The sequence below is a fragment of the Sus scrofa genome, chromosome 8 (genome assembly GCF_000003025.6).
Source record: "Sus scrofa isolate TJ Tabasco breed Duroc chromosome 8, Sscrofa11.1, whole genome shotgun sequence".
NCBI classification, from domain to species: Eukaryota; Metazoa; Chordata; class Mammalia; order Artiodactyla; family Suidae; genus Sus; species Sus scrofa.
In genome coordinates, this window is record NC_010450.4 from 88,585,693 (window position 1) to 88,725,293 (window position 139,601).

General features: G+C 36.4%; 1 protein-coding gene across 1 annotated transcript; it reads left to right on the forward strand.

The window, feature by feature from the left end:
• On the forward strand, window positions 22,391–104,897 carry SLC7A11 (solute carrier family 7 member 11). The gene is made up of 12 exons (XM_021101587.1): window positions 22,391–23,036; window positions 26,696–26,822; window positions 30,781–30,896; window positions 38,489–38,614; window positions 42,818–42,917; window positions 49,969–50,013; window positions 79,669–79,792; window positions 81,966–82,069; window positions 83,025–83,121; window positions 84,553–84,702; window positions 86,166–86,343; window positions 97,366–104,897. Exons 1-12 carry the CDS (start codon window positions 22,760–22,762, stop codon window positions 97,428–97,430), a joined length of 1,509 nt encoding a protein of 502 aa, XP_020957246.1. The 5' UTR covers window positions 22,391–22,759; the 3' UTR covers window positions 97,431–104,897.

Here is a 139,601-nt window from a genome sequence, read left to right on the forward strand (position 1 = left end):
AGAGTAAGCAAGGGGTGCTCTGCGTGCTTCCATGCCAAACAAACAAAGCCCTCCAAAGTGCTCAACATCACTAATTATTAGAGAAATGCAAGTCAAAACAACTATGAGGTACCACCTCACACCAGTCAGAATGGCCATCATTAATAAGTCAACAAATGGCAAATGCCAGAGAAGGTGTGGAGAAAAGGGAACCCTCCTGCATTATTAGTGGAAATGTAAATTGGTACAACCACTGTGGGAAACAGTATGGAGGTACCTCAAAAAACTAAATATAGAACTACCATGTGACCCATAAATCCCACTCTTGGGCATACATCCAGACAAAACTTTCCTTGAAAAATATACATGCACCCATATGTTCATTGCAGCACTATTCACAATAGCCAAGACATGGAAACAACCTAAATGTCCATCAACAGATGAATGATTAAGAATATGTGGTATATACACACAATGGAATACTACTCAGCCATAAAACAGAACAAAATAATGCCATATGTAGCAACATGTATGGAACTAGAGACTCTCATACTAAGTGAAGTAAGTCAGAAAGAGAAAGATAAATACCATATGATATTACTTACATCTGGACTCTAACATACAGCACAAATGAACCTTTCCATAGAAAAGAAACTCATCGACTCGGAGAACAGGCTTGTGGTTGCCGGGGGGGTGAGGGGGAGTGGGATGGACTAGAAGGTCTGGGGTTAATAGATGCAAACTATTGCATTTGGAGTAGATAAGCTATCAGATCCTGCTGTAAAGCACAGGGAACTATATCTAGTCACTTATGATGGAACATGATGAAGGGTAATATGAAAAAATAATTTATATATATGTGTGACTGGGTCACTGCTCTACAGTAGAAATTGGCAGAACACTGTAAACCAAGTATAATGGAAACAATAAAAATCACTTAAAAACATCCAAACAAAACTTCCTACCCTACCATCCATTGATTTTACTTAGAAAATTCCCCTTTAAGGTTTGAGTTTATATCAGTCATTCATATTTAGGATGAATTTCCTCAATAAAATTGCTTTTTGTATTTTTTATATAAAATAAAAAAGCATTTTTGTTGAAGAAAGGATTATTTTGTGTTGTGGGACATTTTAGTGGAAAGTGAATTTAGCTTGAAGATTTCAGTAGACCAAAACCAAAAATATTCAGCTGAAAGGAGGGAAAAGGATGATTGAAGGATGGTAGCAATAAATTCATCCTAATTTATCATTGTCCTAAGTATATCACTGAAAATGTTCTCCTTGGAAGTCTTGCTTGCTGTAGATTGCCCAACCTTCATCTTTTAAAACAGCAAAAATATTTTGATTCTGTCAACCCATAAAAATGGTTGAATTCATTTTCTTTCTCTCTTATATTTAAAATGTGTCAGAGAAACATGAGTTATTATAATTGGATGCTTTTCTCATATGGCATTCTCAATTAAAATGACCATAAAACACCCAGCCACATTCATATTTTTTAAAACTGACTTCCTTTTTTACTTTCCTCCCTCCTTCTTCCTTCCTTCCTTCCTTTTTTTTTCTCCTTTCTTTTCTTTCCTTAAAATACAAACCAGTGTTGATTTAGTTTGCTAAGGACTGAAATGTGATGCTGATAGGTACAGTCGAAACCCTTCCTTCATTGGCATATTGAATACCCAAACTTTAAAGCTATAATTGATTCAGTTTCCTACCATTCTTATCAAGAAATCTAAGCCTCAAATATGTGGTCAAATACCTATTATGATAAGTGCACTGACTGTTGCAGCTGGATGTTTGACTGCATTCTGACTTGGCATTTGTGGAAGGAAAAGTCTTCTTTGCCAAATTAAAAACTCACTCCCAACCTAGAGCTTTGCAAATTTAAGTTATTGTCAATCATGGTGTATTTGAGTCTGTAATCTCCAAGCATCGTATAACTACATGCATTACTTCAAAATTTTCAACATGCTTGCTTGGAGTCAGCTTCACTTATGATCTTCCTCCTCATTTTCAGGCTTCTCATGAACACCTGTCAAGTCTTGATATTTTTTCCTTTCCTTCTTTTTTTCAAGTGTTCTTTCTAGATTCATTGACACTTTCCAGGATGTGATATATATTTTGGTTAGCTCCAGCCTGGCTTTTCTCTCTGGTTCTTTCACAAGTGCAGTGTTTGATCATTGCAGGCTAGGTTGGGACAGACCGCAATGCTGCAGTTTGCTCATTAACTTGGCAGATTGATCAATGCTGAGTTTCAAGGGAAGGCAGAACAAATGGACTACGTTGATATGTGTTGTATGGCTGTCAGTTGAGTGGCTGCCTTAGCAGTTCTCATCTTTCCCATTCCCACTTTTGCAACCAAAACCTCCAATCACACACACCCAGACTTGTATAACCAATTTGACTTTCAGGGGTCATAATGTAACAGGGAGAACAAATCTGGTTCTATTCTGGATCTGTTTAACCTTTTTATTTGATTGCTTTTCCTACAAGTTAATCACTAAAAAGATGTTGCTTGTAGCTTATGTATAATAGCCCATCTCATGAACACTCCCTCCTTGCCTGAGCATTAAGCTAAAATACCATTTCTCAGCTCACAGGAAATATCCTGACCAGGTCCTTCTCTGAATGGCTGCAGGAAAGAAAAAATTAACATAGCCCCTCCAGAGTCGGGTTGGAACCAGGGGATATTTGCAATAACTTACCCCTTTTTACTGCCTCACCTCCCCCTCTTTGTACTGTAAAAGAAACCAACATCCACACCAAGGCAAGATCATTCTAGGGACACTAGTCCACCATCTTCTTGGTCTGCTGGCTCTCCAAACAAAGTCATTGTCTGTTGCCTGTATTGTGGCGAGGAGTACAGCTTGGTCTTGGTAAAAATAACCATAACCCTGCCTATGTTTCTGAGATTCCTGCTTGCCTGCTGGCCAAGTTCTTAACATTCTTTTTTCTTTGTCCTCACAGTGTGTTATGCCATGTAATAGGCTTTTTATGATCATTTTAGAGACTGATAGTTATACATACTTGCATACATATGTATATAAGTGAACAGAACTTGTATTTGTTGGAAAGAATTCCATTATAATTGCTGCAGTGACGTACTGTTACTGTAAGGCACTAGCTAGACCTTTTAAACATATTGATTACAGCATATTTTACCTTCAGTATTATTCCTTTGAGATTGATTGGTTCTAATTTTCTTTTGCTCTATTTTATTTTTATTCAAAATTATGTTTTCAAAATTGTAGAGAGGAGGGAAAAAGAACATGTTAGTTTAAACGTTAAGAAAGAATTCCTCTTCAGTGAAGTAAATGCATATTTGAGACAGGTGTTGTGATGGGCCATTTGGTTTGTGGAATGATGTGTCTCAGTGTAAGAACAGGCTGGGCTAGGAGTGAGGCAAAACAGACCAATCGCTCTGATGGTAAAGTAAGAAATTTGAATTTCTCTGGGCAGCCCAAGAATGAGAGAGAAGATGAAAGTAGGTTAGGGATAACTTTTCAATGGTTGGCATTCTCTCTGGAGGGAGGATGGCCCAGAAAATTCTCCAGTGTCAGGAACGGCTAAGAGACTTTAACACCAGATAACTAATTTATTTCCTTTCCCTTCTACTCCACTGCCCTGTGGGTTATGGAATTCCTGGGCCAGGGATAAGATCCAAGCCACAGTTGTGATCTAAGCTGTAGCTGCAGCAATGCTGGATCCTTAACCCATTGTGCTGGCCAGGAACCAAACTTGTATCCCAGCATTCCCAAGATAACACTGATCCTATTGCATCACAGCGGGAACTCCTTCACCAGATTTCTAATTTCAAGTTGTTCACTGTGTTGCCCTGATTTGTAAACTCCCCCCTCCAGTTCTTATTGTACCACAATTTCATGCTAGTCTGCTAGACACATGTAAACATACAACTTTGAGTGGTTGTTATTTGTGTGTGTGTGAAAGGCTTGAGACCATGTCTGGGGGCAAAGAGGTGAGGAAAATCAAAAGCCTAAGCAAGAAGCAGAGGCAGAGTAGTGCTAAAACATTCAACAGAAGTAAAACCTCAGTGCCAACAGTGGCTGGCAGAAATAGAAGTACTGCCCTCTTCTCCCTCCAAATCTGAATCATATATGAGATGAGAGGTTGGTCAGGTTTACTCAAGGAACAACTATGCAGCACTCATTGCATTCAGGGGCCAATTTTTGCATTATAATGTCACCTGCAAGTAGGAAGGAACTCTGAGTATATTAATACCAGATGTAAGTTATAAACTGTGCATGTGTGTGTGTTGATAACCAAAGGAGATAAACAGGAACATGAGGAGAAAGGGGAAAGAAAAGATGAAGAAGAAGAAAAAGGGAGGGAAGAAAAAGGCATGTCAAAATTGTTCATGAACTTTCTGCTGGTGCCCTTCTCTCCTCCTCCTTTCCTTCTTCTCTTTATTGTTTCTGTTCTTCTCATCTTTTATTCCTTCTTCCTTCCTGCCCACTCACTCATTTTCTTCCTTGCAATGAAAAAGAAGGGACTGGGAAGTAAGTAGGAGTGATGTAAGAATTTGGGGATAGGTAGCTTACAATCAGCAATTCTTGCATTCTCCTTAGCTTTACTTCTATAATGCAGGGAAATAACTGTGCATATGTGCTCATGTGAGTCTGACTATTCAGTGAGTTGATGGATATTTGCATACATGTGGATCTAGAGGCTGCATATGTGCTCATTACCAAGGGCAGGTCAGGACATGGGAGAAAAAACATAAGTGGTAGGAAAAGGCTGAGTAAGGTTCATAAGGGCACAACATTGGTTTTCAGAGAAAAACAATATTGGACAACTGGGCAAGATAAGGAAGGGGGTGTTTGGTGGAAACCAGGAAAGTTCTTGTGCTTTCTCATGAACATCATTCCTGACTTTTGGGCCATCTCCCTGTCATTTAGACTTCCATAGGAGTCTTGCTTTTCAGTTATTATATTTGAAATATATTAATTATTTGCTTCTTTCCTATTAGACTGTAAACTTCATAAAGCCAGGGTTTGTAAAGTGCTTATTCAGTGCCAGTTACATTAGACACATTGTTATGGTTAACCATTAAATATTTTTGCCTAGTATAATGCCTGGCACATGGTAAATATTTGTTAAATGTTTGCTGAAGGAAAGAGTAAATGGACAGATGCACAGGGGAAAAGCATAGACTGAAGTAATCAATGAATTGTGTTGTTTCTTCCAAGTGGATATTTGCTTCTAGAGGCCCTATACAGTCAGGTATATGACTTCATATACCATTTTTATGCCTTCAAAAGATGTTCAAGCAGAAAGAGAATTTTCTTAGCAAAATTAATTCAAATCCTTCATAAATGAACAGATTTGAAAATAATACAATTTTAGCAAAATCATTTTACGTGATTATTTTTTTGATCTTACGGTTTATTTAAAGTTCTTTATGACACCTGCTAGATTGAGTTAGCCATTTTATAGAAATTATTTTGGGGAATTCTGGCCCTGAGTTTCACAATGAGTTTTTAATATAACTGATGACTAAATTAGCTAGGTTTGAATTCACAGTTGTTACTTGTTTTGCTTAATAGATAAAATGTGTGAATTCACTTATATTAGAGACAGTAATGATTTTACTTATTTTATTTATAACTATCTTTTGGAAAATTCCTTTTTTTTTTCTCTTTTTAGGGCCACACCTGCAGCATATGGATGTTCCCAGGCTAGGGGTCGGATTGAGTTGGAGCTGTAGCCACTGCGCTACTCCACAGCCATAGCCATGTCAGAACTGAGCTGCTCCATGACCTACACCACAACTCTGGCAAGGCCAGATCCTTAACCCACTGAGCGAGGCCAGGGATTGAACCCACATCCTCATGGATGCTCGTTGGGTTCGTTAACTGCTGAGCCACGATGGGAAGTCTGAAAATTCCTTTAATAAGGTTGTTAGTAGTACAAACTCTGAAGTATTGGACCTTTAGTAGAATAACAACGTATTCTACTAAACGTTGACATAAATCATATCATAGGCATGTTTTCAGTAGTGGTGAAGGGTGTATCCTTTTCAGAGATTATAAGATTAACTACTTCTTAAAAGAACAAAGAATGGAAATCCAAGTTGAGACTTGCCTGTACTTATGATGACTCAGTGTCATGATTAAAATCAAAGCACATATTTCTTCTATAGCCTGAGTTTTTGAAACAGAAATACATAAGAGTCATGGTGTCTTAGCTGCACATTATTATTTCTATATTTATATTTATAACATATAATTTTCCCTTATTGCCTCTAAATATTCCCTCTGGAGCTCACACATATTCCAAAAAATTGCAGTTCAAAAACTTAAATGACTTTAGGTGTTTTGAAATTGCTCATTTATGAATGATTTTAGTTTGTTTAGGTTTAATATAACCTTAACCATCTGTTATAAAAGCAAACTTTTGGGCATTCTCTGATAACAGATAAAAAATTATATTACAGAAGGCTAGGTACTCTTCCCCAAATCTCTTTCAAATCACAATTCAGGCTTACTAAGAGAAATAATTACAAGCAAGACTGGACACATTTTACCATTCCAAAGATTCCAGTGGTCCATTTCTGGTGTGTACTAGCAACCCTTACGGGAGGTGACAGTGCTCCCTGGGACTTAGGTAAAGTCTGAGCTGTCAGATTATTTCATATAATTAAATTTTACTGATACAATAATTTAAACATATGGAAAAAATTAGAAAATAATGTAACAAACATAGGATGCACACTTTGGATTGGATGTTATTTTTCCATGTTTCCTGGAGTTCACATCTTATTAATTTATTAATTTATTTTTTATTTTAGGGCCACACCCATGGCATACGGAAGTTCCCATGCTAGGGGTCTAATCATAGCTACAGCTGCTGGACTATGTCACAGCCACAGCAATGCCAGATCTGAGCCACGTCTGTGACCCACACCATAGCTCAGGGCAATGCCGGATCCTTAACCCACTGAGTGAGGCCAGGGATGGAACCCAAGTCCTCACAGATGCTAGTCGGGTGCATTAACCACTGAGCCGCAATGGGAACTCCCCATATCTTACTTTTATTTGAAAGAAATAAAACTTTAAAGATCCCAGCAAAGTCTTGTCCTTTTAACCCTTTCTTCTCCTTTCTCTTTAAGGGTAAGCACTCTTACAGAATTGGTTACATTCCCACATGTTTCTTCTTTTGCTACATAAGGAGTGGATTCATGAACACTGTGCAAAATTATATTGTGTACTTTTAAACTTTAGGTAATTACTATCATACTGTGTGCATCCTGCTGCCACTTGCTTTTTTTTCACTTACGCTTATGTTTTTGAGATGTTAACCAAGTTTAGTTCATACATTTTACCAATTATATCACATTTTATAGGAATAAACCACAGTTAATCCATTTTCCTATGATGAATAATTAGGATATTTCCACACTTTTGCTATTATAAATGCTACTTCAAAAACTACAAGCAATCCTGTGCTTATCTCCTTTGAGTACCTGTATGGGAATTTCTTTTTTTTTTTCCTTATTTCTTTTTAGGCCCACACCCATGGCATATGGAGGTTCCCAGGCTAGTGGTCAAATTGGAGCTACAGCTGCCAGCCTACACCACAGCCACAGCAACACGGGATCTGAGCTGCATCTGTGACCTACACCACGGCTCGCAGCAGTGCCAGATCCCTGACCCACTGAGTGAGGCCAGGGATTGAACCCACATCCTCATGGATACTGGTCACATTTGTTTCTGCTGAGCCACAAAGGGAACTCCATAACCCTGGATTTTAAAGTGTTTATCATCTCCTTGCCATTTAGGAAGAGAGACTGGTGTGTGTGTGTGTGTGTGTGTGTGTGGTTGCTTTTTCTTGTTTTAAAACTTCATGAAGAGTATCCTGTTGAATGGCTTTGGGGACTTTATTTTTTACTTAACATTATGTAAGATTCATCCATGTCATTGCATACAGCTATAATTTGTTTATTTTCACACTCCATTGTGTGACTTTAGCAGTTCTACATTTGAAGGCAATTTGGGTTGGGTGTAATTTTTTTGCTTTCTGATTATATGCTTGTAGACCTCTCTCAGGGCATATGTGTAAGTCTGCCTTTTAGTTAAATGGCTATGGGTAGAATTGGTGGGTTGTAGGGTTAATACATATCCAACTACTCTAATCTTTGGATGTTTTGATAAGTTTCACCCATAAAACCATCTGGATCTGTTTTATTCTGTTGAGATTTTATAATTCTTAGACATAGAGCTTCCCAAATTAAATTCTTAACTTTCTATTAAGATTTTTTTCATTTCACCTAGGTTTTCAATTAAATTTGAATAAAGTTGTTAATATTCTTTCTATCTTTCAAATTTCAGTTGCATCATCAGTATTATGTCTCCTTTATCATTCATAAGGTTATGTGTGCATTATCCATCTCTTTTTGTCCATCTGTATTGCCAGAGGCTTGCTTTTATTCTGACACCTTTCAGAGATCTTAAGAGTTTATTGACTTCTTTATTTTATATTCATCTTCTATTTACTTATTTCCTTAACTTTCTTTGGGTATCTTGTTTGTTTCTAATATTTTATTTATTTTTGTATTGAAATATAGTTAGTTTAAAATGTGTTATTTTCAGGTGTACAGCAAAGTGACTCCATTGTACATACATTTCTATCTATTTTCAGATTTTTTTCCCATATAGATTATTAAAAAATATTGAGTATAGTTCCCTGTGCTATACAGTAGGACCTCATTGGTTATCTATTTTATATATAGTAGTGTGTAGGTTAATCCCAAAATCTCCTAATTTACCCCACCCCACTTTCCCCTTTGATAACCATAAATTTTCTGTCTGTGGGTCTATTTCTGTTTTGTGTTTAAGTTCATTTGCTTAATTTTTTTTGTTTGTTTGTTTTTTTAGGGCTGCACTCACAACATATGGAGGTTCCCAGGCTAGGGTCCAATAGGAGCTGTAGCCACTGGCCTATACCCCAGCCACAGCAATGACAGATCCAAGCCACTTCTGTGACCTACACCACAGCTCACAGCAACATTGGATCCTTAACCCACTGAGCAAGTTCAGGGACAAACCTGCATCCTCAGGGATACTAGTCAGATTTATTTCTGCTGAGCCATGATGGGAACGCCTGTTTTGTTTATATCATTTGTATCATTTTTTTTTTTTTTTTTTTTAGATTCCACATGTAAGTGGTATCATATGGTGTCTGTCTTTGGCTTACTTCACTTACTATGATAATCTAATTTTCATTTTTATTCATCTCTTAAGAATTTAAAAAATTTCCTACTATTTATTTTTTGACCAATGAGTTTTTCATGGGAATTTTAATTTTCTTATTTCCAACTTCTGACAATTGTTTTGTGATCAGAGAACATAATCTGTATGATACCTTTTCTCTGAAAAGTTGTGAGATTTGTATTATGGTCTATGTGTGGTAACTGTTTCATACCTATTTGAGAAGAGTGTGTTTTTCCTTTTGATTCTGTCTTAGATGAGACTATGTTGACTCCAGGGAGGCTTAAGAGGCTGGATGAGGTTTGTACATGTTTAGGTGAAAAATGTAGGGTAAGTTATAATCAGTTGTGGATTGCACAGTCTGAGATTGATGGGATAAACTTGGTCCTGGCACTTACTCAGATTGGTTTACTTGCAGAGTTGCTCCAGGATTATTATGTCAGGCTAAATCTGGAGAGTAGATGGCATGCTAACAGAAAACCAGGGGACTTCACTCATCTCATTCATATGTTATGGTCTGTGACTGGTGGACTTAAACCACTGTCTGTGCTGAAGAATGTAGCTGAGGTCTCTCAATGTACTTGTTTCCTTTTCTGTGTTTTAGGTGCGCAAACCTCATTTGATTTTTCCTAAGTCGTGCTGGTCTGTCAAATTTATAATTGCCAATTTATCAATAAAGTGGTCATGTACCAAAAGAGGTATGCATTTTTATGCTTTCTGCCAATTGGGTTTTATTTCCTAGAACAGTTTGATTAAACCCTTTCTGTTTTGGATTGCTCATCTTTTCTTATAGGTTTGCAAATATATTCATATGCTCTAGACTTTGTCTTTCTTTTATTGGAAATATAAATACTATCTTTCAGATATGGCCTATTTCTATGGTTATGGCGATATTTAATGTACAGAGAAATGTGGACTTAACATGACAAATTTATAAACACTTAAATATTTTGTATTTTTGTAATTCCATGTTATCAAGGGACTACCATGTTCTAAGTACTAGGTCTTGGGGAGAGAGAAGTAAAGGCAATAGATAAAGTCCCAATTCCCATCTCAGCAGTGATGAAAAGAAACTCCTGTGATGAAAAATGAAATAGGGTAATTATAGAGAATATCAAGCATTGAGTATGGCAGCTAGTATTTTATATTGGTGGTCAAAGAAGGTTTTTACAATTAGGTGAAATCAGAGCAGTGCACTTATTAGATGAGGAAGCAAGCTATGTAGATATCTATCACTTGTTTAAGAAATCTTTCAGTATTTGATGGTATAAAATTTACTCCTATATATTCTTTCCTTTTTCTTTTAACAGCCGCGCCTGCACCATATGGAAGTTCCTGGGCCAGGGTTTGAATCAGAGCTGCAGCTTCAGACTATGCACAGTCACAGCAACACCAGATCTGAGCCATGTCTGTGACCTACACCACAGCTTGCAGCAATGCTGGGTCTTTAACCCACTGAGTGAGGCCAGGGGTCGAACTTGCATCCTCACAGAGAAAATGTTGGGTCCTTAACCTGCTGAGCCACAATGGGAACTCCACTCCTATATATTCTTATATATTTAAATATTTGCTTTCATCATTTACACCTTTAATCTGTCCAAAATATTGTGTGTGTGTGTATATGTATGGTGAGAGGTAAGGTTGTAATTTCAACTTTTTCTATATGGATAGGTATTCCTACACAGTGTTTTAAACAGACCGCTCTGTCTCCACTTGTGTAATGTTACCTCATATGCCAATAGTATCATATGTAATTTAGTCTTTTTTATAATCTCTCTTTATGCTCCAGTCTATTTGTTCCTGCACCAATATTGAACTCATTTAATTGCTATGTTTTTGTGATAAGTCCTGATTTCCAGTTAGTTGAATCATCTTCTGTTTTCCCTATTTGTCCTGAAGTTTTTTGGATTTTTGCTATAACATATAAATTTGAGAGTGAGCTTGTCTAGTTTTGCACAATGTTAATGTTTGATTTTAGTTTGGTATATCAATTTATTTAGCGAGAACTACCATTTTTAAGACATTGAGTTTTGCTGTCCAAGAAAAGGGTGTGTGTGCGCATGTGTGTATAATAATTAAAATCTTCTTATAAATCCTTCAGTAAAGGCTAAACATTTCTCTAAAATTTTAATTTATTTTTAGGATGCTGCCATTTTTTTTCAACTATTAATGACACTTTTTATTTTAGAAAATATAACATGGAATTTTACTTTTATTGATTGATTGTTTAATAGATGTCAGGAAATATTCTATGTATTTACACATATCACCTTATTTAATCTTTTGCCAGTCCTATCATTTAGCAAATTTCAAATAATAATAATTTTTAATGCTACTTTTTAAAACACTTTATAATTGTTATATGTGTTGAGAAATGTATTTTGGGGGTATATTATATCTAGCAACTTCACTGAACATTCTTATTTTTAATATATTTATTGGCAGTTCTTTCAGACTTTCTATTTAGATAATAACATAATCAGTGAATAACAAAGTTTTCTAAAAAATAATTTTTAGGCTTTAAATTTATTTTCCATGCCCTTTGGTGTTAGATAGAAATTCTAATAAAATGTTGAAAAAAATGTATGTAGAGGGCATGAAACATAATCTTATCATCCATTAACTACACAAAATTTACACTGATGTTTCTATTGTTAAAGTAACTTTATGTTAGTGGGAGAACTTGATGATCATTATGAATTATTAATACATTGGGAGTATATTAAATGCATTGGGAATATAATTAAATAGTTGTGACTTTTTTCTCTTTTATTTTTTAAGGTAACATTTTGCTTAAGACACGAATTACATGTACTTTGAATATTTATGGCTCTTTCCTATACAACTACCTGTAACCTATATACTTTTTGTCTGCTTGTTATATATGACTTTTAACTGATTATTAATTTCTAACTATTAAATAATTTTTAAAATTTATGTTCACCCTTGAGTCATTTTGGTAATACAGGTTTTTTTTTTTAAAAGAAAATTGTTTATTTAATCAATTTTTCAAAGAAATTGTCTTAAATTTCTATTATTTTATCATAATTTCTAAACTTGTGTTTTGTTAATAGATATGACCCCTATTTTTTTTGGAGAGGGGCAGGGATTTACATCTGCCTTATCTCTTTTCACCTTGATCCATCTTGCTAAAAGTACACTTAATTTTTTAGCTTTTCATAGAAACGTATATTGCTTTTGTTGTTTCTTATATTTTTTCAATTTCTAATACTACCTCATATCCTCTTTTTTTTTTTTCTGTGTTCTTTGGAACCTTCTATATTGTTCTTTATTACAGTTTTTTGTTGTTGTTAAAATGGGTATTCCTTCAGAGTAGCACTAAGCAACAGTGAAAAATGTATGCACTGAAAACTTCTCTTCTCTCTGACTGCACCTGGTAAATTTCCTTGCAGAGATTTGATGCAGTCATATTTATACACACACACAATTATTGTCCTTCATGTAATTTATATTGCATTTCATATATCACATCACATTTGTTATAGAATATTTTATAAATCTATATTAACTTTAAAAATTTGAAGCTTTAAAAATAGCATATTTGGATAATTATTTAATATCTCAGTTTTGATAGTCTAGTATTTCCTCAATGATCTTATTTTCAGAATTAAAAAACAATATTCTTGTATAAGTGCAGAATCACTTTCCTAGTTAAACTTTTGGCCTTTTTATCTGGATCAAGGTCTATTTATAAATTAAGAAACTGATGGCTTTATAATATTAGTCTTCCTATCCAAGAACATGATATACCTTTCTGTTTGGTTAAGCTGATTTTTTAAAAATTTTAAGTTTTACAAATTTTTTATAGAGTAATTTTTTGATTTTAAATGTATTATTATAATAAATGTACCTGATTTCATTACTTAACTTGTTCATATATATATTTGTATTTCAGTGATATTCTATATTTATTTATTTTCATTAATTACCTTATAAATTCTTTGATTCTAGTTAAAAAGTTGTTTATATTGAATGTTTTATTTTTTCCAGTAATTAATAACAAAATAGTATGAATTTTGCCTCCTCTTTTTCATTTTAAAATACTCAAACTCTTTTTCTCATCTAATTTCAGTGGCTAGTGCCTCATAGATAATGTTAAATAATGGTGACAATAAATTTCTTTGTCTTCCTCCTGACATTGAGAAGAATTCTTGTAGTATTCCTAGCAAGCAAAGAGCTTGTACAAGGCAGTACATCCTTTTTTAGTGTTTTCCCCAGTTCACCTCAGGTGAAAGTCTTAATAATTGCAATACAGCATCCTGAAAGGGGCTATTAATGCTCTACTTGCCTTTGGTGATGAGGAGTCTCTACGGCCATTTGTGACAGATGAGTGAATAAACTACATTGTCCCCTAACTACTTTCAATATCAACCATCTTAGTTCAGATTCTCTAGAGAAAAATTGTGGTATGAGGAATCATGTGCAAGTGATTTGCTAAGAAACGCTTTCATGAAAACCAGTAAGGGAATACAGAAAGCAGGGCAAGAATGGGAAACAAACAACTTTTGTTATACAACTTTTCATGTAAAGTTCCAGCCTGATTCTGCAGGAAGGACTCGAGAATAAATTCAAGGAAATGTTATTGGACTTTCATATTATCAGGTCAGTAGGTCATTAGCTGACATCACTTAAGGAATGTAAACTCCCAGCTCCTTCCCATTCTATGAACCTGGGAAATGTGACTCAGTCAGTCCATGGGAAGTCCTCAGGAGAGTACAGCTGTGCCTTTATAGAGCTAAGTCACAAGCCAGCAAATGGGTACACAGAAATAAAAATAGTGATATGAGGGAATTTGGATAGAACATCAATAATTGGCCATAGTTTATAAAACTTTTTTATTGATTCAACAAATATCAAAGGGGTGTTGATATTTCAGACAGTAATTGTATATCATATTTTCCATGTAATTCTATCATACTTGTTTTGTGTCTGTATTTTAGATGCATAAAGATGTTTTACTTGCATAATAACTCTCTTCATAATAGTTTTTATCTTAAAGGTATCTTATTTTAACTGATGTGCTCTTTAAATATAACATAACTGCTTGTTGATTTTTTTATGATCCAATCTAAATCTCTATCTTTTGACTGGTGCTTTTAATCCATTTAACTTTTCTGATACTACTCATATATTTGGATGTATTTTTATAATCTAACTTTGTGCATTTTGCTTAGTTTGCTCTTACTTTGTCCTTTTCCTCCTCTTTCCAATTACAGTTTGGAATAATTGATGTTTTTCCTTTTTGCTAATTTAGAACAGAGTGTTTCTTTTTTCCTTTCCTCTTTTTCCTTCTTTCCCTCATTTGTTCCTTTCTTCCCTTTTTATAATGACTCAATTATTCACATGAATACATGACTTTATATAATCAAAATTAATATCTCTACCTTCCTATGCCCAGATAAAAAGACCAAATAATTCATTTTCTATTTTTCTATTTTATCTAAATTAAGCTACACTTTGTTAATTTTTTTTGCTTTGTTTTTATCAAAGATGAGGAGATTGAAAATTCAAGCTATTCCATAAGGCTTATAAATGATCGGGTGTCCCTATTTTTTAAATATACTTTCCTTTTTGTCCTTCCCCTACCATTTTTCTTGCTCCCCAGAACCTGATTTTCCTCTTGTTCTTTGCATCTGAATCTCTAAATAATATGCCTATTATGTTATTTTACAGTTAGCATTTTGTATGTTATATATCAACTTTCTACTATGAAAGATGATGATTCAATTCTTTGACTATTCCTTTCTTCCCTTAATCCACCCCTTTCACTTTCCCAATAAAGCTATGTAATAATACTTATTATGTTTCTGGGAATTAATAATTATCAAATATATGTCCAGTACTTACTACTCTGTAGCAGATAGCAGGGTGGGCATTTCAAGATGTAGACATAAAGATCCAGGATCATGGAGCTATTAATCTAATGAGGGATAGAGTAAATTAATTCAAACTAACAGAAATAGAATGATTATTTGTGATAGACGTTAGTATGGAAGATGAGATAATGAAACATGGAGATGTTAAGAGAATAGAATTTCAGTCAGAGGGAATAGTAATTGCAATGCCCTATGGCTGGAGCATGTCTGTATTGTAGAAATAGCAAGCTCTAAGTGTGCGAGAAGAGATATTAGTAAGAGAAAAATCAAAGAAATGGGTTGGCAGTTCCACTATGTTCTCGTAAGCCAAGGTCAGCAGCAGACCTTTCGTAAAGAGCCAGATGGTGAACATGTTCCACTTGGTGGGCCATATAGTCTCTATTGCAACTATTCATCTCTGCTCTTGGAATGTAAAAGCAGTCAAAGACAACATATAAATAAATGGGCATGTCTATGCTTTATTAAAACATTACGTACAGAATCATATGTCATAGCCAGTGCAGTGACTTTGCATTACTTTACCTTATTTGCAATCAAAGTATCACTAGACCAAGAGTTGGCAAACAGGAGCTAAATAATTTTTGTATTTTTAAAGTGTTGTAACACACACACACATACATACACACACACATACATACATACACACACACACATATTGGACAAAGACCATGTTTGTCCTTAAAACCTAATCTTCACTACCTGGCTTTTTACAGAAAGTTTGCCAAATCCTACATTAGACTCACTAAAATGAGTTGGATAATTTTAATAATTTTCTTCTTTCCCCTAAATAACTTCTCTAAGAAAAATTTTTAGTTCATAAAAATTTGATAGGCCTTGTCTGTAAAATAAATGAAACCTAGTTTTCTTTCTTTTTTTTTTTTTTTGAGTCAAGGATATCCTTGATTACCACCTTAAATGGTTATTCAATTTTTCTACTTCTTCTAGTGCCATATCAGTACCTGTTTTCCAGAAAATGTCCATTTACTGCAAGTTTTCATATTACTTCCATAGTTAGTCATTTTATTTCTTTGTAATTGAACAACTCTTTCCAGCTCACTAAAATATTTTTTCTTTTTAATTTTACATTTAAATAATTTACTAATTTTGTCTTGTTCACTTTTGCCAAACTTTTATATATATTATTAGTCTTTGTAAATAATTGGAATTTGCTGTTAGAAATATTTTATTGTCTTTTTATTATTATCTTCCTTACTCCTAAATTTTTTTCTTCTTTGAGTTTAGTCTTTTTACCCCAATTTTTTTTGTTAAACATTTAGCTTATTTTCTCTAAAACTTTCTTATTTTCTGATTAATGTAACTTACAGCTTTCATTTTTCTCAAGTAATTTTTCACTGTCACAAATTTGAATGTATAATTTTTACTATTATTCAATTTTAAGTATTTTGTGAATATTTATCTCACATTTCTTCTTTAATTTAAAGACAAGTTAACAGTATGATTTTTAATTTCAGAGATAGAAGATTTATTTTTTTAGTTTCATAGTTATTAATTTCTAATTTTATTGCACTATGGCAAGAGTGCATAGTTTACACGTTAATTTTTTTGAACTTATTGAAGTTTCCCTCATGCCTTAGACTTGGCATTACATATGCTTTAAAATAATCTGTATTTTCTATTTGGCGAATGGGAAGTTCTCTATAGAACTACTACCCAAAGTGTATTACTCATACTCAGATTTTCTATAGTGTTGCTTATTTGTCTGCTTGATCTGTCCATTTTGGAGAGGATACCATACCTTTTCAACCAAAATGCTTGATTTAAAAAAAACCTGAATTTTAAATTGAATACAGAAAATACAAAAATGTAAGTGTATTAAAGTCTTGAACTAAAGTTAAAAGACATAGGTAATTACTACCCAGGTTGTTAAGAACGTTACTAGGATGCTCGAACTGTCTTCGTGTCACCTCCCCCAATCATTAGAATCCACTTTTTCGGGAGTTCCCGTCGTGGCCAGTGGTTAACGAATCCGACTAGGAACCATGAGGTTGCGTGTTCGGTCCCTGCCCTTGCTCAGTGGGTTAAGGATCCGGCGTTGCCGTGAGCTGTGGTGTAGGTCGCAGACGCGGCTCGGATCTCGCGTTGCTGTGGCTCTGGCATAGGCTGGCAGCTACAGCTCCGATTCGACCCCTAGCCTGGGAACCTCCATATGCCATGGGAGCGGCCCAAGAAATAGCAAAAAGACAAAAAAAAAAAAAAAAAAAAAAAAAAAAAAAAAAAAAAAAAAGAATCCACTTTTCCCCAAAGTCAGAGTTCTCACACTATAGTTGTTTTACTTATTTTTAAACTTTATGTAAATTGAGGAGTTCCATTGTGCCTCAGTAGAAATGAATCTGACTAGCAGTAGAAAATTGTGGAAATAATAGAAACAAAAATGTAATTAAAAAGATATATATATATTCGTCGTGGCTCAGTGGTTAACAAATCCGATTAGGAGCCCTGAGGTGGTGGGTTTGATCCCTGGCATCGCTCAGCGGGTTAAGGATCTGGTGTTACCATGGTCTGTGGTACAGTTTGCAGCTGCGGCTTGGATCCTGCATTGCTATGGCCCTGGTGTAGGCCAGCGGCTACAGCTCCAATTCAACTCCTAGCCTGAGAACTTCCATATGCTGTGGGTGCAGACCTGGAAAAGACAAAAAACCAAAAAAAAAAAAAAAAAAAAGGGATGTATATACACATACATATACATACAGGAGTTTTCATCGTGGCTCAGTGGTTAAGGAATGACCAGAATCCATGAGGATGCAGGTTTGATCCCTGTCCTTGCTCAGTGCTTTAAGGATTTGGTGTTGCCATGAGCTGTGGTATAGGTTGCAGAGGTGGCTCAGATCTGACATTGCTGTGGCTGTGGTGTAGGCCATCAGGTACAGCTCTGATTCCACCCCTAGAGTGGGAACCTCCATATGCCACATATGTGGCCCTAAAAAGCAATAAATAAATAAATAAATTGAATCATATGTATATTTTTATATCTCTTCTAATATTATGTGAGAATCATCCATATTGTACATAGTTATATTGTTCATTCTGTTTTTTATTGTCTTATAGTATTTCATAGAATAAATACAGTGATACATCAATCCATTCTACCATTTATGTACTCACTTGCATTAGTTTCTGTACTGGCCATTATAAATCTACCATAAATATTCTCACCCATGTCTTTTGTCCATGGATGTCCTGCATTTTTATTGGGCAAGCATTTTCTTAGGAGTGGGATTTATTGGTCAAAGAGTATGCATGTGTTTAACTCTAGTAGATACAACAAGCTGGCATAATGGATGTTTATACTCCCAGCAACAGAATGTAAGGAGTTCTAGCTGTTACAGCTCCGATTCAACTCCTGGCCTGGGAAATTCCATATGCCACAGGTGTGGCCCTAAAAAGCAAAAATAAATAAATAAATAAAATGGGCCACAAATTTGAACTACACATATAATTTTAATTTTTAAGTCACAACATCAAAAATATAATGAAACTGGAGAAATTAATGTGAATGACGAAATTATTAAGGAAATTTATTTTTTGTTCTTTTTAAAAAATAGGATTTCAGGAGTTCCTGTCATGGCGCAGTGGTTAACGAATCTGACTAGGAACCATGAGATTGCAGATTCAATCCCTGCCATTTCTCAGTGGGTTACCGATTCGGTGTTGCCTTGAGTTGTGGTGTAGGTTGCAGACGTGGCTCGGATCCTGTGTTGCTGTGGCTCTGATATAGGCTGGCAGCTACAGCTCCGATTAGACCCCTAGCCTGGGAACCTCAATATGCCGTGGGAGCGGCCCAAGAAATGGGAAAAAAAAAAAAGACGGAAAAAAAAAAGTAAAAAAAAAAAAAAAAGATTTCAAATGCCAGAAGCTATTTTACACATGTAGCACATCACAATTTGGACTAGCCACATTTCAAGTGCTGATAACCACATGTGTCTGTCTAATGGCTGTAGTATATCATGTCATTTCAGTCTAGTCTAGTTTACAACTTTAATGACATGCTATTTACATTTAACTCTACCATCCATGTATAATTTCTTTTTGCGTGTGGCATGAGGTAATATTCCTAGCAAGGATACTAGTAGTTTATGGAATTGAAAGATCTTCAGTACACAGAACCTATCTGGATTCCTTCCGTAGGAACTAGAACAGGGCTTGTTGATGCTGGAACTTTATAAATATATTCTTTGCTTATTTTATTTCATGAGAATTTTCTCAACATGGCAGGGGACATGGCCATCAGTTGTTCTCAGGTCACATCTTTAGAACTTGCAACAGATAAGAAAAAAGAAATGTAATTCTTTTAGAAATATCCCAGCTCAGGCCTCATTCCTATAGCCTGCAACTGGGCAGCTGGGGAGATAATTATTTATGGTCAGATCATTCATTATATGCCCATATTTATAATCATGGGATAGAAATTATTACCAGAAAAGGGAAGCTACTACAATATATCACATGTGTTTCTTCCATGCAATGCTTTTAGGGAACAGGGCCATTCCTTATGCACTAAATTTATATGTGTAAATAGCACTAGAATAGGTTCCCAATATGACAGCAATACTTAAAATAAGACCTAACGTAGGAGGAAGAATATACATGCATTTATTTGGAAGTAATTTTTCTGTTACACATTTTTTCCAAGACCATCCCAATTTTTTGTTTATAGGTTTAGGATTGTTGATTTATAAGAATTTGTTAACCCTGAAAGTAATTCAAGGTTTTCTTTGTATTCTGCATTTTCTGCAAATTCCTGGGTGATTGGATGAAGTATACTGGTATCTTTGGCAACTGTGTGCAGCATCGTAGAATTTTTGTGTGTGACTGTTTTATATGATAGCACAATCCTTTTGACCAATAGTCTAACTTTAGCAACTTTTCTTCATAAGTACTTTTAGCAAAGTAGGAGAATGTTTGGTATTGAAACAACATTTTTCCTCTTTTAGAATCTATCTAGGTTTTCTGAGTGCAGCTTTATTCTCAATTTATTAGTTCAGTCATTAAACTCAAAATTAAAAATTGCACTGTGGCTCCTCTTAGTTGGAGATGGGAAGTTGTGGCTGGGATTTCTAGTCTTTTACTTTTAACTCATTTTTCTCCAGAACTAATCTGTTCCCCTTTTTGGGAAACAAAGACCTCTCCTCTCTTCACTATGTGTATTAATCACAATAATTGTGTGATTGAAGAACACCTAGGATGAGGAAGAGAAATAGAAGAATCTTCCCTTAGCTTTTTCTTCTTCTTTTTAGGAGTTTCAACAAAATTGAACGAGGAAAACTACCCATTTAAATTTTTTGAAAGACATACAGCTGGGAAAAAGTATTTATTTTGGCTTTTTAAAAACCCTACTTGGTATACCCAAAGCAAATTATGTAGGGTTTAGGTAGATAATACAAAAAGGAAATAAGGTAGCCTCTGTTATTTGATGATAGAGTATTGATGTGGATAATTTCCTCAGGTGCTGACATAGCATTAAATGGTCTGAGCTTGTCCATTTAACAGCTAGTGGCTGTTTCTTTCTTGTATCATTCTGACTCCCCTCCACATCCCCCCCTTCCCACATGCAAGTTTTCTGTCGTTTTTGCTCAGATGTTCAGAAGCGTATTTAAAAGTGTTTGTAAATGTAGCTTTAGGGCAATGATAACATATAATTCTTCTCATTGAATCCAGAACCACCTCTGCCAAACATTTTATCTAGGATTTTTTTTCTTTTAGTATTTGTCTTATGGACATTTGATTAAGAAAGGCAATAAAACATTAAAGTGTTTGCCTTTCTGGGAATTCCCATCATGGCTCAGTGGAAACAAATCTGACTAGCATCCATGAGGATACAGGTTCATTCCCTGGCCTCACCTGTGGGTTAAGGATCTGGTGTTGCTGTAAGCTGTTGTGTAGGTTGCAGATGTGGTTGGCATCCAGCATTGCTGTGACTGTGCTGTAGGCCAGCAGCTGTAGCTCCAATTAGACCCCTAGCCTGGGAACCTCCATATGCCTTGGGTGCAGCCCTTAAAAGACAGAAAAATAATTTGCCTTTTTTACTGTCTCAAACTAAATGTTTTAACCTTAGCTTATATTTCTAATTCATTTTATTTTTTTTTTATTTTTTATTTTTTTTTGGTCTTTTGTTGTTGTTGTTGTTGTTGCTATTTCTTGGGCCGCTCCCACGGCATATGGAGGTTCCCAGGCTAGGGGTTGAATCAGAGCTGTAGCCACCGGCCAACGCCAGAGCCACAGCCACACGGGATCCGAGCCGAGTCTGCAACCTACACCACAGCTCACGGCAATGCAATGCCGGATCGTTAACCCACTGAGCAAGGGCAGGGACCGAACACGCAACCTCATGGTTCCTAGTCGGATTCATTAACCACTGCGCCACGACGGGAACTCCTCTAATTCATTTTAAATTTAAAGTCACAATATAACAATTCACACTCTAGAATGAAATTCTACATATTGTTAATATTTTCCTCAATTTTAGTCTGTGTATCCTTTCAAGCCTTTGTTTTGTGTATGTTTTTATGTCATTGTAAATATTGCTTAATTTGAAGGGTTTTTTTTTAATAATTTGATGGAACAACATGCAAAATGAAGAGTACATATCTTTTACTTAGTTTAGGAGATCACCTACTGCTAAGGAGAATCAGAAAATGACTATTTTCTGGAGTCACTGTAATTTTCATAGTAGTCACACTCAGATGGTGATTTTAAGTATTGGTATATTATAGTAGTAAGAAATAATTTTTATCTTAAATGTTAAAGCTCCCAATTGTTCTGTGCAAGACGGCAGCTATACAGAATCATTCCAGCTTTGTAAATATTAGATTGACTGTGTTGCTAGGAAACCCAAAATAAAAAAAATTAACCAGGAAGCAGGATGAAATCTAAATTTTGTGGTTATAAACAGTGCAGCTTTGGGTAATGTTCTGTGATCAAAACAGTTTTGTGGAAACTGTTTTTTATGTAAGGTAAAGAAAAAAGAAGCTTCTTAACGACGCAGGGATCATTTCCTGTTTCATTTTTCATTTTCTTTTCGAGTGAAGAGCTTTTGTCCCTCACTAGGAGAAGGTCTGTTCCGAATTTACTACTCCTGAATTGGTTAGGATCCCTTTTAAGTGTGTGCTTTGTCCTCCGAAAGCAACTTGCTGCTAGTGGTTTTTTTTTTTTTTTTTTTTTTTTTTTTTTTTTTTTTTTTAAAAAAAAAAAAAGCTGAGTAATGCTGGAGCCTTCTCATGTGGCTGATGCAAACCTGGAGAATTTGCATCATCATCCAGCCGGAGTAAGTTTGTGTGACAGGCAGGAGCTTAAATACCAGCCCACGAGGAAGCTGAGCTGGTCTGTAATGATAGGGCGGCAGCAGCAGCAGAGGCAGCAGCAGAGGTAGTCGGGGAGGTGGAGGAACCAGAACACCATGACCGAACACACAGGTGTTTCTCAGGAGTAATTAGATTTCTGAAGGCAAAAATATACCTGAGCATTTTTACCTGTGAGCCCAGTAACAACTGAGAAGGAATCTGAAAGCAAAGAGGAAGAGAACCATCGGTCAAGAAACACCAACAGGCACCAAAGTTGAAAGTTTAGGGGGTTTATTTTTATTTATTTATTTATTTTGTACTTTTTTGCTACTTCCTTTTCTCCCCTGCGGGTGACTACAATGGTCAGAAAGCCTGTGGTGTCCACCATCTCCAATGGAGGTTACCTGCAGGGGAATGTTCACAGGAGGCTGCCCTCCCTGGGCGGCAGGGAGCCACCTGGGCAGGAGAAAGTTGTGCTGAAGAAGAAAATCACTCTGTTGAGAGGAATCTCCATCATCATCGGGACCATCATCGGAGCAGGGATCTTCATCTCTCCTAAGGGCGTGCTCCAGAACACAGGCAGCGTGGGCTTGTCCCTGGTCGTCTGGACCGTATGCGGGGTCCTGTCACTGTTTGGTGAGTGCAGCTGCTTCCCTGGGGTGTGTCTGGGGAGCGCAGCAGTTTCCTCTCCGGGAGAGCAGAGGTTCATTTCTACGGAGGAGTGAATGAATGGCACAGGCCACTCCAGATTTTCTGATTTGGGGAGGAGGTATGCAAACTATTCAAACACAGTGTCCACTGTTGGCAGACTCCTGAATTCCTTGAAATTGCTTCTTGTAGGCTGTGTTCGCTTTTCCACAGACTATTTTTCTGACTTTCCTCTGTGGCAATGAACATTAAGGCTAACTTTGATGACCCAGTAAAATACCTGTGAGCTTTCTGTACCGAGTAGTACTTGTGCTCAGTTAGTGTGTCTGGGACATCTTGGCAGCTGGCAGTCCAGATGAAACACCTGTGAAGTGAAACCTGGTGTGGCCTATTTAGCACGGAACTGAGTGTTCAACAGAAGTTTTACTCACTTTTTATTGGCAAAACAAATGGGTGGAAATCTTTTCCATTTTAATGTTTTAACTTCATGTGTTTGTTAGTTCCTAGTATTCTTTAAAAAGTCCTTGATGTGAAAGTGACGGCACATAATTCATTCCCTATCATAAGTGGGAAAATTGCAAGGGTCCGAGCATCTTTTATTCTTTCAACCTTTTATCTCTCTCCAGTACCTATAAACTTTTGCAGTAAAAATTATACAATTGGAATTGGTTGTTGGTTTGCTGTGTTTGCACAGACTCTCTTTTCTTCATTGCCAGTTCACTTGGTCTCCAGAGGCCAATTTATCCACCTGTCTGCTGAGTTAGTCTGAACAGAACTGGTAGAAGTATGATTATTATTTTTCTTCAAAATCTAGATCTCTTCTATTGATTTAATGATTAATAGGAAAGAGTTAATAAATGACCCCTAATGAGGTGGGCAAATTATTAGAAAGACACCTCAGTTTGTTGTAAAGGTGGCAAAAACTGGTGGATGGTCAAGAGAATGAAATTTTTACTTACGCTATGGAAAAAGTGTATAAGACATTTGTGCTCTTCTCTGGCAAATACTGTGTTTTGATGCCCAAAGGACTTATTATTTTTTAAAATCTTTTTATTTATTAAAAATATTTTTGTAATTGTTATTTCCCCAATACAATTTTTTTTTCTACTGTACAGCATGGTGACCCAGTTACACATACATGTATACTTTCTATTTTCTCACATTATCATGCTCCAAAGGATTTATTTTTAAAGGTACTAACACTATTACTAAGTACAAACTCTCAGTCCTACACATAACAATCCACTTATTCTTAAGGCCTTGTAATGTTTTAATGCATTAGTTTGAATATTCATCTAAAGAACTCAAACTTCCATTATTGGGAAGAATATATTTTAGATAAAATTTGTTAAAACAAAACTTTTAGCATGGAAAGATCTGCAGAGGACTTATTTTTAGGTGTTTGCCAAGAGTTTGTGGTATTCATATGGAGTGGCATGTATATTTATAGACACAGAGAAACCTAATTGTTTACCTTCTTAAATGACTTTGTGTACCCTAGGGCTTTCTTAATCTTCTACAACACTTGGTATATTCAGCCTATATCAATTACTAGTTGGCAAAACCATCACCAGTTTCCATGACTTTGCATACTATGTGTGGTAACTCCCACTATGTGATTCCATTTTTGTACCCAACAAAATGTTATTATGATAGAATAAAATGAGTGGCTCTCAGCATTAAACTGATTAAAGTAATGTTGATTTCAACTGTGAGAATATGCTTTTGCCTCAAGAAGTTCAGGGGGAAAAAATGCTAAAGAAACTAGCTAAACTTACACATGGGTTAGTAATTTGTGATTACTAATTGCAGGGAGTATGCTTCTGTACTAATCTACATTTGTATTGCATTTGTCACTCAAGCCACCAGGAGCCTTTGACAGGAGTGTTTTCTTAACAGGAAGCAAAGCAAATAGAAGGAAAAAAAAATCCTTGGTCTTAAAGCTCTAGAACTCTGGGAGTAAGAGTAAAGAATTTGGTTTATAATTTTTTAAAGCCAGGGTCAATACATGGATCCTTACATTCTGTTTTGAACTTTTTTCATATGGGTAAAAATGGTTATTTGGGGCTTGAGATTTTTACATGAAAATTTCATTTCTCCAGGAACTAAATTTAAACCTGGGACAACCATTCTAGAATTTCAGAAAAGCACACATAGGTCTAGGTATTGATTCTCTGGCGATAAGTTCTGAGATACATAGGACACTTTCCCGTAACATTTCATATTAGGTGCTCTTTTGTATAGCCTGCCAACATGGCAGCTGGTTTCCAAATACAGTAAATTGCAACTTGTTAAAATGAGTTATAAACTAGACAAACTGTATCGGTGATCTGCAAATATCAATCTGTAGGCTAGTTACTCTAGAATTAGCTGTGCAAATTTTAAAATATTGGACCTACTTGGATGCCTCTACTGGAGACTCTGGTCTCTCTTGGTTAGAGAGTAGTTCTGGGATATGGCCTTAGCATTTGTTCTTATTTTAAATAAAAGTCCTCCCAGGTGATTCAGATACAGTACTAGTTTTAAGAATAGGATAAATAACAGTAAGATTTTGTGGAATATCCAAAATATATTAATGTTGGACTGTTCTACCTGAAGCTTTACTGATTAGTAATAATTTGCCACACTTTTAGTCTCCAAAGTAGCTAAGGCAGAAATTAGGTCTTACATTTAAGTACTTAGCAGTATGGATAGAACTTTTCACATAACATCAAGATATATTTTCCATTTTCTTTATAATTGCTCACATCAATACGTATTGCTATATTTCATGAGGTGTTTTCTGTGTGTCAGGCCCAGGTACTGTCCTTGGCACATATTTTCATATTTATACATACAAACCTCTAATGAGGTAATAATTATGATCTTTAATTTTATAGATGATGAACCTGAGGTTTTGGGAGGTTATGTAACTTGCTCAAGTCCATGTGAATTTTATTGCTAAATGTTAATATTTGATCTGTAGTTAATTTTACCTAATGTACATTAATGTTATAGCTCTTCTTTTTAAAGAGGTTTTTATGTTATTTCAACCACCCAGAGTATATTCTTCAAAAACATCCAGGAAAAACTTTCCTAAAAGTAGAATATCTGAGTTAAAATTCATTTTGTTGACAAGCAAAACATATCCCACAAATGAAGTAAAGCCTTACAAGGCCTTGAGTCCATACTTTTCTGGAAAGCAGATAAATCTTACTTATTTTGATGTACCCCAGAAATATCATTTATTAAAAGGAATCTTAATAGAATGAAGTCCTTTTGGGATAATTCCTTGTCTTGATGTGAAGTTATGTTCTTCAAAAAATATGTTAGTATTTTTGGCATTTGTCTTCACTTTTTCCCTTGTTCCCAGGTTCGAGATTGAAAAGTCTTCATAATATGATATTGTTTTAGAAGTTTGTCTTTGCTATTTTAAGTAAAATTACATTGTTTGAGTAGAATGAACTAGATCTCAAATGTGAGGAAGTTAACAAGATGAATTTGGAGACTCTTTGGAATTGGATGACTGCTATTTATTTTGAAAAAGGATGTTATTCAGACCAAAGGTGTAGTAGCATTTCACACAACATAAACGTTGAATGCATTCTACTTCTGGATGACTTGGTAATATTTTAACTTTGCGTCTTTTTATTATAAATATTTCACAGGAGCCTTGTCCTATGCTGAGTTGGGAACAAGCATAAAGAAATCTGGTGGTCACTACACATATATTCTGGAAGTTTTCGGACCATTACCAGCTTTTGTGCGAGTCTGGGTAGAACTGCTCATAATACGGTAAGAACCTAGATAGAAAGCATTAAGGAAAAATAAACTTACTCATTATATGCTGTTTTGAATCACCTTGATTATTTCATGTAATTAGAAATATGCATGTCATGTGACTATGTGGTAAGCACATCTACTTTCAGACATAAAATCTGTAATGAAATACCTTTCTCAAGGTTTTTATTTCATGCAGTTTTGCCACTGGCAGTAGTTTGCTACCTATGCCAAACTTTTAAAGCATCTACTCTGTGTTAGTATTCAGTTATTCTCTATGACATTTTCAGGAAAGATGTTGACCTGAAAAGAATGTGAAGCATCAAAATCTGCCTTGATAAATCAGACATTTTGTTTGATTATAAATCATAATTAGACAAAATTAAGTGTTATGCTAGGAACTGGGGTTTTTCTTCTTGTACATTACACTATTAAGTCGTTTTAGTTTACTCACGTTGCATGACTAGGAAACTTCTGTTCCTCACCACTTAGTATGTCACTAACTTTTATATTACGGAAAAAAACAAAACTTCACTTGTCATAAATGACTCATATCCTCACGTTAAACAAACCAGTGAACTATAGTAGCGAAAAGCTTTGATTTTATTGTTGTAAAAATATGTTCCTCTTCCTGATTGTCTTGGTTTAAAATCAAACCAAATAATGCTAAGTCACTCTGAATAGCACATTTCCTCCAACTTTGTGGGAAACTTATGATGTCACATGAGAAGTTTGGCGTATCCTTAAGGCAAACAGCTTCCATGAAATGTGCCTAGCACATTCTGATTACAGAGTTTAACAAAAGTAACTAGAGAAACTTGCTCTTACTGTAAACTTATCAGACCTACACAGTTGAGAGCTCCTGTGAGCTTTTATCCTGTCATTTGGACTAAGTGGCTAATGCAGAGCTAATAAGTATTGACTTAACACTAATCTTGGTTTTTATAGCCCTAGGAGTCTCTTTTTTAGCAAAGAGTTTAGAAAAGTATTTACTTCTTTGTTAAGTCTGTTCTCATCTTAAACAATTGTGCATTATTTAAAACGTATTATAATGAGATAATTATAAAGAGCTATTTTGTTCCTTTTCTAAAATCTCAGATTTGCTTGGGATGTGTCTTCCACTCCTTACTAATAATCCGAATATTACTCTTCAAAGGTCAATTTAAATTCTATCTTTTCCACCATTAATTACCTGTTCACTCTAGTTTATAGTATTTCTTTCCTCTCTTAATTATTCTGAAAAAATGCAGTCTCTGCTTCTCATTTGGCACTGAACATGGTATCTTATATTCTTACTTTAATATTTTAGGAATCTGTGCCATTTCCCTGTTAAAACTGCAAGGATTTCAAGTACTTTTTGTAACCCTTATACTACTTATTTCAGTGCCCTGATTGTCAAATATTAAACTCTTTTTGAATAAGTGACTGAAAGATTAAGGTTGTAATATGCTGAATACAACATGCTCAGCTTTCAAATGAATATGCTACTTATTTAGAGTGCTGGCCTGTGAGGAGGGCAGGCTTTGGAGCCTGACTCAAACTGGACTTGAGTCCCTCTTCAGTCATGTATTGGCTCATTGTATTGGCTAATTAGCCAAACTTTGGTCTTATGATGACCATTATCCTTCCTTTTGCAATAGTAGCACCAATACAGTGTTCATTCATTTATTCATTCATTCTACAAACTGCTACTGAATGATTTACACCAAGTTAAAGAGATTTATGGTGGAGTGAGCTACGGTTCCTATTCTCAAGTAGTTCATAATCAAATGCTACTTTAATCACAAGAGAGCTACTTCACAGAGTGTATATGTGTTTACAGAAGAAATTACCCAGGTGTATTCTGGAAGCTTTTTTAGTGGGTTCATATATTTCTTTGTAATATTGGACTCACATTACTTAGTTGGTCTTTCACATGGGCAAAGTAATGAATGACTTGAGGGGTAACAAGATACCTTGGTACTTTAATATTTCTCTTCCGTTGAAAACACCCATGGTCAGAGTTCCCGTCATGGCTCAGTGGTTAACAAATCTGACTAGGAACCATGAGGTTGTGGGTTTGATCCCTGGCCTTGCTCAGTGGGTTAAGAATCCGGTGTTGCCGTGAGCTGTGGTGTAGGTTGCAAACGCGGCTTGGATCCCGAGTTGCTGTGGCTGTGGTATAGGCTGGCAGCTACAGCTCCGATTCCACTCCTAGCCTGGGAAACTCCATATGCTGCGGGAAGCATCCTAAGAAATGGCAAAAAGACAAAAAAAAAAAAAAAAAAAAGAAAAAAGAAAGAAAAAAAGAAAACACCCATCGTCCCTAAATACTTACTATTGTGCTTCAGAGTAAGTTCCTCTTGTCAGAAGTAATCTATAAAACACCAATTTCAAGGAAAGAAATATCACACATCAGTGCATTGCAGGGGTCATTTGAATTTACACATTCAACATATAGTCACCATTCACTGGGTTTCTACTCTATGACAAAACATTGTACAAAACACTGGGGATGAAATAGTGATCAAGATGGACACAGTTTTATGCTCATGGAGCTTATGGTCAAGTGAGAGAAATAGTTATCAATCAAGAAATCATTAAGTGAATATGAAGTTGCTACTGTGATATGCACTGTGAGAGGAATGTCATGGGGTTCAGAAACAGAGAGTACCCTGGGAATCTAACCCAATCAGTGAATTGGAGATGCTCCTTTGAGCAGCAGAAAACTGAACTAAGACCTGAGCTGGGAGAAACTGTCAATGAGTTGCAAGAGCTCTGGGCAAAGGTGATTCAGATCCTTCTAGTGGAAAGAAGCCAACTGAAGAGGAAAAAACAGCTTAGACCAGATGGAGCCCAGAACTGAAGACATTTTCTGTATCCTGAGCAGGTTTTGAAAGCACCAAGATGACATAATGTAATACATACATCAAAAAATTATGATTGATGGAGACCAAGAGAAATAGTCTTGTTGGGATAAGGAAGGGGTTCTCTAGGAAAAGAAAAAAAAATCAAGAAATCCATGGTACTGTGTAGTATAGAAGGCCAAGGTTGAAACACATAATGGTGGTTGGTTTTCTGATAGTCTAGGAGTTGGACATGGGTGTTGGGTAACCACGAGAAGGAAGATAAGCTAAAGGGAGGACTGGCAATGAGAAATGAGATAATTCCATGGACTTGCCTGTGTATCTAACGAATACGTGTTCATGTGTGGGTATATTTAAACTGAAAAGGCATGTACAATGATCTCAGAAATAGGTGAAGAATTAAAATAGAAGGGGGTTTTTACCTATTTTACTACATATCTGAACTTATTTTCATTTTCTTATCTCATGCAAATTTTCTCCATTTATAAAATTATAAGAATACTTTTATTTTTCAATGTATACTTTGCATCTAAATATTTCTTTGGAATTAAAAATAATTATTGACTCCAAGTTTTTTTGTCTGTATGGAAAAATAAGACTAATACCATATATATATATATATATATAGAGAGAGAGAGAGAGTATATAAGTATATATGTATGTAATGACCACTTATTAATACTAACTTCTTAAGTTGAGTTTTATGTTCCTTTTCCTGACCATGCCCCAACCCATTAGAACTGCATTGTTAACATGTTCTTAGTGTGCTGGAATTTAACTGCTGACTTGCTGAGAAAGAAGATTATTTCTTGTGAGACTCAGGTCTGTCAGGATCTCAAGTAATATACTAGAATTTTAATAAAATGTCAAATATGGAAGGGTATGGCAAAATCAACCATACCCATGCTTGTTCCCAAGGAGATGTGAAGTTTAAAAACTAGCCACCAGAGCTGTAGCCAATCTTTCACTTGGAATGTCTAGGACAACCTAATTAAATATGGAGTTCTAAAAATTATAGACTTTAAATGTTCCATTTGCTGGTTTACAGTACATCCAGGTAGACAAAGTTCAGTGAAGATGCTATTTTTTTTTTTTTCCTATGGTTAACCTAAATTCTTTTTTCCTAGCCCTGCAGCCACTGCTGTGATATCTCTGGCATTTGGACGCTACATTCTGGAACCATTTTTTATTCAATGTGAAATTCCTGAACTTGCAATCAAGCTCATTACAGCTGTGGGCATAAGTGAGTATTATAGGTGTAAATCTAAAAAAAAAAAAATCCTCACAAAAGTGATTGGAGACCAAGTTTCTTGAGACTGTTTCCTGGTGGGACTGCTTCCCACATAGTGTTCTTTGTGCTTACAGTTCCTTGCCAAAATTGTGTTAAATAAAGAAAAGAATAAGGATTTGGATGATCCCTGATATTAGATTACATGCCAGTTTTGCACTGGGTCAGTAGATACGATGGCTAATCTTTTAAAATAGGCAAACAAAAAATTATCTTTTAGTAATATAGCAACTGGATTGTACCTATAAGAGAGGTTTATGGATGAAAGCCTAATTATTTTATGGATTTTCATTTGGAATTAGAATTATCCTTGCTCAGTGATGACATGTTGAATTGTAATGCACTTATCCTCATGGAGTGATGTTTCTGTGTTGGGTGTGTATAGTGTGTTCATGCATTATCCAATGTTAGTGGCTCTCACTCTCAGTGTTAGGATTTTATCCATCCCATCACTGGTCATGGTAAGAGTCTTCTTTCAATATTTGATTATTAGTAGCATTTCTCAATTACTTTATGGTCTCCAAATGAAGAAGTGGTTCTTTTTTGTTGTTGCTTAGTGGGCACAGATCTTAGAACTTTCTTTAGAAGAGGAAATAAAAAAGAGGAACTGCACAATATTACGTAAATGATATGAAGACAATTATGACTCAAAGCCCTTATTTTAAGAGTCTAAATACCAAACCCTTGAATATGATGGGAAATGATCACTTAAAGATATTAACTGAATCACTGATTTAAGAATCAATATGATCCCATTTGATTAAGTTTGAACTACTTGGAAACAGCTACACGGGAAAAACTGAACTGCATCCTCAGGCTGAAGTCGTTCAGTGAACAACAGAGAGGTGAATATTTGACAGTAGAGAGGAGAGTGGTTAGTTAGCAGGAAAGAGTAATTACACATCTCTAGTGCTAGGTAGATGTATTTCTGAATTTAAATAGGCTCATCCTGGATTCCTCACTTCATCTAAAAAACATACACATATAGTTATACTGCGAAGTCTCTGAAGAAAGATAAAAATACTGGAGTTAGACATTTCCAAGTTCTGAAGAGGTAATGATGTGCTTGATTCATCTTGCCCTTAACATACACAACAGATGTGAAATTTATGGACAAGTCCTTTAACCTTTCTGCATCTCAGTGTTCTTATCTGAAAATCATGCCCTGTCTCATAAAGTGTCTTGTGAGGATTAAATGATATTAAAAGAGATGATATATGTAAAATGTTTTGGATAATACCAAATATTTTTAAAGAACAAATTACGAATGGTAGCTACTTATACATAACACCTAGCATGTTGTTTGTGCTCAATCAGTATTTGTTTAAAACTAACTTTCATGAGAAATAAAATAATATTTTTGTCACAATCTTGTTCAATGTGATGTTCAGATTTAATATCACAAATTTTTGAATTTTTGAACCATCTTAGCATAATAGTTATAGCTCAGGCTTGGAAGCAGACAACCTGGAATTGAAATTTAGTGTCACAGTTTCTGAATTATGTGATTCGGGGCTAAATATTAAACCCCTGTTTGTGTCAGTTTTACTTATTGGTAAAATACCTGTGAAAAGATAAAATTATCTTTAATGGCTGAGGAAGGATGAAATTAGTCAGATTTTTAAGACTTTTAGCAGAGCGCTTCTCCCTTAGAAAGTTCTCTGTAAGTCTGGCATTCCATTGAGGGACTGGATCCATAGCCATTGTTGTATCTGTTTTATTCTTGTCCCTCAGCTGACTGAGGTTCCATCATACCAGTTATTATATTTGAAAAGAGAAAGGTAGGGGTAGCATTTTTTGAGAGCTCTGCCAATTGCTAGAAGAGGTTACTAATTAAAAGCTCTAGTAGCAGACTTTCAGTGGATATTATGTAAACATTTACAAATCTATGATGGGTTGAGATAGATTTGAAATGAGGTGGATAATGATAACATATTACTATTTTGGCAAGTCTAGGTTACTATTTTCTTATTTTTCCCAATTCTATTAAACTTTTTAAAGGGGTACTTTGTGTTTTAGGGGCCTAAGTAGATACTGTTCTAAAGAAAATTTGAAAGCAATTATAGGTAAGAATGATTAAGTAGGTTGCAGTTTACAAAACTCCCATAGTAGAGTGGGTGAAGGAACAGCTAAAAAAGGGCCTGAGTAAATCATCATGGATGAACTTAGCCATGTCCGCCTATTTTTGCCGTTAGTTATAACGCTAGTTTGCAAATCTTGAAGTTCCTTTTGCAAGCTTGAGCTTTTGAGGAAATGCCTTCCTAGAATCCGAAGCACTGAAAGAGGAAACTAGATATTCTTATGTCTAAGGCAGGTAATGTAAATCAGTGGCCTAATTGGCAAAGTCAAACTGTCTTTGAGAGGAATTTAGCTTTAATGGAGACACTGCAGGTGGAGATGGAAATGGAGAAGGGGAAACTTACCTGGGGGCAAATCGCTCACATTCTGCAGTGTTCAAAGTGAGGATAGGTGATTTTCTGCCTGCTAGGGGCCGGAAGGTTAGTGAGTTGTAGAAAATAGAGTTTAATTGCATGAACTGCTTTCCTGTATCCCGTGTAGGGGGAGGAAACAGTTTGTGGTAGTTTGAATTCTCTGGTTCAAGTGTAGAGCAAGAATAAATCTGAAGGATCTTGCTATGATCAAATCATACATGAAAAGGAATTTCCAGGTTTGTGAAGCAGTAACCAACTACCTGAGAAACGAGCATGGGTTGGGAGGGGGGCGTTACTAAATTCTAATTTACCCCTCCTCCCTTTTAAAGTATTCTACTTAATTTCTGTGAAATTAATGAACATGGAAAAATTTTACTTACCTCAAATGCTATCTGTTCTGGTAAACATGTCAGGCACATAGAAGTTGAACTGGGAAGTCTTAAAACACGTTTATCTTCTCTCCTCTAGCTTCATGCTGACATTGCTCCCTTTACTTTCTATGGAACTCTATGAATTTTCATGCTTCTTGTAGCTTCAAAAAACATTGAAGCATGTTCATTATTTAAAATGATATATAGTTTTTTGTCCTGGTCTCCTGAAACTAGACCCCATTATAAGTATACACTAAATGGCAGAATGTTATAATAAAAATACTTTCCTTAAAATGTGAGATCTAGTCCCAGATGCATCCCTAACAGCCTCTCTGAGTCTCAGTTTTATTACAACTTTAGTTCACGTAGGTGAATAAAGAGCCCTGCTTTCTTCTTCTAACTTGTGGAAATCACTGGGAGAAGCAAACAAAATGACACTTGTGATTGCATCGTGAGAAAAAAATTAGCCATTTCTACGAATGCATTACTACATTTTCTTTTCTAAAACTGTATTTTCCTGGCATCATTAAACTACATGAAAGAAAATTTAGGACCAGTTCTTGGCTAGCATTTCACATATTGCACAAAGAGTGGCTCTGTCCTGAAGTTAGTCTTCTTTTCTATGGTAACTAAATGACTACCGATTGTTAGGTAGATATACATAGGATTGAAAAATACAAGGTCTGCAGGACAACCACCATACTCTAGGAGGATGACGAATGTGGAATCAACATGACCTGAAATCCTTAGCAGAGAGGAAGAGCCATCAGAAGTTTGAAAGAACTAGGTATACCAATGACATCAATATATTTTTTGAGCTACTTCCTCATTGTTTCCTATGAACCAGTGGTAAAAGTGTGGACTCTGGAGTCAGCTCACCTGGCTCCAGTTCTATCTTCACACTTACCTTGGTGAACACAGGCAAGTTAAGTAATATCTGGATTCTCAGCTGCTCATCGAAAAATAAAGCCAATAATGGTAACTGTGTCATATATAAGGATTAAATAACATTATCTATATAAAGTCTTTGCACAATGTCTGTCATAACAATAGTGTATACTTTTTTAATGCTTACCATTTTTGTTCCCAAGAGCGAGATCTCAGATAGAGTCTCTCTGCTTTATAAAAGTGTTTATTGCTACATAGCTTCTCTGAAATTAAAGCATACAGGAAATGAATGCCAGTAAAGAGACAAAGGCAACCCAGGCATGTGGTGTAAAGAACAGTGGAACAATTTACTTTAGCTTACTGTGTCACATCCATCCAGTGTCCATATATTTTAGCAGTTTAGCACAAAGAAGTCAGAAGTCAGGACCCAGGGAGAACCTGATCCTGGGAGAAAACTCAATATATCCAGGCCCAATAATCTCATTCTAGAAAACAAAAGACAGACTTGGGTTATGGAAGTGCAGAAAGAAATACTTGCTAGTCTTAATACTTAAATATTGAAATCATGGCATCAGTTTTTAATACTCCCCTAAACATCCTCTTCAAAAACAACTGTCTTCAATATATATTTCTGATTGCTGGGATTTATACATATGGCTTTCATTGCTGTATTTCAGTTCTTAGGAAACTGAGTCATTAATAAGTAAATAAAATCATATATCCATCTATTTTTATTTGGGTAATATTTAAGGTGAACTAAATAATAATAATAAGCTCAGATTTATGTGAGTAATTCCTAATGCAGGAAATTAGCAGTTATTATCCATATGGATAATATGGATATCCATATTATCCAAAATGAGGATGAAAGCTTGTTCAAATTTCTTTGATGATTACAAGGTGGATAGATAGTGTATAAAAACCAGAGTAGATATTATTTGTTTTAGAAACTCTGAAAGCTCTTGCACTTAGTGAATCCCAAATCCATTTTCAATATTGTTGGATAAGCAACATAGGTAGACTTAAATTTCTCTGTGAAGACACATGATGGAACAGCAGTTCTAGCGATTGAGGGACCTTCACAGTGCCTCTGTACTGGCTGCCTTGTTACCTGTGAAGCTATAAGGCTCATAGAGGTACAGCTCTGCTGGAATTTGGCTTACCAAATAAGGAGGGTAATGTCTGGATGCTCAGATACAGCAGGGTTTTGAGAAATTTTTGAGAGAAAACAGACTTAACGAGAATTTTAATTTTAGCTGTCCGCAAGGAAAGCAAGGTGAGATTATCAATTCCTTATATTTGTTTGATTTTGTCTTCCATTTTTCTAAGAAAAACTTCACAAAATACAAAGAAAATTCTCCAACCTCATTGTTTTCTATTTCAGTAGGCATTAAGTTCTTGCATTCTTTATGAAAGTAGTAAACCCTCTTTCCTCTTCCCAAATATATAGTGATTCCAAATATGAGAATGCCTATTTCTCTTTTCCTTTTCCTTTTCCCCTCTCCTACCCTCCCTTCCCACCTCCCTCTCTCCCTTCCTTCCTTTCCTTCCTCTATTCCTTTTTCTCTTTCTCCTACCTTCCTCCTTTTTCCCCATTCCTTTCTATACAACAGCTCTTTTCTATAGTGGAGTACTCTCAGAAATAGTGTTTTGGGTTTTAGAAGCTCTATTTAAAAGCAAACAGTGCTCTTTTGTTCTTAGTGGGAACATGAGTCCAGTTAATTTCAAACCAATGCTGAATCTCCTTAACTAAAAAAAATAATCCTTTTCATATGATGACTCATTTATCACAGAATCATTGCATAGAAAAAGGAAAGGAATCACTGGATGATGAACATGAGAGCAAGCAGAGTTGCATTAAATTATTTTCAATATCCAAATGCTTTATATGGGGGGAATAATTTTTTATCTTTTCACTGATAAAATAATGCACTTGGCAACCAACAATGGGCCTGTTTCTTCATGTTTTCAGCTTCAAACCTTTCCCTTCACCTCCCATGTATTTTATTTAGGACTACAGCCAGACTAAGGATTTTTATCATTACTCCTTTGAAACATTTCATCATTAGTAACCTCCTATTTAATTTTGTATGGGATCTGCTAGTTCCTTATTCTTCCCGCCTCTGCATTTTTTTTTCAATTTACTGATTTTTGACTTAATGTTTTGTGTTCATTATAAAATTATTAAAATAATGTAGAAAATAAAATTTAATACTTGAAAATCGTTCAGTATTCTTTCATCTATTGATACCTTCTGTTAATGTTTTGGTAAATTCAGAATTTTTCCTTTCCTTTTTCTAAAATGCCTTTATCTTTCTATCTGTCTCTTTCTATCCATCAATCTATTATCTGTCCATCTCTATGGAATTTACTGTATTAGTGATATTTCATGAACCACCTTTAGTTTAATAAATATTTAACTGCATCATGATTTTAAATAGCTGCCTACTAAACTTTTTAAAAAAGTATACCTTAATTAGCCTTCCTCTAGGGGGTCTAGGATATTTACACATTTTTGCTATTATATGTGTTGATAGCATTTGTACCAATCCTTACATCTGAAATGAGCTAATGATTATCTCATGCAATGGGAACTGTGAAGGTCATTACTGTACATATGGAAAACTTCCCATTCCCATTGCCACCTGAGTTATAAGAATTCTTTAAGTGCTTTTTTTTATTCTCTAAAAAGTATTTTCATACATTTTTGTTAGTTGTTTAGGGAGAATGCACTCTTAAAAAATTAAACTTATAGATAATAACTGCAAATGTTAAGTATTAAGTAGCTTTTTGGGTGGGTAGGGGATTTAGGGTCAAGTAACGCAGAGCATAAGGTTTTGGAAAGAGAGTAAAGTTGAAATCTACTGTCTAGAATAATTAAGTCTTTCCAGTAGAGTACAGGAGGCAGCGTCTGAGAGTGTCACCATTCATTTCGTGCCTCCTTGTTAAAAGTAGTTTTTTTTTTTTTTTTTTTTAAACTGAAGATCCAGCTCATTCATTTATTTAATGAAACTGTATTGATTATCTTCCTGGGCTAGGGATGAAGCTGGATACTAGCAATAGAGAGATGAATGATATCTGTTCTGGTACTCAGGGTCCCAGTAGGGAGAGTAGAGAGTTGAGTACTGCTCAGACACTGTAGATAGCATCACTAAGAAAGGGAAATTTTTCTGGCTTCAGACCCACTGTGCAGCCTACTCTGGGAACTCTTTTGGATTCATCACAACATTTTTTTTCAAGTCCCAAAACATATCTTGGAAACCTATACATTTAGGGTAGGTTGAAAGTCACTCTTTGCTATGATGTTTGGAAAGTGGAGAGGAAATGCAAAAAATGCTGGCTAAGGATAGTCCTGAGAGTAAAACTAATGTCCCAGCCAACCTGTGGACATACTGCCCTTTTCAGAGTGTGAGCACCATGATTGCTGAACATGCATGCAGTCATTGAGAGAGGACATAGTTGCTGGCTATATCAAGCTAAAGAGTCACATTCAGCAATCTGATTGCATGTAATGACTTCAGAATTTGCTTAGATGATATTTTTATATAATGGTTAGGGTGCTACAATATTTGCCCACTTGTATGGACATATTCAAACAACAAGAGATAACGCCTTCCTGTCTGCGGGTTTTACCCAAGCTTCTCAAACTTCAATGTGAATAAAACTCACCTTGAGATCTTATTAAAATGCAGATTTGTGGTCCTTAGATCTGGGGTGATGCTTGAGACACTGTGTTTCCAAAATACCTCCAGGTAATGGCAACACTGTTGGTTCATGGATGGCACTTGGCCAGCACCTAAGATGCCTTCATGCCCATGAGGATTCACCTTTTGTAACTTCATCTGTTTGTTTGCAGCTGTGGTGATGGTCCTAAATAGCATGAGTGTCAGCTGGAGTGCCCGGATCCAGATTTTCCTAACCTTTTGCAAGCTCACAGCAATTCTGATAATTATAGTCCCTGGAGTGATACAGCTAATTAAAGGTATGGACTGAAAAGTAAATGCTTTTTAAAATACGTGTCTGCTTTTGGTCCTTTCTAACACTAACTTTTGCTTGTACTAGCAAAATCCCTTAATTAGTCTCTCTGCTAGTAGAACTTAGACTCTATGCTGTCATTTAATTGATTTGAAAGCCTGTAACATTGTGTGTAGGGGTGTTGGTATTTACAGCTGAATGGCAACAAGAGATTAAGACTGGGCCAAGCAACAAAATAAGACATCAGTGAATTTTTCTCATATAAACTATTTGTAGTGGAAACTCAAAGTGGAAAAAAGCCATTTTTAACTACAGATAAATGTGTCCTCTTATTTTTACTTTCAAGTAGTTAAACAATAGTATTAAGATTAGAGAGCAAAAGGTGTGTGGAAAGTAATGAAAATGGTGAATAATTCTTTTACTTTATGGTTATTATTCCTTTTACCTTGAGAATGGAATCATGACGGGGGAAGTCAGAAGATGGGAATTGCATTCCTAAAAAAACCAAAACCATCTGACAATAAAAATGGTTGTAATGGAGTTCCTTGGTGGCTTATCAGGTTAAGGACCTGGTGAGGTTACTGCTGTGGCTTGAGTTACTAATGCGGCGCTGGTTTGATCCCTAACCTGGGAAATTCTGCATGCCACAGGTGCTGCCAACCAACCAAAACAATACAAAACAAAACATAATTTTTGTTGTTACATTATTTTTAATGTAAAATCTACATTTATGTGGGAATGTAAGACCATTATCTGGGATTATTTGCCTTACAGAGTCATCTATTAAATAAAAAAAGATGAGATAGTTGAGGGTGATGTCATTTAGAGTTTCAGTTGCTCTAGGGAAGAAGACACAGGCAGTTGCTTGGATTTAGGGGAAACCATTGGAAGAGAAGGAGGTCCAGGTAAGTTATTTAACTAGCAATGGATACAATAGTAGGAAGTAAGTAGGAAAGCAAGATGAAATTGTAAAGGAGTGCCATAACTTGGAGATGTTAAGTATTTGATGTTGTCTGTTCCAAGGAATGGAAATCTATAGAGAAATTTAATGAAGTTGAGGAATAAGAATTACACAAGGCACCTTGCTGTACAGTGGGAAAATAAAAAAAAAAAAAAAAAAAAAAAAAAAAGAATTACACAAGGCAAAAGGAAATCCCAAAATTCAGCGAAAAAGTTAGAGTCGTTAAATAACGACCACCGTGAAAAGATTTGTCTCTCTGTAGCTGGGGAAAGGGAGCTGCTGCTGTTCATTTAGATCTTAGAACTCTCCTGGCTAAATGTTCGCATCAAATCTAGCTACCTTGGCCAACTCAAAATAAACTATAGCTTACACTGAGGGAAAGACATGAAGTCCTCTTCTAATTCATGCCCACTTCCACAGAGCTGACCTGCACATACTTTATCTGATCCATTAAAAATGTAGGGAAAATAATCTGCTTTGTTACTGCTTTCCTTTTCTGGGCTAACTCTTTAGTCTGCTGTAAGGAATTTCTTCCATTTTTAGAAAGTGCAGAAACTCTGGGTCATTGATTCTCTTTTAGTTCTAGTTTAACTTCCAAAAAAATGATATACTATCCTTTAAAACAAATATTTTTTTCTTTTTTTTTTCTTTTTGATGTAATATAAGACTGCAGTCAGATTTTACCACTTAGTTATACATGTGTGTGAGGTGAGGTTGCCCAAATATTGCTGAATTGCAAAGTTCTTGAGAGTAGAGGTTATGATATATTTTTTGGATTTTTTGACACTTAAAATAAAATTATCCTTTAATACTTATGCTATTACCAAACCAAACTTGGGTCTGCTTCCCCAATGGACAGCAAAGCCAATCTACTGACACCAGGTTTTGGTGAAGACAAGTACTGTGTTTATTGCAGGGCCAAGCAAGGAGAATGGGCAGCTCAGGCTCAAAAGATCTGAACTCCTTGGTAGCTTCCAGGAAAGGGTTTTTAAAGACAGTATGGAGGGAGAGTGTCCTGGGGTATGTGATCAGCTTGAGTACAGTTCTCTGACTGGTTAATAATGAGGTAGTAGGTGAGGTCACAGAGGTCAGCATTGTCAATCCTCAGGTTCCAGGGAGTTTTAGGGGCTACATGTTTGTGGTCATCATGCAGATAGCTTCTTCACCTGGTGGGGGTTTTAGCATCTTTAAAAAGATACAAGGATATGACTGAGGATATTATTTATAGGCCTTGAGGAGGAACTAAAGGACCTTGACTTTATTTTGTGGCTAAACTATTACTATTTTGTCTTAGTTGACTACTCTCCTTTGTTTCTGCACTTTATCACTTCTCTGATTAAAATTGTTCTTTGTAACTTGGGAAAGGCCTAGGAGGCTAAATCTTTCTATAAACAAGAGGCAGGGGCCATGGCAGGTCTGTCCCCAGGAAGGCCCCACAGGGTCCTGCTCAGTTTCAATACCAGTGCTTAATGTGTCCAGGTTTCCTTATATATCTTACTGAACAGAGCAATGACCTGAGAGTTTTTCCACATTTAAAGTAAATTAAATATTTTTGGAGAGCCTTCTTAGCAGGTGTATTTACTCTACTACCACAAAATATTGATTTTCTTTATCTGTAACTTATCACATATTTTTCACATTAATATGGAACTTCAGGAAGAGAAGTGTATTCCTTCACTAATAACAGGTTGTGCATTTATTTCAAATCTAATGAGATCTGGAAAATAGCTGTATGTTCTGTATTCTCTTATGAGGGTTTGTTAAACTTTCCTTTGGATACAATAATTTTCATCTCCCTGAGACCTCCGTTATGTATCCAAAATATTTCTGAAACTTAGAATTGCCTCTCTTCTATAACACATGCAAAATGACCCTTTTTGCGATTTGTGCTTGGGACTTAGTCTTTACAAAGTTTCGTGTCTTTTATTGATTATTCAGTACTTTACTCCTAGGACTATTGACCCTTAAGGCCAAGGATGCCACAGATCATGATAAAAGCAATGTTCAACATATGTTTTTATCTGGGTCCCAGTATTTACATTTTCCTTCTTTGATGACCAAGAGAAGCTTTAGTGAAATAGATATTTCTAAATTGACAGTATCATTTGTAAAAAAAGAACTATATTTGGGAATTGGATGCTTCTAGTTTTGGTCTCAAACCTCCTCATAATATTGATAAATCTGTTGTTGCCCAGACACTGCAGACAAAAACTGAGATTTGACTGAAGAGAGAGGGTCATGCCAATCATCTCCCTCCCATCCCCCTTTTATTTCCTTATGTGAAGACTCATTTGGAAACAGTCACCTTTCTCATTTGGGTAATCTAATTTGCTATTAATAGAGACTTTCTGCTTAATTTTGAATATTGGTTGACTAAAAATCTGAATTGCTATGTTTTTTAATTCTTCAAAAGAGATATGCAGGAGAAGTCCTCTTATGATTTATAAAGTAGAGAAAAAATGTGACTCATAAAAATGTTCAATCCACACGTTGATGCAAAATGTGTTAAAACCTGTTTAGAGTTCAGGGCAGTTTCTGTGTTTCTAGAAGGAATGCATGCCATCCTCTAAGAAAAGGTCAGCAGGCTTACTCTGTCAAGTGAAGAGTAAATGTTCTCAACTTTGCATGTCGTGTGCCATGTGGTCTCTGCACAACTATCAACTCTGCTGTTGGAGAGTGAAGTTAGCTGTAGGCTGGTAGTATCAGTCACTAGGAAATATGTGGGGGTGGGGAGCAGAATTGTTCCACAGACTTTCCTCTTGCTATCTAGTGAACTATAAGGAAAAGGCAGAGAGAAAGTTAAAATTATATGAGAAGGTGCTTCTGTGTTTCATGTCACCTCCTTATTGAGATCAGACCCTTGACTATTTCTTCCCAAAATAATTTTCACCATTTTTAAGGAATTATATCATACTCCCAAAAACTGCAGTTGAGACTTCTCTCATGGTCAAACTCTTAAGAGTAGAGGTACATTTAAACAAGGGATTGTTTTTTAAAGGCCTTTTTTTGCTTTGCCATGATTTTGTTAAAAGAAATATGAAGTAGTCTTAGTGGCAGTTCATATACTTTGGGGACTTTTCTCGAATGGATGTAGCATTAATAGATAAAGTTGGAAGTGAGTAGAGAGTAAGAAATCTAGACCCAAAACTATGTAGTTCACCCCAACCTCCCCCCCTTCATGTTTGTGGTTAAAGAATGAATAATAAGCAATTCTTTGAAAAGTCCTAAATCTTTCTATTCTAACTGCAGGGCAAACACAACACTTTAAAGATGCCTTTTCGGGAAGAAATGAAAGTATTATGGGATTGCCACTGGCTTTTTATTATGGAATGTATGCATATGCTGGCTGGTAAGTTGCTATCTCTATCAGCTGGTGGTTTGGATAGTCCATTAATCCTTTTAAATACTTTAAGCGTCAAGCAAGGTACTAGGCAAATGTGAACAGCCATAATCCAGTGTGATGCACTTTACTTAAGTGAGAAAGATGGTGCAGCTCTCTTTACCAGGTCAATTACACACAGTTTAGCACAAACATCACTAAGGTTTCTAGTCAAGGCAACTATTATATTTAGCTTGATAATATAAAAAGCAATTGAATGCTGGGTCAGAAGAACCAGTACAGGAGTTCTCCCTGTGGCTCAGTGGGTTAATGATCTAGCTTGTCTCTGTGGCATTGCTGGTTCCATCCCCAGCCTAGCACAGTGGGGTAAGGATCTGGTGTTGCTGCAGCTGTAGCATAGGTCACAGATGTGGTTTGAATTTGTTCCCTGGCCAGGAACCTAAATATGCCATGGGTGTGGCCGAAAAAGAAAAATAAAGAAGAAGCAGTACAAACCACATATGTAGGAATGTATCAGTAAGGGCATAATAGTATTGCAAGAAATTAAAGATTAGTATTTTGCTTGTCAAAAAGCCTTCCAGCTGAAGATTCAAGGGTGTACACAAATAGCAATTAATGAATTTTCCTCCATCTTCCCATGAGAAAGAAATAATTCAGATATAGAAATAAAGATGTTTCCAGGAGGTAAAATGGTACTTTAAAGGCAGGAAGGAGAAACCAGGATAATGAACTCAGGTGTGCTGGATCATCTATTACATTTCAAAGGACCTTACAAATTCCTTAATATTTCCTCACATTTGAAAAGAAAAATGCAGCAAAGATGATTAAAATTGCCACATCTACAATTCCTTGAATGCAAGTCCAACTGTAATGCTGTTCTGGTTGAGGCATCACAGCTTTGTATTTATGTCTTGCTTTGTTCAGGAACTTGAATAATAATACTCATGATTGTGAGTGAGATCTTTTCCTAATTAGATTTATTGATCTAGTAAGATTTAGTTGAAGTGACTCTTGTGAGAACGCTCAGTGGGTAGAAGAGTGTTATTTAAACATCAAAATAATTGCATTTAAATCAAATTGCACTGTTTTGGAGTAATTAGAAGCAATATTTCTTTGTGGTTATTTATAGAACATTTTATTCATAGAGCATTTGCATCTGTACAGTTTTAGCTGTGAGAATGTCCTATAAGCCAAAAATAATGACAGACTACACTAGCTCAAAAATTATATAAGTGCATTTCAAACACAAATACAGTTTCCTTTTGTTCTTTAGTGGAACATGGAATGTAAATGTGTGTGTGTGTGTGTGTGTGTGTGTATATATATATATATTTTTTTTTTGTCTTTTTGTCTTTTCTAGCACTGTACCCACGGCATATGGAGGTTCCCAGGCTAGGAGTCTAATCGGAGCTGTAGCTGCCGGCCTTTGCCAGAGCCACAGCAACTTGGGATCCAAGCCACGTCTGTGACCCACACCACAGCTCACGGCAACTCTGGATCCTTAACCCACTGAGCGAGGCCAGGGATCGAACCTGCAACCTCATTGTTCCTAGTCGGATTCGCTAACCACTGAGCCATGATGGGAACTCCCAAGATATATTTTAAAATAAATGGAGTTTTTACCCTGTTAATGTCATTGGATTATGAAAATACAGCACTAGTGGTAAATTAGAGTACAGGAACTAAAAGTTTTAACATGGCGTTTGAAGCAAAATGTTTGAAGGTCTTAGACGATCATAGATTAAGCATAAAATATTTATGTATTCCCAGAATATTTCGGTAGCCATTATGTGTAAGCAATAGTCTTAGTATTTTTGAAGTCACCTTCTTCTTGTCCAAAGCACAGTGTGGTGCTGAACGGAAAATAAAATGGAGTTTGATCACAGGGTTAGCAGCAAAATCATCTATTCTACAGCTATTCAGCCTGGGTCAGAGCTCCAGCTTCCTGGGGCCACAGCCAAGCTCTGGGAGGGTCAACAGGAGAAGCCAGAACAAGTGGGGAGGTGGCAAAAGCTTTCAGCTAGAGCCAAGGTTTGGAAGCTCAGCAATATTCAATCAGTAATGTGGAATGTGGAGATAGTCACAAGGGAGATTTGATTAATTCTATTGAATGAAGTTTCTTGTGCCTGTGAGCACCATGCATCTGTTCCCACGGAATCTTAAAATATTCTTCTAGCCAACTACTTCAAATGCTGCATATTCAGGTCACCTGCTTTATGCAGAGCAAATCTTCTCTACTTCTGTAAGCTCTGGAGGGCTGATAGATTATCTTATTCATCTTGAGTTTTGTTGACATTGAATCCAAATATTACTCTTGTTAAAATGATTCAAAGAGACAATTTAGGTGATACAAACAAGACTCTGAAGAACTGCAAAATGGAGTGGAGGACAGGAAGTTTTTATAGGATGAAGAATAGGGAACAAAGAAGAAAAAAATAGAAAATGAGCGTGAAACAAGTAGATAAATGCAGAACCCAGAGTTGGTTTGGTATTTGGGGAATGGCTCCATCTGGGGCCTTGAAATTTATTTCAATACTCTGTTTACAGGGTCAACAGAGTTTACATGAACCTTTATTTATACTTTTACCCATAGAATCCTCAGGTCCTCTCTATTTTAAAGAACAGGAATCTGTTGATTTTCCTATGTTCTAGTGGGTTGAATCGTATAATATGAGAAATTAAAGCTAGGAATTTAAGTGAAACGTTATCTGATATATGTAGTATGTGTAGAGGGCAGATAAGTTAACTGTTCTGATACCTGAGTGCTGCTTTGTGGGCAGGTAGAAATAATCTGGTTGTTAACATGTGGCCATCACTCTTAGGAAAAGGGAGCTATGTTTAGAAGAAATAGTCAGTCTGTTGATTTGGAGTTCAAGAGGAAACATTAATACCTGGATATAAATGGAATAAGATAGAAACCAAAAAAGTTCCCAAAGCAGGGCATATTTAGCCTGTTTCCAAATGTGATCCTGCCTCTTTGACCTCTCTTTGTCTTTCATGATAGAATTAGAAGCCTGGGTTGTAGAATTATAGATGGGGCACCTCAAATGAGCCTCCACTCCCTAGGATGCTGCCCAGACAATGTTTGATGGGAAAAAAAAAAAAAAAGGCACAGGGGCCATTGCAAATAAGAAAGAAAGCAGCTATTGTCTTCAGAACTGAACCACCCAGGGTGTAAGTAAAAGCAGCAAGATCCCTGTTGTCTGGGAGGCCTTGCTCTGTTAGCAAGTCACCTCCTACATATTGAATAGGAAAAAAAAAAAAAAAAAAAAAAAAAAAACACTGCTGAACCTTGGATCTGAATAGAGTGGGTTTTTGGCTGTGAGGTGCTGGACCTTTTTAGAATGATGAAAACTCCCTCACAGAAACATGATTAGGGAGAAAGAAATCATTAACCCAGCCAGGTCACAGAGTTGGGTCAGAACAACTTTAATATTATTGCCAATGTCTGCATTCAGAGAAATATGTCTGCCAGGCTCCCTTGTGGCCTAGGGGAACGCAACCAATTTCAGTCCCATATCCTGATCCAAAGCTAAATATTGCTTGGTGGGATTTTTTTTTTTCAACTGTGTGATAGAAAATAGTTTTTTGGTATCTTTTTTTCTTCCCTTTAAATCCTATCCTCAGTGGATTTAGTCTTTCTAAATCACCTGCTGGGATTATTTTGTAGCATTGTGTCCAATCTAATCTAAAGAATAAGCTTTTTAAAATAATTCACATAGTTGGGTATTGGAATGCATTCCCAGGTTTGCAGTGCCTTTTATACACAATCATGGAGAAACTGAAACAATAGATCTTGTGAACATTCTCTAAAGAACTTGAGGAGATGTAAAGCAAAGAAGATGCTATGGATGCATTGCTGGAGACTAGGAGAACATAACAGTGTATTTCCCACAAGATATGAATGTTTGGACCAAAATAAAAAGCTTTCTTCTTCCCACCTCTCCTCCTGACCCTGTCCCAAGTCCTTTCCTTTTCTCTATGGCAAATATTTGAATTGGTTCTTTTTTCATAAATATTTCCTTTCTTGACTCAACATTGTTGGAAAAGACCAGTTTCTAAAACATTTGTTTAGAAGGAACTGCCTATTTTTGAAGTGAGAAGCCTGGAAATATTTCTAAGTGTGTGTGTTGTGGGGGGGGGGTTGCGGGGGTTTCTGTTTTTTTTTTTTTTTTTCTTTTTTTCATTTTCTTCCTGTAATTCCCATTGCCTTGGGCTCATAACAATCATACCAGATCCCTCAGAGTGCATATTCCAGATATAAGTATTGATTGTTTCTTGCCTTCCTGGTATAACTACAACCTCTATTTTTAGAAACTTATTTTCTAGTCATTAAAAAATACTCTTGGCTGCTAACTCCTTAAGCTTACCTTTATTGCTACTGTTGCCTCAGATATTCAAATGTTTCTACTTAGAACATAGTCCTTCAAATATTAGACACCTTAACCTTGTGAAATGACAAACTGAGACATATTAAAATTTTTAAGAGTTCAAGCAAAAATCGATATGAATGGGCAGCATCCAACCTAGCAGATAGAAAAGAGCTCCACTGAGCTGTAGAAAGTGAAAGGCTTTTACAGGCAGAAGCGGATGAGAACAAGGAAGTGATACTAAACAAAAAGACAAGTTGGTTATTGCAAAGTTACTCTCATTTAGAGGATGGCAGGGGTCTTTTGAATAGATTACCTAAATAGTGCAATTCCTAATTGACTGGTTTAAAATTCCATTTCTGAGAGGTTGGAGATTTTAAGTGAGTTAAGTTTTGGTGTGCTGACATGAGTCACAGCATATGTGACTTTGTTTTGGGCCCTGTTGTCTTTTTTTTTTTTTTTTTTAAACAATCGTGAATGTCAGCTGCCTACTTGTGAATTTAAATGGGGTTTTCATAAAGATGGAATAACACAGCTTTTCTCATCTTTAAGTTATAAAAGACTTTAAGTATATATCAGAGTGATAGGCTAATATTCCAGCCATTTGCTTTTAGATTACAGAGAATTTGTACCTATATGCGTCTGTGTACCTATATAATGACTATTTTATTTTCAAAGGAATAATAAGCCCACTGAAGAGTATATTGAAAAATATGACTTTTTTACGTGGTGGAAATCTCCTAAGCCTCTAAAATGAAAAGAGAGAAGGTCTTTGTCTTTATATGTCTTGCTCTCTCCATTATGATCCCTTAGTTTTCCCGTCTTCATGATCCAGTTATTTATGTTGCTTATTTGAGGAATTTGCCTCGGTTTTACATCATGGAACCTTGAAAGAAAATTTTAAGGGCTTTAAAGGGTCTCTGGCAGTTCACATAGTGGAAAAAGAAGTCAAGGCCGCAAGGCAATTGACATTCCTGGGTGGGATGACTTGAGTTATAAAGTGGGGGAAAGAATCTGAATTTCTCTAGGGCCATAACGTGAGGGTAGTATCTGCAATCCTATGGGACTTGAAAGTGAACTGCCCTGTGCCTAGAATGTTTCTTGTCATTTAAGAGACCACAAAAGTATTTACGACTTGTGAGAAGTACTTAAATTATTGTGTACTTTAGTTATCAAAAAGTGTAAAGACTAACAATAAGCCTAAAATTAGCTATCTAAATATACAAAAAAAGAGAAGAAAAATAGCATCCTGCTAGTTGCTATAATGCCTGAGGCACAGTTACCTTAGGACTTGAGCTTATTTGAATGGGATGGGAGAACAGTGAATTGAAAGGAAGAAGAAGTGAGTGCAAATTGAGAATGTATTATTTTTTAATGCATTTTGATTTCCTACTTGCCTTCTCTGTGTATGTATATCCAGGAAGCCAGTTCTCTAAAACCAAGAAATGCTATTGCCATACTTCTATTGCCTTACAAGTTTTGATTGACCTGTCACCACTGCTAAAATCTGGATTCCCAGAAGCCCTAGGCCATTTTGTACTTATATTCTGTTCCCATTGCTCTGACATATTTTGTGCTGCAGAGTACTAAACTGTTGCTCATACCCTAGTGCATCTGGCACTTTACTGTACACCGCTTCACCCGGGCTCAATGTAAAACATGTTTGAAGAATCAGCTTGGGTGATGCCTCCTCTCGTAAATCTGTGAACTGCTGGTCTGGTTGAAACCTCACCCTAGTTCCCATGGTAACCTGGGCATGCTCCAGCATTGCTTCTGTGCTGTATCATATGATTCTATGAACCAGTCTAGGAACCATGAGCTCCTTGAGGAGAGAGATTCTAGATTTCCTACTTTCATTTCCCCAGTGACCAACACATATAATCTCACACATTGATGTAAGAATGCAAAAATGGTAGAAAATAGTTTGACAGGAAACATAAATCTATCCTGTGACCTGGTGATCATATTCTGAGTAGATGTCCAAGAAAATGATGTCATGATCCCCAAAAGGATAGAAACATATTTATGGTATCTATATTCATATTAGTTATACATTGGAAAAATTAAATGTTGATCTGTGGTAGAATGCATAGTATTATATTCATACAGGGAAAAGCAACAACAAAACATAATGAATTACTGCTATGTACATGGATGAGACCCACAAACATAACTTCCAGCAAAAGGCAGACACAAAGAATAAATATTGTATAATAATTATAAAAGAAGTATTAATCTATTGCAATGAAATGAGCAAAACTAATCTACAATGATAAAATTCAGAACAGTGGTTGCCTTTACAGGAGGGTAGCGGAGATGATACTGATTGAAAGGGCCTTGAGGGGAACCTGCTAGAGTACTAGGAATATTTTATTTCTTGATCTTTTTGTTGGTTACATAGGTTTATAAATATGTAAAAAATTCATCAAGTTATACATAAAGCCTTATTCACTCTACTGTTTGTATGTTATACATCTATAAAAAAAAGCTACGAAATAAGAGAACTCCTTAAATACTGTTTAATAGAAAAATGAATTGTGGGGGCTTTTGGTGATAGAGATTTTCATCTTAGATTATTTGTTGATAAAATTTTTAAAATTCTGATTTGATTTTAAATATTTAAAATTTGAAACTTTGGATGATGATTATAAATTATGTTAATAGTTTATAATTCATTTATGACATTTTAGGTTTTATCTCAACTTTGTTACTGAAGAAGTGGAAAATCCTGAAAAGTAAGTAGCCATATTTACTCTGATACACTTATAAGGAATAAAATGTACAGTTACGTAGTTGATAAAATGGACCTAAAGAAGGAATTCAGTGTGGACTAATTTGCTTGCCCATTATCATCATTGTTATCATTCTCTTGGGCAAGTAAAACTTATTTGATTATATCATAAATTAGATGTAAATAACTTTATTGTCTACTCTACATCCAGTATGAAATTATCTGATAAACTAAAAGCATAAAGGCATAGAGTTATACTTTAGGTAACTTATTTTATAAAATAGTACATACAACTTAACATGGATTCTTGGCTACACACACATGTCCATAAGATGTGAACTCTGAAAGTTGATTATTTCTAATAATTCATGTGCATTTTTCATACCTATCCAACTAAAGAGAATAATGTCATTAATGAATATATAGTTATGAACAACTGTAAACAACTGCAGAGTATTATCAGAACTTGTAAATTTTGGTCGCTGGATGACTGCTATTAACATTTGTTGGTGATCCTTTTGATGAGTCGATGATTTGATGATGATTTATATAATGCTTCAGAATGAATTATTTTTAACCTAGAATTTGAACAGTGAATTATTATGATGATTTATATAAAAGCTTTATTTTATACAGGAAAATCACATAATCAAAGGCCAGAAAGGGAAATTTTATATGATACCGTGTAAGATAAAGACTTTGGAGAATTTTAAACTTATTTAATCATCTAACTTTTATTAAACATCTACCACATTCCAACTCTTGTGCCTCATCCTACGTGATGAATAAGACGTGTTCAAGATTTTATTGTCGGAGTTCCCGTCATGGCGCAGTGGTTAACGAATCTGACTAGGAACCATGAGGTTGCGGGTTCGGTCCCTGCCCTTGCTCAGCGGGTTAACAATCCGGCGTTGCCCTGAGCTGTGGTGTAGGTCCAGACGCGGCTCGGATCCCGCATTGCTGTGGCTCTGGCGTAGGCCAGTGGCTACAGCTCCGATTCGACCCCGAGCCTGGGAACCTCCATATGCCGCAGGAGCAGCCCAAAGAAATAGCAAAAAGACAAAAAAAAAAAAAAAAAGATTTTATTGTCTAGTCACTGAGTCAAATGTGTAAGTAAATAATTGTAATGTGGTGTGGTTGGTATCAGAGTAGATTATTTTCCAAATTTGACAGAAATGAAAGGAAGACATATTTACCTAGAGAGATGTTGCTTATATAGAGTCTCAAATTATGAATAGGTGTTCCATAGGTAAGCATGGGGGGAGGGAGGGAGAGAGAGAGAGGGAGAAAGAGAGAGGGAGAGGAAGGAGCTGACTGCCAAGAAAGGGAAACAAGTACAAAGGTGAGTCAGTGTGAAGTAGCCTGGACATCAGACAACATGCCTAAGGGTTGACAATTCAAGTTAAGGTAGACTGAAATTCTGGCAGCAAGTATATCGGAAGATAGTAAGCCAGTTAGATCTTGCCAAGTACTATGGTTGTCAGAATTTTGAACACACAAACCAGCAACTGAGGTTAAAATGGCACTTCATATTATCAGATTTAACTGCCATGCAAATCACTATGTAATTTTAAACATGTTAAAAGTTATTTATTGAGAAATATGGTATATTTACATCACTGTTTTCATATTTATAACTGGAATTGTGGGAGAGAACATAGTATTTACCAGGAACTAGTTCTTTCTAGCATTACTTGTGGTTTTTTGTTTTTTTTTTTTTTGTCTTTTGTATTTTTATGGCCGCACCCACAGCATATGGAGGTTCCCAGGCTAGGGATCTAATCGGAGCTATAGCCACCAGCCTATGCCAGAACCACAGCAGTGCCAGATCTGAGCCACATCTGTGACCTACACCCCAGCTCACGGCAACACTGGATCCTTAACCCAGTGAGCGAGGCCAGGGATCGAACCTACAACCTCATGGTTCCTAGTTGGATTCGTTTCTGCTGAGCAAAGATGGGAACTCCTTTCTAGCATTGCTTTGAAATGAGCAACTACATTATGATTCTAAATCCACTGACTACGGAGAAAAATAGGTTGCTTTGTTTTTTTATTTTTGAGGATGATTAGTGTGGAAATGGCAATACAGAGGAAAGATTCCTCTTACTAGATTTTATATAAAGTATTTATTGAATTTCCATTGTGTGAAAGATATTTGTATGGTTTATGACTGTCTTCATTTCTATCTAAAAACATTTTAAAGGGGCCTATTATTAAATCCAATATCAGAGAATATAGCAAACTGTAGGGTTCTGGATGTGACCTGTAATGTAATATTTATTATATGGTACATCAGTGGTATAAGGATAGTTCATATTCTCTTTTAATGTCATTTAATAATTTAATCATGGTTTTGGTTTTCAATATGTACAACAATACTGTTATGAATATTAAGTATATTTAAAACTATGCCATTGATAGCTTGATTTGAATTTCTGATGCAGTCTACCAGGGTGGTATGGCAGTCAAGGATTCTCTCCCTCTTTCTTATTTTAAGAGCCTTAGTTTCACACATTGATAATGTCCATAATCAATATATACAAATACTAAGAACAGTAATGTATTGATTTAGTGTTTTCTGTTGTTGTTGCAAAGAAATTTCCTCTTTTCAGAAAGGGAGAGCACTGACCTCACTGGGTTGTAGAAATGAGCGGACGTGTAATGTACATAGATTAGAGACTATTACTTTTTAATCTCTGCATATAATTGGTTGTTGCTGTTATTATATCCTTATTTTAGGAACAAGGTCAAATATTACTTACATAAAAGTGTCACCCAAGTTTCCATATCCTAAGCAATTCTTTCTTCAGGGTTTTTGAAAGAAATACAAAAAATTATTTCACACCACATTGAAGCCTGTTGTATAAGACTAAGATTGTTATCACTGGTTACAGTGGCTGAAATATTTTCATTTTCTGGAAAACATGATTGTGAAATTTTCATTAAGTATTCCTAGAACAATTATAATTTAAAATTATATTTTATGCTCTTAAACTAAGGAACTTCTCAGAAGAGACTACACATCTCTGGATTTTTAGATCAAGACTTAAGTTGAAAGAAGAAACCTCTGATACTTTTTTGTACTTTTATGTTAGATACTCATATATTCAAATTTCGCATGGAAAATTCTGTGTAAAACTCAGACCACATGTTTATCTTCTCAAAATTAGAATGTGAGAAAGCTACAAAATCCCCTTAATGGAAAGTAAAGGTTAAATTTGTATTGCATTTTTGTCAACCAGGGAAATTTAGGGTTTTGAGCAATTTATTCAATGTCTTCATTTTTAAAATAACATTTTCCTGAAATGTTGACAATTAGTCCAGGTCTTTTAAAACTTAAGTCTTATTTTTTAATCACAGATGATGCTTTGGGAAATATTGATGATTGAACGCAGAGAACAGATGGTAAAATGATGTGGACCTCGTCCAGATGTGTAATTTGTATTATTTTGTAGGGAAATACAGCTCCAAAATATATTTAGTTACAAGGGAGAATAATTACAATTCCATCTCCTTTGTGACGTGCCAAGATAAATGTGTTTCCCAATCAGCCACTGGTGCGTGTGTCCAGGTGTGCTATACCGCGCAGCATTCTGGCAGCTGGTGAAATGAATCATTAGCTGAAGACACAACACTTTTTACTGTCCTCCTCCACCTAGGCAATAAAATTTCCCTCAAATTGTGGCCCAGTAGAAAAGGGGATTATTAATTTAGATCAGTGAAAATGGCAATGTGATTTAATATATATAGAATGTGGAGTTAAGGTTTCATGATCACAATTGGCTACCCTTTACATTTAATTTAATTTCAGTGGAAATCTTTCAAATTAGCTAAAATCACTCTGTGGAATAATTTCGGAACTGCTGTTATTAATATGACTTATAGAACAGTTCCTTAATGTAACAAGTGAGAGGGAAACTGGGAGCTTAACGGAATTGAAGTAACTAGCTCCTGACTTCTTTCTTCTTTTAAGTCTGACCTATTCTTTAAAGCTCGTAAAGCACTAAACTAAAATTTTGGGCAAAAGTTCTGTTATATACTTACATTTATAATGTTAGAAAATGTTCCTGTTGTCTTTCACTTTTTTTTTTTTTTAAGGGCCACACCCACAGCATGTGGAAGTTCCCAGGCCAGGGGTCCAATTGGAGTTACAGCTGCTGGCCACAGCGACAGCCACAGCAATGCGGGATCCTAGCTGCATCTGCGACCTACACCACAGCTCACAGCAATGCAGAGTCCTTAACCCACTGAGTGAGATCAGGGATCGAACCGGCATCCTCAGGGTTTCTAGTCTGGTTCATTAACCACTGAGCCATGAAGGGAACTCCTCCGTTGTCTTTCTTACAACTTGTGTTTTTTTCCCTAAGAGTAGCTTTGCATCTATCGGCATAGTAATCCTTTAAGGGGCATTTAACATTTTTATGTGAAAACACAGTGACTATTATTGAAATTTTATAGTAATATAAAAGCATTTCAGTTAAGAATTATTGATAGCATTGACTGGATCCATAAAAAATATATGTTAGAGTAAGAATTGTATTTTGAGGAGTATGAATTCCAAGTTTGGACCATGAAGGTAATAGTGTGCCAAGGAATATCTGAATTTTAAAATGTTATTCCCCCCTCCCAAATAAGTGTGTAGTGGTAATAGTTGCTAATGTGTACATTTAGTCTTAAAAATCAGTGTTTTTATTTGCCAATACATTGAGTTTTGCTTTATGACATTACTTTTGTGGAGACTGTGCAATCTATCATTGTTCAAAAAGTTACAGGGTGCAAAGAACATATCATTGAGATGTATAATGTTTGTAATCTTGCTCTCAGATGGATAAATCATGTCTTGTGTTGATGAAAGCCAAGAAATGGATTGCTTTACTTTGACCTTGGGGGTCTGAGATTAGTCAGTCTTGTCTATTAAACCTGTTGCACTGTTCTTCTCACTTCATTTATTCCTTCTGTTCTGAAGAGTTGGAAACAGTAGACCAGGAGGAAGTCAGTAAAGCTTGATATCATCAGTCATTGTTGAAGAGCAGGCTATCAGCATGCTCTGAATAATCAACTTTAATAGAAGGTTTAAATAATCAGAGTGTCATGTTTAATTAATACTTTGCCTGCTTCCAATTTATATTAATTAATGCCTGAAAGTCATCAACCTTGTACCAATGATAACTTAGAAGAAGAGAAACTTGATTTGGGAAAAATGCCCAAAGACTTTAAGGTATGTGATTGATCACAGTGGTTAATAAATGGTCCACAATCATGTTATTTCCATTTAGTTCAGATGGTTTAGGCTTAAATTCTTGGTGTGTGTGGTTTTTATACTTACTGACTTGTATTAAGCCAGAGTAAAGGCATTTATTAATAATATTATAGCATTTTACAAGGCCTGTTGCTGTAGGACATATAAAACTATAAACCTGATTAAAAACACAGAAAAATTAAATAATTAAAAAATCTTGCCTAAATGTGCAGTAGCAAAGTTGCATGACAAAACATTAAAAGTTGACCTGATGTCTTTAACGTGCATTTTGGCATTTTTGTTTCTCTTTTTAGGGCCGCACCTGTGGCATATGGAAGTTCCCAGGCTAGGGGTCCAATTGTAACTACAGCTGCTGACCTACATCACAGCCACAGCAACACAGGATCCGAGCCACTCCTGGGACCTACACCAAAGCTCATGGCAACACCGGATCCTCAACGCACTGATCAATGCCAGGGATTGAACCCATATCCTCATGGATACTAGTCATGTTCGTTTACCACTAAACCACAACAGGAATTCCACATTTTGACATTCTTAAGGATATAGTTTTCTGTGAGAGACAAATCTTTCTTTTGATATGCTTTGTAGCTTTCTAATGTAATAGTTGCTAAAAAAAAGCATATAAGATCTTGACTATAAATGTGCAGATTACAGTAGTAGTATATTTTGTGATATTTTTATTACAAGGTAATGTTATCTACATTCTTAGAATACTTTCAAAATGTCTTTTACAAATATCCAAGTGATACATATTTTTAAAATATGCAAACTAATTTTTACAAAAAGATAATTCACTATAAATAAATGTATATAGGAATGATATGAATTGTTAAACAGAATTTGCCAAAGTATTTGCCAAATGAATTTCTTAAAATGATGTCTTCTACCCAAGTTAATTTGTAAAATTGCGTTTATGTGCAAGTTTACAAAGATTTGACAAAATGAGGCATCTCTTTATTAATGACAAAGCACTGATGGAATTCTTAGTATGTGACAGTGCTTCTCTTCAGTTGTTGAAAAAATTGAAAACCTAAATTAAAACCATTCTATTTTGCGCATTTCTTCTGGGAATATATATATATATAAAGATTTGGCAAATCTATTTTTCAGTGTATTTCACAGTAGAAGTATAATTATACCAGCCGAGCCACTGAGGCTGACCAAAGATTAGCGTTTGTCCAGATAACACAGAAGAGCAAGGATTCTATGTTCAGAGAACAAGGTCAACAAGTTACCCTTCCTTGCCTTTGTGCAGCCTAACCATTTCTCCCTAATGGAACATGAGGTTGATGTACCCTGGGATACAAAATGCCTGCATTTCTCAGCTTCACATATGCATAGAAAATACATTTGGCTCAAACACAGTTTGTTCATGTAAGGCTGAAGTGTCAAATAAGTGGTGCAGAAATTACAGGATCACTGTTATTTTATTACACAGTAATCAAAGAAGACAGATATTAATCCTTCAAGTGCTTTGTGGAAATCATCAAGATTTCTTTTTTTTTTTTTAATTTTAAAGAATCTAACCCCCTTAGGAAGCAAAAAGGTCAATGCATTTGACTGTTTTATGTCCTTTATAGTAGTTGTTTCTAAATTTTAATTTTATCAAAGTTTGTGTTTTGAGCCTAGAATCATGAACTCATGTTTTAGGAGCAATAATAGGGCTGATTTAATTCTACCCTGTGTTTCTGTTCCCAGTAATTATCCATAAACCAAGAGACCACAAGTGGTGTAATAAGTAGAATTAACACATTTCAGAACTCAAAGGGGAACTTGGACTCTATCAAATCTAGGTTTTCCCCACATGTATGAATCTCCTCTGTAGTATCTCTAGACAGATATATGTCATATAAAACCAAGAGAAACTTACTATAACTTCTTTGAGTTAGACTACCAATATTTTTCTTGCATATGTTAATTAGCAAGCTACTAATTTCTATGACTCTTTCAAATGTTGATAAATTTTTGGTTGGCTGGCATAAATAGGTTGGATCAAATGTCTTGACTATAATAGATATAATTCAAATGTCATTTAATTTCTCAAACACCAATGTTGCAGCATTAGAATCCTCTTAGCTGAAAGGAAATACCTTCTGCAATAGAAGTAATGTCAGTCATTAGATTCTCTCCTGCTTTGCATTCACAGTTTAGTAGCTTCCCTCAACCATATTCTGATTTATGCAAATAAGATACTCTTCTCTATGCCTGGGTTTGAAAGTTAATAATTGTACCCAAAAAGTGGCTCATACCTAAATTTTACATTCTAGGTTGTCCTTGGTGAAAAACTTCTTAACCACTCATATCTACTCCATGGACTGCTATTTGATATTCATTCAGATTCAATGTTATTTAAGATTCTCACAAAGTAGAATAATATCCCATATTATTCCTTATAGGCAGAGAAGAGATGCACCTAGACCATGACATATGCACTTGCCATGCACTGAAGTCATTTTGATAACTTTGTCTAGTCATACTCAAACATTGACTCAGTTTATTGATTTACTCAGAAAATGAGCAGTTTTTGCATTTATATGGTGCAAGCTAAAGCTATAGCACCAACAATGTGAACATCTAAAATGTACCCAATAAAGTTGAGACCTTTTAGTGAAGAAACATTTCCTTTACTTTTGTGAACTGTAAAAATATTTACTTACTGAGTCTTCAAAAATAGCACTAGTTCAGAAAGTAAAAATTGTAATGCTGTTTCCTCTTAACTAGATGTTTCACCTTGGGCAGACCTCTAAATTGCTTTTGAATCTTTGTGTTCCCCTTTTAAATAGAGGGTAATATCCCAATATTACAGTTCTCATGGGGTTGTGAGGATGAAATATGTGAAAATCAAAAATGTTAATGATCCTGACAAGTAATATACAAACACCATCTGCAGCCCAAACCTATGTTCTTCAAAGATTAGAATATTTCACAATCTTTGGAAAAAATTAGAGGATTAGCATAATTGTTTTATGAACAGGGGTGTCTTTTCAACACACATGACCTATTAATCAGCTTGAAAAGTTGTTCTGCATCATCAGCAAAGTACCCAATTATTAGTAGTTAAAAGGTTCAGAAGATGATGAGAACTGCTTTTTATTTAATAGTCTCTAACCTCCCTCAGGTGGTAATATGCTCACGCATCATAATCAGAATGAATTTCTTGGCAGATTTTTTTTTCCTTCTGAACAAAATATTTGCATACCCACACCCATCCTGTCCTAGTCCCACTGTTGGATAATGGTGCTGATAAACGAATGGATTTTTTTTTTTTTTAATTTCCACTGAGTCACCTATTTTAGCCCTATGTTACCAAGAAACTCCTTTATGAAATCTGGCAAACAAGGTATTAATCTGAGTAATTGTATCATGGATTTAAATTTTTATTTTTCTTTCCAGAAAAGCAGTTATTGAATTGATATAAAACAGTAGAACACAAGTGTTAGTTTACCCCTAAATGTTATTATTTTATAAATTTTCCTAATTTAAAAATGTATAGCATTTATTACAAATATAAACGGTACTTGTTATCTGAGTAATGGATTACAGTGAAGCACTTCTGATTATTTTTAACAGTATGATGTTTCTTATTTCAATTCTTCAGTTGAGAAATTAAAGCATATAGAAGTGGAGTAACTTCTGGACACGTGTTTAATACATGAGAAGACTGGGGTTATAATCCATGTTTGATAGAGTGTATGGACTGTTGGGCTGCAGAGTTCTTTCCTATGGGACAGTTGTTCTCTTTGTGGGCAGAGCAGAAGTGTGCCAGGTGGTATAGTGGCCAACTAAGGAAGTTGGCAGAGTTCTCTTTTGGTGCAAGAGGCTAAGGATCTGGTGTTGTCACTGCAGTGGTGCAGTGGGGGTCACTGCCATGGTGCCTCCCTGGCCCAGGAAATTCCGCATGCCGCAAGTGCGGACAAAAAAAAAAAAAAAGTAATTTTGCTATTGAAGAGGAAGCTAGGAACTATTTAGTGGCTTCAGGGGATACTGTGTAGACTGCTCTAGCTACAGCAAAGGATTGTGGAGTAGAAGACACATGGTGGTTAAGATAGAGGTGCTGTGGGTTGAGCCTTAGCTTCTATCATAAGAATTTTGGACCTGACCCAGGATGGGGTGGCGGGGGTGGGGGTGGTGTTGCAAGTTTTTGGTATATGTGAAACAGTGTTTGGGGAAGATGACCTGATGGCAGGTTCAGTGGATTTTCCTTGTGTGTGTGTGTGTGTGTGTGTGTGTGTGTTTGTATACAGTTTAAAGTGTTGCAGTAGTTCCTGTTGTGACTTAACAGGTTATGAACCCAACTAATATCCATGAAGATGTGGGTCTGACCCCTGGCCTTGCTCAGTGGGTTAAGGATCTGGTGTTGCCTCCGTGAGCTGTGGTGTAGGTCACAGACCCGGCTTGGATCCCACGTTGCTGTGGCTGTGGTGTAGGCCAGCACCTGCAGGTCCGATTTGACCCCTGGCCCTGGAACTTCCATATGCCGCAGGTACAGCCCTAAAAAGCACACACACACAAAAGTTGCAGTCTGAGAAATCACATTTAAATCTTCTTTTATATGTTTAATTTTAATAAAAGCAAGTATCTTGGAAAAGATAATTCCCTCCTGGACTTGAAATGTTGGTAGAGTCAGACAAGGTGACAAATGATGTGGCAGAAAATGCTAACAAATAGCACCATAAGCTCTACACTGTTCTAGCCTAAAGATATGGCCTAACAAGCCACTTAGAGAAAAAAAGTTGAGTAAACATAGTCTTTACATACTCTCCTCAAAAATAGAGAGTGTTTTTTGTTTTAATGAAAAAGATGGTGTCATTTATTCTCCATGCCAATAGAAAAGCAAATGAGATAAAACGAGAAGAGAATTTTAGAATAAAATTTATATTCAAATGTGCTGAACCAAGAGAATTTGGTTAGGCATTGGAATTCATTAGCTGCATTTCTTTAGATATTTAGATTGAAAGAGGAAGAGACCATTGCCTAAGTTTGCTTCTAGTTCTATAATGTAAAGTGTCTCTTTTTCAGGTTTGTAAATACACCAGTAAACAATGTGGGGAAGCATATACTACAGCCCAGGTTTATATCATTGGGGAGGGTGTCACATACTAGGAATATAAAGGAAATCCAGAAATCCTTCGCTAGATTTTAAGGTTCAGTAGAAATTCTATATCAGTATTTGGAAATATTTTAAATACAATGTGTTAAATATATAATTTTCAAACATTTGATCTTCTAGAGGAAAGGGGAGGTAAGGAGGCTAGGAAAATAGCAATGCCAGTATAAGACCAGAGTGGGGCTGGAAGGCAGTTGGCACTGCCAGTCATGGTGAGATTCTTACTTTTGGAAGGAGCTCTGACTTCTAGTTCTGGTTCTTCAAATATTAATTTAGTGACCTTCAAATATTAATTTAGCTACATCCTTTATCCCCTCTGATTTGTCAGCTGCAGAAAAGGATGGGTTCAGTAGCAAATTTGGTAGAGTAGCAAATTCTGAGATTTTGTTGACCCTAACATGATCTGTGATTTTTGTAGATGATGCCTAAGTACCTAGTTTGGCAATGGAAGATACTGTAGGAGCATGACTAAAGGATAAAACTTAGATCTAACTCAGGAAGAAAAGGTGTCAAGGACACAGATGTAATAAAGGGAGTCTGTGACAAGTTTCTAGATCTCCTTTTAGAGAGGACTAAAGTTTTGTTATTTCAGAAAATCATAAGTAGTTTAGATGAACAAATGAGGGGAGTAAAGCCAGCCTGTCACCCACTATGTGGAAACTTGACTATTAGATTTGAATATCTAGGGCTAGATCCAAGCTGTGGCATCTGATTCATTGGGGACAACTGAAGTACAAATTCTGTGGTGTGTGGAAGGCACTAGGAAGTATAGAGATGTCGATATACTTTTTAGGGTGACTAGTAGCCTGAACGATGAATCTTGGATCCTGTTTAGTATTTTTATCATATATGCCTACAGAAGATATGAAATGGTACAAAGTGATATAGGAAGTTCATAGTGGCCTTTTATTTTTCTCAAGGGTAGAGGCGTATATTATATGAGGCAATTACCTTTGCAGAGAGATATCTCCTCTGATAGGTCTACTAATATAAGCCTTGGAAATTTCCAATAATCTGGTTAGAACTACATTTATACATAGTTTTATGCTGACTCCCTAAGGAATGAGAAGGAGGGAGAGAGGGAGGGAGGGAGAGAGAAGGAGGGAGAGAGAGAGTGTGTGTTTTGTAATAACTTTCAAAAATGTGTATTCATTCCCTTACCTACTGTTAAGTGGATATTCTAAGGCTTATCTTGCAGAATTTTGGTGAAAATCAGAAATAATATGCTGATGTGTCCGACATTATTTTGCTCATAGTATATGCTTACTTAATGATAGAACACTTACTTTTTGTTCTTGTCATAAAACATCATGTCATTAGCTCATTTGTAATCCAGTAGGAATAATCAGACTGGGATTTGTAAACTTGGGCAAAGTGTTTCTTTTTTCTGTACTGCTTAAGTGTTGGGTTTGCAATCCATTATGACAAGGTAAAAGATACCTTGTTTGAAACCCTTACCATTGGAAGCAGAAATTATCTCAGTCTCAGAGTTAGGTATTTCTAATCTCTGACATTGGAGGTTGTTTTTCAAAAACATATAGTATTTCATTGCTTTTATAAGGTGACCAGCTCATAGATTTTAAAGATTTAGAGTTCCAGGAGTTCCTGTCACGGCACAGTGGAAACAAATCTGAGTAGGAACCATGAGGTTGCAGGTTCGATCCCTGGGCTCACTCAGTGGGTTAAGGATCCAGCATTGCCGTGAGCTGTGGTGTAGGTCATAGACGCAGCTCAGATCTGGTGTTGCTGTGGCTGTGGCGTAGGCTGGCGGCTACTGTTCCGATTTGACCCCTAGATGGGTGCAGCCCCCAAAAGGCAAAAAGACAATAAATAAATAAATAAAGATTTAGAGTTCCAGATGGAACTAGAGACTCTCACACTGAGTGAAGTAAGTCAGAAAGAGAAAGACAAATACCATATGATATCGCTTATATATGGAATCTAATATATGGCACAAATGAATCTTTCCACAAAAAAGAAGATCATGGACTTAGAGAATAGACTCATGGTTGCCAAGGAGGAGGGGGAGGGAGTGGGGTGGATTGGGGGCTTGGGGTTAAGAGATGCAGACTATTGCCTTTGGAATGGATTAGCAATGGGATCCTGATGTGTAGCCCTGGGAACTGTGTCTACTCACTTATGACGGAGACTGATAATTTGAGAAAAAAGAATGTACACATGTATGTGTAACTGGGTCACCATGCTGTACAGTAGAAGAAAAAATAATGTATTGGGGGAAAAGAAAAATGGATATGCTAAATAAATAAATAAATAAATGAAAATAAAGATTTAGAGTTCCTGTTCTAGTTTAGCTGGTTATGGGTATCCATGAGGATGTGGGTTTGGTCCCAGGCCTTGATCAGTGGATCTGGCATTGCCCTGAGGATCTAGTGTTGCTGTGTCTGTGGTGTAGGCAGGCAGCTGTAGCTCAAATTTGACCCCTAGCCTGAGAACTTCCATATGCCACAGGTGTGGCCCTAAAAAGAAAAAAAAAAAAAAAAAGGATCAGATGGTTTTCCCAACTAATTATTTACTACTGTGCTGTGTTCTCATTTTCCCCCTTTATCATATTCTCTCTCTCTCAGAATTATAACTATGGAATAGACAGAATGATCAAATGCTTAACAATAGTCAACATTGGATGCAAATTGGTTAAGAATGCAGTAATCAAATACAAAGGCCCGTGTTTTACATGGTATGATATATAATATTAGAAGGAAGATAGTTTATGGAATTAAGTCTATAGTGTAGCTCTCAATTATTTCATAATATATGAAAAAGGTAAGCTTATAATATATAGCCACATAACAAAATGAGAAAGAGACTAAAGATTATAATGCATGACTTTATGAGCAGAGTCATTTCTTGAACCTGGCTTGTTGCCTGCCACACAGCACTTTTCGTAGGCATCTTCTATCTCCCCCTATCCAGAGTGTCTCTCCTGTTGAGCTATTGTCATGCCACTTTTCTTCTTTCCTGAGATTCTACTGTCATGGTCTTTCTTTCAGGGATAGAGGGATGGCAAAAGGTGTGATAATATATCTAAAGGTCTAACTTGTTTCAATTTTCATGTTACATCTGTATAGGAATAGTTCTCCATTCATTTGCCTTCTTCTGTTCACATACAAATGTGGCTGTCTTAGTTTATTAGAATAACTGTCACAATTAACAACACAATGACTTTGGCTTTGAGAAAATAAATCACAATGGTCGGGGGTGTTAGAATTGGAAGAGAAGTTGCCATCACATTTTCCAAACATTTCACTGTAAAGCTAAAAGAATTGAAGTCCTAGAGATGGATTAATTTGTCTATATTTACAAGTTAAAATCCTGATCCCTTTCAGTCCTCTTTCTAAAACTTAGTATTATTTTAATACAAATCTAAGAGAGATGGATATGGCAAGAGTGTAGCCTTGAAATTAGTTGAGGGGAGAATGTTCTCATTAGAGGTGACCTGTTATATCATTTGAGAAAACAATAAAACTGCCTTTAAAAGTGTGTAAAAGCATTAACCCTTGCCTACATTCAACTTCCTAAAACTGTTATTCAAACATGTAATGAAAGAGGTCCCAGGCTAGCTGAATTAAGTAATCTATTCCAGGTCATTTATTGAAGGTCTTTTGGTTGCAAGATTAAAATGGAAACTTTATGACTAGGAAATGCTAAAATGCTGTGATAAGGAAATATTGCTTTTTTATTTTCTCTAACATCCTTACAGATAGACTCGTTCTTAAAATAGTTCTGATCTCTCTCTGGGGGGCAGTGTTTAATTTTCTGTATTGATATTGTCAAATAATCAAAATCTTACTTCCTATATTCTGGCCTGAGGCAGACAAAAGAGAAATTGATATAGAAGATGTGATTAATTCTCTGTCTTGTTTGAGCCAGAAAATGACAAAAGAAATGAATGAGATAGATAACAAGAGGAGGTCATGATTCTAAAATAGTTTTGCGGCTGCTCAGAGTCTGATGAAAGAAAGGTTAAGTGTGTTTTAAGTGTAGGTAAGTGTTTAGCTATGTGATGTTCATAATGCCCTGTACTCTTGCCAAGGAGAGGGTATCAAATGGCAAATGCTGGGGGAAAGCAACTGCGAAGGGAACTCACTGATGTCTCTCTCTGGGCCACGAAACGATTTGTCTTTCTGCCAAGCCACAACCTGAACTCCGAACTGCTGCGAGAAAGAGCGTTTCTGTTTCGAGACTATGCAGGTGCTTTCAAACTGGTACATTTATGATGCAAGTCTATGACCAAACAGAGTGAGTTTCCTGTTCTCTAAAAGATAGCGTTAACTCTCTCCTATTATTGCCGTTTCCTTAGCAGCGGCCAGAGGTCCGTTACCTCTTAACCCAGCTCCACAGGTCAGATCCAGGGCACCTCTCGATCTCATAGTTCTCCTAACAGATACACTTTGCTTATTCCATTTGTAAATGGCCAGGACCCAAATTGTCATCTCTAGCTGTGGTCAAATGATTCAGTCAAGTGATAGGAAAATTTCTTTTTTGTATTCGGTCTCTTACTAGAAAAAGTCAAAACTTTATGATTTTCATAGTATTTTCAATAACTATATGTAGCCTTTCCCCATTTATGGTAATAGATGATCAAGTTTTAGACTATCAACAAATACATAGAAGAAAATTAAGGTCACCTATCAGCTCATAATCTCATTAAATGAAAGTACTCATTACTATTGCTTTGATTGTTTGCTTTTTTCCCATTTGTGTATGTTTGTGTATGTTTGTGTATGTGTATGTTTGTGTATGTTTGTGCTATGTGTTGCATTATATTACTTGAGATGAATATACATATGTATCCTTCATAACCTTGACATTTTATGTATTTACTTGTTTATTTATTGTCAGTTGCTCCTGTGTCATTCACTGCTGCATCCCCAAGCAGTTTGAAGGCATCATGATCTGTTCTGCCATCTAGATTTGTTTTATCCCAAGCTTACCTGTAGCTCTTTCTAATTCAACTAGATCTATCCTGGTTATTTTTGTTTATTTGTTTTCACATGTCATTTCATTATATTTTCCTGGATCTTTAAAATCTATGTAAACACCATTTTTAATATTGGTATATTTCATTAGGTAGGTGTACCAATATTTATTCATTTTCCTGGTAGGCATTGCAAGTGTTTCTAATTTTTCTTAGCCTAAAATGCTGTGTTATACACTTAATATATGCAGATTTTTAAGTGTTCAATGATTTTCTTAGGAAGATTGCTAGAAGAGAATTACTAGGTCAAAGGCAATGAACTTTTAAAAAGTCTTTTTGTACTACCAAGTTACTTTCCGAAATGAGTATATAAATTTCCTCTCCCAGTAGCAATAGTTAAGAATACTTAATCAGTGTGGAAGGTCATTATATACAAAAATCTTTGTTAATTGAAAAGCAAAAATGATACCTAATTGTTTTTGTTACATTTTTTTTGATTACACATGAGGCTTGATACTTCTGTGTCTAGTATCTGTGTGTGATTAACATTTAAGGGTAAGAATTTTTGGAGTTCCTGTCGTAGCACAGCAGAAACGAATCCAACTAGGAACCATGAGGTTGTGGGTTCAATCCCTGGCCTCGCTGACTGGGTTAAGGATCTGGTGTCGCCATGAGCCATGGTGTAGGTTGTAGACACAGCTCAGATCTGGTGTTGCTGTGGCTCTGGCATAGGCTGACAGCTACAGCTCTGATTGCACCCCTAGCTTGGGAACCTCCATATGCCGCTGGTGCAGCCCTAAAAAAGGACAAAAGACAAAAAAAAAAATGGTAAAAATTTTCATGATTCAACAGAATTCTTTGTATATTATGGGCACTGACACTTTATTGCCTATATTTTTTGGCAACAATTTTGTTTTTCATGTAACTAAATTTTCCCTATGGTTCAGCTTATAGAACTTTGATTTTAAATACAGTAGTTTAATAAGTTAAATATTGACATTGAACCACTGCATTTTAATGTAATCATTTAAAAAAAATCTGAATATTGTTTTTATATTGTAAATCTTTCTGCATCCTGAGATCATTTAAATATCATTCCTATTTCAATTTGTTCTTTTTTGTGTGATTTCTTTTCACATTAAACTTTTTATCTTATCCAGATTGGGTTTCTTTGTGTGTGATCCACAGTGTAGCTCTTGACTCCCCTCAAATTTCCCAACATCCCACCATTTACTGAACACTGATATTACCCCTTAGCTTATGACATTTACTTATTTATAATACTACACTTATATATTAAGTTTTTATGTCATATGCTGGGTTGTATTTTAAGGTAATCTGTTCCACTTTTTTGTTTTGTTTTGTTTTTTCCTGTATTTTTGCCATTTCTTGGGCTGCTCCTGCGGCATATGGAGGTTCCCAGGCTAGGGGTCGAATCAGAGCTGTAGCCACCAGCCTAGGCCAGAGCCACAGCAATGCGGGATCTGAGCCGTGTCTGCAACCTACACCACAGCTCATGGAAACGCCGGATCCTTAACCCACTGAGCAAGGCCAGGGACCGAACCCACAACTTCATGGTTCTTAGTCAGATTCGTTAACCACTGAGCCACGACAGGCACTCCATGTTCCACTTATCTTTCTATTGCTATATCAGCAAATTACCATACACTTTTTATTATTAAAAGTTTTAATAGTCTCTTTAATCTTCAAGGAAAGAGGGCCTTAATTATTACTCTTTTCTCTAAATAAAGCAATTTCTCTAGGTCTAAATAAATTTTATCTAAATCTAAATTATTTCTCTAAATAAATTAATCTGAATAATAAATTACTCTTTTTCTAATAAATATGTTAAGTATCATATATTTGTATGAAACAGTTTCCACTCTTAGCTTTGCATGCATAGGAAGAGAATCTATACAGTGCTTTGAGATTTAAAGCCCATAGTCTTTTCAAATTATCTTGGTAGTGTTAGCTCATAACCTGTACTATATAAAGGTATATATTCTACACATATGATTAAATCCTTCATAGTCCAGAAATTTCTTTTGTTGTGTCCTGTGGTTTATTGTTAAGTTGGTTTCTTCCTTCTATCAGCTTTTAAAAATACTAATTAAAGTGACCTACAAGGTATCTGCAATAATATTCATCTTACGCTTTTCCCCTTTTGGCCTTTTTTAACCCTTGAGCTCTAATAATAGAACACTTTCTATTTTCCGGAATATTTTAACAAAATTCCAAATGCCCAAATATTAATGGAAATGTCAGTGGAAACATGCAAAAATTATTTATGATCCTTGTAATTGTTGAAACTACTCTGTAAGGGATTTAATGTCTAGTAGTGAGTAGTAATGAATTTCTTTTTATAATGATTTTTATTTTTTTCCATTATAGCTGATTTACAGTGTTTTGTCATTTTTCTACTGCACTGTCTGGTCATTTGTGATGGAGCATGATAATGTGAGAAAAAATAATGAATTAATTACTATATAGATATCCAACTACTTGAATTTATATTCCTGAGAAATAATCCTTTGCCACATAAATTATAAACATGGTAATAAACAAACACGATTCCTAAGCAATGTACAATAGAAAGAGTGAGTTTTTTCCTTGACATCCTTCTTTTCATTAAGCCAAACATCTGTTGGATATTTGAATCATGTTTTTATGCATCTCTTAGACATTTGCTACTTTTTGTACCAAATAAGAGTGACGTATTGGATTATTTCATTTCTAGCATTTGTTTTCTCATGGTGGTTCCAGTGCAATTGGTGCATTCCAAATATTTGCACAAAAATCAACACAAGACACAATTGTGCTGCTCTCTCAATCCAGTAGTCCATTAAGTACTTTAACCGGGAATGGTAGCTGCTCTTTTTCCTTCCTCAGTGACATCATTTCAATCTCATGGTCCATTTCCATGGCTGCCCCCTCTAGATTGTGAGGCCTGATCCCTTCCCTGGTTCTGACACCCTGTTTGTATGTACTGCTGACTCCCTGTCGATGGCTGCCAGCTGATTGTGCCGTGCTGTGTTCGTGTTTTATGGGAAAATGTTCATGTGTGGTTGCTGTGTTTGATATTAAGTCTGAGATGAACTTCAGGAGGTTTCCTGCTTTTTATTAAAAATGATTTTGGCTAGGGGCTGTGTTATCCTGTTCATAAATCAGGTGTTCTCAGAGATTTAATAATTTAGAATTCACATGAGGTTTTGGTGGAATAAACATTTCTTTTCTCTGTTAAAGCTGCTTTTAAACTTTTTTTTTATTTTTCCTCTTCGCTGCTTCCATTTATTTATTTTTTAAAAGCCTTCTTTTGGGAGGTGTGTACAGATTTATCTCATGGCTATGAAAATAATGTAAGAGTCAAAATGATAGCTTAGTTTGGTTGAAGTAATTAAAATTTGGTAAGTTTTGTGGGTCTTTGCATTGCAATTATAAACGCATTTCTGTTTTAATTTTTTAAATCCCAAGTTATATCTCACAAAGGAGTTATCTTCTCTCCGTGTTTTAAGGAACTATTTTTTTTAGAACATGCCCTACAAATAAAAGGTTGATAAAAAGAAAAAAATAATAACAGAGTCTAAAGAGGTCAGGAACTCTTTCCATATGTGATTACAAGCTACATAAAAAGCAGAATTATCCTTGAGGGTGACAAACAGTCCTAACAATGCCTCTCAAAAATATTTGCATTCAGGATATAGAGGAAATACTTTCAGGACACTTTAAATGCTCAGTGAAAGTCATTAATTTCTTCATAAATTTGGTGAATATGAATACGTAAAGATACTTAAAAAGATTCTTGGAGTTAGTTTTGTTTTCCTCACATTAAAAATAGTAGGGATCGCTTCTCGGGCTTTTGGCTAAGATCAAGTGTAAAAATAGTAGGGAATGAGGAGAACAGGGTCATACTTAGCAAAAGGAGAGAGTTCTCTGAGGCGGACCCTTTTGATCTGAGCCTACTGACAAGAATGAAGCAATTATGTGAAGTACCAGAGCAGGGTCTCCATGTCTTATCCTGATTGAATTTTAAAGCCCATGAGAGAATGCACTTTTTTTTTTTTTTTTCCTTTTTAGGGCCACACTAGTGGCATTTGGAGATTCCTCAGCTAGGGGTCTAATTGGAGCTACAGCTGCTGGCCTACACCACAGCCATGGCAACACTGGATCCTTAACTCACTGAGCAAGGCCAGGGATCGAACCTGCTACCTCATGGTTCCTAGTTAGATTCATTTCCACTGCACTGCAATGGGAACTCTGAGAGAATGCATTTTTGATTGTAGTTGATGTCTTTATCACTTTACTTATAACATTGTCTAGCATGAAGAAGATATTTAATAAATGTTGGTAAAATGAATGAATTTTTATGCAGGACTTTGATAGATGCAAATGACAATATCCTTAATTATATTACTACAAATATCGTCTGAAAATTCAGAAGATTTTAAAAATGTATTTGCAAGAGTGTTTTGATAAAAGCTAAAGGCATAAAATTTGAGTATCCAATATTTGGATGATATGGTACAATTAATATGGCATCCAGAGGTCTGCCCTGATCTACACACACTGTCTTAAGAGTGAAAGAATGGGCAGACCAGTTATCCTTTAAATAATCTTCTGTAATGATCAGTATTTTCAGCCAGACTAATACTATGACATTGTAATGATGGAAGGTACTGTGATGTGCTGCTGTTCTTGGTGGAGGATAGCATCATAATCAAAAGACCCAGGAGAAGAGTTTGTAAAGTCAGTATACTATTTTTTTTTTCTCTGATGGAACAAGGCAAAGACAGACATTTCCTTCAAACTCTCTGGTACATGAGCAAGTATTCAAGTGAATTTTCAAAGTATTTTGTTAAATAGTCTTTACAGATCAGCTTTATTTGCTAAGGTGATTGAATAATGAATTTTCAAGTCCAGTGCACTGTAGAGGTCATTAATTCAGCATTGTCTTTAACTAATGCAGAAGTTTAAGCCTAGAGAGGTCCAGTCATGTCCTGGATCCCTGCTAGTGACAAAACCATGACGGGACCAGCCGTCAGACTAGAGTCCAGAGAATTTTTTGTAATTTTATGAAATCAAGTTGAGCCAAACATCAAAGGCAAAACTTCAGAGAAAAGATGTTTTATAAAGAAAATTTATACTTGGGATGGTATATACACCTTTTTCCATGGTTATAGGAGTTTGGGATGAGGTGGAGGGAAAATATGGAAGAGAAGAGAAATTACAGGGTGGGTGAATGCAGGGACCTCTTCCCTTTCTAGGATAGGGAGTTCCTCAACCATCACACTTTGTGTTTGCCTTGAGAACTTTATCCCTGTGATAAAGAGAGAGGTTTACCTATGACTCCTTGTAGTGAAGAAAGCCAAGGATCTTTAGTTCTTCCTCAAGGGATGATACTATTTGCCTTTGAGGTGTTTGCAGATACCAAAACTCCCACCAGGTGGAAGAAGTTAATTGTATGCTGCTTCCAAGCATGTCAACTCCAGGCCCATTGAACCAGAGTGTTGATAACTGGCGGTGGTTCCCAATTACCTTAATCAGAAGAGGGTCCACAAGCTGATCACCACCTACCCTTGAACACTATAAGACTCTTCACTACACCTTCCAGGATGGAACACGGTTTTGACAGCACTAGCCTCCTGTGGCTCCTTTGCCTGGCAAAACAATAATGCTATTGTTTTCTATTTCACCACCACCACCCCCAAAAAAGAAAGAAAAGGCATTAGCAACTATAAAATAAAGCACAAAAATTTATTTTTTGAAAGGTTTAACTTTTGAGCTGGAGGATGAAAAAATTTCCATTTCTGCTGGGAATGTGAATCTCTGTGAATGGACAGGCCAAGGATAGGAAAGGAGGACTTGCAGGAAGTTTGGCCTTGGTGGCCTTTGCAGGGGATTGTCAGTTGTTCCAAGCAGGGAGTCTTCATCATCACTATCTGGCCCAGGACATGTCATTCCTCTTAACTGGCAATGCTTATCCCATCACCTCTGTTCTAATCTTCACCTTTCTCTGTGGCTCCATTAAGCTACTGTGTCTTCTTCTCTGTGGCCTGGCCATGTGGATTGACTACTTTGATTAAAGCCAGGACAAAGTTATTGGCTCCCCTATCAACTTTATATCTTTCATACTAAGAATTTTTTCCCAAAAATAAATAGGATTTGTGCAGTGAAAAATTATTTCAACTTTATAGGATCAAATGCATAAACACATCTATATAATCATTCATACATAGGCATTTTTATGACACCAATTCACATATTTTTAAAACTATAGGAAGCCAGCACTGAGTTCAAAAAAATATGTAAAAACATGATTTGACTTTTAAAATCTAGAGGAGTGATTTCAAAAGCACTGGATCACTTCAATTGTATATCAATACCTGAAACAAGTAAAAGAGGACTAATCTGGCTGAAGTGAGTGAGGACAGGTGAGTCTGTATTCCTATCAATTGTCTACCTTGTATTCTGATTCCCAGAGTACCCACTTGGAAAGCAGTTATCTATTTAACCACTGAATATCAAAGTAAAATGATTATTAATAATTAGACTTGTTATTATTGGTCCCAAATGTTGAAGGCAGTTTTTAGTGGTAGAAATAGTAGTTCATTCGTTGAATGTCCCCATATTTACCTTTTCCATTTCTTATCATGCAGCTGGTCAGAAATGTGACTGGATTTGATTATGGGTTTATAGTAGAAGTATTATCAGTTCCTTCTAAGACACGTGGTTATGGCCTGAGGGAATTTTGACTCTAATTCCCAGTTACTATGCCAAAGTGGGTATATTTATTTTATGTTGCCTTGTTCTTAGCATAGGAGAATATTTATTTAACATTGCATTGTCTTATTATGTGTCCTTGGCCAAAACAAGAGGCGATTATACTTTGATCTTTCTTTGTTAATTGGTGGCAATTGTCAGATGTGCAGGAGATTTTATATTTCAAAATAGTGAACAATAGTGTCTATGTTTCTCTCTTTCTGGAAACTTTGAATAATAATAAAATTTCACTGTCCTAACTTTTTCAAATGTAAATGTTTTTAATTTGACTTTATCACTTGGGATGTTATTTTTTAAAGATTTAACATCATATTCTGGTCTCTTAAAAAACCAAAAAAATAATAAGATAAAGTTTAATGAGGACCCATTTAGTCCAATATAAACCAATTCACTGAAATCTATAAAAAGTCTTGATATAATGAGTCCCTTCATTCTTTTGTTAGTTAGGGTAATGCCAGCTGCTATAACAAATAAACCACACATTTTTGATGGCTTTAAACAGTTGCACATTTAAGTTTTAAATTATATAACAGTCCACTGTTGGTGTCCCTGGCTGAGTGGTGGGCTTTCTTCCACATGTTGATTCTTTAGTCCAGATTCCTTCCACAGTGTGGCTTTGCCTCTATGTAGATCCTCTGCCACCAGCTGTCAGTTAGGGAAAGGGAGGGGCAAGGCAACCCACTTCTCAACTGTGCTAGCCTGTGATTGCCACATCAGTTGACACACAAAAATGAGTCACACTCCCAGGTAGATATCAGAGAGTCTGGAAAATGTGGTCTATCTGGATAGCTGCTTCTCAGGATTGACTGATACTTTGTAATGAGAAACACGAAATTGTGGTGAGTAATTGCTTTTCTCAGCCATTCACATCTGAATCTAGGAATTCTTGTTATAAAAAAAAAATGTTTCATCGAGATATTGTATTACCTTGGAGTACTTTAGACAAAATCCTGAGGAAAATGATAACATTCAAAAAAGTCTACTGAAAACAAAAGTAAGAGTTGAACATTAGTGGGAAGTGTAATTTATTGTTAAAATATTGTGTTGTCTTAGTTATATACTTGCTAACATTTTCTTAGAAACCAGTTCTGTTTTCACACACTCAAACTTGCCTACTAATATCTCTACATTCACCCTTGATGAATATGGATAACCGAAATACATCTGGAAGATACACTCTGAATCTTGAGAAAATGAGAAAAAAATGAGATGCAGTCAATGCAAATTTTTTTTCATATGAAATTCAAGCAAATGAAAATTTACTTTCAAGCTGCATTTTGCTGAATAATTTTATTTAAGCATGAATTTATTCTAATAGTAGGATAAAAAATAAAGTATTGTTAGTGATAAAATGCTTATACTAATGCTTCTGATTGCTTATTACCATGTTTATGGATTGCACGTTTCCATTTTAGTTCCTTTTTCTGTGTGGTTTTGCTGCACTTTTCTCTCTCCTTTTTGCATCTGTGGACATTTTCCCACTAGTCTTCTTCAGCCTGCAGTCTTTTAATCTGTGTCTGTTTATTTCTTACATCTCCCTACAGGTCTCTCTGTCTTCTCTTTTTGTTTATGGAGTTCTTCATCTGTGGACAGTGGCAATTGGTGAGATTTAGATTAAACATCAGTAGTATTGAAATTTAAAATGTCTCAGTGAAAAAACTCCCATCACATTGCCATGGTACTGGAAGAAGCAGAAGGCAGGTGTTTAATGCTTGAAATCAGTGGGAACACTGTGTACCTTTATGTGACAGTCTGCTTGTCACATCAGTGTGTTTCAGCCTTGGCCCAGAAATTGTCATCAAGTTAGAACATGAACCAGGCACCTTTAAGACTGTTTATAAATAGGTTTATTGAATGTATTCTTCCTCTTGCTACATTTTTTTCTTTCATTGACAACCCACACCTTCCCTCCAGCTACTTGACATGTCGCCTCAAGAGCATTTTGCTTATAATGTCATTAACAGCCCAGTTCCCACTCACGGTGTGCTAGAGAGACAGTGATGGCACTAAATGACAATGAAGCAAAAATCACTGAAAACATACAAAGCAATTCATATGATTCCACTAATCTGTAATATGATTGTTTCAAGTCTGGAAAACTATTAAGAACATATATGTGTAGTTCATTTCCTGCTAGAAATGTCAGAAATCACATGCCCAGGTAGTACAGTTCTGTGTCATGGGGGATCTCAGGAGAGTTTGATGTGAGCAAGAACACAGGAGAGTATGTAAAAATGTATGGAAGAAAAATCATATGAATGAAAACTATAGGTAGATTTTCTTTGAGATATCCTGTTATCTTTTGGGTTGTAACACATGACTGAATTTGAGGCGTGAGATAAAATTAATAGCAGTGGTAATAAAATAAACTGAATAATTCTGCAGAAATAGAATGGGTAGATCAAAAAGAGAAAAGAAGAGATGCTGGAGTCACTTCTGGGTCAGAGCTATAGACAAGCTTTCAGGATCTCTACAGGGTCATTATAAAGGAAACGTGAAATAAGTATGATTCTAAAATAAATATTCAGATTTAAAAGACATACTTTTAAATACTTCATGTTGGGATGAATCACAGCTTTGTTTCAATTATATATAAACAAATAATCTACTAACAAAATTTAAAAATGCTTTGAAAACCCTTGTTTTACTTTTTATTTGCTTCTCACATATTAAGGAGTTTGTAGTTTTCAAGCCCTCCTTAGTCCCCCCCCCTTTCTTTTTCTGGAATGCCAAATACATGTGTTAAAATATTAATGACTTCTAAATAGAAAATGTGAAGCATTGAGCACTTCTCTTAGAATATTTTGGAACATGTAAGTTTTAGCAAAACTGTCATCATGCCCAGTGAAAGACAATTTCAGATGCCCCAGGATCAGGAAGTTCTGTAGTCTCCATTGTGTGTATACACATTGGAGAGTGTGCGAAACCTTTTTTTTTGATTTCTGCAAATCTCAGGAGATTTTGTACCAGTTATAAAACAATTTTAGGAATATCCTAAGTATAGGCAATTACAGAATTACTCAGATTGTCTATCAGAAAATTTGTCACCTTCAGGTGTTCTAAACTCTCTGGAGCATCAAGCTAGCTTTATTCACTCTGTTTTCATAGCAATCGTCTTTTTAGCCAACATGAAGCACTGAAAACAATGCTCATTTCTCATACTCCATCATAGAGTTGCAAAGTGTATTTAAAAATGCATCCCTGCTGCATCATTTGTAACGTTATTTGTGATGCTTCTAGGTGCACAGTAAAATATACTTAGCTAAAAATGTGTCACGTTGTAATAGTCAGCCTTCTATTATTTGGTATAGTACATGTTTGTCAGTATGTAAGGATCTGACACAAAACAGCTGTGACATCATGGACATGATATGTCACGAATGTGGAACTTAGAGTTGGAAGATCTGGCTTCAAGTCCCAGCTCTCTCATTTACTACCTTGTGACTTTGGCCAGTCACTTAACCTCTCTAAGCCTTGGTTCCCATGTTTGAAAATGATGGTATTATACCTTCTATTTCATTGGGTTGGTGAGAATTTAGTTTGTCATTTGTTGCATTCTATCTTATTCCACAAAGGATTTGAAATGAAATGTGTATATTTGAAGATAAAATGTATATGCCAGTGCTTTGTAGATTATAAAAGTATAAGCCACCTGCCATTACTATTGGGACCATTTAAATACCTGAGGGCTCTATCCCTTAGAATGAAAGTGCTTCTAAGAAGATGTTCCAGAGACTTCTATGTACAACAAAAGAGGTATTTATCCATGTATTACGTAGAAAGGTTATAGGTGCCAATTTAAACCTATAAGAAAAGACTATCCAGGACCTTTTGATCAAAGACCATTTGCAATTAATAAAAGTATCAAAGTCTCACATAATGCTTATGTCTCATATATTGATTTCTTAATTGAAGTGACTATATGTAATGACAAAAAAGTTCTTAAGGATTAAGTAACCTTTTTCAATACTGTTTACATCTTGTTAATCATAAATGCATAAACATTTGCAAGAGAGTGTTGTAGGCATGAATCATTTTTGTTCAGCTTAAAGACAATGCTTTTGTTGCACTTAGAATTTCTGGATATTTGACAATAATACAGGCTTTGAAATATCAGTGGCCTACCAGTTCCTTCAATTCCTTTTATTATCATGTGCCATTTGCCTTAATCTTGGGTTACTAACTGTGCTTATCTGCCCTCTGCATCTAAAGCTTCCAGAAAGATTGCTCTGGCATGGCCTAATAGCTTTTATCAGCTCACCCAGTGGCTCTTAAGCTCTGAAATCCAGGAGTTACCCGCTCGGTGCCAAGTCCTTCAGAACAAGTCAACTGTTTTCCTCTGTAAATGATTGCTGTTTATGCCATGGCAGTCACAACCCCATCCCCGTCCCTTTGTTAAAGTGAAATGGAACCTTAAGATGGAAGCTAGTGGCTCCTCTCTCCTTCCTCTCCAATTCCCCTGGCTTCATTCTACCTAAAGAGGCATTAGTAGGCATATTGGGAATTGCCGCAAGATTAGAACATTTTTCTCTTTTATCCTATATTTTAAGCTCCTTTGATTTTTTTTTCCCTCTGATTTTTTTTTCTCCAGTATCTATATGGTATTTGGCTGATAATAAAACTGTTAATATTCTATTTCACCTTATCTGATAAGCAGGCTTACTTTTCCTCCTTTACCGTAAAAGTCATCCAGGGAGATTTATTCAGTGAGCCTCTTTTTTTTTTTTTTTTTTTAATTAAACATAAACTAATATTTCCCAGAGTTCCGGTCATGGCTCAGTGAAAATGAATCTGATTATTATCCATGAGGACACAGTTCCATCCCTGGCCTCACTCAGCGAGTTAAGGATCTGTGTTGCCCTGATCTGTGGTGTAGGTCGCAGACTAGGCTTGGATCCCACATTGCTGTGGCTGTGGTGGAGGCCAGCAGCTACAGCCCCAATTTGCTCCCTAGCCTGGGAAGAACTTCCATATGCCACCAGTGCGGCCCTAAAAAGATGAATAAGCAAACAAACAAACAAATATTCCTAAATACTGAAACTTTTGAAAACATTCACTTGACATTATAGTTCATGTCACATAGAAAGATTATACAAATCATGGCATGAATCTTTTTCTTTTCTTAATAATACGTAAACCTGCATTTTCAGTGAATATAAGAGGAATACAGCCTTGATAAAAGCTTTCCAATAAACATTATATTCCACAATTACATTTTCTCTGAAAATTAATGGAGTTTGAGGAGGCACATGCATAAGAGAGAGAGGGTACACTCTACACTTCAGAGGCTTTAATGCTCTGACTTCAAGGTAGGATAGATTGGTGGCTGGGTTTTGGGTTTCCACTTACCAGCTGTGCATCCTTGAACAGTTATTAAAACTCTCTACTTCATTTCCTCAGGTGTAAAATGGTGAGGATGCTCTTAACTCATAGCATTTTCGAAGGAGAAAATGAGGGAAATATGTAAAGTAGCTAATGAAATGGTGGTACATAGCGGCCACTGAGTAAATAGCAACAGCTGCTGCTGCTGTTTTTGCAGTTGACACGCTGAGGAAGGTAAAATAGGGAAACTAACCTGAAAGGTTGTATTTTTTTTTAAGTTCCTCTTCTGCTAAAATCAACTTAGAAACCCTCTCTCAGAAAGCCCAGAATCTCCAGGCAGGAAGCAAGGAGGCTGCCCTGGAGATGATAAGCTGGGGGGCTAGATGCTGGGCTGCGGGAACCACAGCCAACTTTCACACTCACTATCCTCTGCCCCATTTGCAGCATCATGTGACCTGACAGCACTGTCTGTCTTGGACAGGTTAGGTGACTTCAGTGCACTTTGCAGTAAGTCCCCTTTCTAGCAGATAGCAGAGCCTTTGTGTTTCTTAATCCTACATTTGCAAGGAATCTCTAGAGAGTCTCTTTCTCTCTCCCTCCCTGTCTGCTTCGTTCCTCCACAGAAAGAACTTAAAACTGCATGTGGGAAGTTATAAAAGCTAAAGGATTCAGGTTTAAGATAATACAGGGAGTGGCTGAAAAGCTGCGTATACATCTTCATGCTCCCCTTCTTACCCATTTGCATTGATCCATCACCTTTCTTTCAAAGAAACAGAATCTGTCTTTAACTCGCCTTGTGCCATTTACCCCTCTGTATTTAACTGGCCCAGTGATTTCCTTTGCTTACATTTAACATTCATCAGTCACAACGAGCAATGGAGCAATGCATGTTATAGTGTGAGCAGAAAATTCCACGGGACCCTCTTCACACTGGGAAAGAGAAACATCTGCTCCTTTCCTATTAGGATACCAGGATTTTAGAGGTCAATGTGTTTCCCCATCAAGGCTTAAGGCTTTGGGGATCAGGGGACGTGTCAGGCTCCAAGCAGCATAATGAATGGCAGTTGCTGATGGGCTAGGTTTGCCTGTTCTCAACAGGGGATAGAGAATTCAGCGTAATGAGCTGGGACTTTGTGCGCTCAACACACCACTTGGGGAGTGAGGCAGGCTGTGCCTTTATTTTTTTTTCCCTGGTTCGGAACTGAATTTTCATCCTGCAAGAAATTATATGGAGGTCTTCATTAGTGGCACCCAGCAGGGTTAAGGCTCCATGAGGGCTGATAAGCTCTATGGCTAAAAGAACCCATCAGCCTTTGTGCAAGGCACTGAAGGTTTAAGTTGCTTGAACTGGAAAATATCTGAAGAGGTGATTATGCTAGCAAGTAATGTGTATTGGTAACATGGAATCAAATTATTAGGGTCAGTAACTTCCTGACTTTCCCAGTGCATTAAATGAAGACATAACATTGCATTGGTGCCGGGTACTTCTTGATGCCACATAGTGTCAGCACTGTCTGGTCATATGTACTTCACAGCATGTCACCTTTAATTTCATGGGATTATCTATGCTGTTGCTTTAATAGATACTCATGATCTTGAGCTTCCTTTGAACTCACAGCAGGGCAGAGCAAAGCCATTATTGGGAGCATTTCCTGGCTTTTTGTGTTATATTCAAAATTATTACCGTTACTTAGAAAGGTGGATGTATCCTCTTCTCACGCTTCCAAAAGCACACACTTTTTTGATTGCAAGGGGCATTACTGAGGGGAAAACACTGAATGCAAAAGACCTCTTTGGAAAGGTGTCAAGGCAAGTGAACCAGTGTTAGAAAGGCATATAGGACAGTGAATCTCAAAGTGTGGTCCCCTGGCCAACAGCATCAGAATCACCCAGGAATGTGTTAGAAATGTAAATCCTCCTGAATCAGACACTCTCGAGATAGACTCAGCAATCTGTTTCAACAAGCCTTTCAGGTGATGCATGCTCAAGTTGGTGAACCAGTGCTATGGGATTTATGGAGCACAAGAATGGGATAGAGCAGTGGGCAAGACAATGTAGTATCTCCCCTCATGGACTTTATTCCATTACAAAGAAAGAGGTGGTACTTCACCCTGATGAAATGTTTATACATGCCCAGCAGAACCTGAAATTATCCATACTATTTTAATCTTTCTTTGGATTAGCTTGTTGTCTTTGGTTTCAGAGAAACGACTAACAAAAGATGACTAATAAGCTATTCCTTTGTGTATTTCAGAACCATCCCCCTTGCGATATGTATATCCATGGCCATTGTCACCACTGGCTATGTGCTAACAAATGTGGCCTACTTCACTACCATTAGTGCCGAGGAACTGTTGCTTTCGAAGGCAGTGGCCGTGGTGAGTCTGAGTTGGGAAAATGCCAACTGGAATCTGGGTTAATGAGTTGATGCAGTTTCGTAGTAGTTCCCTCCAGCAGCAAGTGGTTTGAAATGCAGTTAATTTTTTTTTTTTGAAAATGATGAGTATTTTAAAAATTTAGGGCAAACCTTAGCATATTCCATCTAGCTGATCCAGCTACAATCCTACATGATTTCTCTGTACTGTTACTTTCGTGTCAAATATTTCCACACATACGTGCTTGTAAGCATATTTCCACACACACATGTTGAATAGAAGGCATTATTCGTCCAACATGTCGTAAAGGGCAGGTGGGAAATTTCTGAGTTTAAATGACTGCATTTGGGGTATGCAAATTGCAGTTTATTCTGTGCTCTTTCCTGTTTGGACCTTTTACAAAAGTTAACATCTTTTCCCCAAAGTAACACTTAAGAATTTCTAAGCAGACCATGTACATTTGTTTTTTTCATGTGTGTGTGTGTGTGTGTGTATGTGTGTGTGTGTATGTATATATATATATATCCTTTTGAATACTAATTCTAGGATATTATTAATTTGGAGAAATCCTGTGTTATTCAAAGTTAAACAGATGTCATTGCTGTAGTATTCCTCAGAATATTGTAGAAGCTAATGTGCATTTTAACTCCCTCAGAAGTGGATACTCATAATTTTACAGCATTGTCCAAAATTTATTTGACTTCAGGAATATCTTTGCTCCCAAAGGTCATGTGATGGGACTGCTATTCTGTGCATGCTTTTTGGCATAAAAACTTAGCTAGTAAGAGAGCATTCGTTCGTGACCTTTATAACAATAAACGGTGAAAAAAAGAACTTCCCATCACTAGATGTCAGTTCCTTTTAAAATAGTCACTATTACCTCATATCAGCAACATCCACAAGGAACAAATTATCTCATTTCATGTGAACCTGTGTAGAAGTTCACTGTATTAAAAAAAAGACTTTGCCCACTGCTGTAACTTCTACTAGACAAGCAAAGGCACAGAGCTTCCTGATGTCGGGTGCTTGTCTCATCTTACTAGACAAAGGGCAGCACTTAGTCTTTGAGAGTCATGTGTCCATTAATTACATAGCACCAGCTGCATCAAGGACAAGTAAAGAATCCCACTCTTTTTTGTTTTATTTTGGAAAATACATCCTTCATGAAAATTTGCAGTGTTGCACCTGCCATGGAGTAAAAAGAAATGTCGGAAGTTTTATCTTTCGTATTTCCTGTGGCTCGATTTCCTCAGACTTGTATGGATGTTCTATCCTTTGAATAAGAAACTGGAGAAGGAGTTCCCGTCGTGGCGCAGTGGTTAACGAATCCGACTAGGAACCATGAGGTTATGGGTTCAGTCCCTGCCCTTGCTCGGTGGGTTAACGATCCGGCGTTGCCGTGAGCTGTGGTGTAGGTTGCAGACGCGGCTCGGATCCCACGTTGCTGTGGCTCTGGCGTAGGCTGGTGGCTACAGCTCCAATTCGACCCCTAGCCTGGGAACTTCCATATGCCACGGGAGCGGCCCAAGAAATAGCAAAAAGACAAAAAAAAAAAAAAAGAAACTGGAGAAGAAATTGGCACATACCTGAGAGGGCCAGATTGACTCGACAAACAGAGATTCAGCTGATGTGATTATTCTGGGTGAAAGATTTTTCAGAACTGCTCACATTTATGATATACATGATTAAGTTATTTGTTCACACTTTTAGGCCACAATGGTGGGACTGTTATCTAAAACATGTATCTGTAACACGTCTCAGTGTATATTCATACTTCATTCCAAAAACGTGGCTTCCCAGACTGAAGAAAAGGTATACAGAAAGCTTTCTGTCTCCAAAAGGAGAACTTATGAATTGAGCTGTTTTTATTCACTAGATTCAGAAATGATAGATATAGTTGATTAAAGACTGGATCAATGGATCATTGCTTTTTGAAAGTAGAGGGAAGGGGCTTGCTTAGACCATTGCCCATAGTTTTGCAACAGGGAATGACATGGTATCCACCTTTGATTGTTGTCCTAGGAGGTTAGTCTGACACTCACCAAAAAGAGGGATTATAAAACACACACGTATCACCAGGTGAATAGAAAGTCATAGAGCAAGTTCGGCCTAAATTGTTTCATTTTATTCCACTTTCTGGCAAAGCATTAATTTGCTTCCTTATGTCTTTCACTAGACCTTTTCTGAGCGGCTCCTGGGAAATTTCTCATTAGCAGTTCCGATCTTTGTTGCCCTCTCCTGCTTTGGCTCCATGAATGGTGGTGTGTTTGCTGTCTCCAGGTGAGTGAGTTCAAGCATTTCTAGAAATGCATTTCTGTTTCTGAGATTGGATAAATTTAAAAAGAAAAGAAATAGTGCCTCCGATCCTGTTTTTAAAGGGACAAGCAAGATTGTCTTCCTCCAAGTAGCAACCGCACATCCCATTCTGTCCATTAGAGGGCACTGCTTGGCTACTGATAGCCTGCTCTGAAGCCAGGCAGGAAGTTTTTGGTTTTCGTTTTTTTTAATCATATGTGTCTACACAGTTAAACAAAAGTATTTTATTTCTGATAATTAAATATTTTGTTTAGCTAAAGAAAAAAGCTAAAGTAAGATACATCAGAAATCACTATCCCACCACCCATATACCTTTCGTTTTGTTCGATGCAGTAGTCCTTTTTAATATAATTACCAACTCAGACCTACCATAAAGCTCAAGGAACTATACTCAATGTTTTATAATAAGCTATAAGGGGAAAGAATATGAAAAAAATAGATATATATGTACATATAACTGAATCACTTTGCTATACACCTGAAACTAACACAACTGTACTTCAATTAAAAACAAGCAAAACCCAGTCAGATGAATGTGAATGTTATGTGTGTGTGTGTGTATGTGCATGCATGTGTGTGTGTTGGGTTGGATTGGATTGACAACACACATGCAGTGCTGAGGCTAGAACTGAATTTACCACCAGTTCTTTACATGTAAGGTGAACTATGCTGTGTCACATGTTGCTACTGTTTCTCCTCAAAGACTCATACGATATTTTTGGCAAATTTTATAAAATTCCAAGTCCAATTTTTCACAGTGTACTCTACCTTAACTGAAAAGTGTAACCTAAGTAATCACCTAAGAAATGTCAAACCATTTGGTAGGAAGAACATGCAAGTTTTCTCTTAGACTTCTGGGTTTTTTTTTTTTTTTTTTTTTCTTTTGGAAATGATCAAGCCTGCATTTCTCTCCCATCAGGTTATTCTATGTTGCATCTCGGGAGGGTCACCTTCCAGAAATTCTCTCCATGATTCACATCCGCAAACACACTCCTCTGCCAGCTGTTATTGTTTTGGTAATGCATGTTAATATGAATGTCTAGATATAACCTCAAAGAACAGGTTAGCAAAACTCGACTTTAGCTAGTGCTTTCTGTTCTCATTCACTGCTAATTTGGCTTTATGAGTATCTTGGTGGAGTTGAAGAGGCAGGATATTTTTCATGGCTTCCCTTTATCCAGTATTTCCGATGCATATTTGATGCTTTGGGGCAATAACCACATTACTTGTTTTTCACCTTTGTAGACATTTGTGAGATCTAAGGAAAGTGATCATCCTGGTTCCTGTCATTCGCATAAAGCCTCACAGAAAAGGATGTAGGACAGCATGTCCCAATTCTACTCACTAAAGGTGGAGCTAAAAGTTACAGTCCCCAGATAGCCAGAAGGCTCATCATAGGCCCCTTATAATGAAATGCACGCAAAATTATTAGGAAAGTTGATGAAATCTTAAGACAGTGCAGTGATTCTGTGATTAAAAGTGAGACTTTTGATAGCAACCCTGACTGGAAGAAATAAAAGCACAACAATTTAAATTTGAATTGTAGGATTCTTCATGAAGAGAAAAGCATTTGTGAAATACAAAAGACCGTGTCAGGTGTAAAAGTCTACATATCCCCATTGGCTGTGTTATCTTCCTTTTTACCTACTATTGTGTCACATTTTTCTCAGATGGCGTCTGCTGTCAGGAGCACACAGAATGCATTGAACACTGGTCTTTTTCATGAATGTAATTTGTTTCCAAATGTTTCCTTGAAATTTCTCTGTAAAATACCAGGTACTCTATGTGTGGAATCTGGAAGTTTATTTCACTTGTGGGAACAGAATGTATTACTCTGTGAAGAGGGCTTTTATTTTAAGCCTCTGCTATCAGTCACACCGTCCTTGGTATGTGCAGCTGTAGAGACTTGCTGTGCTCATCTCTGCGCTTCCTTCTCCTCGGTGCGCCTGAGGGTCGTACGTGGCAAGAGCATGGGGGAAGGAAGTGTAGAGGAAGAAAATGTCAGCGTTTTGCATTCAGGAGATGACAGTCACCAAGAAGTGGCCCTGTTGCCTGTGTGTGCATAGCCGAGAGCTCATCAGAAAGCATTTGCAGAGCTTTCTGCAAATTTTTGAATTGGGTGCACTTTTGTTTTTTAGAATCAGTTATTTACTGATTATCTCAATCTCTGTGGCTTTAATTTTGAGTCACTGGGCATCCCATATTTTACGCTTTGAAAACCTATTCTTTTAACTCAAATGAAAAACAATTAAAAATAATGCATCCAGATGGGCAAGAGAGAGGGTTAGAGCAGGTTATAACAAGAGAAGTTGGTTGAGTATAGATTTTCATCACAGTAGTAATTCATCAGTGTAAGGAATCATTTGGTAAAGGTAATAGTAATAGTGATGTCATTGCTTGACATCACCTATCTTCTAACTCACTCATTTTTCTCTCCCTCCCCTCAGCACCCTTTGACCATGATAATGCTCTTCTCTGGGGACCTCTACAGTCTTTTGAATTTCCTCAGTTTTGCCAGGTGGCTTTTTATTGGGCTGGCAGTGGCTGGACTGATTTATCTTCGATACAAACGCCCAGATATGCATCGTCCTTTCAAGGTAACCTCAGCAATCTTGATGGGTTTACATAAATCTTTCTCCTAATACCTAGTTCTCATTTTGTCATAACTTGATGATGAGGAGCTTGGGCGGAGGGCAGCATCCTCTGGAATAAAATGTTTAACTCTTGCAGGTAGTTCTTTTTGTTGGGTTTATTTTGGTCTGGAAAAATAGTTCATCAAATTATACAGAGTTCAATACATTTGTATGTCACATTTTTGGAAAGTGGGGGTTTGTTATGTTTATTTTCCATGAATGTGTCTGATATCTGGTATGTTCAAAGTATGGACTGCTGCTTTCTTCATGCTGAATAGTTGTAGACGGACATGCTGAGAGAGAGAGTGAGGCAGACACATATAGAATCCTCACTAATGAAAACTCTAAAAATGGGAGTTCCTGCTGTAGTGCAATGGGTTAAGAATCCCACTGCAGTGGTTCAGGTTGCTGCAGAGGTGAGGGTTCGATCCCTGGCCCATTGCAGTGGGTTAGTGAGCTGGCACTGCCACAGGTACATAGGTCACAGCTGTGGCTTGGATTCAGTCTCTGGCCTGGTCACTCTCCATCATATGGTGTGAGTGAGGCCATTAAAAACAACAACAACAATAAATAAATAAATAAAAACTCTGAAAATGATGCTGCTTTCCAAAAAATAAATGGCATTTTAAATATTCTTAAAGGTTATGATATGTTACATTACACCTTTTCTGCATTATGTACTCCGGAAGGAATAGAAATGTAAAATATTTAGGGAAAGTGAAGATGTCTGAATTCACCACTTAATAAAATGTCCATTTACCATAACGAAGTGTTTCCTTTTGGGAGGGCTGACAAATATGCTTCTCATTGCCTTTGGCCTTGAGTGTTCACGGATTGATTCGACCTCAGTATTTATTTGCTTTTAAGAAATAACATAGATAATGTTGTCCATCATGTTGTCAGAATTTCTTTCTAATTATATGCATTGCCTAATGCTGGCAACATCTTTATTACTGGTTGAATAAGAGTTGGCCTGTTTTATCCCTGTCAGTTCTTATTGTGAGTCTCCAACAGAAAATCAATATGCACTGAAGGGCTTTAACATGTAACAAGCAGCCCATGCTCTTGGCTCTACATTAAAGTGGATTCTAATCATAATTATCAAAGAACCAATCTTTTAAAGTCAAAAGCATAAATCATAATGGTCCTTAACTAGTAAAATAATTCAAACAGAATATCTCTAATAAAACACTTATTTATCCTAAGATTTTGCTCTGTCCAAGGATTTAAAAAAAAAAAAGAAAAGAAAAAGAAACTTAAAGGAGTGTGGTTAATGCATTCTCTGTCCCCTGTTGAAGAGATGTTGATACTAAAGTAAGGTCGGATGGTGCCTGTCACCTGGCCACGTGACCGACGTGCTCATCTTGAACCCACCTCCCGTCTCTGGAACCACGTTTGAAGTGATTTTCTTCTGTGCTGTGTTCCAGGTGCCGATCTTCATCCCAGCTTTGTTTTCCTTCACGTGTCTGTTCGTGGTCGCCCTTTCGCTTTATTCAGACCCATTTAGCACAGGGATTGGCTTCATCATCACTTTGACCGGGGTCCCTGCCTACTATCTCTTCATTATATGGGACAAGAAACCCAAGTGGTTTCGAAGAATGTCAGGTAAGACTTTTAAGTAGTTTCATGACTTTTGAGGGACCATGCTGTAGAAAACCCATCTATGTGGACATATAAAACATGCACACCTTAAAGTTTGAAAATATAATTGCGGAAATTGTGAGTCTGAATACATTATTGCATTCTAATGAGAACTGGCGGAAGAAAAAGTAGGAAGAATGTTTAGAGTAGAGGCACTAGATCCTTTCAGGATATTTAGTTTGAGTTGCTTTAATTATTTCTCAGGAGAACAAATTTTTAGATAGAATTTTATCAGCCGTTCTGTAAATGACCTAATTGTTCTTTTGAATCCCTTACTAACCTTATTATTTTTATTCTGGGTCAAATACAGTTTATTGATTCTAGATGGTGACATACTACTTGACGAATGGTAGGCAGTTTGGTGGGGAGTTTACACAGAACTTACAGAGGTCTTAACTGTCATGATTATAATGCTACCCTAGTGTTGAATCATGGACGGTCATAAAAAAAGCAAAAATAATGAAAACTAACAGCTGGCATTAATTGAGTGATTTCTGTCTGTTAGCACATATATGACCTTAGTTAATCCTTATAACAACTTTCTAAAATAGGAAAAATTATAGATTTTTGTAGATTTTTGAGTTATGGCGTGGAAGAAGCCATGTAACTTATTCCAAGTGATGCAAATATTAAGTAAAAGACTTAGAATTCCAACTCGGGCTGTTTTGTGCTTTGTGAAAGTTGTCTTGGGGGTTGAGGGCAGCCAGGATAGATTAAAGAACATGAGGATGAGGACCTTCTCATGAGTAGAGATGGGTGGTGAGCACAGTAATCCTGACAGCAGGTCTGAACGTAAGTGATGTTGGCAGGGTCTGAGAGAAAGCTAAAAATAATAGAGAAGAAAAACTTAAGAGCTTGGTGACCTGGTGAGTTGTGGGAGGAGAAATACAGTAAATCAGAAGGTATGAAGGGGGCTTACTCTCAGCCTCTGTTGCAAGGCTAACTCTCTGTCAGAGACTCTGCTGAACAAGCCCTTTCTCTCACGTCATCATCTCATTCAATCCTCTGCAACTTCCATGTGAGAGTTAGTTTATTTCTATACCCAGATGGGAAGACCAGGACTCAGGGAGATGGAGAATTTTAAGTGTACAGATGTTAAACCATTGAGGATTTGAACGTGCATATGCTGGACACCATGTTGTTTTTAGATTGGGTGCGTGGGGAAAGAGAGAGAGGTAGAAAATCCCAAGGAGTTTGTGTGTTCTTGCTGATGAGTTTGGTGAGCTTAAAAATCAGCTTTTGTTCTCTCATTCATTTTAATTTATTTACTTTACCATCATTAATTTTTTTAAAGCCCAGTAAGAAAGTTCAGGGAGGTTTCTAGTAAAATTATTAATAAATAATATCCATGTTGCTAAAAATAAAAAACAAAAAACCCCTTTGTATAAGCGTGTCTAGTGTGCTCCACAAACTAATTTGGAAGCTAGCCATTTAGAATAGATCTTCTGGAGTTCCCGTCGTGGCGCAGTGGTTAACGAATCCGACTAGGAACCATGAGGTTGCAGGTTCGGTCCCTGCCCTTGCTCAGCGGGTTAACAATCCGGCGTTGCCATGAGCTGTGGTGTAGGTTGCAGACATGGCTTGGATCCCGCGTTGCTGTGGCTCTGGCGTAGGCCAGTGGCTGCAGCTCTGATTCGACCCCTAACCTGGGAACCTCCATATGCCATGGGAGTGGCCCAATAGCAAAAAGACCAAAAATAAATAAATAAAAAAAATAGACCTTCTGCTACTACTCTTTATTAGCTTTCAATTTGGTATCTTTAGACCTTCTACTACCATTTATAACTGAGTTTTGTTTTTTCCTCACTGGCAACACTACTCCCCAGAGAAGTGTTACTAAAATTTAGGTTCTTTGAGGCTAATATAGGTACACTGATTATGTAGCAAGGTATTTAATCTCTGTTTCTTATTAAGATCACAATAGTTTTCTGTAGAATATTTTTAGTTATGGTTTTTTTTTTTCCTAATGTAGGCAATAAATATAAAGCCTTTTCTGAAAAAAAAAAAAACAACAACAACAAAAAACTGAGTCTTGTTAAACAATATTTACTCATAGGACTGCTTGTTACCAGTGTTCAGGACAGATTAGTATTCACCACTGTTCTGTGGTCCTCTCAGACCCTGGCTATGGACGATTAAAACCCCTGAGCACATGGAAAACCATGAGGATTTAGGAGAAAGAAGCAGTGAGCCCTAGAGTTGGATTGCAGTGAGTGAGCACACTATGAACCAACACATTGCTTGCTGTTGTCCACTTGGTAGGCATTTGGTTCCTTCTGTTTGTAGTCACCTGACTCTAAAAAAATCTTTCTTGGAGTTCCCTTCGTGGCTCAGTGGTTAACGAATCCAACTAGGAACCATGAGGTTGTGGGTTTGGTCCCTGGCCTCTCTCAGTGGGTTAAGGATCCAGTGTTGCTGTGAGCTGTGGTATAGGCCAGTAGCTATGGCTCCAATTAGACCCCTAGCCTGGTAACCTCCATATGCCGCAGGTGCAGCCCTAGAAAGACAAAAAAAAAAAAAAACTTTCTTTCCTTCTGTTAACATGTGCATATTTTGTCCCATTTCTCAGCCAGTGTATGTCAACTACTGATTTTCAGGCTTGCTCCATCTTTGAGGTTTTTCCATTCTCATGTAATTTTGAAGTTCTCTGCCATTTTTCTGTCTCTAATGATGTTTGGAATATCTCCAAGGACACAATTTAGTGTTAGCCATTTGTGAAAGTAGCAGCGAGGCAGTGGCCCCATAATGGTTATTTGGTTCTAAACAGTGCCGTTGAGTCTTACCAGGGAGAGTGGCAATTCTGCCTTTAAACTGCCATCATTGTAACCCTTTATCTTTATAGCTGCCTTGAAAGTGAGTTTGCAAAAAGCAACAATCCTCTGTAATTTTGTTTCATTTTCCTCTTAGGCAGTATTCTTGTAGTAAAATAAAGAAAATTCATATTTATTGCGACAGCACCAAGTATTTTTCTAGCCTTTGGCCAAAACAAAACACACACACACACACACACACACACACACACACACACACACACACACACACATGCACGCACACACGCGCAACACAGCAGAGTCCTGAATCACCACCTTGCCTTTTCTCCCAACTGCTTCCCTGTTGTTAGGGGGAAACTCAGTGTGAACTTGGAAGCCAGAGACCTTGGCTGGGCACAGTGTGTACAAATTTAACATCATATTGTTTGTTCTGTTGGGGATCTTTCTTTGGCCTTGTTATGATCACTTATCTTTACCCTGATATGCACGAACATATTAGCCTGGTGAAAGGATAGTGTATCAAAAGACATCTTACCTAGGGTGCTACCCTTAAAAAAAATGCAAGGTCACCGAATCGCATTCAGAAAACGAAGACGGGCTGCTGAGTTCAGATAACCAGGGAATGTTCAGATTCCTAGGAGCTGAGAGTTTGAGAGATTTGATGAATTTCTCTGGCCACAGGATGCCAGTATTGAACCACGTTTTCTCTGCTAGCATTCCTAGGATGAAACAAAAAAAAAAATGTGCTCTTAAGGGAATAGTTGGGTGTGCAGAGAGCTTTTTTTCTGCCATCTGTGACAGAGTGCTTCATTCTTCTCGATATTTATTTATTTATTTATTTATTTATTTATTATTTATTTATTTATAGAAACATGAACTTCTCACCCAAGGAAAAGTGGGCAGCAACCCCACTGTCTTACTCAAATTCATGGGGATAACTGGACCTGATAAAACCCGGCCATGGCTCCTGGCAGCCGTTTTGCTTGGCTGCTTTTCTTTATTACAGCTGAGACTGAGTCTCTGGAAGTTGGTCCCTCTGGCTTGGGGCGAGATATTGAGGACAGCAGTATTTAAACAAAATCTTTAGTTCTAAAGACTCATACTGGAAAGTACCAGCAGGATGGCTGTAGTCCACTGTTGTGGGCAGTGACTTTGCAATACCAGAGTCCTGAAAGCATACACTGCACCAAGTGTGTCGTGATAAGATCATTTATGATGCTTCACTGAAAGTTGCCGAATGCATTGGATAGGCTCTTACCAAGTCTGTGGTTCAGTGTTTTAAATGAGTTGAGTTTGGCTGCATTTCTTAGGAGCCCAAACTATCTTTGTTATGAGGATAACATGAGATAATGTACGTGAAAAGGTTTTAAAGCCTTTTTTTTTTTAATAAATAGGTACTATTATTCTTATTATGATTTCTGGGAAAGATGGGTTTTCTGCTAGCACTTCACAAGCTTCCTGTATTTTGGGTATAATTCCTGTGCTTGTCCCAGGTATGATTGGGTAAATTAGATTGTGCAAGGTCAGTAGCTGTTTCAACTGATTTCAAGAACAGCTACTGAACATGAAAAGCAAAGCTAAAAATACCACAATTGCTATTTGGTCTTATAGCTTACATGACTAAAAACATCACATGTGGACTCAGTAGTTCAACTTTAGAGAAATATTGCCATGGGGCTAGGGCCTTATATATGTGTAGTTGTTGCTGGAGACCACATGCTCTTTGACTTTCCTGGACAAGCTGGAGGCTTCCTCTGCAGGGCACTGCTGTCTGATGCCATGGCCATAGATGACCTGGAGGGGAAGTTGTGTGGTTCTAACAGCTAGGCAGAGCCAAAAGCAGTCACTATACTCAAACATCCAATATGATAAAGATTATTTACATCTCAAGATCCCAAGAGAAGGAGTTCCCGTCATGGCTCGGGGAAAATGAATCTGACTAGCATCCATAAGGACGCAGGTTCAATCCCTGGCCTTGCTCAGTGGGTTGAGGATCCAGCATTTCTGTGAGCTGTGGTGTAGGTCACAGACACAGCTCGGATCTGGCATTGCTGTGGCTGGGGTGTAGGCCAGTGGCTACAGCTGCAATTCGACCCCTAGGCTGGAAACTTCCGTATGCTTCAGGCGCAGCCCTAAAAAGACAAAAAAAAAAAAAAAAAAAAATCCCAAGGGAGAGGATAAGAAAGCCATGGGGAGACTATCAGCAGGGCTGACTGAACATAGAAGCAAAGAAGGGACTAGGTATTCAGAATCAGACGATTCTTTTTTTTCTTTCCTTTTTCTTTCTTGTCTTTCTGGGGCCGCATCCACGGTTTATGGAGGTTCCCAGGTTCCTAGTCAGATTCATTAACCACTGTGCAATGACGGGAACTTGCAGAAGATTCTTTGGCTCTGACATGCTACTGAATAAAAGACCCAGGTTGAGCTTTGAGGAAGGAGGGTGAAGCAGCAAGCTCTCTTAAGTTGTTCTCCCTTTGTCTGGAACCCACGTAGTGTTGCGGCATGGGCAAGATGTCTAAGAAAGCAAAGTGCCAAGGACTCCAGAATGCAGACATGCTTTTGGAAAAGGCTTTTGTTTGGGGACATGGAAGAGCAGATACTGCATGAAAAAGGCAGTTGTTAATAGACAGAAAAATCTCTGGGGTTCCCTTGTGGGGATAGCAGGTTAAGGATCTGGCATTGTCACTGTAGTGTCTTGGGTCACTCTTGTGGTGTGGGTTGGATCCCTGGCCTGGGAACTTATGCATGCTGTGCATGCAAACAAAAAAAAAAAAAAAAGAAAGAAAGAAAGAATGGAAAAAATGATGTAACATTTAAAAAAAAACCCAGAAAAATGTCAGTAGATAAATGCATGAATAGTTTCTGTCCCACATACTCACTCAAGAAAGGCAGTTGTTGCAGAGACTAGCTCAGGAAGCTACTGCAGGAATTCCCAGAGAGGAAGGGCTGCAGAGCCAGTTGACTTCACCCCACTGCTTTGCGCTGACCATGGAAGACCTCTTGTTTCAACCTACCAGGTAGTCCTGACTCCATCTCTGCCTACAAAAGCCACATCTCCCTTATTGTTAATTGATACCTACTTTTCCACAGTCTGTTTTCTAGGATAATTTTATCATTTCCTTTTTCTGCAAACATGAACTTTCACTGCTCTGAGTGCTCCCCTGTGCTCCACATATATTTCAGTGTCAAGAGTTGGCTGTGACAAAATGTATTTTATTCAAGAAACATTTACACAGAGTTTACCATTTGTCAAAATGGTGCTTGCTGGGCCCTTTGTGATTAAATAATGGATGTTATAAAAATTAGTGTGCCAGGGAAAACAACTTGGAACACTCTTATAAAGTAAAGGATGAAAAAAACATACCTTTGTTTAGTGGCATTAAATGTTCTTGGAAGGGACGATTACAGGTGACAAGTCATAAAAGAGAAGAAAGATGACATGTCTGGATAAGAGATGATGTGAGTCTGAAGTCATCAAGACAATAGGCTCCAGGAGGCTCCAGGACCAGTAGTAATTTGAAGAGATTCTGTGGGGACTGATTACAAAGATAAGAGGTGAACAAGGCCTAATATCTCAGGAAAGTAGAGCCACAGCGTTCTACGGCTGCCCAGGTAAAATGACCTGAGAAATCACTCAGCCCAGTGGTCCCTACAGTTTAGTGTCTGTCAGAAGCGTGGATTTCTGAGCCCCACCTTCAGTTTGTGATACAGTAGATCTAGGATGGGGTTTCAAAAGTTGTTATCCTAACATGTCAGGTGACTCTACTGATGCTGCTCTGAGGATTACACTTTGAGAACACTGATTTAGTGCGAGACCCTGTCTTCTGTATTTATTAATTAATTTTTATTGAAAGATAATTGACACATAAATTGTGTAAATTTAAGGTGTAGGATGTGTTGATTTGATGTATTTATGTATTGCAATATGATGCTCGAGTAGTTAATACCTTTACCATGCCACATATTTGTCATTTCTTTTGTTGCTGTCGTTGTTGAGAACAGTTAGGATTTAGTTTCCAAGCAACTTTTGTAATACAGTATTGACTATAATCACTGTTCTGCATTAGATCTCCAGAATTGTTTAGTTTCTAGTTGTTTCTAGTTGTTTAGTTTCTAGTTGTTTTGTATCCTTAAACAACATCTCTTAAATTTCTCTACTCTGCAGCCCTGGTAACCATGCTCTAATTTCACTAGTTCAGTTTTTTTTTTTTTTTTTTTTATTCTACACATAACTGATATACATTACTTGTCTCTATCTGTCTGACTTTCGTCACTTTGCATAATATCTTCCAGGTCCACCCATGTTGCATCCAAAATATTCACAATGTTACTTCTTCCAGTCTAGGAACATGAAATATCTTTCCATTGGTTTGTGTCTTCTGCAGTTTCTTTCATTAAAATCTCATCATTTTTAGGGTACAGTTCTTCATCTTGGTTAAACATGTTCCTAAGTATTTTTTTTGATGCTATTATAAATGGGATTGCTTTCTAATTCCTCTTTCAGATAGTTATTTGTTAATGTATAGGAAAACAACTGATTTCTGTGTGTCTACTTTGTATCCTGCAATTTTATTGAATTTATCTATTACTTCTAACAGATTTTTAGCTGTCTTTGAGGTTTTTTCCATGTATGATTGTGTCATCTGTGAACAGAGATCTTTTTACTCCTTCCTTTCTGATATGGAAACATTTTATTTCTTTTTCTGCCTCATTGCTCTGGCTAAAACTTCCAGTTCTATGTTGAATGCATCCTTGCATTCCAGAGATAAACCCCACTTGATCATGGTGAATGATCCATTTAATGTGTTGTTGAATTTGGATTTCTAATATTTTATTAAGAATTTTTACATCTATATTCATCAGGGATACTAGTCTCTAATATTCTTTTCTTATAGTATGTTTGAATTTAGTATCAGGGTAATGTGGCCTCATGAAATGAATTTGGAAGTGTTCCCTCTTCTTCATACTTTCATATATTTTCATGTTACTGATTAGCATATAAAATTTTGTTTCAGCCTAAAGAACTCTTTTAGCATTTCTTGTAGGGCAGGCCTGTGAATTCCCTAAGCTTTTGTTGGTCTGGGAAAGTCTTTATCTTGCCTTCATTTCTGTATGACAGATTTTCTGGGAAAAATATTCTGGATGGCAGTTTTTGTTCTTTGAGCATTTTGACTATATCACCCATTCCCCCGGTCTGTGAGATTTTTGCTGAGAAATTTGCTGATAGCCTTATTAGGATTCTCTCAAATGTGATGGTTCTTTTTTTCTCTTGCTGCTCTCAAGAGTCCCTTTTTTTTTTTTTTTTTTTTGTCTTTGATTTTTGACAGCTTAATTACAATGTGTTCAGTGAAGATCTCTTTGGGTGTGACCTAGGGATTTTTTAGATTCCTGTACCTAGATGGCCATATCTCTCCCCACCATTCAGAAGTTTTCAGCCATTATATTTTTAAGTAAGTCTTATGTGTCTTTCTCCTTCTCTTTTCCTTTGGGGCTCCTATAATATGGATATCATTTCTTTTGGTCATGTTCCACAGTTCATATATACTTTTTTCATTTTTTTTTAATTCTAATTTCTTTATTCTCCTCTAACTGGATCATATCAAGAGATCTGTCTTGAAGCTCATTCTTTGGCCTGATTAAGCCTATGGTAGAAGCTATCACATTTTTTCATTTTATTAGTTGTATCCCTTTTCTCCAGAATTTCTTATTTTTAAATGATTTCTGTTTCTTTGTTGAATTTCTCATATTGTTTCTATACTGTTCCTGAGTTCACTGATTCATCTGTGTTCTCTTGTATATCACTCAGCTTCTTTCAAACCATTATTTTGAATACTTTTTTAGAAAACTCGCAGCCTCCATTTCCTCGGGGTCAGTTGCTGCAATACTGTTGCATTGCTTTGGTGTTGTCATGTTTCCTTGCTCTTTCATGTTTCTGATGGTTTGTGTTGATATCTGTGCATTTGAGGGTGAAGTCACCTCTACCAGTTTTTTCAAACTGGCTCTAGTAAGGAAAGTCCTTTACCTGGATGTGGCTGTGGGCTCCTCTACTGAGTGGGATGCAGTGTCTTTGGTTCATGAGAAAGCACAGTGATGGAGTCTCCATGCCATTCCATTGGGTGAAATTGAAATTGGCCAGTCTGTGGCCATCTTTACTGGCAAATGCTATAGAGGACCTGCAGGTAGCAGTAGCAGGTAGGGCTATTGGGATCTCCAAACGCTAAGGCTGCTGAGGCCTTGCTGCTTTCCCTCTACTCTTTTGACCATTGGAGGATGCTTTAGCTGAGGAGACCCCTCTTGGTGCCTGGTCTGATGTGCTGACGGAGCTCTCAGAGCACTATTGGAACTGGGGTTCTAGGATCAGGCACACATGGAACTACCGCAGTATCAGGGTCCTGGAGCATATGTGAGCTTGCTGTGACTGTGACCTAGGCGTCTAGGGTTAAGACATCTGTGGAAATGGTACCTGGTTCTCATGAGCTTACTGTTGATACTTGTGCTGGTAAGAGGGAATACAGAAGTGACCAGGACCTTGGAATGGCAAGGTGCAGTGGTGGATTGAGTCCAGAAAGCAGAGTGAGATGGCAGCACAGCCTGGGGATCACGGGTCAAAGTCTCAACTCTGGACCTCAGGAGCATTCACAGGATAGCTATAGCACAACTCCAGTAATTGTCTGTTAAAGCTATGTGTTAGGACTCAGGAAACTTGCCATAGTGTAGGAGCAGCAAGGCCACTAGGTGAGCTTCATGGCAGTGGTAGCTTGGTCCCAGCCACGATGGATCAGACTAGGCCTCAAACCTGAGGAGCAGAGCTCAGAGCAGCAGTAATACCCCTGGCAATGATGGTTCAGAGCCTTAATCTGGGATAGGGTGAAGCTCAAGGTAGAAACAGCCCAGTCCCAGCAATGGTGGGTTTGAGCCTTGCCCCATGGGTTGGGGTTCAAGGTAGTGGCAATGCCATAAGTCAGAGTCAGGACCTGGAACCTTGGAGGCAAGGCTTGGGGCAGTAAAAGCTCACCTCAGCAGTGACAGATAAGAGTCCTGACCTGGGAAGAGCAACAGCAGCCTCAATAATGGCAACCAAAGCCCATGGCTTGGGACCCTGCCTCCAGGGTGGCTGGAGAGGTCACCTTATTAATGGTGGAACAAAGCTCCAATCCATGGCTGAGGTGGGCAAAGTGTAGTTGGAGGTCTGTTCTCATATATGAAGATGTGCTGTGTACTCAATCCATGAGAGGGGGGCAAAGCAACAGCCAGGCCCCCTGAGGGCAGGTCTCAACTCAGCAACAGCTCTAACCTCTGGGAGGAGATATGGGAGGCAAAGGTTACAATAGGCATCCCACCAGCTGGGGTCAGCTTCATTGAAGACTTAGAGATTCTCTACCAAGAGCTGCAAAAACCCACAGTGGTGAGGCTTATAAGGTCCTTCTGCTCTCTTTCTCCTCATGTGGTGGTGAGCTTTCCCCAGAGGATTCTTCCTGGTGCTCCACAGCTCTTAACTGGGGGGTGACGCCATGTGGGCAGAATGCTTCCTATACTTTTCTATGTGCCCTCCTTGATTTTTGAGCCCTGCTGGGTTTTTGTTGTGGCTTCTTTGTTGTCTTGAGTTTTCCCTGAGGTTTTCTCTTCCTTTGTAGCTATTTATTTTTCTTGGTTTTTGGTTTGTTTTGGTGGAAGGACAAGCTTTGGGACCTCCCAGCCCTCCATCTTACCAGTGTCACTCCCAAATCCATCATTCTACAGATGAAGCAAATGAGACCCTGGGAGATAAGATGCTTTGCTCAATAATACACTACAAGTTTGATACTGGAAATTATACTCTGGTTCTTCTGATTTTGCTGAGCAATTGGATGTATTCTTGTAGGCACAAAAACAACAAGCCAATTTTAGACTGAATATGAAGTGTATTTTTTGAACATTTATATCTTAGTCCTATTGTCTCAAAATATTTTCAGCCTCCTGATTCATGAATAAAAGTCCTTATTTGAACACAAAATATTACTACATTCTTGCTGAGAAGCCATCATGGGAAGTTATAGTAGTGACAAATAAATTAATTGAGCATGATAAGATTCTCATGAAACAATTCTTGAAAGAGCTCAATGAAATATGTGGTTGTATGTTTTCAGTCTCAATCCCAAATAATTCACATTTGCTGTTTTTTATGCATTTCTGATTTCCTGTGCATTTTTAATTTCTCTTCTTTATTTCTTTGTAGACAGAATAACCAGAACATTACAAATAATACTGGAAGTTGTACCAGAAGAAGATTGTCATAAATAATGAGTTAATACATTTGAAATCTTGGCAATCTATCCTTGGCCTTGTTTCTTCCCAAAGGGCTAAAATAAAAAAAAATGGATCTTCACACCATTTTATGAAAATCCAGAGGACTGCAACTTTGGAAATGGACTAAAGGAATCAGTTATGTTTATCTTTTAGATTTTTCAAACATGTTTCTAAGAAATTTAGTTACAACTCATTGTAGTTATAGAAAGCTGATAAACAATGATACAGTTCGCGTGAGCATTGAATCTCTGATACCTACCTGTTAGGGAAAAAGACTACAGAATTGACAGTTACTTTAGTGGTAACTAAACTGGTTATGTTCTCTGTAACATATAGATGGCTAAGAACCTTCAAATTGAAGACTGAGATGTTTTCTGTACATATGGGTTTTGTAAAAACAGTTTTTATATACTGTAGGTAACTGTACTTTGAAAAGTGTTTTCTACTCTTTTGATAAAAAGCATATGTCATCATTATGGACAGCAGAAAGAAAGAAATTTGTTTTACATTGGCATTGCATTGCTTCCCACAAATATCAACTTAGATATTACTCATTTTAATGGATTATATACAGAGCATTTTGAACAAAGAACAGAGGAGGTATGCCTAATTTTAATGAATTCATTAAAGAAGAGCTTCTAGGGGATATTGTTTTTGAGGCAAATCTAGGAGTTATTTTTAAGTAAAAAAAATTCTTGAGAATGTATTATGTTAGGATTTTTTTCACTCCATATCAGGAAGAGCTGTGGATATGTGCCATTTTGTTTTCATGATGGTCTATTTGATCAAGAAAGGATGTAACACCTTTCTTAGAGCAAGGTAACAATCAATATGGTAATAAATCCTCAAGCCCAATCACTTGTTTCACTAATAACTTGCCCTTTGATGGATATATCTAAATATGTACATTTTAAATCATCAAGTTGCAGTAACAATATAGACAGAAATCACTAGGAAAGAAAATGCCCAAAATATTATGATCAGTTCTATGGTTCTCTATGCAATATTAGTGATTCTAAACAACTTTTAAATTTCATAGCCATTTTTATATAGTGATGATTTTTGACAGTTTGTACATTTCTTTGTATACTTTATATTCTATTAAAATATCTCTATGGATAAAAATATCCATATCAATTAAGAAAAGATATATTTACATAAAAATAAGGGAAGAAATGTCACTGTTAAATAAGTTTTGAAACTAATGTTTCTAAGAATTTTTCCATTTATGTGTCCAGGCTTTGTCAGTAACTTTCTCATCTCAATTATCATTCAACTTGTAAAAGAGATAACTGATAACAAATTCACTGAAAGAAGGAGAAACTGTGCATGAAATGTGTATATTCAGACAGGTTTTATTTTACTAGGTTTAGAAACTCTTGTGGAACTTTCAAATAATAATATAATAATTTTAACTATTATTTACATATACCTTGGATTAAACAGCCATGGCCAGAGTATTTTTCATCATTTAATTTTTATCCATTTAAAAAGAATAAAATTTGGAAGAATTACACTGATTAAAATCATTAAGAGCAGACATAGAGTTCACAGACAATTGATCAAAGTGGAATGATGCTAATTTGAGGCAATTCCAATTCATTAATTTCCAATTCATTAATTTCAATTTCAAAATTATATTCAATTAATTTCATTTAATTAAGTTTCAATTTAATATATCCAAGATTGAAATTTTTTTCAGCCAAATTCAGTGTTTGGGTCTTTAAGTAAATTCATAAAAATTCCATCCTTTTTCCCTTATCATAGGTTTTCATACAGTTTTCAAAATTTGATCTGTAGTCCATGCTTTTTATATTCATTTGCCTATATCTCTCCCCACTAAATTGTTGCTAGAGGTAAAAATAGAGTTCCTTTATATTCTATTTTTTTATAGTCAAGGCTCTTATAATCTAAATCAGAAAACTCTTCTGGACTTTTTTGTTCTGAAATTTTAAAAAAAAGTTAGTCTCACAGAGACATTTGTATAGTTCTTGATTATTCCTGAGGTTTATATCAAAAGTGGCAAATAGGTCTCCTCATTTATTTCCTTAGGTCTGGTTCTAATTTCTCTTTAAATATATCATTATACAAGCTAACTAGATAACATACTCATTTTTTATCACTTTTAAAAATGATTTTTGCATTGTTAATTTCTAACACCACTGTAATAACATTTTAACCAGATGGACAGTCAGTCAGTAACTTTTTTTTTTAAAGTGATGAGGATTAAGTTGTATCTCTACTTACTCTTAGGATACATCATGACAAGATAGGGGCTTCTGTAAACATCAAATCAATATTCATAGAATTTATTTGAAATGGTATTACGCCAAGCAGATTATAGTTTGAACACTCTCCTGCACTTTTATATATATGTGTATTTTTATACTAAGTAATTTTCTCATATATTTAGAACAATTTTTTTCTCATACATATTTTATATCAAAATATTATGTGATATATTTTTACCAGTGTGCATATTCAAATGCTGAAATACATTTTCTGAGTTCATTAGAACACAAAAAGTAAAAGTGGCCAATGTACTTTAAGATAACTAATACACTGTTTTCAGATATTCTGCTTTTTTTGTACATAAATTCTCAAGTATTTAGTTATAAATTAAGCAGATCTGGTAAAGACTTCCAAAGCTAAAACAATTTGATTTTAAAAATAGAATGATTCTCCTTCCACACTTATGAATATTTCAGTAAACATTTTGACCCCCTTTTAAAAATATTAAATTAGTTTCCTTTGTTCAGTTGAAGAAAACTGTTATAAATTGTGACTTGGTCAGCTGGAAGTAGACCCTGTTCTTGTCTTTCGGAGATTAAAGATGTGTCCTAGGAAAGTTGGCTGGCTTCAGTACAGACCATAAACATGAGACGTGTGTACACACACACACAAGCGTGCATGTGCTTGTACCGTATCTCCCTGCTTCTGCTGGCATAAAATTAGGACAGATTATTAGGTTACATTAGCAATTCATGGCCATTTCTCTAACACTAAGATATGTAAGTTAAAACAACTTTCCAGATTGTCTTATGTGTCTGGTCAAATTGTTTCCCCCATTGTTATTTGATCTATAAACAGGTGGTTAACAAGAGTATAATTACCTAACTCAGTAGAATTCTGTGTTGAACTGAGTCAGTCTTCAGCTGAGAAAGGGAGCATCTTTAACCTACACTTGATTTCTTATCATAGAGGTATAGGTTATGAAAAGATAGAAACTAGAGGTCAGAGTCACAGAAAATGAAAGCTAACATGTGGCTGGAGTTAATATTTTGGTCTAATTTTTTATACAATATAGTCAATGAAATATTAAAAATCATCTGCTGTACACAGGTGGATATCCTGAGATGCTAATGAAATGTAAGCTTCAGTGCCTCTCACTTAGACATGCCCCTTCCAAGGTCCTATACTTAATTTTGAATTGGGAATTTTGTATTAAAAATTTTCTTGAAGAAGATTAGTAAAATTATATATACTTCAGGCTCTACAAAATCTGCATCTTTCCCTGTGAGAAAAATCAAAGTACTCCCAGTACTTTTTCTACTAGAAATAAGCATGAGGTATTAGTAGGATATATTTTTTAGTAATAAAGTTGTGAGTTAATTGAAATATCTATGTATAACTACAAGTGGATTTCTCTTACTATTTCATGTGATATATAAGGAGAGAGTTTCACGTAGGACATATTTCATGTGTCAGTTCTGAATGACAGGAAAACAATAAATGGGATTTTAAAGGTAGCTCTTTTTCTTAGTTTGGAAAGAAATATAGATTTGGGTTTGAATGCAGATGAGTCAAGAAATTTTATTTTACTTAAATAACACCTTACTTCATTTCTCCCTACATAATGTACCGTATGTTGGTGCTGGTAATGTTTATAGAGTTACATTTACTTTCCTAACCATATAAAGTCAAGAATTAAAGCATGGAATTGTGTAACTGAGAATAAACTCCTAAGGATGTAAACTAGACTAGATAATGAGTCATCTTGACAGCTTCTGTTTACATTATTTATGTGTAGGTAAAAGAATTATTACCTATGTATGTATTTTAAGTTAATTTTTCCATAAACAGTATTTTTAATTTCTCTATCTATAAACTAAAAGTGCAAACTCTAGATATTATTAGTACTGTTCTTTAAAAAGATATTTTAATAGCCAATTGGGGGAGATAATCTTTCCTTTTTTTCAAATTAATTGGAGTCTTGAAAGTAAATGCTTGGTCTATTTTTAGGTCTGATAAAAATTCTCAAAGTATATATACATCATGGTCTCAGAGAAAGTTCACCAATTTCTGTGTGTTGTGGGATATTGTTATTCCCGCCCATATCAACGAAATAGTAACTTGATCTTTTTGAACCATTTCTCTGTTTTCTTTGAATGAATCAGTGATTCCCCCCTTTTTTTTTATTTTTTGATGTGATGTTTTCAAGATAGGAGTGAGTCAATTTAACTTTATACACTTTACCTAATATTCTTAGTGTGAAATTACTTTCTTGGAAATCCCTACCCCATTCTCTCTGTTATCATTGGCTTTAAAATATCACTGGAGGATGGTTACGGTATCCAAATAGTTACCTGTTACATGTGTGTATTTTGGCTGCTTGGATCAAGGGTACATTTTTAGTATCAGTAACTGTCTTCACAGTTTGTTAACAATTCTCTTAAGAAACTGTGGAGCATTAGGTATCTAGGAGCCATACAGATGGGTGCACTGTTTGAAAGTGAGTATACATTTTTTTCCCTCAACGTATATACTACTGATTTCATTTTTTAAAGCATGGCTTTCAAGTGAATTAATTTCTCGAAAGACTTGCTTCCTGAGTCCTTATTACCTCTTGTTGAAGCCTCTCAAGGCCATGTGGAAAGCTAGAGAGAAAGAGAGAGAGAGAAAAAAAAAAAAAAAAAGACTAGTGCACAGTTATCTCTTTCGCAGCAGTGGCTATATTTTGAGTACTTTGTGCAAAAAGATATTTTCACACAGCATCTTGTGGGAAAACAGATTAGGCCTTTAGATGTTCCAGCTGTGAAAGTGGTTTGGTTTTGGATTAAGTCCACTTAAATGAGGATTGTGAAGTTAGACCCCATGTATTCCTACTGATTAATATTCTGTGCATGCTCGGAAGCACATTTTTGGCACAGCAGGAGGCAATGCAATGTGGTTTTCTGGTTCTAGGATGGGACCATATGTATACGTATATATTTTTGTCTTTTTCCCACTGCACTTGCGGCATATGGAGGTTCCCAGGCTAGGGGTCGAATTGGAGCTATAGCCACCAGCCTACACCACAGCCATGCAACATGGGATCCTTAATCCACTGAGCAAGGCCAGGGATCAAACCCGCATCCTTATGGATGCTGTTCAGGTTCCTTAACCACTGAGCTATGATGGAAACTCTGGGACAATCTTATTTTAAAGGATTTCTGAATGAATTTTTCCTCTAGCATTTCTCCTTCATTCCAAATTTCCACTTACTAACTAATGTAATATAAAGTAAAAATACTTTGGAAATAGAACAGATTGTTTCAGATGAATGTAGGCTTATAACAATAGAAATGATGTACATTAAACTACTGTGTATATTAATTATTTCAAACACTACCATATAGCACTTTTAAGTGTTCTGTAAGCAAAAAATATATATAGTTGTGGTTATCATGCAAACCACAAGAACCCTCCAAGGTTGTAAGTAGTTTGGGATTATTTTGGTCCTCTTTTTGAAGTTTTCTGCGTAATGGTTTTCCTTTGGGGATGTTATTACTACTGCTATAAATCTAGAACTTAACTATTGATACTTGTGTTTTGAAAACAGTGTTCACCTTTGGACATTATCCATGTTTGGAGAGTGGCATACCACTTTACCTGTGCTTATTGTGAACACAGGAATTTGCCCCAAATTTCTATCTTTTTGTAGATGGATTGTAGCACAATAATTAATGAATTTTCAGTGGTACCTCTCAATATTTTGGGAACTTTGCAAACCTAAGTATCAGATGTACTTTTTTTTTTTTTAATTGTTATTACCATGTAACACAGTGTCTTCTCTTTAGCCAAACTGGTGAACAAACATATAGAATTGTTTCACTGATGTGGAATGTTGACTACCGGCAGTTTTATAAGTACAAGTCAGAAAGAGGCAGGACAGATGGCCTCTTGTACTGAACGCTTCAAGAACTTAATTTGTCCTAGTTTTCTGACAAAGACTTGACTCTGGTTTTCATAGAGCTTGGTTTTTACCTATCATAGAGCAGATTAGATGGTAGTGATGCACTGGTAGAGATGGTTTTTAGTTATTGACTCAGAATTCATCTCATGATTGAATCTTTTATGTTGTTTTACTGTATGTATATCTACATTGACTTAATAAACATGGGTTTAGTAACTTTGTGTTAAAATTTGGCCTGGTAACAATATTTCATTTTTACCTATCAAGGAGTAGAAAAATCTCCATGTATTGGTATGTGTATATTGACGTTATTTGGTACTGTATGTGAATGTATTTAAATGCTGTTCATAGTCTATGGCAAGCATCAGTAATTGGCACCAATGGATCAAGTTAGTCCAGTGGCAAAGTAGTCTGGTTACTCAGGAGGGCTTTGCTGGCAGCTGTTGTACTGTGTGGAATTGTAGTTTACGGACCAGCTCTATCCCTTAATTTAGATATGGAATGTGTTCGCCATGATATTGGACTAGTCTGCTAATTGAGGGGTGGGAGAGAGGTTGGTTTGGCCTGGTGCTCTGAAATACAAGAACAAGATGTCCAGCTGAGGGAGGGGGTGCTTTGACACCCTGAATGGACCTCGTCTGTGGCGGGTTTCTTCCTCTTAGCCTTGTGATAAGGAAACTTGATAAAGGGGATTGTGCATATTGTAAGCAAATTTTACACAATGTCTTAGATGGATACATTCTAAAAGAGCAAAATTCCTTTTCTGAGTCTACATTCCAGTCATATTAAAAGTGCTATGATATTTAACTATGAACATATAAATGGCGCAAAGGGACTTTCATTTGTGGATTGTGCTGTGTTTCTTAGGGTTCTCTGGCACTGATGCCTATACCAGCATGTGATATGTGAAATAAAATGGATTTTTCTACAGCTTAATGATTTCCCTCTGGGGAGAGTTCTGGTACAGCAATCACACTGCCAGATGGTGTTTATGGGCTATTTATGTAAGTGGTAAGATACTATGAAATAAAGGGTGCTTTCATCAGATGGAAACTCTTGATGCATGTGTTTTTGTGTGGAATAAACTTGGGTGCAATGTGATGTCACTCCATGTTGCATTAAATTTAATTTCAATTATATTTATGTAGACGTATATCTGTCATGCTTCTAGTTGCTTCAACCTTTGTATCTATATATTTTTTACTTATTTTAATAGAAAATATTTTAAGTGGAAATTGAATAAAAATTTGATAGTTTAATAAAAGTCATTGCGGTTTTTAAAAAAATGTGTTTTGCTTTGCTTTAGTAGTGTACATTCCATTAATTTGAAGGCTTTGGTTTTAATGATTGGTTTTATCTGTGATGATTCTCTGAATATTTTAGAGCATCCCACTTAATAACAATTTCCTGTACTGAAAACTGAAAGTGGTGGCAGATTCATCAAACACTGAAGACATTCTTCTTCCTCATGGCCCACATCCATCTGTCCTCTGCTCTGAGATATCTAGCAACTTTTCTATTTTCACCAGTCAGTTTACTCTTCTTACTGTCTGTCTGCCCTTTAGCCAAAGTCTTAACTTTTGTCTGTCTCAGATTCAGCCTTCACATGTTTTCCCAGGATATTCTTTCTGAAACACACAGTAAAAATCCTCTATGGCCTCCCTTTTATTTATTTATTTATTTTCTGGACAGATAAAATCCACACTTCTGTAGAACATGCAGGAGTTTCCATAATCTGTCATGTTTCTTTCTCCAGCTACACATGACCACTTCCATATTCTCTGCCACAATATTGAATGCCCTTTTAATAGTTTAATGAAGAAAAGATACCATCATTTCATTTGACACACTGCAGATTCCTACAGGAATTATATTTTCCTCACCCATTCCTATCACCTACACCCAACATGGTATACTTCTACTCAATATTCAAGGTTGAGTTCAAAAGTCACATCTTCCACTTTCCTCAGGTTGGCTCAAGACCTGAGCACTGACCATTTTTCATCATTGGGGCACACTTCTCCTGCAGAACTCATTGTACACCATTGTAGTTTATTTGTTCAGTTCCCTTCTCTGCATGGATTTGGAACTTTTTAGTCATATTTTACTGCCTAAAGCATAATGGGTACTCAGTATTTTATGTTCATAAATTCAATAAATGGACAAATAACTTTTATTTATTAGGTATCATGATAAGCTTTTTTTAGAAGCAATTTTTATTACCTCTAAATTTAAGCAATCCATTAGATTCTGTGGAATTCTATGAAATGCCTTACCTTCAAAATGTAAGAAAACTGAGGAGTTTCAGTGTCTCTCCTCTTCCTTCTGTTGTTCTCCCCTCCTCCATCCTCAGTTCAGGTTGGTAGGTGAGCCTTGAACAGAGTAAAGGAGCAAATGACCTACTATGAAATGTCCCCTTGGAAAGATATTTAGGTTCCTATATTATTGATAAGGGTTTTTTTTTTCCATAATACTAATGAGAAAAAAATAATGATCTGAAATGAAGAGCAAAAGAACATCTATATTTTTGATGACCAAACTTCTCTTTGAAGTAGACACAGGAGATGAACTAGCACTTTTTTCCGATGATATATTTGGGGAGAATGATAAAAAAAAACTCATAACTTTTGGACCTATTAAATTTAAGCACTTTTGAAAAGAAATACAATCTGTGTGATATGCAGATATACTTATTTAAAATTAATGAATGTGACTGGAAATGTATTTAATGAAAATGTGTAGGAAAATTAGATAATACATAGTGGCACATAATTTTTTTAAAACTATCATTAGGGGGAGTTCTCTGATGGCCTAGGGGGTTGAGGCTCCTGCATTCTCATTGCTGTGGCTCTGGTTGCTGCTATGTGGCACAGGTTCCATCACTGGCCCAGGAATTCCTACATACTGCCTGTGTGGCAAAAAAGAAAAAAAAATACTGAAAAATAAGAACTCACCCAAAACAAGAAAGAATCTGAAATAAACATTGCAACTCTCATTTGAAAAACAGAACAAACGAAAACTCTGCTTAAGTTTAGGTTCACAACGACTTTTGCTGCTGAACTACTTCTAATAATTTTCTTCTGGAATTTTTAGGCTGAGTCTAATTTATAAAAATTTGAGATGATGTTGTATCCTGGGATGGGTGGGCAGAATATGGGTAAGTATGCTGTTGCTCTTGCCTCCCCATGTCCTAAAAATTATATTTGCAGACTTTCTAGAAATCTGACATTGAAGGTTGGGGCTTCATAGCCATTTTATTGTTTTTATAGTCTTAAGCTTAAGAACACCTGGTCACCAGCTGGCACTGACTAAAAACCATGATCTTAAAATGTTTGATGTTTGAAAGAATTTGAAAATAAAAATGTAATTAGGATTCAATATCCTTTAAATTTTTAGCTTTGAAGATTTATTAATCTCTGAAGGACATGAAACAGGATTTCAAAGGTGTTAATTCAGGTTAAATTACTACAAAAATCGAAATGTCTTCCAGCTATCATAAAATAAATTAGTAAATACAAATGAGTATAACCCTAAGAAATGTGTGGGCAAGCCAGGTATTCTTCTCTTATTCTAATTTTTCTGAAAAATGAGAAACTAATCTTTTGTCATATTGGTTAACATTGTAATTATATAACAATATGTCATCATCACATATTCCATTTACTAAAATCTAAATACACCATAAAATTTTATTTCATGTTCTGAAGTCTGCTTTAAACTTATGTTTACTTCTTACTCCCAGATTGCCATGTTTCTTTCAGAATTTGCTACTCAAGGCATTAAAGTCAAAGTTTATTCATTTATTGATTCAACAAAAATTCACTAAGCACCTCTCCTTTGCCAATCAATATGATGAGTGCCAGCAATACAATGCTTAACAGCTGGCTTTGCCTCTGCTTCATGAAGGTGAGGACATAGATTATTTTTTCCTAACAACTCATATGTTTCATTAAGAATTAGAATAAGTTCAAGTGCTAGAAGACCTTATACTCTGACGTGACCCAGCCCAGGAGGTGGGGAAAGGCTTTCCTAAGGATGAATATGAATTGATATTGAAGGATGGTGCTTATTAAATGGGTAAAGTGGAGGTAAGATGAGTGTTATAGGCAAAGTGGTCTGTGTGATAAAAGTCTTGAGTTAGAAGAAGCAAAGCTCGTTTAGAGAAATAAATGCAAGACCAGAGCAGCTAGAGAAAAGGATAAGGTATGTAATACACCCCTATACAAGATTTTGGTCTTTGCCCAGTATAATGTGTTGGCACAGAAAATGAAGTTCACACACAACACGAACATTGAAAATTCATAATTCCATATCTTACCCTCTCCTAAAACTTCTAAATAGAATTCTTTCAATAGTAAAAGGTAGTTTGTTTTACCACTTTCTTATTCATCTTATATTTTACTTAATTAGTTCACACTGACAGAAGTACTTGTAAACTGCAGTGGGTTCAACGTACAGTATTGAAAGAGAAAGTAATTACAGGACTACATAATCAACAAATGAGGGAAATATTTTTTCCCAGAAATTTTATTGTTCTCTCTCCTTTGCATGTTTCCTCCTTCTCTTCCAAGTTAGATTACATCTGATCTACAATGCTGAATACTCATCAATTATCATTTCTAGCATGGTTTGTAATTTTTTTGCAAGATATTCCTCTGATGCTGTAATTTTAAATCTAGTCTTCTAAAATGTATTTTTGTCCAAATGAAAGCATTAAACAGGTGTTACTGTCGTGGCGCAGTGGAAAAGAATCCGATTAGGAACCAAGAGGTTGGGGGTTCACTCCCTGGCCTCGCTCAAAGTGAGTTGAGGATCCGGCATTGCAGTGAGCTGTGGTGTAGGTCACAGACATGGATCGGATCTGGAATTGCTGTGGCCATGGTGTAGGCCAGCAGCTACAGCTCTGATTGAACCCCTAGCTTGGGAACCTCTGTGTGCGTGGGTGCAGCCCTCAAAAAGACAAAAAGACAAAAAAAAGATAAAATATTAAACAAAATCTACCTTGCATAACCCATTATTAACAGTTACTGTCTTCCATGTAAAAGTACCAGTTATTTGACTCTAATGGGTTAATATGAAAAATGTCAGTTCTCTTGTGGGATAGACTATGGTGGAAAATAATATAAGAAAATGAATATATATACATATATCCATATATATATATGACTGAGTCACTGCTGTAGAACAGAAATTGTCACAACATTGTAAATCAACTCTAATTTTAAAAATACTATTAATATTTGAAAATTGTTCTGGTTCTGTAGAACAGAGAATTTTTAATTTTTTTCCTATTCACCATAATTCACCCTGGACGAAAAGTGACTCTTCTAACAAGAGCACAAGGAACTAGAGAGAGAAAGTAAAAAAAAAAAAAATTGAGATTTTTTTTTTAAAGAATACTTCAATGGAAAATAGAAAATTCTCTTATACAGCTCTCTCCTCCAGCTCTATTGAGATGTAACTGACAATAATATTGTGTAAGTTTAGTACAACATGATGATTTGATATATGTAAATATTGTGAAATGATTACCATATGAAAATTAATTAACATCTCCATCACCTCTCCCAGTGACCATATTTTCCTGTGGTAACATTTAAGATCTGCTCTCTTGACAAATTTCAAGTGTGCAGTACAGTATTGTTAACTCCAGGCACCATGCTGTACATTACATCTGCAGAATATATTCAATTTATAACAGAAAATTTGCAACTTTTGACCATCTCTTTTCTCCCACCCTTCAGCCTCTTTAGTCACCAATCCACTTTCTGTGAGTTCATCGTTTTACTTCCTACACGTAGGTGAAATCAGAGAGTATTTGCGTAACAGTTTTTTGGTGGAATATTTATAGTTTACTAAATATATGATCGTATCATCTACTAACAAAAAGCAATTTTATTTCTTCCTTTCTAATTTGAATGTCTGTTTCTGTTTCTTAAGTGCTGTGGCTAAGACTTCTAGTACCATGTTGAATATGAGTGGTGAGAGGGCACTCTTGTTCCTCTTCAACCTTTCACAGTTAAATATGATGTTAGCTGTAGGTTTGCTATATATGGCCTTTGTCATGTTGAGATGTATTCCTTCTATACTCGATTGATGGTTTTTTCTTTATTAAAAAAGGACATTCTATTTTGTCAAATACTTTTTCTGCATCTATTGAAAGATCACATGCTTTTTGTTTTTCAATCTATTAATGTGATGAATCACATTTTTCAATTTGCATCCATTGTACCATCTTTGCATCTCAGTAATAAGTCCTATTTGGTCATTGTGTACAATCCTTTTAATACTGAATTTGGTTTGCTTGTATTTTGTTGAGAATTTTTGAATCTAGGTTCATCAGGCTATGCTCCCCAGCTGGATGGTGCCACTGGCTGGACTTTGGTTCTGGCTGGGCTGATTGAACAGTCTAGTGTCTGAGCTCCACTCTTAGGTGAGATCTCTGTTTGGTATCCCTGATTAAGCAGGGCCACCAGCTGTAACTTGCAGTTGGGTAGAGCTGGAGGCTATGATCCATGGTTAATAGTGGTTGCTGTCCAGGCTTCCTGGTCAGGTGGGGCTGCAGGCTATGCTCTGTGACTGGGCAGGGTTGCTGGCTGGGCTTTCTGCCTGAAAGAGGCCACTTGCTGTGCTCAGCAATTAGGCAGTACTCTAGGCTTGGCTTGAGACTGCGTAGGGTCATGGTTTGGGCTCCCTTGCAGACGAGGCCAGAAGTTATACTGTGCATTTGGGCGAAGTTGCCAGTTTGGCTCTCGGCCTCAGTTGGGCTCCAGAATGAGCTTTGCAGCTGCCTAAGGTCTCTGGCTGGGCTTGCTTGTCAGGCAGGACTGGAAGTTCTATCTAATAGTTGAGTGAAGCCGCTTCACTGTCTTGGCAAGTTTACAGAATGGGCTCTGCCACTGGGACAGCCTGCTGGCTGTGGACCCAAACTGGGAAGGGCTTCACTCCTTGGCCAGACAGGGCCACCGTCTTGGGCCTAAAGATAGGCAGAGCTGCTGCCTCAGATCTAAGGTCACACATCACTGCCAACAGAAGTATTATCTACCCAGATCTGTACACTCAATATTTTGATCCCAACTCTTCTTCTCCACCTTCAGCTGATTCCTCCAGTTATCCCCATGAGGCAATACCTAAGTGGGTTTCCTGGGAAACTTCCCAGAATGCTGAGTTAGCTGAGTGTCCACCTTGCACTCTCCTTTTCCCACAGGAGAAATTGTAGGCCAGGGATGACCGCCTAGGTGTGGCAGTATGTTGGCCTGAGGACAGGGTGACATGATCAAAATGAAACCATTCTTATGCTTTTAATGTGTTTTTTCTTGGTTTTTGTAGGCCAAGCAGGTGCTTCAGCCTCACCCCTATGTTCTGGGTTCTTCACAAAGGTGTGTTGTCTATGAGCAGTTGCTTGTTGCTCTTTTTGTCAGGGAAGCCAAAGGCAGAAACCATCCTTTTTGCCATTTTTCTCTGACACAGTGTTTCATACCCAGGTTTCCCTAATCGGAAGTTCCATTACCAGATGTTTCTCTATGCACTTATAGTGATATATTGATTTCCTTAAAAGAATAATTTGATATCATCCAGGTGTGCCTAATGATAAGGAAAGGTTAATGCAGAAAGTCTATGATTATTAGTAAAACACTTTCTCAAATTAAAGCTCTCAGATTTCACTGAGAGAATATTGAATCAAAGGACTGAAAGGGCAGAAGAAATTGAACAATGGTTCAATTTTGTAATAGACGTTATTTATCATTTTTATTAAACTTTGTATTAGCCATGTGCTTTGCATTGACTAGGCTACTCTTCACCACTCTCTATGAATAAGACAGATGACAAGTCTTACTTTCATTTTCAGATTAGGAAAATGAATCCAAAATAGCTAAAATGGCTTGCCTTGAGCAATGAGGAAAGTCAAAAAGGTCAGAGGAACAATTCTGATTATCAAATCACTCAAGTTTCAGACTGTTGGATCAAACCAAATCTTTGGTGAAGGCAATTACTTTACTGTATTTATAAGTCAATAAGTCCTTAAATATTTATTTTGTTATCTGCTATATGTTTAATAATGAACTTTATGGTATGGGAAATGTACCATGATTCTTTGCTCAAGGAACTCACAGTAATTCTGCTTAGATAAAAGAAGAGTCTGTAATAAACCACAAGAATAGATAGTTGAATACAGTGTGTGATTAACTGTGAAAATGTGTGTTGGGCTTCACATTAATCCTTAAATATTTGAAGGAGATGGTCAGGAAGCGAGATGTTGATTTTGGATGGTGTGTATATGGTTCACAATTTGATGAAAGGCATGTATTAAAAGCATATCAGGCTTGTGGTTCTTAAAATAGTTAAGTCCATGTAGAGTGGTGAATAGTAACTACAGAAAGTTTGATTGCATCATGTCTGCTTATGACAAGTGCCTTTAAGTCAGAAAAATGAGTTTGATCTGAAGATAGAAGGCACAGAGTCCTTTCTGAAGAGACTCGTGTAGTCAAAGTGGCAACTGAGTAAGGTTGTCAGCTCTGCTAGAGTTTATAAGGCAAAATCTGGGTTCAGCAAAATCTAATTGATGAGCTTTTGCCTTATAAAGAGGTCTGAAAAGCCTAGATAGGGATTGGAGATAAAAAGGCAGGTGAATGGAAATTCTGGAGAAAAAAATAGCAAGACTTTGTGCCTGACTTGGAGGACTCAGAGGAGGGGGGTCATGGGTGACTCCACAGTGTGGCACCTGCTTGAACCAGCTGGTCAGTCAAGGAGCATGTTTGGTGGTAAACATCTGATTTCCTTTTGTGAGATGATTGGAGATTGGAGCATATTTTTATTTGTGAAGTGCTACAGTGGAGGTAATGAAGATTCCATCTGGGCACCTCCCCTGATCATCATATTATAGGCAAGGGCTTGGCTGAGAGGAGAGGATTTAGATGCACATTGTTGGTGTTCTTGGGGAGGCTTATAAATAACACCTCTCTTCCCCACTTGAATTATGACTCAATTATGATATAAGTTGAAAGTATAAGGCAGATAGAAGAACAAATATCTCTGCTGATACAGCTAATCTAGAAGAATGTGATTCATAGCTATGGGCCAGTGGGCTTTCTGACATTGAACTCTAGGGTTAGATTTATTCACCCCATTGCAGGCAGTCTTGCACCACTTCAGGCCTCTTTCTGTGGGGCTCTAATCCTGTAAAATTTAAGGCATGGAGCAGCACAGCAGAACAAATGCCCTCTGAGTTCAGGATGGCTCCCAGGAGAGAAATGACATATAATCAGTTTATTTGTTTTTTCGGTTTTTTTCTTTCCAAACTTACCAATAAGAATAAAACATAACTCTTCTAGAATGAAGCTAAGAGTGTTTCCCTAACATGGTGTCTTTGACATGGAAGTTAATATCAGCTATGGGAAAGAACTGTCTCCTCTTCTCCCCACCCCATCATATTTAGGAGTACTCTGCATAGAAAGGCCCCTTCATGGGTCCAGAAAACATGTCTTTTGTATTTTGTATCCATAATCTGACTCAAGCACGGCACCTGGAAAAAGCCAATAACCCACCACATACTTTTCGATTAAATGGGTAAATAAAATTGGCAATTGAAGATGATTTGCCTTGATGGCTTTCCACTGGAGAGAGTGTAAAAGAGGGTAGCCCGATAAAATAAGCTTGCATGAGTTGGGTAGGAAATAGGAAAGGGCAAGGGAACTGAAAGGGATGTACTAAGACTCTGGATGTCTAAGATGGATATCTATTTTGGATGATAGCACAATATATTATAATTTCAGAATACTTCCACTGATGTCATTCTCTATTTCACATATTTTGGTCAAGTTGAGAGTCATTCTGGACTTCGTGGTTCCAGGTATGTGGTAAATGAAAAGATGTTAAACAATGATTACTGTTTTATCTTCTGATACCAGAAGCCATCAAAGACATGTTTAACAAGGTTTCTGCCTTAACCAGGTTGTGGTGAAGTATCATATTACTTAGGACTCTTTTAGATGCAAGCAACAGAAACAAATTCAGGTAATTGAAGTGAAAGAGGGAATATAATAGGCACATAGCTGTATCTTGAAGAACCATTTGTCAGGAATGCAGTCTGGCCTCAGAAAGGGCTGCAAGCCTAGAATGAAACACTACAGGAAGCTAGGCAACATTCTCTCCATTTCTTATCTCTGTCTTTGTGTGACTTTATTATACTTCTAGTCTTCCCTATACTGGCCTTCTCTATACAAGGCCAGAGTTAATACATCTCTTCTAATCAAGAGAAAAACTCAGACCAAGACACAAATCTTTCAGTCACAATTACAGGCAACAAATGTCAATGACTAGAAGACTCTGATCATGGCTTTCAGATTCCTGCATAACTGAATGGGTGAATGGTTTTGAAGAGGAAGAATTCCCAGAGACTGGACTAACTATAATTTCATCTAGACACATGCATTTCTTTCTCCCTACCCCCACCACATACACAGACACACATTCACATAGAGCATGAATAAATCAAAAAATTGGAAAGAAAGAAGGGTGAGGTGCAACTAACAATAATATAAAAATAACTAATGTGGTATTTTTGTTTGTTTGTTTTGCTTTTTAGGGCCACACCTGTGGCATATGGACGTTCCCAGGCTAAGGGTCTAATCAGAGCTACAGCTGCCTGCCTAAGACACAGCCACAGCAACATGGGATCTGAGCTGCATCTGTGACCTACACCACAGCTCACAGCAATGCTGGATCCTTAACCCACTGAGCAAGGCCAGGGATTGAATCTGCAACCTCATGTTTCCTAGTCGGATTCATTTCTGCTGCGCCACGATGGGAATTCCCTAAAAATAACTAATGTTTAACAAATACATTTTATGTGCCTTTAGCACCATTCTAAGCACTAACTAGAAACTAATTCATTTAGTCCTCATAACAGCTTCATGAGGTTCACACTATTAGGAAGAATTGGAAGCAACAGAGAATCAAGTAGTTTGTCCAAAGTCACACTGTAAGTGCTTGGCACATCTTGGATATTTTTAAATAAACGCATTTTTAAAATATTCCTATTCTCCAATGATCAAATTTTTTATTTTCAGTCTGTTCATAAGTATTGGATTTTCTTTGCTTACTGGGCTAAAGCAGAAGAAACCTCCACAGGTAGCAGGATTGATGGTGGGTATTACTGGCCGTTTTGGATATTCAAAGGATGCTGGTGGTCACCTGGATGATGCCTTATCCAGCTGTGGGGAGATGCTAAGAGTGGAAGTGTAAATGGCCAGATTCTCTTACCACTGGAAAATCTGGTATATCGGAAGGCAATTCTAGTCAAATTACATGCCTCACTTCCACAGACCTGTCCCGAGGTCATAGCTAATAAAAATGATTTTACTTCCAATTAAGAATTCCATGTTCCTTTTGGTTTCAGAGGGGTTTTTTTTGCTTTGCTTGTTTTTTATTTTTTGTAAGAATGAAGTGGGGATAAGCAGTGGACAGAATGACAATTTGGATGAATTGCCAGTTTTAGGAGGAAATGTTAATAATTCCTCAAAATTGTTTAGATCAAACACAAGACTTGAAGCTATAGAATGTTTGAAAATCATAATTATATTTATATAATTAATTATATACAAATCTTCTATATATAAAATTGTGCATATATATGTATTCAATACCCAAGAAGCAGATATTATTTTTGAGCACCTTACATCCACAAAAATTGAGTTTCCATTGGGACTCAGTGAAAACCACCTAAATCTCAAGGACTCAATATTGTGGAGACTATGACAATAGCACAGTAAAATTAGAAATTAATAATAAAAGAATAGCTTTAAATAGTCTGTGTATCTATAATCTTAAAAGGAGACTGCTAAGAAACTCTTGGGTTAAAAAAAGTATTTTAAGTATTATTACAGAATATTTAAAATTAGATGATAATGAAGAAAGCAACAAGCTAACATTTTTAGATGATGACTAAAGCATTCTAAGAGGGAAATTGGAAGGCAAGGAGAAAGGAGATATGGATGTAGGAGGAAAATAACAGCAATAATAATAGTATAACAGCAGTAAAATCAGGAGAGAACAGTACAGGTTGATCCAGATGAAGAATCATGAACTGAGAAACTGCTCAACAGTATTTTTAAGACAATAATTTTGAATGAATTCCAATACTGCAACAATAATGTGTTCCATTCAAGTCAGTTTTTAGAATGGAAGAGGGGTTATTTAACAGGAAATTAAAGTGATACTGAGGAGCTATGTTAGAAATCCATGTACCAATAAAATAATCATCAAAGCATGTTGTAAATTACCACAAATTATTCAGTTATTTATGCAATTGAGATCCATAAAAGAGAGTAAAAAATAAAGGAGAATAAGGATGGTTGAATTGCCACATTAGCAAGAGAAGTCCATCTCACCCATAGATTACTGCAATCTTATGCTTCACTATCCAAGGAATTCACAATGGTGTTCTAGATTTCAGAGAAAAATGAAGCATAGAACAAACTTTCTCAATTCTTAACTTACCTGGCAGAATTTTGACCTAACAATCTGAAGTTTGCATGTTACTAATATCACATGACTTGTAAGATATTCTCCACAATTTACCTTTAACACTATAGTAAATAAAGCAACAGAAAGAAGACTTGAGATAGGCTCATTAACTTTTCAGCTATGTAATAAGGTAAATTATGTCAATGCAAGATCATCCCAGAGATTTTGATTTGAGTTTCCATATGAATATGGATTTTAAATTACTGCTTTATCCTACAAAATTTTTTCCTCCATTGACCAAACAGGAGTCTTAGCTGCATAATACCAAGGCAAAGGAAATTTATACTTTTAAACTGGAAATTTACCATTGCAGCCCTGATTTGTTTTATGCAACATTTTCTACCTTTGATTTTCCGGGTTATAAATAACAGAATGAGTTGTGGTGTTTTATGACATGCATTAAAACTTATTTCACTGGTGACATATTCTTCTATCACAGTTGTCATATTATTCCAATTTTCTCTTAAATTAGAAGAAACTGCTCTTTTTAGATGTATGATATTATGTAGTTTAATTGAATAACTTGACTCATTCAACAAATAATAAGCAGCTACTCTGTACCTGGTGGAATATTGTGTACTCAAAGATAAAACACTATTTTTCTCAAGTAATTAACAGTATGATGAAAAAGAGACCCCTAAACAGATATACGAGAGTATTATAAGGATCTGATAGAGGCATGCATGGGGCCTTATGGGAGCATTTAATAATAATACTTGATCCCACCTAAGGAGAATAGAGATGAGATCCTGGAGGGCTTATTAATAAACTGGGCATTAAAAGCAGGATATAAGATTAACATTGAGAAATCAGTCACATTTATATATACTAACAATGAAATATTAGAAAAGGAATACAAAGAAACAACACCTTTTAAAATTGCACCCCCCAACAATCAAATACCTGGGAATACACCTGACCAAGGAGGTAAAAGACTTATATGCCAAGAACTATAAGATATTAATCAAGGAAATTAAAGAAAATGTAAAGAAATGGAAAGGCATTCCATGCTCCTGGGTTGGAAAAATTAATATTATAAAAATGGCCATACTACCTAAAGCAATCTACAGATTCAGTGCAATCCCTATCAAATTACCCATGACATTTTTCACAGAACTACAACAAACAATCCAAACATTTATATGGAACCACAAAAGACCCAGAATTGCCAAAGTAATTCTGAGGAACAAAAACCAAGCAGGAGGGATAACTCTCCCAGACTTCAGGCAATATTACAGAGCCACAGTCATTAAGACAGTGTGGTACTGGTACCAAAACAGACATGCAGACCAATGGAACAGAATAGAGAACCCAGAAATAAACCCAGACACCTACGGTCAATTAATCTTTGACAAAGGATGCAAGAACATAAAATGGGGAAAAGACAGTCTTTTCAGCAGGTGGTGCTCGGAAAACTGGACAGCCGTATGTAAATCTGGAACACACCCTCACACCATGCATGAAAATAAACTCAAAATGGCTTAAAGACTTAAATGTAAGACAAGATGCCATCAAACTCCTGGAAGAGAACATAGGCAAAACATTCTCTGATATAAACCTTGCAAATGTTTTCTCAGGTCAGTCTCCCAAAGCAACAGAAATAAAAACAAAATTAAAACAATGGGACCTAATTAAACTAACAAGCTTTTGCACAGCAAAGGAAACCATAAATAAACAAAAACAAAAAGGCCACTTACAGAATGGGAGAAAATAATTTCAAATGATGCAACTGACAGGGGCTTAATCTCAAAATATACAAGCAACTTATATAACTCAACAGCAAAAAAAGCCAACAACCCAATGGAAAAATGGGCCAAAGACCTGAACAGACATTTCTCCAAGAAGATATATGGATGGTCAACAAGCACATGAAAAAATACTCAACATCCCTGATTATTAGAGAAATGCAAGTCAAAACTACCATGAGATACCACCTCACGCCAGTCAGAATAGTCATCATTAATACGTCCACAAATAACAAATGCTGAAGGGGGTGTGGGGAAAAGGAAACCCTCCTGAACTGTTGGTGGGAATGTAAGGTGGTACAACCACTATGGAGAACAGTATGGAGATACCTTAGAAAACTATACATAGAACTATCACATGAACCAGTAAGCCCATGGGCATATATCTGGACACAACTTTCCTTGAAAAAGACACATGCACCCGCATGTTCATTGCAGCACTATTCACAATAGCCAGGACATGGAAACAACCCAAATGTCCATCGATAGATGATTGGATTAGGAAGATATGGTATATATACACAATGGAATACTACTCAGCCATAAGAAAATGCCATTTTCAGCGACACCAATGGATGGAACTAGAGACTCTCATACTGAATGAAGTTAACCAGAAAGAGAAAGACAAATACCATACGATATCCCCTATATCTGGAATCTAATATATGCCACAAATGAACCTTTCCACAGAAAAGAAAATCATGGACTTGTGTTTGCCAAGGGAGGGGGGATGGATTTGGAGCTTGGGGTTAATGGATGTAAACTATTGCCTTTGGAATGGATTAGCAATGCGATGCTGATGTGTAGCTCTGGGAACTATGTCTGGTCACTTATGGCGAAGCATCATAATGTGAAAAAAAAGAATGTGTACATGTATGTGTAACTAGGTCACCATGCTGTACAGTAGAAAATTGGCAGAACACCATAAACCAGCTATAATGGAAAAAATAAAAATCATTATATATATATAAAAAAGCTAACCAGGTAAAGGGGTGTGGTAGGGTTGGGAGTGTGGAAAGCATTGCAGCTAGCGGGTACAACATGTGTAATGCCAAGGAGAAAGCATATGGAGTACTGAGGGACCATTACTGAGTTCAAGCTTGTATGATCATCACACAACAGGACAGTAAATTGAGAGACAAATCATTGGAGCAAGCAACAGTACCTTTGTTCAGAAAGTCAGTAGACTTAAAAGATGGTGGACTAGTCTTCCAAAGAACCATTTTACTCAAGTTAGAATTCAGCATTATTTTATACTAAAAGGGGAGAGTCTGTGGCTAGTTTTTGTAAACTTCTTGGGGCAGGAATCCTTTGTTCTTGCAGCTATCCACATAGGTCAGCTCACAAGGATCCAATAAACCTCCAACAAGATGAATGTTGTTCACTGTTCTATAACTTTTTATCTCTCTATGAATGGAAAGGTGTTATACCTTTAAATGTCAGAGCCTTGAGAATGGGCTCTCCTATATATTTCAGGCTATGGGCAACATTCTTTAATAAAAGTGCAGAGTCACAGGCAACAGAGTACAAGGATTAGAGCTAAAGGAAAAGATTCAGTATGAAGTCAGGTTTGTTCTTCTCTGTTACAGGACTTCAAGTGGTATTTGAGGCAGGTATAAAGGCATAAAGCTAGAGAATCGGGGAAAGTCAGGTCGTATGGGACCATACAGGCCTTGGCGAGAAATCTGTGCATGTCAGTGTTCTGGACAAGACATGACAAGAACCAAACTATGGGAGATAGAACCAAGCCAATGGGAGATGTCTACGTATCTAGCAGGTTATAGATATCTGAACATGAAGCCTATATGAAAATGGTGTTAGAAGTTTATATGTGGATGCTTTCAGTCTTTGGGAAGCAGAATTGAAGCCATGTTGGATGAAAACACATTGGGAGGGATTGAGAGCGGAAAGTTCAACAGGGAGCTGGCACTAGAGATGTTTGGGAGAGCAGCCTTCAATGTTGATGGAGGAGGATTTTTCAGAAAAGGAAAATTTCTTGAGGAAAGTATTGTGGGGGCCAAGGCAACTAAGCCATGGTTTTATACTACGCTTACCAAAGTCCCACTAGGGGTTATTGCATTTCACAATAGTAGGGAGTAGTGAGTAAATGGGACTCCACACCTCCAACCAAAATCAGAGTAACTGTGCTTTTATTTGAGTTGTAGGTTTATATTTTCCTTAGGGTTTTATTTAATTAAATAAGGGCTTTGTTATAAAATTGTACTTAAAATTTGAAAATCTGTAGAGTAGAGAATTTGAGATAGAGTAAATGATGAATGTTACATGGTTGCTTGACTAGAGATAGTGTGAATATAGCCAAAAGGATGCAGCTACTGATTGTTTGTATCAATCTGTGTAATTAACATTTCCTGTTGCTGGTTCCCTGTGTTCTCAAATAACATCTCATGCATGGCTTGATAAGGGCATTTTCCATATTCCATTTTCATTTTTGTTTTAATTTCTCTGTATCCTTCTCTAGATTGTGAACACACTAAAAATCTCTCCAGTGGCTTTCATTTTTGTATCACAATTATAAAAGAATGAAGGAAAATGTATTCTCTAGTTTTCATCCTAAGGCGAAATTTTACCCATCTTCAAGTAGAGAGACAGACCTCAAAAACATGCTTTAACAAATTATGATACTATTAAACTGCTTTGCAGGAGAGAGAGAGATTGTTTTGTTCCTGGGGAGAAAGGAGAGGAAAAGGGAGAATGAACAACAAAAAAAGGAAAAAGACAGCAAAGAGAATGCAGGAGATCTTTAGAAGCAATTCTGGCCCATAAATTGTCAATCCTGTTTCTTCACTTATAAATCTCTTCCTTTAAATTAATAATGGATAAGAGTTATGAATTTTGGGCTGAGCTAATATAGAACAAAACAGAAAGAGTGTGTATAGAGGAGGTATTCGGCAAGAGTGCCATGGAAATGTAATATCTGGGAATTTGAAGAGATCACAAGGAGGCTTTGAACTTTTAACAGGCAAAGGGTCCTTGAAATAGGATATTTGAGACCACTGCTGCTCAATAGAAATATAACATGACTCACAAAATGCAAGCCGCATAGCTAATTTTAAATCACATGGAAAGGTAAAATTAAATAGTGGAATTAATTTTAATAATATAGTTTAACAAAATATATCCAAAATATTTTCATTTAAACATGTAATTAATGTAAAAATTATTCATGCAATATGTTCTAATCCTTTTTGGATACTAAGTCTTCAAAAACTGTACTTACAGTACATTTCAATTTGAACTAGCCACATTCAAGGTCTCTATATGTGGCTAGTGTTTTCTATATTGAACATCAAAACTCTATGTCTACATAGTCTAGGTAAACTGCATCTAATAGTACGATTTCATTTCCAAGCTCCTCTGGGATTGTCTAATTTGGACCAAATATGGGACTACATCTTGAATGATGCATAACCAGTAACATATTCTCACCACCACTGCCTAATTTTTGGATGCATGTAAGTTAGGACTCAACAGAGCATCAGTGAACACAGTTTCTTAAGTAGGAAGGAAATGGCCAAGCATCAATTCTTCAATCCATTCTCTCCCCTAACCTGGAAAATGCCTCCAAGAAGGAACAAAGGTGACCCAAACAATTTCATATAAACATTCTAATTAAGAACTCCTGGGAAACACACTTGCAGTAGGAGAGTTTTATCTACAGAATGCTTTGAGCAGGTGCACCAGGTTTGTCTGTGTTGTTTATGGTAGTCTGTGGATTTGGGGGGAATGAAATCTATGGATGTGTGGACAGAGTTTTCTAAGGAAATGTCATGAAAGCTATTTTGAATAAAATGGAGATATTTTGTGATTAAAATAGATCTCTTCTATTTAGGGAGTATAGCCACATGCATGATTAGTGTTCTCATGCGTTAATCTGGGCCAGAAGGTATTCCACATGGCAAGAAATCATCAGGGGAGCTGCACTAAGGATTCTAGATTTCTCTTTGCTTTGTCTGTGCCGTGGATTAATTTAAAACTCAAAATTATTACTAAAATTTGAAACTCTGATTCAAGTGACTCTGTTTTTATAATTCCGTCCTTCATGTTTTTCATTAAGAGATAAAAATATTTAACATGAAGAAAATGAAGTCTGTAAAGATATACTTAATGACTTACTTGCTAATACAGCCCTGATTATGAAGCAAGTGCTTGAATGCTTGGCAGAGGTTAGTTTATCTAGAGTGGTGCTGTTCTATACAGCAGCCCCTAACCACGTGTGTCCATTTAAACATTAATTAATCAAAATTAAATAAAAATTCAGGTCCTTGTACTAGCCACACTTAAAATGTTCAATAGTCACATTGGTTCTTCTATGGAGAAAATAAATATTGAACATTCCCTTCATTGTAGAAAGTTCTATTCAACAACTTTGCTCTATAAATTAGAGATCTTATTAGGAAATGGAACATCACAGACTAGAGAGAGACTTTGGTTTGAGTTAGAACATTTCAATAAAATATGACAGAGATGTCAGGCATGTAATTAGGGGAAGAATTTGCTTTGGTCTTGAAAGAGGAAGCAAGTGGAGAAAAAGAGAAAGTCTTAATGGGGAGAGAACCTGAGAGCTGGGAGAAGGCTGGACATTCTGCCATGTAATTCTATACTCTATAGTACAGCATTTTAAATAGCATTACTAAACTTGAGAATAGGCAGAAATGTGTGTGTGTGTGTGTGTGTGTGTGTGTGTGTGTGTGTTTGTGTGTGTGTGTGTGTATCTTCTGTTAAAGGAATTGAGATTCAGATATAGGTTTGGAATAAGATGCCATCAAGATAAAGTAGGACTCTGGAATCTTAATTGTGAGAAGGGCTTTGACTCCCTAGTATTTTAAAATTTGTAATTCAAGCCACCTATCTGGCTCCCAAAGAGAGACAGGGAAGATGCACTTAATATATATTTTTAAATTTTTATTGTTATATAGTTGATTTGCAATGTGTTAGGCACTTAATATTTTGATTATATTTGTGCATGCCATGATATCTGACATAAAATAGATCTTCAATAAAATGGTTAAAGAATGGATTAATATCTAGTATCAATTGACTTTATTTAAAGTATAGTTGATTTACAATGTTGTGCCAATTTCCAACTGACTTTCTTGAAGAAATTTTGTTCATAGAAAACTATCAGTGTATGGAAGATCGGCACAGCATAATCTTTGATTTGCTTTGAGTTTGCAATGACAATGTAAATTTAGATCAATGGCAGTTCAAATAGAAGGACTCTTAGAAGTTAAAAGTAGACTAGTTTGTATTGGAAGCCCCTTAACCTCTGGAAGTCTGTAGTGTTTCTTTACATACATTTATTGCTATACTCAAAACTCTGAAGTAACTAAGTATATATACACTAATCTATAGTATATCTTTAGCCATGGAATAAATTTTGCAAATTGAAAAGGATTTTGCAGATGCCAGCAAGTTGAAAAAATGCAACAAGTGGATGACAAAGAAAAAACTGACCTTTTTGACTCATAAAGACAATTCTAGAAGTGCATTTCAGTTTTGATCCCAGCAAACCAGTCCTGGGATCTGACTTTAGTGCTGAAATTGTCTTGTCTGCAGTGGTTTAAATTCAGCATTACTGAACTGTATAGAAAAGACATCATCAAGTTGGCTTTCATTCTATTTATGCTTTTGTCATTTCATTGAGTGTTTAAGTGAAAATAACACATAAGAAACCATTGCTGACAGGACTAGAATTTATCTTCAATTATTTATTGTGATACTCCTCTTCTACCCACCATTACACTTGAACAAGTCAAATATCAGTTAAAGGGATGTTTAAGACCCTGTAATTCACAGCATGGTAACTGTTTTGACTATATTTAATGGCCAGCACTTACTCCAAATGAGTTAAAGCATATTATTGTGTAAGCACTTATTTTCACTACTTTGCTGCCTTGGTAAAACATTTTCCCATTTCTTCACTGCTTTTCTGCTATCTCCTAAGTTTAAATCAAAGGATGTAACTAGCTAATGAATAGGATTAGATACTGCACCAACCAGGTTGATAAATGTAGGAAATTACCACCAAACTGACAGACGGATAAACATATATGCACATCAAACACTCTGAGCTCACATTTCTCCATGTGTCCACAACCATGTGAGACTTTTCCCCTTCAACTCAGCCCCCAAACCTGGATTTCTCTCTCTTACAGATGTCATCATCATTTATCATGTTGCTCAAGTTAGAAATTTGGCTATCCTTCTCAACTATTGCCCCACTCCATCTGATACATACACTACATTTAGTGAATTTGGAATATAAGTGTATAGCACACATGACAATTTAAATGATGCCCAATTCTCTCCCTTCACCCCCTTTAGGAATTATCTAGATTAATTTGCATGAATATATATCATCTACAGATGATTAATTATATAGACTTTTTGTTTTTCCTTTCATTTGCCAACTTTACTGCTTACCATTGAATCATTTATGATCCTGACTTTGTAAGATCTTACTGTGTTTAATAGCTTTTAGCTATTGAATAAGAAGGGAAATATGGATTTGGATATATTAAAATATTGGCTTTTGCCATTTTTCTTAAATTGGCTTCTAAAGAGCTTTGATGAGAGCCTGGCCATCTATATCAAACATAGAATAAAACCCAGAATTAGCCTTCCTATAAGTACCTATAAATGTTTATGCAATTACATCATCCATAAGGCAGCTATTGTTAAGAAAACATTCCACTATCCTACCAGTTATCTCTATAAGAGTCAGAGAAAAGTATGTTCATAGCACTGTTTCGTTAGTTAGCTGGTTATAATTATTATATGTATTAGCTCTGTGTAATTTTCTGGAATAAGTATCAAGGGAAATTAAGAGAAAATAATAAACATAATATGTGCATACAAGGAGCTATAATCTAATGCAAAGGAAAATACAAAAGGGGATTTTAAATAAGTAAAATTCAGTCAACTAAGTTTATAAAATTACATATTGAAAACTCAAGTATCAAATAATGATATTGCTTATAGTATCATTGTGATGGTAAATAATAGGAGACAAATGTCAATGGTGCAATAAGTGTATAAATGGGCTAGAACATAGGCATTGAAAATGGTGCTCACAGTATTATGTTGAGTAAAAATAGTGTATGAATCAAAATCAAATACACGGTGAAAAAATTGAGTCTATGAAGCTTCCAGAAATACACCTTTCATTCTTAAATAAAAAACAAATCTCTTTTGCAGCTCAGTTCTTACAGCTGTTTTTTGCTCCACCTATTCTTGTTGGAGTATTCTATCACATCCCTTGTCAGTTTGTGGAATCTTTGGCACCTGGTATGTGTCCATGAGAAGAGATTATTGTGCACTAAAGTTATGTGAATAACATATAAACTCTATTAACTTGTAATGCTTATATCTGTCACTGGTTACCTCTGGCTTTGCTCCGTGTTGCATTTCCCTTAGGACTTAGGGTGATGGAACCATCTCTACCTGGAGCGTTGTCAGGTGCAGAGAAAAAAGGCGTATGGTACATCACACACAGGCTCCAAAACCTCTGCATCTCATTCACTCACACCACTTTACACACAATTATTTGTCCAAAGCAAGACTAAGTTCTGCAGAGTAGGGATGTGGAAGCACACCTCCAAGAGGAAAACTGAGAGAAGGGAAGTAATAATATTTGACCTCATGGTAAGTAGTGACTCTCACCTCTCATTTCCTCTGCTAGCTCACATTAAATAACTTTTGCCTCTTCTCCATACTTATGTCATATCCTATACCATGATTTTGGCCTCTCAATAGAGTTCAAATCCTATTTCTCCACACTAACTCCAAACTCCTTATTCAAGAAGAGGTAGGAATACTGGATTTAATATGTCTCCAGGAGATGTGTTGCTCAAAGCCAAAGGGGCTTTTTTATCCACTTGAAAATGAGTGGGATTTCTCTGTGCTAAGCTGGAATAGTCTGGTTCTGTTGATAGCCTGAAGCATCCTCTTCCTCACAAATGATTGAACTATTTACATTTACCCAATTTCCCTTTTGAAGTCCTTCCTACATAACCAGGTAGGATGGATGAGGAGAATGGGGATGGGACCAGTTAGTTGTTAAGAAAAATTGAGATAACTATTATCTGTCTCTTGAATATCTTGAAGATTCTTGTTTCTGCTTCTTTATGAAATGGTGGCCTTTTATTGCATTGAATATGCAAAATATGTGGCCATTGGAGCTTTGGTCTAGAAACAGAAAGAAATATCCAATTTAATACTTTAGCTCCAGAAATTTTCAACGTAAATATAAAGTAGTCTCTCTTGAAAATGTGGTGATTTTCTCTGAGTTGTAAAACTATATGAGTTTTTATTTTTTTATTTTTTTTAATTTTCCACATTTTCCAAATATTTCTTTTACAATAAGTGCATCATCATTTTTACATCTAGAAAAAAATACAATAAAATTATTTTCAAATATAACATAAGTAAAAACAAAGAGAACTTCTAGGGGAAACCGACTTCAGGAAAATTAGGGATAATTCCATGTCACTTGAGAGTATTTATAGTATCTTGTTTATTTTTATATTTCTTAGAGTTTCCGGTGTTGAAAGATGTTGGTATGACCTTATGGTGGTGTTAGTTTTAGGAACACATACATATCCAAATGTACACTAGACAAACCAGCCCTTTTTTGTATGTTCTTCTGGGCAAAGATGAACAGAGATTTTCTCAAGGGGTTCAAGGTGTTTAGGTCCTAGAACATTATTCTATAATCTTGGGAGGAAAAGGTCTGGAAAATGTACATCCACATGCAATTCATTAGCGAAGTGTCCAATAAAATCTCTTAGGATCTGAGCATTTCATAGAAACACTCTTTCTTTTTGTCGAAGAAGAGTGAAACTTGGGAGCATTCTGTAGCCAACACTTGACACCACTGCAGGAGGTAGTCACTGAATATTGAAATAAATAGATGGGTGTTAAGGTGCATGTATCTTCTAATATTTCAAATGGATTCGAGGTAGATTTTTTTAAAGAGATACAATCTTTGGCCTTTATTCATCACTATATGAAGTCTTTACCGCAACAAATTGGAAGATTTATCGTCAAATTTTCATGCATAAATTTTATGAACAATATGAATAAATTCCAACATGCAATAACTCTTTTAAGAAGCATGTATCTGAACTGTTACATTAATAATCACAAATGGACAAGGCTAACCTTCAAACATTCAGTCCTCTATCATACTGACAACTTTACTATTACTTGCATTATTTTACAAACAGCTTTTAGGGATGTTATGGTTTACCAGAGCAATACATTTGTATCATCATGGCTTTTCTTGCTGTCACAAAATTCGCTTTTGAGTACACATCAAAAGATATTTCTGACTTTAAAAATTCAGGCCATATTATGAAAATTGTAACAATCCTAAACTCAAACCTGACTATGTAAGAAGCAAGTTAAATTCAGCGTAAGAAGAAAAGTTAAAGCAATCTCCTACAGTGTAAAAGAAAAAAATAAGACTTTTGTATAAAAAGAGAATTCTTTACCAGCTTAATCCATTATTAAAGGTGACCATTCATCCTTAGTAATCAGATCAATTTGTGCTGAAAATTTTGTTCTATATGTGTGAATTGGAAGTGATCTTATTAGTGTTCTACTACATCAAGTTTGATAAAATCCCCAATCCATTTCAGTTAAGTTTCTATTGATCCACTTAAGAGATCAATTTGGACTTGTTCGATTCTTTTGTCAAGGGATTTCATCAGGCTTGAGTTTAACGTTATGAAATAAACATGATTTTAAAATGTAAGATTGACTAAAAAAAGAGTCCAGATGAGTGTTGACAATTATTTGAGATTATGCTTTTGCATTTGAGCATTTGACAGGGGATCCCCACTTAGAAATGGACTAGAAAAACAACAGGAAAAAGAAGTCAGAATGCCTTTCAAAGTAGTTAAGAGTCATACCTTCCTTTACCTCCACTGGTGATTATGTTTCTGTATCATTGAACAATTTGAAATCTATGAGTAAATGAAAACATAGTTTTAGTTTTATTCTTAAATATATTTTACATTTCTTTATGCTGATTTTCATTATGTAAATATTTCCTTCATATCAATTTTTTAATTTCTTTATTTTTTGCATCATAACCTATTTTTTCTTAGGAGTGAAGAAGAGGATTTTAAAACTTGTGAAGATCTCAGGATAATGACAGGCATTCTACCTCATCCTATTTTTCTGTCTCTTTCCTACCTTCAGGAATAGTTTTGGAAGTGGTGCTAAAAAAAGAGAAACCTTTCTCTTTCATACCTAATTCTCTTATCTGATTCATAGAGTAGTCAGAGAACACCATTTAGTTAGAAGACCTTATGTTCCACCTGGGAAAGAAGGGGTATTTGGGTATGCAGTGATTTTGCATGTGTTACATTGTCTGGAGGTTCAACATAAGCTGAGGACAGACTTGCAGGTAGAGAATCAGTATATGCAAACAAGTCAGAGACTCTAAGTGGTGGACGACATGATATGTCATGCCATTGCACCAGGTGACTTTCAGTTAAGAGATCAGAGCCACCCTAAGTGTAAGGGAATGAGAGATTTATTAGAGTTTGTAGAAGAAATTAGACTATAGACAAATGTGGGGCCTTGCTGAGGAAGTCATGTTCTGGAAAGGTGATGTTGGAGGATTAGAGAAGCAGTTACTAAAATCATGAAAGTATCATGCAAACAGACAAATTGAATCTTGTGGGACATCCAAGAAAATAAGACGTGGTAGGCAAAGTGGGATCAGATGTGCGTGCACATCCTTTCCCACAGAACTAACAGATTAGAAAAAGGAGGAAAAGATGATTAATTTCAATTTTTTATTATTAATTATTAAATGTAAACTTAAAAGTCTTCTGTTATAGTTATTTCCCACATTTGTTGCTTTAGTAAATGAATGGCAACAATTTACTTAAAGAGTTTCACCCTGACATTCATAGAAGATTTGCAGGTTCAGTTTGTTTTATTTTACAGATGAGTATGTTAAGACCTGGAGGTAAAAGAGACTCACTCAATTTGACACAGTTAGTCAAGATAGAGTTCTCAGAGCTCCCGTTGCAATTCAGTGGATTAAGAACCCAACTAATATCCATGAGGATACAGTTTTGAGACCTGGCCTCACTCAGTAGGTCAAGGATCCATTGTTGCCTCAAGCTATGGTGTAGGTCACAGAAGCAGCTCTATCTGGCATTGCTATGGCTATGGCTGTGGCCTGCAACTGCAGCTCTGATTTGACCCCTAGCCCGGGAACTTCTATATGCTGCAGGTATGACCCCCCCCCAAAAAAAAGTAGAGTTCTGTCAGGCAACTCCAGCCTCATTGCTCTTCCTACTTGCACTATTCCTCCTTGAAGAGACATTTTCATTTAAACTACAGTCAGGTTTCACACTTTAAACTCTTTGATCCTATAACTGGCCACATTGACATTTACCTGGGCAAATCCACTTTTCAAAGCTTAATTCTGAGAAGCAAAATGGCCTCTTGCTCCCATAGAGGCCATATTTAAAGATGTGGGTGACAAAATATAATTTCCTGTATTCTTGCAACATAACAACACTCATTGTTAACCAATTTCACCCAGCACTTCTGAGAACCTATTCTATCCCATAGCCTCTTGTAGGAAATATGAAGAGGTGCAGATAAGGATCAGAGATGACCCCTATGCTTTAGAGTGATATAAATTTCCTATAATCCTGCTGATCCATTCTATTTTCTTGTGTCACATTCAGCGTCCTTCACATCAGCTTTTTAATGATTGAAAATGCCAGCTAAATTGGATAGCTTATACATTCACCTCAAATTTATTCCAGTAGGCAGAAAAAATAAAAGGTGAGAAAAGGGGTTAAATATTTTTGTCAAAGATATAAGAATATAGGAAAAAACTTTCAGTAATTGTAGACATGTTTTTGGCATAAGACAACTTTACATCTTGAAAATGGGAACCCATTATGAACCAAAGTTTATCCCCAAATTTTACAAGCTAAAATCAAACTACTGCTGCAGTGGCAATGAAAATTGGAAGCCTAGACTTCTGTACCACTTAATACTTGTTTTGTCTTCCTTTTCTTGAGATTTCTATGATTACCTGAACAAATTACAACCAAATTTAGTTGTGCTTGTTGATTTTTCACAACTGTTCTATTTATGTCATGTAAAGTAGTAAGTCGTTGATGCCATTGATTAGCGGTCACAGCAAAAGTTGAGAGTTTTATCAATCTTCCAAACAATTTATTGTTTGTGCAGTTTATAGCCAATACTGCAGTAAAGATTTTTCTTTCCACACATTTAAAAATCACAGAGAAATTACCTTTCTTCCTCCTTCAAGGTGATGGGCTGTTCCTTCCCTGACTTTCTGGAAGTGGTTGGTAGGAATGAATTATTATCAGCCTTTCAATAAGCCTCTGTAGATGAAATCTGTTTTTCAGGAGAATAGTGGCCATTCTACCATCATATTTCCTAAGCTATGATATGGAGAGCAAAAGTACATTTGGGCAAATGAACATATAACTAAGTGATAGAGCATCAATTCTTAGAATACAGTTATTGAAGAATGAATAGGTGGAGAGGGAAGGGTGGTACTAGGTGCACTTATTCTCCAGATTATGTTGTGTGTGCTTTGCCTGATTTCACAGGCATGCAACTTGAATCCAGGCTGAAGTGAGTGCCCATGGTTCGGCTGCTTTGTATCACACACAAAGCACAAGGAAGAAAAAGTGTGAGAGACTCCCAGCAGCCAGTTCTCCATTTTTCCTCTATGACAGCCTTCCCTCAACCAGCTGAAGAATCGGGCTTACTCTCTGCTTCAATTCACTTGCCTTTGTGCAATCTCCTCATAGATTTTCTTTTTTTCTTTTTCTTTTTTTATGTTTCCTTGTGTTTTAATTCTTTAAAAAGAAATGGTTTAAAGAAAAAAGTAAAAACAATGCATCATAGAATTTATAACATGTACAAGTAAATTAAAACAACAGTACAGTGCCTGGAGGAACAGAAGTAGACTGTTGTAAGTGCCTTACATTGTAAAATTAAAGGATACAATGCAAACACTGATAAGAAAACTAGGTAATTAATACTACCATAAAAAGTAGACTTTAGGACTAAGACTGTTACTAGTGATAAAGAGGAACATTTCAATATACTGGAAAAAAATAACAGGTCAGGCTTTGATACTTCACTTTCTTTCTTTCTTTCTTTTTTTTTTTTTGCTTTTTAGGGCAGCCCCCATGGCATATGGAGGTTCCCAGGCTAGGGGTCAAATCAGAGCTACAGCTGCTGGCCTACGCCACAGCCACAGCAATGCCAGATCTGAGCCACATCTTATGACCTACACCACAACTCATGGCAGCACTGGATCCTTAACCCACTGAGCGAGGCCAGGGATCAAATCTGCAACCTCATGGTTCCTAGTCGGATTCGTTTCTACTGCACCACAATAGGAACTCCTTTATTTTATTTTTTAATTACTCAATGAATTTATTACACTTATAGCTGTACAATGATCATCACAACATAGAGTTTCTTCATGTTCATTTTAGCCACACTTCACAGGGGAGAGGGGGAACCAATTTTGATTTGCCCTGGGTCTGCCACCACTGCTCTTTTGAGAGCACCATTACAGCTGTATTTATAGAGCTTACAAATGGTTAAGGAAAGGACTAAAGATAATAATATTATAGGGAAATAGAGACCTCTGAGAAAATGTGTTTACATAAATTGAGTCATTTTTCATGAAGAAATGAAAGAAGAGCAGGGATGACGAACATGTGGTAACAAAGATTCCAGCCAACCAGCTAAGAGTGTGTTGGTAGAACATGAAGTAGCTAAAAGTGCACAAGATAGAAATATGAACCCCACATTTTGTTACTGTCCCTTCAGTTGGTGAGACAACGGAAGTATTCCCTGGTTCTCATGTATTGAAATCACATTATATTTCTTAATCACAAATTTTTATGGCTCCCCTACAATGCTTCTTTTTTCTTTGTCCTTGTTTCTCCTGCTATATAACCCTTCCACTCATGTCTCCTGAGACATTTTTGTCTCTTCTATGGCACTGATAACCTGTCACCAGTTATTATGGTATTTTTGCTCAGATGTATTGTTTTCATGGTGTCTTTTACCCCGAGTTCCAGAAAAAAACAGTAATCATATTCTTTTAATATTTTTATAATTGAAAATCTATCATACTGCTTCATGCATAATTGGTGCTCAATGAGTATTTTTAAGTCATCTAAAAGAAGTTGTTGGAGAATTAGTTTGATTTTGAAACAAAGACTTTAACAGAACAGGTTTAATATAGAGAGTTCTCTGGAGCATTAGGAAATGCGCAGCCCAGCTGGTCACATCTGCACACCAGCCTTGAATCTTTTCCCAGCTTCTTGCCTTTTTCCACTATTTTCTCAGCTGCTTCTCAACAGTTCTGACCAGCTACAGAAACTTAATAATTATCAGTCAAAATGAACTCAAACCAAAGTTTTAAAACCTCAAATAATGGAAGAGAAAATGAGGACATAGAAGTGGTCCACTGTCATTTACCCACATGATTCACTGACTTCTCAATAGAATCTAGGGCACCATATGGATGTGTTGAATGAACTGATTCTCTAGGCAAGAAAACCAAAGCAGCAACTCTTTGTGTATCTATGGGAACAAAATAGTACCAAGAATATGATGAGCTTTGGAAACTGGTCCAAAGGGCCAGGAAGAGTCCATTTGTTCAATATGCAGTTATTTTTATAATAGCCATGATTATTTCCTATAAATAGGAATCAATCTAAATATTCAGAACAAATTCTCCAATCTTTATCCTAAGTACTAATAGTATGTTCTTACCTTCAGAATAAAGTGAATCAGATACAAAATGTTGATTCCCTGAAGTTTGTTTTAGACACTTTCAGTGTTTCCTTTTCTCTGTTATTTTCCACATACTCTCTTCACTTTCTGTTTTTTTTGAGAGCATGACCACCATGTTGAGCATAGCACTCGTTCTGCATAAAGCACTTTAATTCTTAAGTCTAATTGAGCAAAGGAATGCCATGTCCCTTTTTAAAGGATATTGGAGGAAAATAATGGAAATCAGGGCTCCAATGAACACATAAAGAGGGAAAGGATATTGCACAGGGGTAAGGAGCCTATTCAATGACACTGAAATCTGGTTTGTTAGGTGACCGCTCCTTCTGTACGGGTAGGCTAGTAATGGCGATTGGTAACAGAGAACAGCAAACAGGCTTTAAAAATACGTATTCAAGTTTAACAGTTGTTTCATTTCCCTGAATGATTGGTTTCTTAAAGAAGCTCTTAATCTGAGTCTTACTGTGTCCTGACTACAGGGATGTGAGTCCCTTAGTAAATAAATAGGCTCCGTATGTCCTAATGTGTGGAATATTGACCTCTACTCTTCCCAGTCGTGTAGGAGAGCAGGATGGTGGAGAGGACTTATGAGGGAAGTCTACCACATTCATTTAGGTGACAAACTTCCCCCTCACAAATAGCTTCCACGTTCTCTGCCCACACAGCAAGCGTCTTCTTTTGAGTCAGGAGTAATGTAACATTTGCTCACTTCCACACATTTAAATAACCAGTTCATAAAAGCCTTATTGATTGTTTAAACATACTTAAAAAAAAAAAGATTTTTAGTTGTGAAATTTCATATTTTGCTTCAGCCTTTCAATGACTGTATTTAGTCAAAACATTAATTTTTTAATGTTTTAATTGGAAATGAAAGTATACAAATAAAAGCCAAACGTATATGTCACAGCATTACTAAGAATAGGAAAATTTTGGATATAAAAAGAAGTTACGACAAATTTCATTACGTTTGCAACAATTTGCTATTATCAGCTTCGAATTATAAATACTCATCTTATATTAGTGAAAGAACTAACATTCTGGGTGTTTTCAATGTTGACTAGCCAACAGTGTATCATATTTATAGTTTATTTTCTTAATGCATGCCTGTAGCCTGGGAAAACAAGATCCTTAATGAATATGACTACTCTGCATTTCTTATAATCTTCCCGGTGTGTATGTATTATAAGGAATTTTAAAAGTCAAGATTCCTCACCTTTATACTGTATGATAGAATTATAAAAGTGAGGTGTCCAGGAGTTCCCGTTGTGGAGCAGTGGTTAACGAATCCGACTAGGAATCATGAGGTTGCGGGTTTGGTCCCTGCCCTTGCTCAGTGGGTTGACGATCCGGCGTTGCCGTGAGCTGTGGTGTAGGTTGCAGACGCGGCTCGGATCCCGCGTTGCTGTGGCTCTGTCGTAGGCCAGTGGCTACAGCTCCGATTTGACCCCCAGCCTGGGAACCTCCATATGCCACGGGAGCGGCCCAAGAAATAGCAAAAAAGAAAAAAAAAAAAGTGAGGTGTCCACATAAGAGTTTTATTTATATAACCTATAGAGAAAAAGAGAAATAAAAATGAATGCATGGCTTCCCTAAATATTGGGAGAAATTTAGGAGATCAATAAATTTTTCATGAAACCTCCAGCTAGTTTCTAAATCATTCCACTTTTAAGAAGATATACGTAAAAGTGGCAATTTCTTTTTTATTCAGGAGTATTATACTCCTGTGTAATATATTTTACTTCAGGATATTGAAGTGTCAATAAGAGTGGATTATTTTAATTTTATTTTATTATTTATACCCTTCATTATTAAAATGAAAAGTATTTAAAGGGGCTTATAGATACCAATTATTTTAAGTAAAAAATTGGAGAATAGAAAAATAAGTAGATCTATGTATAGTTTTCTAAGGTACCTCCATACTGTTCTCCATAGTGGTTGTACCCACTTACATTCCCACCAACAGTGCAGGAGGGTTCCCTTTTCTCCACACCCCTCCAGCATTTGTTATTTGTGGACTTATTAATGTTGGCCATTCTGACTGGTGTGAGGTGGTATCTCATGGTAGTTTTGATTTGCATTTAGAGACTCCCATATTGAATGAAGTAAGTCAGAAAGAGAAAGACAAATACCATATGATATCACTTATATCTGGAATCTAATGTAAGGCACATATGAACCTTTCACAGAGAAGAAAATCATGGATTTGGAGAATACAGTTGTGGTTGCCAAGGGGAGGGGAAGGGAGTGGGATGGATTGGGAGCTTGGGGTTAATAGATGCAAACTATTGCTTTTGTACTGGATTAACAATGAGATCCTGCTGTGTAGCACTGGGAACTATGTCTAGTCACTTATGAAGGAGCCTGATAATGTGAGAAAAAAGAATGTATACATGTATGTGTAACTGGGTCATCATGCTGTACAGTAGAAAAAAAATTGTATTGGGGAAATGGCAATTAAAAAAAATCTAAAAAAAGAAAAATAAGTAGGAAGAAAAAAATAAATCTGGGGGCAATTTTTAACCATAAAATATATTTCCTAAGTCCATTTGACTTTACTATAGCTTGCTTGAAAATATGACCTCAATCTTACTAACAGCTAACACAAAAAAACATTCAAGAGATATTTTATTCCTGATAGTAGCATAAGATTTTCCTGTCAATCCTTCCATTAGTTTATATGAAATATATATTTCAAGCATAGATTTCCAAAATATTTAATTTGACAAAGGGATAATATAGTGAGAAAGGTTTGTTAACTGAAGTAAGAAAGCAAATTAAAACATTGCTTTTAATCAAAACATGGCCTAAATTAGTCTTGGTATCAGACTTTCAGGTGGAATGAAATGGTTTCTTGACTATACCAAGAAAAACTGAAGATACTATTAAAAGCCACATTCCTACAATTCTGCAGTGATATTAATTAAACATCCTCCATATACCTGAAGAATATAGTGAATACTTTTATTTTAACAAATTAGCAAATTGATTTACTAGGCCTATGAAGAATTGTAGATAAATTTTGAGTATCAGCAGAACATAATTATCTCTATAAAACATACGCAAGAATACCAGTGAAACTGGCCAAGTGGGAGAACATCCAGAGATATATTTGGACCTTGATACTCTTTTCCTTATCCCATAGATCATGCAAGTATTTTTTCCCTACTCAGATATTAAAGTACCATTAACAACATTTATTGAGCAAATATTATGCATCAGAGTTTATAGTTGCTACAGTTGATATTAAGAAAAAAGAAATCCATAATTTACAGTGTATATAATATTGTAAAGTTATGAGACAAATAAACCAAAGACTGTAACAGATAATCTACCTAAGAAAGGCCATTAAAAAGTACCAACCATGTCTGATGAAGTGGAAAAGAGGAAGAGGTGGCCTCTTTTGAAAGGATAGGAACAAGTTTCATGGAAAGATGGTATGTGAAATGGGTTTTGAAGAATGGATATGATTGGAAGCAGTGGAGGAAGAAGTTCCTTAGAAAAAGCCATGCATAGAAGCACTGAGGTGGCATTTAGTTCCATTCCCATCTTTAACCCTCTGTCTTCAGTTGTCCAGCACTTCATCTTTCCTCTCATTTCTACAGCTTTACCCTGCCTTTCAACCCCTCCACTTTCAAATATTTCCTGTCCTATCTGTGTCTTTCTGGTTTCATCACTGAAACCTTATTTCTACTGCACTTATTTAAACTGACAACTTGTTTGCATGGTTGGTATGACTTTTCTCATCAGCAATTCTGAGAAATGATCTGACTCAGGTCACTTTCTTGGTTGCCTGCCAACTGCCTATTGATAAGATTACAAAGAATACCTCCTCCTTCTTCTGACTCTCCCTCCTTTCCTTTTGAAGCAGGCTTCTAACACCTCATATTCTAGGCAAGCTGACTACAGGGCCCTGATTTTCAGCTTATCTGGGAGGCAGGATCAGATAATGGGAAAGCACCAATGATACAGGAACCACAGTAATCTGGTTTACTATGAATAGGAGATAAACTCAGGAGACTGATAAAAACATAGGCTAGAAAGATAATCTAGGCTCATATTGCAGAAATCTCTGAATGACATGCTGAGAAAATTGTATTTTATTTGATAAGAAATGAGAATTCAATGGAGGATTTTGAATAGGGTTTACTGTTTGCCTTCATTTCTCTCCCTCTCTAGGTAGTATGTATGTCTGTGTATTCATTCCTGTGATACATTCTTAATGGAAAAAGGATGGGGTCTATTAGATTTTCTTTATGGTGCCATTTGCAACTCTGTGCAAACAGGAAAGGTTTTGTAGAGACCAGAGTGATGATGAAAGTTGGGAAAGTTCATTAGACCACAGTGTTTTTCAGAATGTCATCTTCATAAAAGGTTCAAGCATCCTTGAGAGGGAAGTGTATTACTTATAAAAGGGTAAGTAGACAATGCCAGTAAAAATGGAAATATGTATTTACTCAGAGGAAGTCTCTAGTTTTAACTGGCAGGGGCTGGATGGAAACTGAAACAAATCTCAGAGTTTCATGCTCTGCTGACAGAAGAGATGTGGTTCAGTTAGCTTCCAGCCAAGTGTTTAAGGGATATTGAAACCCTTCCAGTTTACAGTACATTTAGCAGCTCTCTGTTGGATAATCTTTTTTATGTGTATTCTATTTGGAAGTGAACTGTCCACTAGTTATTTTAAGTAGTATTTTTTAATCTGTTGCTGTGTTAATTATAGCAAAGACAGCGGCAACACAATCATAGACTGATGTGAATGTTTCATTAAATGAACCAAAGAAATATCCACCAGGGCTGTATAGAAATTGCAGTGGACTGAAAATAATCAAATATAAATGGGTTTAGGTAGCCAATGGCACTGACAGGTTATGAAGCTGAATGCTAGATTTTTTTTTTTTTTTTTTTTTTTTTTTTTTAGCTGTAGCAGTTTATGTGAGAATCACTGAAGAAACACTTGGCATGATTATATTTTCTTGTGGAATGTAACTAATTTCACAGTGGAATAATTTTGACAAGAGTTCTTAGTTTCCTTCCATATGTTTTATTTCATTTTCTGGAAAAGGGGTCCTTGCCCTGGCACATTTGAGTGCTATTGAGCATCACAGGAGAGCGATTTATTTCTTTGTACAATCATCAGTGGCAAAGAGAGAGAGGGGGAAAAAATGATACAGATTGTCAACTGAAAAAGTACACAACCTCAAAGTTGAAAGTTACATTTTTTTTATAGTGGGCAGAACAGAGGACTTAAGTTTGGGAGACATCATCTCAGATAATTCTGAGAGACTGCTCCAAAGAGGCAAATAGGGTAGCTAGGATGTATAGGAGTTTTTGCAACAAAGACAATGTAGTCGGACTCAAGATTATGCTAATGAAACAAAACCAGATATCCCAAGTTAAGGAAGTTAGCATTTTTCTTTGTATGGGAAGGTGGGAGTTCTGAGCTCATTGAAATCATTCTTTTGATATGCACCTTAGCTATCTGCTGCATTATCCTATGGTTTTTCATGCTGAGTCTCCTAGGGGTGCACCATTGAGGGTGACTGCAGGTGGCATTGTTTCCTGTAATGTGGTGGCTTAATAGCTGTAACATCCTTCGTTTACTGATATGGCAGGCAACATTATTTATTCAGGAAACAACAAAAAGGGAAGGTGAGCCTGGGTGACTTGATCTTCTGCAGTGGCATGCTAGCACAGAGACCTCAAATCCAAACAATGCAGGAGGACATCTTGTCTCCTCATTCGGGTCTGAACCAAAGAGAAAATTATGGATGAACATGTGTGTGGAATTCCATGCCTCCCTTCCACTCCCACTGGCCAAGCAGACAACAAGCTTTTTTTTTGTCATTGTAGTTTCATTTAACTACAGAAACTCTTGAGAAACAAGAGGATAACAAGAGGCTGATTCTAGAAAATTAAATTTTTATATTTTTCTACAAAAAGATATCCTAAAATTTGTATATGGGAAGCATGAGGAGGAAAAGAAATAACAAACAGAAGCAGTACTGATTGATGTTGGATCCATTAAAGGGCAGATCTCTTATTTCCTTGAATTTTCTATTGATTTACTTCAAAACTATCATTTCTAATAGATTGCTGGGACTAAGAATCTTGACAAAGAATCTTCTGTATGTTCCAGAGAGCTCTATTCTCACACTTATTTATAGATTAAAAATAAAACTTAAGACCTTAAGTGCCTCCTCCACTTCCTCCCCCATACATGAGCACACACATACACACGCACACGGCACACGCACACACACACACACACATTCATGACATCTTTTGAACTAGATCCTAAATAAAAGCCAATCTACTAATAATTTCTGCTTGTTGTTCAGCTAAGCATCAGTAGAATGGGAAAAGGAAAAGTAGAGCCACAACAAAGTAGTGTCATAATGCTGTCTATTTAATAAATGTAGCTAACACCAAGTTAACCTTAGCATTTTTTTTAAACTCCAAAAGGAAAATAAGAAAACACTAATGATTCATTCACAGAAAATTTTATTGCTGATTTTTAGGTGCCTGACATTGAGCTAAATGTATAAAAGGCATATCTTGTGTCCTGTACACAGGGTTTGGAAAAAGAATTTTCCATATTCAGAGCAAGGTGAAGAAAATACAAGTTTATTGAGGCCAGAGATGCTGTTAACACAGTGGGCCAACTTCTTGATAATCAGGGAGAGCTTACCCCTAAGACAAAGTGGAATTTATTGAGATAAGAGATGCTGCTAGCATAGCAAGACAACTCCCTGATGATAAGGAAGAGTCAACTCTGAGCAGTGGTCAAGTGTGCTTTTATAGTCCAGGAAGAGAGGACATGTCTTAAGATATACCTGATGGCCTGCTGTTTGGTTGAGGAAAGAGGGTTCT

Bases quoted from the DNA above. Each gene is read 5' to 3' on its own strand.
- SLC7A11 (XM_021101587.1), top strand. From the start codon at position 22,760: ATGGTCAGAAAGCCTGTGGTGTCCACCATCTCCAATGGAGGTTACCTG. The intron at 26,823-30,780 runs GTAAGAACCTAG...CTTTTTTCCTAG, and splicing joins GTAGAACTGCTCATAATACG to CCCTGCAGCCACTGCTGTGA. The intron at 86,344-97,365 runs GTAAGACTTTTA...ATTTCTTTGTAG, and splicing joins GTGGTTTCGAAGAATGTCAG to ACAGAATAACCAGAACATTA.